The sequence below is a fragment of the Fukomys damarensis genome, unplaced genomic scaffold (genome assembly GCF_012274545.1).
Source record: "Fukomys damarensis isolate Sample0158 unplaced genomic scaffold, DMR_v1.0_HiC HiC_scaffold_14, whole genome shotgun sequence".
NCBI lineage: Eukaryota > Metazoa > Chordata > Mammalia > Rodentia > Bathyergidae > Fukomys > Fukomys damarensis.
Window position 1 is genome coordinate 45,106,984 of NW_022900926.1, and position 133,270 is coordinate 45,240,253.

The 133,270-nt window shown below is 37.4% G+C and overlaps 1 protein-coding gene across 2 annotated transcripts; it reads right to left on the reverse strand.

The window, feature by feature from the left end:
- Positions 1-42,328: 42,328 nt before the first annotated feature.
- On the reverse strand, positions 42,329-94,428 carry Tfap2d (transcription factor AP-2 delta). Of its 2 annotated transcripts, XM_010631105.2 has the most exons (8): positions 94,361-94,428; positions 92,880-93,377; positions 89,351-89,411; positions 79,969-80,134; positions 79,695-79,813; positions 64,112-64,253; positions 57,912-58,025; positions 42,329-42,737 (listed from the first exon to the last, which is right to left on the reverse strand). In XM_010631105.2, exons 1-8 carry the CDS (start codon positions 94,397-94,399, stop codon positions 42,518-42,520), a joined length of 1,359 nt encoding a protein of 452 aa, XP_010629407.1. In that variant the 5' UTR covers positions 94,400-94,428; the 3' UTR covers positions 42,329-42,517. The 2 variants fall into 2 exon arrangements, with proteins under 2 accessions (XP_010629407.1, XP_033619080.1); XM_033763189.1 differs by lacking the exon at positions 94,361-94,428 and having other exon boundaries at positions 92,880-93,428.
- Between the last annotated feature and the right edge of the window lie 38,842 nt (positions 94,429-133,270).

Sequence of the window (133,270 nt, forward strand, 5' to 3'; positions counted from 1 at the left end):
GGGGATGGAACATTCTTCCTGATCTCATTGTGTGGTGATATTTGAAGATTTGAAAGGGACTCTACACCCTCCTTCAAGACCTGAAATTAGCTCAACATTTGGAAGATAAATACTACATCCTTGGAAATTCAGATTCTTCAGACACGTATTTATTTGTGAATAGTTGTCTTCTCCCTTTCAGACCAGCAACTTTTATCTTTATTATCTAAATATTGCCTCAACTCAAGTAAGAACTTAGGAAAGCTCATTTTATTTTGTGAATGTTGTTGATACATTTTATCACCTTTTAATGTATTACTGACTAATATGAAATAAGCACTAAAACTTAATAAAAGAACCCTGGATAATATTTTAATAAAACTATTAAAATATATAATGTGTTAATATAAACATTTTATAGATATGTATAATTTCAAATTTTTCATGTGTAATCTTGCTTTCTGATAATATTAGATATTTTAAAAAGTACAAATGTCCTGAAATATTTTGTAAAAATATACCAAAATTCTTTAGGAAGATTAAAAATGAAGCTGGTTTTATGACGTCTGACGTACAAACCTAAAAATATATGCACACATACACACATGTAGAAGACTACCTCAAATGTATCATACTAATAAAAAAATTGGACTTAATTTCTCGACGTGGGCATTCAAAAGTCCTAGAAATTTCAAGGAAAACCGTTCTCCGGAAGCGTTCTATCATTGAACGGCCAACAGCGCCCTCTGTCGGAATTTTGTAGCAGCAAATTGAACCGCCGTTCGATTTCGTTTTGTGCAATTTGGGGAGGTGGTTGAAAACGTTTTATTGCTGTGTGTTTTTGCAAGTTCACTCTTACTACACCTACTAATTTTAGAAGCGATTGCTTCAACATTCAACTTGTTCAAACTCCTCCAAAAACTATAAATAAAAACAACCTCTCCCGAGAATAATTTTCCCTAATTTAAACTCATTTCTTCTGCTCGCTTATTCTATTGTATTCTTTTAAGGAGAAGATGCCCTCAAGAACTCAATAAAGGCAAAAGCAAAGGCGAAACAACTCTGGATTTCCTAGGGCAGTAAGAGTCCGATACGCATTTTCGTCATCGTTTTGTTTTCCCTTTGCCTGTATTCTTTTCCAAGCCACGTACATGCTCAGCTGGTGAGAACGCGCTTCAGATATGCTGGGTGGTTCTACTGTTTCCCTTTCCCACTCATACTTATTTCAACTTATAACGACGAAAGAGAGAGAGAGTTAACAACAACATCTTTTTTTCATCCTCACATCAAGGGAATATTGTCCAATAAATGCGAGAGCCGATAATGGAAAACAAATGCGCCTACCGTGGAGCCCTCTGCTGGCAGCTTTAGGAATAGGTTTAGGATTTTTAAAAAAATGTAACCCCAAATTTCCATAATAAATCTCGGTCATTTTTTAGGACTCTCATGTTGGCTTTCTTTAAAAATCTATGTAGGAATTACCTGAATTTATTTCATTTCTTTCTCTTCCTCTCCTTGGCACTGTAAAGATATGTCCCTTTCCAGATTACTCACCTTTTCTCTGTCTGTTACTGTCTCCCTGTGTTTCCATTTTCCCCAAACACAAAAATAATAAAGAGAAGCTGAGGCTCAGGAGTAGGACTATTGTGTCAAATATGGGTCGGGACCCATCTCATACGAGGTGCTGTGAAAAGCTACATAGTAACCCGAAGCTCGGTGTAGGGAGCTCTGGAATGGGAATGATTGTAATGAAAGCAACACGTGAAAAATCCATGTGATACAGTTTGTTAACGTCCCTGTCAACAATTTTATCTCTTGCCGTGGACTGGGTATAAGGGCAGTGGAGAAGTCCATCAGGTAAGGACCTGCATGAGGGTTACTGAATGGAGGAAGGAGTCCCAATTTAGGTCTTTTGACCAGGCACACAAGCACTCCCCCCCGCCACCCCGCTCATGGTGCTGCCTTCCTACCTTTTTTTAAGAAATTAGGACGACAGTGTTTTGCAGTTATTCTGCATTGCCAAGGTTGTTTTGCTCTGGACTTCTTCTTCTTCTTTTTTTTTTCTTCATTGAGTTTATTGGTACATTTTAGGTATACAGTACAGTTGCATTCATTATTGGGATCTTGTACCTTTACATGACAGGTCTTGGTTCTCATTTTTTCCCCTTGCCCCTGCCCTCCCTTCACCCCTCCTCCCTCCCCCTTTACAAACACTTCATTTCCACTTCTTCATTTTCTCATGTTTTTTTCCTCTCCCTTATTACCTTTCCCCCACCCTTCCCACTTTCCCTACACCTTTAGCCTCTTTCTTCCTATTTCACACTGTTGCTCTGGACTTCTACACAGGCAAGGGGAAAGAAAGGAGAAAGCTCTAGTTTATTGACGTCAGCCTGTTCCAACTCTGTCCCACCATCTACCCGTGTGTCAGAAGCATCAGAGTCTCTGGGTAAAACACGCCCGACCTTCCTTTGATTGTGACAGTTTAACTCCTTATGTTTTCATCATCCTTCTGCCTCAAAACTTTCTTATGTATTTTGGGAAACATTTTACACATCTTTTTTGTTTGTTTTGGATATCTTACCATCAATTTTTTTAAAAAATTACTGCTGACTGGCACAAAACTCCAATTGAAGCACCTGCTCACAGCTCTGTAAGGGGAAAAGTAGGGAGCACCAATATTTGCACAAGAATGTATTTTAAAAATTAAATGTGGGTAGAAGTGTGTTTATATTGTCTGTAGTTTTACAGTTTGAGGGAAAACTGAAAAGGAAACATTTCCTGTTGTGACTGTTATAGTGAGTCGATGGTACATTTGTGAATCTGTAATGCAACATTGAGTTGAAATGATCTGTAAGCATTAAAATGACTGAGAAAACTTCTGAGGCAATATAAAATTTCAAAAGTATTCACGATGGTCTGAAATCCTCAGGCTTTTGTGGTTAATTGTTGGAGTGTGAAGTGACTGAGGGGACAGTTTTCAACTTTCTATCTCCTGGTGATAAGGGGGTTAATGTAGGTATGATGGAGCTTGGAATAAATGAGGCCAACAGGCTTACACTGGTTTCTAGGAGCAGTGGCAAAATGTGAGAGGTGTGTATCTCTTCTTCCATGACCCTTGCAGGGGACAGGTGCTCCTATCACTGTGGAGAGACCATGTTATTGCATTAAGAAGGGGCAATCTTGCAGGCAGAGAAAACTAAACAATTTTGTTTCAAAATGCAGCCAATAGACCAGTACATTTCTGTGAAGAAAAAATTTGCAAATAAAGACTTGGAAAGATGTAGAGCAGAAATATAACCTTTAAAGCATGAATAAACACATACAATGTATAACATCTTTGCTGACATATCTCATGAATAGAAGAGGCATTTGGGAGAAATTAGCATTACATTGGAACTTCTTCCTAAAATTCCCATTTATGCATTTTAGTAAAAATAGAGAAGGATGCTCATTTCAAGATTTTTTGGTTTTTAGCATAAGACAATTTATTTTTTCATTTATGAGCTATGGTCTCTTGGGCAAGTTCTTTACCCTTTTTGGGTCTCAGTTTTCTTATCTATAAAGTGAAAATTTAGCGGGTTACATCCACATCTTGTCCTTAGAAATGGACTTTCATGAATGTTTTTAGAAATGCAACTTATGAAATTATCAAGTAGTATTTGATGAAAAATTTATAATGACAGTACTCCTTTCTTAACATGTAGTAGAAAATTTCAGCTCCTGGAGATGGTGGAGTGGGGCTTTTGGGAAGATTGGCCCCAGTCTTTTGACAAATGAAGATCACAAAAAAACATTTTAGGGGCTGGAGATTTAGCTCAATGGTGCCAAGACTGTCTGGCAAGCACAAAGTCCTGAGTTCAATTCCTGGTACCAAAAAAGCCCAAAAGAACTTTTTAGTAATATGAGTTTTGAAGGAAGTAAACAAAGAAAGGATAAGAATATAGTGTCTTAAGTCTGTTTGGGTTGCTATAACAAAATACCTGGCAGGTCTGCAAAAATACTTCCCAGCCTAGGCAAGCAGGAGGCTATTTATTCCTGTTATTTATGCTGCCATTTGGGTAGAATGTAGGAAACTTAGTTCTTAATTTAATTTTATTTTTCCCCATGGGAAAAAAACTTCTTTTTTATTTGATTAAACAAAAATAAAATAAGCTGCATAGGAACAATTTTAAAGTCCAAAGAGACATCCTCTTTGTTTTGAGGCTGTAGTAGCTGATACAGCATCTCTTTGAGTTCTTAATTTTATATGGGGTATTTCTAACCATTTTTTCTCTTTCACTTTTCCTCTCCTTTTTGTGTGTTTACAATCAATCTAAATTCCTATGTACAGCCACACTCTTTCTCTCCAAGCTTCCAAAATACCTTAGACTATAAACAGCAGAAGTTTATTTGTTTTTTTTTGTTTTTTTTGTTTTTTTTTTTTTTGAGACAAGGTCTCACTATGTAGATGAGACTGACCTGGAACTCACTACGTAGTCCAGGCTGGTCTCGAACTCACAGAGATCCTCCTGCCTCAGCCTCCCAAGTGCTGGGATTACAGTCATGCACCACCACACCCGGCCTAAACAGCAGAAATTTACTGCTGACAGTTCCAGGGGTTTCAAGGTCTACACTCAGGGTGACCCCAGATTCTATGTTTAATGAGGTCTCTTGTCCTGTAGACCTTTTATGTATCCTCAGAAAACAGAAGGGCAGAAAGGGCAAAGAAACCTCTTGGGACTCTTTTATCAGGGCACTAGTCTTATGGGGCTTAGTTGCCTCCTGAAAGCCCCACTTCTTAATATCAGCATGGAGTTAGACTTCAGCATGGGGGTTTTGAAGGACACAAACATTTGGATCACGGTATATAGCTTGAAGGAAGAGCACTTCATTCTAATAGCTGTCATTAAAGTTACTCTGAAATAATTCAAGAATCTAAGTTTAAACGAGTTATATCTTAATGTATTTAAAGAGTTACAATTGTGACCTTGAAACTATGGCCGGTTACATTTGATAAAGTGTGCAGAATGGAAGCAATCTCTACAAGTAATGCCTACAAAATACTCCTTTTTTTTTTTCCTTAAAAGGGAGAAATAGATGGATTCTAGAAACTACAAATGGAGAATTTCCCCTGGAAAAATGGCAAGTTTGGGTTGGACAATACAATGCCTACAAAATACTCCTTTTTTTTTTCCTTAAAAGGGAGAAATAGGTGGATTCTAGAAACTACAAATGGAGAATTTCCCCTGGAAAAATGGCAAGTTTGGGTTGGACAATAGATGATGAACTCTGGGAGGAAAAAGAGGAGATCTTTAGGAGACATGCCATGTACTCTCTTTCCCTTTTGTGTTAGACTTAGTGCCCAGTTCTGGAGACCCAGGGAGTCTCCAGAGACTCACAGAGAGCTTCCAAAGGTTTGGTACTGTCTGTCCTGTCTGGATTTACCAATGGGCATAGAAGCGGTCTTACTTCTTCATGAAGGACATGAGTTTTGAGGTAGAGTAGCTGTGCATAAATTACGGATTTGCAGCTTACCCTCTTAGTTGTAAGAAAATTATGTAATCTCCCGGAGCCTTCGTTTATTTAAATTTATTTCCTTTCATAAAATATGCACATGACAATGACCATGGCATGAGGTAGTCATGATGATTAAAACAGATGTTAAGTATAAAGTTATTTTACTGCTCTCCATATGAAAAGGAAAGCACTCAGCATGCTGAGTGTACTGTGTCCACTTCAAACTTGTACCTATTTGCAGAGTTCTCCCCAAAGAGGTCGATTAGTTAGTAAAAACCAGTTTAAATTAGTAGTTCCAATAGCTAGTTGGTCACAGGACTGTGTCTCTAATCTTTTTCTTTCTAATATTATAAAAAGTTATTGACTTTGTAGAGTAATTAGAAGACATGCCCATTGTTTTTTTAGGTTATACACAGTGGGATGAATAGTCCATACAGTGGATTATAAAATGAGGGTTTAATACTCTGGAACAAGTCCTAAAAGCTGTAATGTAACACAGTTAAGAGTAACAAAAATATGAGCATGAAAGGGGGCTCATAGACAGGGGAAGACAGGAGAAAATCCACAGTTTTCCACTACTTAAGGATTCTTGTGGTTTCTGGATCTGAGTAACCACATATCCGTAATGTCTAACAAATTATCAAGACTGATAAAGCCATATGTTGATTGAAATTCCAGCTTGAATTAGTAAACCTGGTTTAGGTGTATAGAAATTGCAATCCTACATTATGCTGGTCAATTACATTTCAGACATTTTGTCTAGTGAAGATGTCCCGACTTAAGACTATCATTAATAAAACAAAAGTCTTTACAAGAAAGTAATCAGATAAAAGAAAGCCTAGAGGTCATGCCAAGGCAGAAAGAATTGAAAAAGTGTAATGGAAACTTACAAATCTGAATGTTGAGGCAAAAGATGGCGTCTGTCTTGTTCATTGTTATATTGCTAGCATTTAGAGAACTGGCTGCACTAAATGTGCTAGAAGTATTTTGGGTAAAATGATGCTCTGATGTTGTAAAGATACAGCACAATAGAAACATGTTACCAGAGCCAGGGATTTAGCTCAGTGGTTCGGCCGCCTGCCTTGCAAGTGCAAGGACCCAAGTTCGATCCCCGGTATTAAAAAAAAAAAAAAATTTCAAAGATGTTACCAGGAAGCAGACTTAACTCCATAAAAAATATGAAGTCCTGCAAAAGCAGACTTATTTGTGATGAACTGCTAGTCCCCGCTAGATGCCAGCGGATCCTGCAAAGGATGGAGGAGCTGGGCAGGATGTATACAATTTTGAGCAGGGGTGGAGGAAACTGGGAAGGATGTGCACAGTCTTTACAGCACTAAGATATTGTGATTCTACTACAGTTCTCAGACTGGAAGTGCACTGTGAATTCAGTAGATTAATTATTGTTGAGGACTGGCATTGAATGAAATATGTTGGAGATTCTATTACATTTGCATCTGTGTATTATCTGATTGGAGAATTGCATATATTTATTGAGTCCATGTTTCCATGTAATGCAAGTGTTATCTGATTTCTATTAGTAGAAACATCGCAGTGATTATATTCGATGGCTTCATTGGTCTGTCAGTCTGTTTTGCTTCAGTCATTATCACTTTTTCCACATTTAATAGGGTTTCTGTGGGTGGCTTTTATAGAATGAAGAAAAGGAAATTTATTTTTTTAGGATATGGATGAAGGACCTTTAAGGTTTTCATTTGCGTCATTCTTGGGAGACATCTGTTTGATCTTTGAGGTAACTAAATCATTCGCTGAAGATTTATCTAATGATTACATTCAAAATGAGACTTAAGTTTCGAAAAGGGTTTGATTTAAGTAAATATAGAATTAATGGAGATGTGATCTTTTCCAAGTCTTATCTGCAGAGGAATTTGAAGATTCTTTATAAAACTTTTACAAGTTTTTATAAATTATGGAGAATATTTGTTTCCCGCTGTACTGAACAATTTTTTATAACTCAATCATCATGACTTAAAGAAAAATAAAAAATACTGTAAGACCCAGCTTATCACGGGCAGTCAATTTTTCATCATTTATTAGTTTCCTTGAAAACTTGAGTCAATATATGAAAAATGAAGTGTTCAGCGTGAAATCCTTCTAAAACCTTCCAAGGAGTTAAAAATGGAGCCTGAGTTAGGTCATATTTTCGACATCTGATGCTCATGTGGGGCCCATTCTTTCAATACATGTTTCTGAAGGTTCTAATTTTGTATTTGTAAGTCAAATGAAACATTAGAGGGTGAGAGGAGTTTGTGATCTTGACCATGGAACTATATTAAGTGGTATTTTGGTTTCTAAATTAAGGCCTGATGTCATCTATCACATTCCATCTAGATACTCTAGTTATGACAAATTTTGGCTCATGAATTTTTTTTAATAAATATCAGAATTAGTGATTAGTAAATTAAATGCATGCATGTTTGTGTGAAGCTAGCTATGTGCTCCATTTTGAGCTCCAAGAGTCCAGATTCTGTATTTTTAAGGCGAAAGGTTTCCATACTCTTTCAGTGGTAACTTTTTTATGTAACACGTTACCCTGAGCATTTCCAAGTCTTGAATTACACATTTGCCAGTTCATTCCTGTTTCTAGGCCTATATCTCTTACCACCTTCTTAGCCTTTGGCTCTTGACCCAAAGAGCGCTAGATGATACACTGAACTGGGAATTGATTAACAGGCTAAACCTAGCCTAGATTCAAATATACTAGCCTTGGCTGGCCTTTGTGCTTCCTTGGTTCTTATGTTTCAGAAGTAGAATTCTGTGACTAAATATTTCTGTATGTTCAACGACACCTTTCCTTCTCCTTTCTTCCCTGCCTTTCTTTTCCTTCCTTTCTTCCTTTCCTCAGTCTCTCCCTCCCTTCTTCCTTCCTTTCCTCCTTCTCTCTCTCTCTCTCTCTCTCTCTCTCTCTCTCTCTTCCTCCTATACTGGAGATTTGAACCCAGGGTTGCTCTACCCTTGAGGTACATTCTCAGCCCTTTTTTTTTACTTTTTATTTTGAAATAGAGTCTGACTAAATTTCCTAGGATGGCTTTGAACTCACAATCCTTCTGCCTCAGCCTCCAAAGTATCTGGGATTATAAGCATGCACTACTTGTGACAAGTATGAATAGCAGTCTTTCTAAGCTCTTGTCCTTTGAAAATATAGCTCATGGAAAATGTTGGATCAAACAGAAAGCTAGTCAGCTACTTCCAAACAACCTTTATTTTTTCTTCAATACAATATGGGAAGCATTCCTTTTGGAATTATTCTCATATGAACATACTCTAGCATCACCATCTTAAATTTGAGAATAAATACATTTGCTCCTATGTGAAATAGTGACATTACAGACACTTCAGTTAGCAATTTGTGAATTTAACTGGGTAGAAAAATGCAAAGAATTACCAACATTAACTCTGCCATTTATTCCACATTTACTTTCTTTAGAATGATTAGATTTTATATACTTTGACGACAATAACAGTGCTTTAAATTCTATTATGGGATGATTCTCTATTCTTTAAACCTCTTCACTGTGACTGGAGTATAGCTTTCTTGTCTCGGCGATTTAATACTATTAATTGTTATTTGCCACCTATGGAGACTTCACCACAATTTGTGTCCTAAGATAAGCACGTTAAGTACTTTAGTGACTTAATTTGATATGTGTGTGCGTGTGTGTGTGTGTGTGTTACTGGGGATGGGGCCTATCTTTAACCAGGCCCGACCTTTAAGAAGCACATTTAACTGCAGGTCTCATTAATGGATGAATGCACTGATGAGGACTGCATTTCCGTGATCGAGTCACTTTCTATGCACGTTTGAGATCCATGCCATAACACTATGTTCCTGGACCCTAAAAGACTCGTGTGCATCTTATTATGTGAGAGTATTTAATCCATCTTTAAGAGTATGTAAAATCTTAGCAGTTTAACATTGCTAAAATGCCTGAGTCCAAAGTTTTCTGAGACCCAAGGCAAACTTTTAGCTGAATCGCTATAAAAATATAAAGTAAACTAAGTACTCTTATCATACAATGGCATAGGGTAAATATTTCCATTTCAAAAGAATGAAATAGGAGGTTAAAAAGAAGTTGGTCCAAAGCAAAGACCAAAACCCAGAAGCGCCATCATTAAATCCTGTAGTTTCATATCCCCCATCTGGGGCAGGTTGTGGTAAGCTGTGACCTCCAAAGGGCTGGGATGGCTCCACCCTTACAGTGTTTCTGGTTGTCATCCACATGGCCTCTTTCTTGGGATGGCACCACATACTGCCTGTAGGGCATTTTTCGGTAGATGATCTACATCTTTGGCATCTTCAACTTTCTGGTGTCTCCACATCTCTGTCTTTATTCTCATAGTTTTGTACATGTCTGTCTCAAGAGCATACTTGCTGGCCTCCCAGGTCTTCTTCTGAGATTTGGATGGAAGTCTCATGACTTGAAAATGCTGAGAAACCAGCACCATGTGGATGACACCAGTGTCTGCTGTTGCCCAGTCAGGAAGTAGCTTGACTTCCCTGGACCACAGTCATTGTGTGCCTGATTGGCAGACAACAGTGAAATAAACATCAGTGAACCATTTTTTTTAGGAGGCCTTTCTTAGGCAGGCATTTCAGGGATTCTTTTCTCAATTGAAAACTACAGTTTTGTACCCTTGAGCCTGTGGCAGGTGGTGTCTGGCCAATATCTAAAATGTCTTTAAGCCATCTTTTTTTATTGCCCTTTTCTTAATGTTAATATTTTTAACAATCAAGTTTTCCTAAACACCAACTTTATAGTTGCTTTCTTTCTGGGTACCACCAAAATATTTAAATTATTTAGCTCTGCTTTTTGGCCCTGATTTTTACGGGAAATATGGTTGAAAGCAGCCACCAGGACGCATGGCACAGCCTGAAAGTTGGGGTGCTTTGAAAATTTTTTTGCCAGATTAATTAGTCCCACATCCTTAATTTTAGTCTCCTACTAAGTCTTAGGTTATGGAAAAAAATCAAGCCAGATTTTCTGCCACAGTGTAACACACTTGTCTCCAGTGCTATCGTCAATGTAGTCTTTGTTCCCAAGTGAAACCTCCTCAGATTGGCCTTTGGTATCTGTTTCCTATGAGCATTCTGGTTTTCTGAGCTCCAAAGAGAACGACTCATTACGTTTGGCTTTAAGATGCTAGGGCTTTTTGAGTGGGCATTTTCAATTTGTTTTTTTTTCAAATTCTTCCTGCAAAACAGTTCCAAAGACTTCTAAACCATATAGTGAATTATAGTCAGAGCAAATGATGCCACTCCTGGTACCAAGTTTTGTCTTCCTCTTTTTTTTTTTTTTTTTTTTTTTTTTTTTTTTTTGTACTAGGGATTGAACTTGGGACCTTGGGCTTGTGAGGCAGGTGAGGTGCCACTGAACTAAATCCCTGGCCCAATTTTTGTATTAGTCAATTTTCTCTCACTGAAATAAAAGCCTAATACTCACAATCTAAAGAAGGAGAGGTTTCTTTTGGCTTACAGTTTTTTTTTTTTTATTGAGTTTATTGGTACATTTTAGGGATACAGCAAGTACAGTTTCATTCATTATTGGGATCTTGTACCTTTACATGACAGGTCTTGGTTCTCATTTTTTACCTTGTCCCTGCCCTCCCTTCACCCCCTCCTCCTCTCCCCATTTACACTTTATTTCCATTTTTTCATTTTCTCATATTTTTTTCTTTTCCCTTATTCCCTTTCCCCTACCCTTCCCACTTTCCCTACACCTTTAGCCCTTTTCTTCCTATTTCACATTGTCAGTTATCTCATTAGGATCTTATGTACTATTATAGTTTTTCACACCAGAGAAGCTATTTGGTAGGCTTACAGTTCTTAGAGGATTCAGTCATAGTTGACTGGCTCCAAGGCAGAAACCACATGGTGGAATAGCCTATGAAACACAGTTGCTCATTCCATTGCAGCCAAGAAACACAGAGTGAATACAAGAGCTGGTTATACTCCCAGTGACCCACATCCAACCATGTCCTACCATCTGCCAGGACAATTAGCTACTGAACTCATCAATAGATAAATCTCTCAATGAGCATAGAACCTCCATGTCCTTTCTACCTTCTAAACACATGAGACTTACAGAATGAGTTTTAGATCCAAACTATGGTCAACTTTTCTGTTATGTCCATTTGTAAATGGTTTTTGTACAATGGCAAAATCAATGCACATTAGTAAAAACAGACAAAGAAGTAGCATAATAAGGGGAAGAGGAAAAGAAACAAAATGGGAGTAAGGGAGATGAGTAGAAAAATAAAATATAAAAATTGAAAGAAAACATACAGAACATGTGAAAACCTATTGACTTTTTACCCAGGCAGTGGTCCTTAACATGGAGAGATCTAGAGCTCCCAGAGATATTTGGAAACCTGGAGATATTTTTAGTTGTTATAATTGGAAAGGAGGTAGCAGTACCACTGACATCTAGTGAGTGAAGTCCAAGATACTACTAAACATCACACAATGTATAGGACAGTTTCAGCAGCAAAGCGTTATTTTAACACTGATGAGGGGAAAACTTTCTCCAGCGTTTGCTTGTCCCAACTTCCTTAGCCATAATCAACCATGAAGAAAATATATTTATGAATAACTGTGTAGTTTTCTACGGGATCTTAACTCATAATCCATATAAATTGAACATGTTTTTATTCAACTGAAATTGTAATTCATTTAAATTCAATCGACTCTTAGGAAGCAGAACTGTGGTGTTGAACAACCTGTTTTAACTGATCTGTGTGAGGACTTTAGAAGCCCAATGTTAAAACCATGAGGAATACAAGTTCTTCTAACTTCTTATTTATTATTATTATTTTGTTTTTGGTACTGGGGATCGAATTCAGGTACTTGCGTTTGCAAGGCAGATGACAGAACCACTGAGCTAAATCCCTGGCCCTTAACTTCTAATTTTTACTTCCTCATCAAATGTACTTCTGTAATTTACTGCTAACTCTCATCATCAGAAGTGATGTAAGCATCTGTCTCTTTAACTTCTCACATCTATTGATTAAAGCAGAAAACAACACAAAGACATACTCTGATACACAAATATTAAAATTTACAGACTCTCAAGCCAGGCATGGTGGAGCACACTTACAAAAACAGCAGTTAGGATGGTGAGGCAGGAGGCTCACTTGAGCTCAAATGTTTAATTCCTGCCTGGGCAACATAGTGGTACTCTATCTAAAAATTCTTTTACTGAGTCTCTTAAAGGTTTTATCATAATTGGCAAAATAACTTTTTCTATGGAGAAAAATGCAATGTTTTGAATTACTATAATTCTTTGAACCAGTTTAAACCATTTTGTCGAAATGGTAGTTTGTGAATTTCATAATTCACAGTAGTAATAACACAGTGAATTATAGTTTCTCTTCATTGAAAGCAATTGTCAAATGTGTTTAACTTTCTCTTCGGTGTATGTAAAATAAACATAAATTAATAAAAAACATCCATTAGATGCCTGCTATTTCACATTAAGCCATGGCAGTGATGGCTAATATTTATTAACTCCTTCTTTGAGATGGGCAATGGTCTAAGTGTATTTGTTGAATGTATTGACTCATGTGCTTTCCTAGCTTCCATAGGATCTGGAGATGAGAAGAAGTCAAAATTAAGTTTTTTATTCTTTGGAAATATGTATCTCACAAGGGAAGTAATTCACACAAGGACCCAATTGAACATGGGAATGTCTGATCAAGTCTAAAAGAAAAATGAATAGCAGAAAAGGCAAATATTAGTAAGAACATGATTTTAATCAGAGAACTTTTCAAGAGAAGGTGGATGTGCAGATAAAACTGAAGGGAAGCAGGAGAAGGAAAAACACAAAGTAATCATTCCCAATCCGAAAGGGAAGAACACAAGGATGCAAAGGAATTGCTCCTGGCTCCTCTCATTAGCTCCTTTACTTTGTACAATGGGAAAAAATTAGCTTTCATTTCCTGTACAAATAATAAAAGTACTCTGCTATAGGAATTCATAGGGAAAGAAAAAATTTTAATAAACATTTAAAAAAATCTCTCTTTGGCCTTTTGATTAGACTGAAGAAGTATGAAGTAATGTCTAAGAATTGGTTAAACAGATAACACAGTGAAGAATTGGTCCTCCTTCAAAATCTAGTACATTGGCTGTAAACCAAATTTCCCCCTCAGATACTTAGAGTTTGGGTTTATATTTTTATAAACAAGCAATGAGGGCATAACTGGTTCAATATGGTGGAGGAGATTTTGGAAGCCTGGAAACCCAAATGTTGTAACAAGGGGGAAAAATACTCAGCATCATTCTCTTTATAGCCCTCGCCTTTCTTTTGCAATCTATGTAGATCTTGAAGGAAATGGGTGGTTGAACTTAGCACTCGTGGTAGAATTACACGTGGTCATCACCGAATTGAAAAAGATGCACAAAGAAACCATGAATAAAAAGGCTTTTTTGCTTGAACAATTTTGGCCTAGTAAAAGAAATATGAATTTAGACTTAGTAATGCATTTTTAGAAGGAACACTGTCATAGGAGAGGGCAGATAACATTGCTGTGCCATCCCTTGTGGTACTAATGTTGGGTAAAATTGTGTCTTATCTGTACTGCAAACCTTATTTCCCTTCATGGATGGGAACATATGGGTTATGCATTTTGAGAGATATACTACAAAATATTGGTCAGGGTTATGGAGGCTGAAAACTGTTTCCTGTCGAAAGAGAATAAAGAAATTTGACAAACGAATGCAAGACATCATCGGATACTTTTATACAAAGGATGCTATTGGCATTATTGGAATAAGTCTAAATAAGTATACAAATTAAAAAACTGTATTTTATCAATAGCAGATTATTTTAATTGTGTTGTAGCTATAGAAGAGAACATTGTTTGCACTTAGGAAACACACAAAGAATTTTTGGGTACGAGAGCATTAAAGTCTGTAATGCATTCTCCTAGACATGAAGCAAATGTGGTAGAATGGGATATACGGAGAAGCTGAGTGAAGTTTATGTAGACACATTTCAGCAATTTATAAGACAGGACAGAAGGCCCACTTCTGACTGCTGGTTCTTATTTTAATATCTTATCTAATAATGGTGAAAATAATTAGATCCTCTTCTTCACTATTCACTTTCATCATATTAAAAAATGTGTGAATATTTTTTGTTTTTTTCTTTTCATTTCCTTGAGACAAGGTCTCTCCGTGTTTCCCGGACTGGGCTCAAACTTGTAATCTTCTTGTCTCGCGGTCCAAGACTAACAGGCACAGAACCCACTCTTACTGTTTTTCCATTTGGTTTTGATCCCACTTGTCAGCGCTTTATAGTCAGACTTTGAAATTTAGTTACTTTGTAGCCACAGTGAGCTAAGTTTTACTGTGAATCAGTTTTGCTGAAAGGCTGAAAGTCTGACAGTTATGTAGCCAGCCATATGACTAGTGAACTATAAGTGGGAGATTTTTGGAAGGATGTTCAATGCAAACCAACTCAGCTGAGAAAGGAACATTTGGTCTCTCTCTATTTTTTTTGTTTTTTTTTTTGGTTTTTTGAGACAGGGTCTCACTATGTATGTGAGATTGACCGGGAACTTACTATGTAGCCCAGGCTGATCTCGAACTCACAGCGATCCTCCTGCCTCAGCCTCCCGCCGAAGTGCTGGGATTACAGTCATGAGCCACCATGCCCGGCTAGCATTTGGTCTCTTTCTCTCACTCCTGTTGTCTGCAGCTTTGGTAGGCTACAGCCATCTTGGACTATGCACTGAATGAACACTGATGATGGAATCCAAGGAAGTCTGGAATGGTGGTGAAGGAATAGAAGAAGCTTAGGCCGCCTGATTCTATACCAATTTTGGACTTATGACTTCTTTTTTATAAAGAGAAGTAAAGTTTTTCTTATGTAAGCCATTGATATTTTGGGTTTCCTGATAAACATTCATAAAGGATTGACTACATTACTCTGATACTTGCAAAAACACATTCCAGTCACTTAGTACCTTAAAGTATCAAACATATTAATCATACTTTCCAAGTCTTTCAAATTTAGTGTGCTTTGCGGAAATTCAATGCGACCGGCCACCAAACCAGATCACACTAGATATCCTGCAAGAGGAACATGAACTCAAAAGTCTTCCCACCTTTTGATATTTTCAAATAGACACAGGCAGAGGATTGAAAGGGTAGTGTCAACAAATTTCCTCTGGTAAACAGGCGGTATATATGGTTCTCTCTTTCTTCCAAGATTTTAGACATTAAGTAGGTCTGGAAAAAAACTTCTGATCCTTGGAAGAGATTGAAAATGTCAGGATGTATTTTTCTGAAGAGAAATTTATGGTAGAAAATCAGGAACCAGGCGGCTGCCTTCCCTCTCCCATCTCCTGACCCTCAGCCCTGACGTCTCTGCAGCTATGCCTCATGCTGGAGACCTCAACAGGCTTCCTGTCCCATCACAGCCTCCAGCACATTCTTCCACATCTTTTATGCTGCTGCTTATTTCTCCAACTTCCTATTTCAAAAATTATCAACAAGGGCTGGGGATTTAGCTCAAGGGCTCTGTGCCTGCCTCACAAGTACAAGGCCCCGCGTTTGATCCCAGGCACCCAAATAAATAATAAAAAATCATCGACATGCATACAAGTCACATCATTTCAATCCCTTTATCTCTAGATTTTTCTTACTCTACTTAAACTTAGCCCTACTTTGGAAACAGCTCAAGTTCCACCGTTTCTTGGAGTCATCTCACAGTTATACATATGCTAGTTGATTTCTTTAATTACGTCCATGGAGCCAACAGCACACAGTTTAGCAATGAACCCACCATTATGTGTTTAACAGCACAGCCATCTCCTCCTGAAAGATGAACTCTTCTTTGAGACTTATCCTTCAACATATACTGCAGATGCCTCTTGGATTCATTTGTGTGCATAGCTTTCTAGATCCATGCTTTTATTAAATTTCAAAACAACTGAATTAGATGGGTAAAAGCTGCTTGAAAATTGTTAAAATAGGCAGGAAAATTGAGAGATTGGGACAAAGTGCAATGGGCAATAGGGAATGAGTAGGGAAATAAAAATTAGGACCCAAATCTTGTTTGCTTTATTTTCTTCTTGTTGTTATGTTACACAAATTAAAAGTTCAATGAGGGCAGGAATATTCATCGTTGAATTTAGTTGTTATAGCTCCAGTGCCTGTGAGAGCAGTTGGCACAAAATAACCTCTAGTTTATATTTATAGAATAAATGAATGGGGGTGTTAAGCCTGGACAATTTTTCTCTTTATTTAAAAAGTCCATAGATGAGATTGATCCCCGGCACAAAAAAAAAAAAAAGAAGAAAAAAAAGTCCATAGATATATAAGCTGATTTGCTCACATCCTTAAGAATATTTCAAAAGAAATTTATTTATATTTCACTATGAGAAAAAACACAAATATAAAGGATGTTTTCCACACATAAAAATATGCATGAAGGTTTATGGAGCCCCTACTTCCATTTTTTTCTTTCTGTGCATTGGGAATTGAACCCAAGATCTTCACATTGGGCTGGATTCCCAGTCCTTTTGATTTGCTCACATCCTTAAGAATATTTCAAAAGAAATTTATTTATATTTCACTATGAGAAAAAACACAAATATAAAGGATGTTTTCCACACATAAAATTATGCATGAAGGTTTATGGAGCCCCTACTTCCATTTTTTTCTTTCTGTGCATTGGGAATTGAACCCAAGATCTTCACATTGGGCTGGATTCCCAGTCCTTTTGAAAAATTTTGTTTCATTTTAAGACAGGGCCTTACTAAGTCTCTCAGGCTGAGCTCAAACTTGTAACTCTTCTGCCTTGCCCTCCCAGGGTGTTGGAATTATAGACATGTACTACTGTGTGCAGGCTTCTTCTTATTTAGCAGATAAAAAGAGCCCTTAATAAACAGGTTAGTGAAATTGCTCTTCATTCTTTTTTTGGGGGAGTATCAGAGATCAAACTCAGTACCTTGCACTTGCAAGGTAGGCAGTGGAACTACTAAGCTAAATCCCGGCCCTGCTATTAATTCATATTAATTGTACAAATTTATGAGTTTCACTGGGACAGTTTCATACACCAAGTGAAGCGTATTTTAACACACTGAAGGAATTAATTAAAAAATAAAACAGTTTATCTTTAGCAGTGTAAAATTTTCTAGCATGCAAATTTTCTGCCATGTAAATTGGCTTAGCCAAACAACACGTTTGCTTAAAATGCAAGAAACTTGACAATTGTGATATGAAAATCAGATTTCTTTACTTATCAACCTTGGACAAACTTTTTCCTGTGTAATAATTCATCATGATTGATATACGGCAGGATTCCTGGATAAAAATATTTAAAGAGAGAAAAATTCAGTGTATTTAAAAAAATATTAAGATGTAAAATGCATCAAAAACATACTGATGAGTACCATGAACTATGACCTGAAGATAACTGAAAGTCCCCCTCACACTCTTCAACTTTGAGTTGTAGTAGTTTATCACCCCCAGAGGGTTTATTATTGAACCGTACTTGCAGCCCACAAATAAAGTACAGTGAAGATGCCTCCTTCTTGTTACTTCCGCGTGCTTATGGGAGCAGCAGGCACACAAGGAAGCACTGAGGCAGCCAGGGAGTGCAGATATTCTGCACCGAGGAGATGGTGTGCAATAGCTAATGGGAGCATAGGGCCTGAAGACATCTTGGGAAGAAACAAAAGACACCTCTTCGGATACCTTTGAAAGTGCTGGGAGATGCCCATGTTGCCTAAGACTGCTTTGTGTGTCAGCAGTGGAGACTCTAATACAGCTTTACTGTGGTTTTGGGTCGTACACTGCTTTTAGCCATCCACAAGAACAAGTCAATTTTTTTCAGCTTTAATTGAGTTTATTGGTACATTTTAGGGATACAGTACAGTTACATTCATTGTTGGGATCTTGTACCTCTACATGACAAGTCTTGGTTCTCATTTTTCCCCCTTGTCCCTGCCCTCCCTTCACCCCCTCCTCCCCTCTCCATCTAGGTAATAAGGGAAAACAAGTCAGTTTTTACCTATTCTGTGCATTTGGGACCTGTAGTTGCCTCTAATAAATAAGTTCAATCAGGATTGGCTGTGCCCAATTTTAGGTAGATGGTGGAAGTAGGCCATCAGGTAAGGTGTGAAAGGAGGGAGAAAAGCCTTCAGCCTAGTACCTTCCTGGCTGTGTGTATGATTCAGTTAGGTAAAAGAGAGGGTTACCGTCTTAGGCTCCGTTTCACCAGCACGCTTATGAACTGGTGAGAGGAAAGGAAGAGTGGAGGAAGGCGTGAGTGGGACGTGTGAAGAGAGGAATGTGTTTCTCTCCTTCCCACTGCTCCACCAGGCTTCCAGTGCTTGTCTTATCTGCGCCCTGAGTCTCTCCAACTCTTATCCACCTGTCCTTCCTGTAGCCCATAAGCACAGACGCTGCTTGAGCTACTTGAAAGAAAGAGTAGATGTGTCTTCTTGTGATTTTTATTGTTTTTACTTCTTCTGATTCCTTTCCTCAATAGACTGTCCAGAGTGGAGTCCATGAAACACAGTCACGCTACGGAGTTCTGGGATGACCTTATTCTGTGTGATTAGCTCTCTCCAAACGAACTGTTCTTTTAGGGAGAAATGCCTGATGGTCGCTATGGAGATTTGAAAGGTATCAGAAAGAAATTTTGGTATAAAATATAAATGTATTGCAAATAATTTGAAGATGTATCTTAAACTAATAATCCTTAGCAAACACTTATCCATATCTGTAAATTCTGATCTGAAGTTCATAAACATCTTCTAGCTTACAGATCCCATTTTTATTAAGAAAAGTAGTGGAAGAGAAACCCAGTGGAAAAAGGGGAGAATGAAAAGAGGGATGGGGAGATCGTACTGGTGAGTGAAGAAGGGAATAGGGCAAAAGAAAAAACTCAAGGAGTCAAGACAAATGCAGGCTTCAGAGATGCTCTTTGCTGAGGTCTATGTTTGACCTTAGTTCCCTGTGCCAAGGCTTTAGCTTTCAAACTTCAAGATGTTTTAATGGGGAGTATGAATTTAATAATACATTTTCTCAACTTTTGCCTCCAAATTATGGATTCAGATAATTTGGTAAATCAGTGGTACTAGTGAAGGGATTTTTCCCTGCAATGAAGATTTCAGAAAATTCACATTGAGGTGGTCAGTAAAACTTAGCAGGGGGTGGTTAATGTGTGTCTGTGCTTGTAGCTTCCTTTTGAATAAACATGGCCATCCTGGAATTTCAGGGTTTTAGGGGGAAAAAAAAAGGATGTCTCAATGAAGGAAGGGATGGGAAACGTTTATCTGTCAGCTGCTACAATGTCTAATAACTTAATAGGGGAGATCTAGTAGTAATTTTTCTCCTATGCTTTTCCAACTGATATATGTGATTTGATCAGGTTTAAATTCATTTGAGTCCACAAAAAGTAAGCCAGGACTTTCTCAAAGCATCATCAGAAAGCAGGGTTAATCAGAAAGCAAGCTATTTCAAGAGTGCGCTGTATTATAGCATGATGGAATGACAACTTATCTCACAGCAGGGAGTCCTTGGGTCAAGTTTTCATGCCTGTTGAGGTATCTTAATTCTTGGGTATCATTAACTTTATGTCCAAAATAAAAAATCTGGGAAAGATGGTCTTTCATTTCTCTTTAGAGAGGACTTCTACAGAAAGACTTTCTATACCTTTTTGAGTAATTCTTTGCTGTTAGAAACTGAATAAACATCAAGTATGCTATAATTGCTAAGCTGCTTTGCCACTACAAACTAGTCATAATTTTCCTCAGCACTCACTAGGTCCCAGAATCTGTGCTTTAAGCTCCTACAATCGCCCAAATTTAGCTACCTAGGACTCCTCAGTATTGTCACATAAGTCAGGAGAATACGATTCAAGATAGACAGGTATGGTTCTCAAGAGTACACTAGAAATAAGAGAAAAGGAAAAAATGGAAATAAAGTTTTTGTAAATAGGGAAGGGTGGAGGGGGGAAGGGAGGCTAGGGGAATGGGGAAAAATAAGAACCAAGATCTGTCATGAAAAGGTACAAGATCCCAATGATGAATGTAACTGTGTTGTATATCTAAAATGTACCAATAAAAATATTTTAAAAAATAAAAAGCATGCATTAGAGACCTTTTAGCCCTAGGCTTGAATCCTGACTCCACTAGTAAATACTCTGGATTAAATATGTGAAAGTTACTTATTCTATGTGCCTTAGTTTCTTCATTTGTAAAGTGAAGCTAATAATAGTGCTTTCCTCATGGGGCTTTCACATAAGTGTGTGCACTAATAATTGTACAGTATTTTCTTAAAGCTGAGATGTGAACCTAAGTATATTTGAGTATGAAACTCAAGCTGACTTCTAGCTCAGTGGCTGAAATAACGGTTCTGAGACAGTGCTGCATAAAATAATAGGCAAAGGAGAATGCAACATGTTTCCAAGTGAGGACCAATTACATGTGTAAACCATTATATTTTGCATAAAACTTCTGGAAATTTATGGTTCACATAAAGTTATGAAATTAGAAATAACATTCCTATTCTGAGAAAGGTCACACACAGTAATCCACACTGTTGTCACTCAGTATGTTTGTAATGTTGGGTAAAAATGTCTATTTTAAAGATGGGTAAACTGAGGTACAGAATACTGACATTATTTACTGAAGGTTGCATTAAATGCTGTCATGGGTGTTATAGCCCAAAAGGGTTCATAAGTAAATAGAGAAATAGAATAAAGCATTATGATGTTACAATAAGCCGTAAAATCATATAGCCACTTAATCTTTTTTTCAGGTTTAACATTTATCAGTACATTTTTGCATTACATAGTGATTACACTGCTTGTGGGAGATGGTACAGACACATAAAACACACATCTCAATCCTTCTTTTGGGGGGTACCAGGGACGGAACTTGTGACCTTACGCTTGAGGCAGGTGGTGGAGAAACACTGAGCTAAATCCCCAGACCTCAATTCTTTTTTCATCCCTTCCACTTCCTTCCTCCATCGCTTGGAACCCTCCCCATCTGCAAAAGATACATCTCCCTATTTCCTATTATCTATCGTTTGTTTTGATCTTTCTTTATATCTTTTGGGTTTCTCCTCGATACCAGTTTTCCCACATTTTAATCTCGATCTCACCCCTTTACTAAACAGCTTCGTTAAAATCCACTATTTTCATTGGGGTCATTCCTTCCCACATTCTCTTCTTGTTGTATGTATATCACTTTAAAGTCTTTTCTTAGTTTTCTTCTTGAAATTTGTGAAAGATCAAGTTAGTCCTGCAAATAGATCAAATACAGTTGCATAGTATAGATATCACTCATGTCTCTGCATAATCTTTTCTTTCTTCCTTTTTCATATGTATGGATGCACGTATGTGTCTATATATCTGTCATCTTCCTATCGTTTGTATCAAGTAGTACATTCATCGAAGCGTGATAAATGTCTAGCTGTGGAATTGTAACAGGCACTACTATTCTTCCTCTTGCTCCCGCAATCTGGCCACTGAGTGGTTATTCACGCCATATTCCAGCAGAGGGCAGTAGAATATGCGTTGTAATTTACCAAGGCTTTCAGCGCTAGTGTTGATAGTTGGAAAAAAATGTACTCGTTCTGATATGTTTGAAGAGAGAGTACTGTGAGAGGTTTTGGTGAATAAAAGCTTAGAGTGAAAGGCGCAGTTATATTTGGTTATAAATCAAATGAAAATATCTCTCATTGTAAACATGCACTACATAAATGTACCAATAAACTAAAATAATAAAAATTGCAACATAATCTTATGCTTTTTAATTATCAATTTTTATCTTTCTTTTTATTTCTATGTCTCTAATTATATTCTACATTTAAGTAAGGCTTTCTGTTCTGTATGTTCTTGTGCAATGTGTCAATATGGAACCTAAGAATACAAAGCTTACCCTAAGATTATTAATTTCTTTAGTAAGGTAAACATGTGCTTCACAGTAATCATAATTAATAAAATTTGTAATATTCAAGTAGTGTGCATTTTTAACTATTAGTTTGTGATTCAATAAACAAAAATATTTTTAGGGCAGAGCTTTTGCAGAGCTCCACTCATAGGCAGTATTTTCCAAAACTCATGTGTTAATGCTGTACCTTTAAACGTGTCAGGGTACGCAGTAATTCTTCTGTCTTTACCCTCTGATGTCTCCCCCATTTGATTGTGTCTCATTCCCAGTCACTCACAGGTACACACCATTCTCATTTCACCCTTGTTCGTCCTTTTGCTGGGGTCACCACTACCCATGCCAAATTTACTTGGAAGACAGACTATAGAGGAAGCAAAATATCTAAATATGGCAGGGAATGGTGGCACATACTTGTAATCTTAGCTATTTTGAGGCTGAGGCAGGATGATTCCTAGTTAAGTGCTTGTCTGAGCAATGACACTTTGTCTCAAAACAAAGTAATTTACGCTTTTAGTTTTTCATAAATTACTTTGTAAATAAGATCCAAATTGTATAACTGATAATGTGAAATAGGAAGAAAAGGGATAAAGGTGTAGGGGAAGTGGGAAGTGTAGGGGAAATGAAAAAAGGGAAAAGAAAAAATTACTTTGTATAAGATCCAAATTGTATAACTGATAATGTGAAATAGGAAGAAAAGGGATAAAGGTGTAGGGGAAGTGGGAAGTGTAGGGGAAATGAAAAAAGGGAAAAGAAAAAATATGAGAAAAGGAAAAACATGGAAACAAAGTCTTTGTAAGTAGGGGAGGTGGAGGGTGTGAAGGGAGGGCAGGGGTATGGGGAAAATGAGAATCAAGATCCGTCATGTAAAGGTACAAGATACCAATGATGAATGTAACTATATTATTGTATACCTAAAAAAAGTTAACTAATACCTTCATGGAATTTATAGTCCAGAAGGGCACATAGATAAATGGATAAATGTAATAAAGAATTATCATGTTATTGGCTAGCACTTATTGAAGCCCTGTTCTGCATACCACTCCCATATAGACAGTAAATATATGATTAAACACATAAATGAGATAATTTCAGAAAGTGACTGTGATAGTTGATTGATCTTAGCAATTTAAGTAAGAAATGCCCAATTAAATAGGCTCAGCATAGTTCTGGGTGTGGAAGACCCACCCTACGGAGGGTTATTGCCAGAATGGTCTCAAAGGGAAAGAGAAGCAAGGGATTGCTTCTGTTTCTTGGGAGGAGCTTCGGTCTCTGTTATCACCTTGGACATCATCTCTTGGCTTCCCGTGCAGACTCTTCAGCCTTCCATCACAGATCCTCTGGCCTCCAGACACAGACTTGCACAGGACACTACACTGAGCTCCGGGCCATCGGTTGGGTCCTTCAGAAACCTAGTGTGCAGAAAGGCCTTTTGCACTCTTTCACACCCAACTCTGTGGGCGGGCACTGTAAGTCAATCTTGTAAATTTGTACATATTTGTATATCTTGGTATTAAATCTGTTTTTATAGTAAGCACTGACTGATGCAGATTTTGGTAAAGGGAATGGCTTAGAGAAACAGAGTTGTAAAGATAAAATTCTTTTATGGCCTGGAGTCGGCTCTCTAATTTGATGAGACCTGAAGATGCCATTGTCTCTCCTTCTAGTTCTGTGAGGAATACTGATAGTCCTTGGTGGGAACTGTCTAAAGTAATACTCAGTGTAGATTGTTTGATTATACTAATTTACCGCTTGTGAGATGCAAGGAATTTAGTGACTCCATATATGAAAGTTTTGAATATTTTTGGCAGAGTGGGACATATAATGATGTTAGGTGGTTGGTCTTAGGATCTCTGGACAAATTAGTGAAAGAAAGCAATGAGCTCAAAATATCCATAGGAAATCTAAAGTCCTTTGACTGTAAGGACAAATTAATAAAGGAAAATAAGGAATGCAAAGATTCAAATTCTCATCTGCAGACACACATAAAACATTTAAAAGTTTCTAAGTGTGCCCTCAAAGAAAAATCTCTTCTTTGGCCATGGACTGAGATTGCAAAAATCCAAACACAGGACCTCATAATTCAATTGGCTAAAATATAGTGTAAGTTTAGTGTGCAGCCTCGAAGGGTATCTAAAGTAAATGTGAGGGCACTTACTGGAAAAGAATGCAATCCTGAAAACTGGGGTGGAGATGTGTAGGAGGATTCTAATGAGGCTGAGGATGTTAAGCTCCTAGATTCTAATGAAATTATTTTGCCAGAGGAAGAGATTTCCCCACCCACAGTGGCAGAGGCATCCATACCTCCGCCCCCACCCCCCGACCTCTTCCAGTATACCCTAGGAAACTAATCCTGTATTGGCTAAGCATGATAATGCTGACACTTAGGACCCACACTCACCATCCACCTTTGCTTCTCGGTCTATAACCCATCTCAAATCTCAGAAGTCCTAATGGTGAGGTACATGGTGTAACCCCTGAAGAGGGTCTCTACTCCCCCAAAGAAGTTTTTGAGTTTTCTAACTCTTATAAAAGATAGTGGTCAACCTCTTTCTTCAGCCACCCCTGTCATTGCCCAGTGGGCCCATGAACAGAGTGACCGTGGTGGTAGAGACACAGGTTATTCATGGGCTCAGCAACACTGATTCCCATGCACTGAGGCAGATGTAGCTACAGCCACTGCTAAATGCCCAATATGCTAGCAGCAGAGACCAACATGAGTCCCTGATTTGGCACCATTCCCCAGGATGATCAGCTTGACACTTGAAGGCAGGTTAATTATATTAGACCACTTCCACCATAAGTAAGCACTTTGTCCTTACTACAGACATTTACTGTGAATATGGACTTGCCTTCCCTACATGAGTGCTTCTGCCAAAACTACCATCCATGGGCTTGCAAAATGCCTTATGCACCATCACAGAATTCCACAAAGTGTTGCCTCTGACCAATAACACACTTTACAGCCAAACAAGTGAGGCAGTGGGCTCATGCTCATGGAATTCACTAGTCTTACCATGTCCCTCACTATCCAGAAGTGGTTGGATTGATAGAAAGATGTAGTAGTCTTTTGATGATGACATAGTTAAAGCACCAGCAGTAGCTTGTAGGGCTGGGGCAAGGTTCTTCAAAGGGCTTTATATGCTTTGCTATTTTTTTTTACTTTATTTTTTTATTGAGTTTATTGGTACATTTTAGGTATATAGTACAATTACATTCATTATTGGGATCTTGTACTTTTACATGACAGGTCTTGGTTCTCATTTTTACCCCCTTGTCCATGCCCTCCCTTTACCCCCTCCTCCCATCCCCATTTACAAACACTTTATTTCCATTTTTTCATTTTGTCATATTTTTTTCTTTTTCCTTATTACCTTTCCCTTACCCTTCCCATTTTCCCTACAACTTTAGCCCTTTTCTTCCTATTTCACATGGTCAATTATCTCATTAAGATCTTATGTACTATTATAGCTTTTCACACCAGAGAAACTATTCAGTATTTACACGTGTGGCTTATTTATTTCACTTAGGAGTATATCTTCAATATGTATCCATTTTCCTATGAGTGAATCTAATTTCTCATTCTTTATGGCTGAGTAGTATTCCTTTTTATAGAAAACCACATCTTCTTTATTCAATTTCCAACTGATGGGCAAATGGGCTGTTTTCAAGATTTAGCTATTACAAACTGTGCCACTATAAACATGGGTGTGCATAAATCACTGCGGTATGATTCCTTTAATTCTTTTGGAAAGATACCCAGCAGAGGGATGGCTGGGTCAAATGGAACCTCTAGTCCCAGCTCTTTGAGGTATCTCCATATTGATTTCCATAGTGGTTGCACTCCCACCAACAATGGAGAGGGGTACCTTTCTCCCCACAACTCCGTTGATTGTTTTGAGTTCTTTATATATTCTAGATAGCAGTCCTTTGTCTGAGGAGCAGCTGGTAAAAAATTTTTCCCCACTTTGTAGGTTGTCTCTTAGCTCTGTTTATGGTGGCTGTATATGCTTTGAATCAGCTTCCATCATATGGCACTCTGTCTCCCATAGCCAGAATTCATGGATCCAGGAATCAAGGGGTAGAAGTGAGAATGGTAGCACTCACCATTACCCCCAGTGATACACTAGCAAATTTTTTGCTTACTGTTCCTGTTCCTTATTCTTGCTGATTTAGATGTCGTGGTTCCAGAGCTGGGAAAGCTTATACTAAGAAATGCAACAATAATATCATTGAATTGGCAGCTAAGCCTTCCCCCTGGTCATTTTGGTCTCCTCTGAGGAAACAAGATGAAAAGGGAGGCACTGTGTTGGCAGAGGTGATTTACTCAGACTATCAAGGGGAAATTGGACTATTGTTTTATGAGGAGGACAGGAATAATGTACTTGGTGTGCAGGGAATCCCTTAGGGCATCTCCTAGTATTACAAATAAATTAAATTTTTTGTTATTAAAGTCAATGGGAAACTACAACAACCCATTCCAGGCAGAATGACAAATAATCCAGAACCTTCAGGAACGAAGGTGTGGGTCACCCCACCAGGGAAAGAACTAAGACCTTCTGAGTGCTTGCTGAAGGCCAAGGGAATACAGAATGAGTAGTAGAAGAAGGTACTTCAAAACTGGTATGCAGTTTTCATGCACTCATTCAGTTAAGTTTCACAGCTATCCCAGAAGGCAGTACTCGTATTATCATTTTCATTTTACATGTAAGAAAATCAAGTCACAGTGAGTAATTTGCCTATAGTGATGCCTAATTTGAAAGTATCTTATTTGCACAGCCAAGGGAAATCATAGGGAAGTAGCCAAGCCAAAATCAAAATGCAGGAAACTCAATCCTCGTCTCTGATTTTAATACATCCTGCACATAGCTCCCAGTTCTTCTATTTTCCTTTGGCTCCAGGATACAGATATCAGTCTAGTTTGTGCAATATCACATATACATATTCAAAACACTGCTAAGTTCACAACTAGAAATTTAAAAATATGTATCTAATAAGTGAAAAAGTATGTTTATCTTTTAAATCACAGATAAAAATTTTTGTTTACTTTAACATGAATTTCATCAGCAGAAATGATTTTCCAATGACCTATGGATATATTTTGACATTGTTATGGAACAATAACCTTCCCTCACTTTGATCAATGATCCAATGCTTTTTGGTATAATATTGAGCACTTGTTATACACAATCAACTTTGAACATATATGAGAATCCCTTTATTGGCTTCTCTGATTTTCAAAAAAGATGTCAACTAGTTTCTAGTACAATAGTTTTAACTGCCAATTGTACACATATAAATGGATAACAAACTCTTCTAATCTTAGTGAATACAAAACAAAAACCAGGCATGAGGCTCAAACAATTTCCAGGCTAGCATAGGCAATTTAGCAAGACCCAGTATTAAAACTAAAAAAAAAAGTCTAGAGATATAGCTGAATATTGCCTCCATTCAGTCTCCAGTACTTCAAAAACAAAAACCAAACAATGGAATCAATTTATTATTATTATGAGTCTTGGGTTAGATGGGCCCAGCTGGTAATCTGCATTGAGCTCTTCTATGCTTGGTTGTTCTCGGTCATGCATTAGTGGTCACCTGCCTGGTTGGCTGAGTGCCTGTCTCTTCCACAGAGTCTCTTGTCTTCATCAGGCCAAGAGGATTGGTCCTTTTGGTAGAGGGTGCTCAGGGTATGGAGGTGGGCAATAGAATCAGCAAAACCATTACTATCTTGTTGGCTAAAGAATGTGGCTAAAATCAGAACTGGTGTGGAAGAAAGATAGAGAAAGTATACCCATCAGTGCAATTTAAAAATTGTGACATGGAACATGGCACCAGGTGTAACACTTCCCAATTTGAAGCTATACTACAAAGCCACTGTGATAAAAACAGCATGGTACTGGCAAAGAAATAGGCCTGAGGATCAGTGGAACAGACTGGAAGACACAAAAACAAATGCAGATGTACTCAGCTACCTCATCTTTGACAAAGGAGCTCACCATCCTCAGTGGAGGAAAGATAGCCTCTTTAATAAATGGTGTTGGAAAAACTGGATGTCAACCTGCCACAGATTAAAATTAGACCCTTATCTTTCGCCATGCACTAAATTAAAATCCAAATGGATTAAAGATCTAAATATTAAAACAGAAACATTAAACTTGCTGGAAAGTAAGTTAGGCAGAACTCTGGAAGACATTGGTATAGGAAAAGACTTTATGAACAAATCCTCAGTAGCACGGGAACTAGCAGAAAGAATCAACAACTGGGATCTCATCTTACTAAAAAGCTTCTGTACTTCAAAAGAAACCATTAGCAGAACTAAGAGACAATCTACAATGTGGGAAAAAATTTTTACCAGCTGTACCTCAGACAAAGGACTATTATCAAGGATATATAAAGAACTCAAAACAATCAGTCCCCCCAAATATAAAGACCCGATCCAAAAATGGGCATCCGAAATGAACAGACATTTCTCATACAAAGAAGTGAAAGCAGCAAGAAAATATATGAAAAAATGTTCCACATCACTGGTCATTCGAGAGATGCAGATGAAAACAACACTGAGATTCCACCTCACCCCACAAAGAATGGCTGCTATCAAGAAATCACACAATAACAAATGTTGGCGGGGTTGTGGGGAGAAAGGAACCCTCCTCCATTGTTGGTGGGAGTGCAGACTAGTGCAACCACTATGGAAATCAATATGGAGATACCTCAAAGAGCTTGGACTGGAGGTTCCATTTGACCCAGCCATCCCTCTGTTGGGTATCTTTCCAAGAGAACTAAAAGAATCATATCACAGAGAAGTATGTGCACCCATGTTTATAGCGGCACAGTTTGTAATAGCTAAATCTTGGAAACAACCTATTTGCCCATCCGTTGGAAACTGGATAAAGAAGTTGTGGTTTTTCTATAAAATGGAATATTACTCAGCCATAAAGAGCGAGAGAATAGATTCATTCATAGGAAAATGGATACATATTGAAGATATACTCCTAAGTGAAATAAATAAGTCCCACATGTGTAAATACCAAATAGTTTCCCTGGTGTGAATATTCTGCAACAATGCATAAGATTCTAATAAGATTACTGACATTTAGAAATGGGAGGAAAGGAGTTAAAGGTGTAGGGAAGGTGTGATACGTAGGGGAAGAACAAAAAGGGAAAAGAAAAAAATGTGAGAGAATGAAAAGATGAAAATAAAGTGTTTGTAGATGGGGAGGGGAGGAGGGGGTGAAGGGAGGGCAGAGGTAAGGGGAAAAAAATGAGAATCAAGACTTGCCATGTAAAGGTACATGATCCCAACAATGAATGTAACTGTACTGTATCCCTAAATGTACCAATAAACTCAATTAAAAAAAAATTGTGACATGGAACAGTATTACCCAGAAAGTAACTCTTAAAATCATGCTTCCAGTATCTACCAGAAGTTTAACATAGTGGAATCTTTCTTAAAGTTCACACTAGTAGATACTACTCTATCTAACCATGGATTAGGCCAGATAGTAGAGGGCTAAAGAAGTGGACTAATGTTCTTGCCAACATGGGTCTTGTTTTCACTGACCCATGTTTTGATGTAATGCCATTTGTCTCAGAGAAGGTCTTTTCCTTGGATCTTAACTTGCAAAACATGGAGGTTCAGGTGACAGAATTTTGATCTCCACAGAATATTTGACAATGTCCCAAACAGTATCAGTTACTGTAGCTCGAGGAGTGCTTCTGTCACTTAGTATGTAGAGACTAAGGATGCTACTTAACATCCTACAATGTACAGGGTATCACTCCCTCTGGCAGACAATGACCCAGTCAAGTGTTGATAGTGCCAGGCTTATGAAAGTATAGTCTGCTGCAAGGGTGTCATTGGTAGTATTCTCAAGGATTCTTTTGAAGAAGTTATTTTTCCTAATTAGTTTTCAGAAATAGTTGCACTTCTGAGGAGAAATTGTTTTGTCTTAGTCTTAGACACAAACATAGTGCCTTGAAGAAATGATCAAATTTTCCATTTTACAATGTCTGTGAGAAAACTTAGTCAAAAGTTTTATTCAATTTTAGCAAACACACATATTTCAATTTGCATTGGCCTCATTTCTGGCCATTAAATTTTATGTTTTATTATTAATTTCTTTGACTTTCTCAGATATTTGTAATTTATAGTATTTTATTATTTTTGTAAGATTCTGGAATCTGTCTTAAATCATATTTAAAAAAAATTCTAGGGGTATAAATGAGTAAATATATGAAATAAAATAAACTACTTCTGGCGCATGAGCAAGGCTTACTAAAAAGTAAATACACAGTGAAAACTACTATTCATAACCTAAGAAAATAAGAATAAATTCTTAGGTTAAGGACTTGATATTGATTTGAGTCTTAAAGAAACAAAAACAATGAAAGCTACATGTCATGTAAATTTTAAAGTCCTGATGTTTAACTTATTCAAAAACTTATGCACCTAGTATAGTTACTGGCAATATATATACATTTTTATTGACTAAATGAAAGAATTAATCTGTGCCCATTTGAATTCTTTTCAAAAATTTCTAGGTCTAAGAAAGTCTTTTTTGACTAAATGTGACTTCTTGTTGCTTGTTAGAGGTTTTGCTTGACTAATCTGTGAAGGAGTCTGGAATTTGCAAAGTTACTATCTTGTGTTAAGAAGATCTATGCTTCTACAACAATTAAATATATTCATTCATGTTGAAGGAATTTAGCCAGACAATAGAGAGAGAAAAATGCATGATAAGCAGTGTGCTTTTGCATAGTACTGCCTTTGCTTTATATTCTAAGGAAGTCATACACAATCTTCTCCAAAATTCCTTCAGTAAGAGCATTACAATAGTCTTCTGTTTCAAAGTTATTGTAATAGCTTTATAATCCAAAGATAAAAGACTATAAATTTGTGTGGAATTTGGTCATTCATTATGAAATTAAAAAACCTACTCACTATACAATAGATGTTATACTAATTAGAGAACGCATTTATGAAGCCAGAAAGAAAGCACAGCCTTTCCATATATTCTGCTCCACCCTCTCCAAACCTTGAATATTCTAGTAAATAGGCCTCAAACAGGTAATAGAGACAAGAAGCATATTTACAGTGGACCCCAGCATTCTCTAGGTAAATTGTGAAAAACCACAAATTTCAGATATAGTCAGAAAAAATGGTTATAAATGCGTATTTTTATAGTTTAAATCCTAAATAGTCTGTATTTCCTACAGTTATATAAATTAATTTAATAAAATACTGTATTAATAAAGCCTTAGTATGTGCAGAGCATTTTGATGGCACCTTAGGGCTTCAAGAAGAAAAATACTGGAGAATACTCCAAATAGCTACGTACACTACTGCAACTTGTTATGATGCCTGTAATACTAGAGCATCTGCTGGAGATGAATTACAGGGCAGCAGCCAATCAGCAGCAAGGAGAACTGTATAAAGCTCTAGAATTGGCTCCTTGCAAACTTCCTGCCCCTGCCCCCCAAATTGAGGAGGATATTTGTGGTTTCCAAGAAAATGTGAGGGCTTCAAGAATGATTATTAGTTAGGTTCTAAGGAAAAAGCCGAGAAATACTGAGAACAAAATATCTGAACTGTGATTTCATGGGGGTATAAAATATCTTTCTTTCAGTACTATTTGAAAATGCAATAATTCCATAATGTTTTTCTGTAGACGAGATTCTGCTGTCAGTTTCATATTCCATTACTATTATGTTCAAATCTTGGTTTTAACAGTTTGTTTACAGAATTTGAACATTGGAGACTGAACTGGATACTAACTTTGTGTATTATATATGAGATATTTTACACTTTTCCCTTCTCACTCTGGCACTGTGAACATAAAAACACTTCTGGGCTTTCCAAAAATTGTATAGTTATCTCTATTTCTTCCAGAAAATCTTGAAGATTTTCTTCATACACCTTGGAATAGTCCTTGAATTAGAAATTAACTCATTTGACCATCTTTGTGGAAAATGAATAAGAACTGTATATGCCATCCTTGTGCCAGGTAGACACAGTGATAAGTAATATAAATGGATAAACCTAGAGGAAGCTGAAGAAGAGAGCAAAAATCTTTGTCTCTGGCAGTATTATTGTTTTACATGGACTGTCTAATTTAGTGCTAATAATGTGAGTGCTGTTAATATCATTTTGCATCGTGGAAACTGAGAAACTTCTGTCTAGTAGGAAAATAATAACAAATGATTTAAAAATATACATTTGGTAAATGATACGGCAGTGTTTCATGGTGGTGTGGGAACACAGAGGAAAAGATAAGCACTCTGGTTTGGAGAATCAAAGAAGTCATCTACAGTAGGCATTATTCCAATGATAAATTTCTCACTCCAATCCCTGGGACTGTGACAGTAATTTGATATCACAGTGTCTTGCTTTAGATGGCAAAAGTTTTACAGATGTGGTCAGTGCTTCTTATTAGCTTATTTTGAACTAATGGAAAGAGAGCTCATCAGGATGAGCAAAATCTAATCATGCAAGCACTTTAAAAGCATAGAATCCCCCCCCCACATTCTGTAGCAGAATGGAAAGTCAGAGAGATACATGTCAGTTAAGTGCAGCCCTTTTGTCTTTGAAGACATCAGAGGTCACATGACAAAGACTAAAAGTAGCATCTGGGAGCTGCTAATAATGCCTGCTGGCAGCCAGCAAGGAAATGGGGACCTTACACAATCACAGGAAAATACATTTTGCCATGTATCTAAATGAGCTTGGAAGTGGTTTTTCCTGAGACTCCAGAAAAGACATGAGCTAGGCTGATACCTTGACTTAGGCTTATGACCAGGTAAGCAGAGAACCCAATTGGATTTTTGACCTACAGAGATGTACACTAGTAATTGGATGTTTTATTGACACCAAGCTTCTGATAACACATAATGCATTAACAGAAAACTAAGACAGCTTCCCTGATTGCGTGTCAGTCAAGCTAACTGTGTGTTAAATTGGAGCCTGGTAGTAAGGGAGGTTAGGTGAGGCATAGTGTTCCAAGTTAAGAGAGCTTGGCAAAGTCAAGGCAAGATCTTAGATCATGGGACATTCTATGAATTGAAAAGATCGTAATGTTGCTGGGCCATGGAGTATATGTGAGTGTTTGTGGGGGCACGGGATGACACAGGGGAGGCAGAGATACAACTTAAACCTAGAGGAGGCTGAAACAGAGAGGAGCAAAGGCCTGGCCCAAAGAATACTGCAAATCTTGTAGAGAAGTTTGACTATCATAGGGCGATAGCCACGAAGAGGGTGTTGAAATTAGATTTACTTTTAGAATGATTCCCGGCAGTGAGTAGAACAGAGTAAAGAAGAACAGAAGTGCAGGCAGAATATTAGCTAGGAGGATACTGCAGTAATGCTTTCATGAGTTGTTGATACCCAGAACCAGGGGATTGGCTACCACAAACATTTAATCACTAGGTCCTGAAAAAGTAATATTATAATGCTATGTTATCTATAGTTTTAATGTTATGATAAAATTATTATATTATTACGATTAATTTTAGTATGGATATTTGTATTGTTATAAAATGAATTATCATAGTAGTATGATATTAATTTTTCAAGAATCAATAATTAACTGTACAAGAGAATAGAGAGAGGGAAACATTGAAGACAGTTATTAAGTTTCTGTCTTCAGCGACCATATAGAGCCATTTTTAGCAGAGATAAAGCCATTGAGCAGGAGGTATTGGCTGAAGAAGGGAAATGATTAGAAATTCATATTTTGATATTATATGTTGAACTTGAAGATACTATTTTCAGTAAGAAGATGATAGTCACTGTAAGTTGGCTACATGGATCTGGAGTGCAGGAAAATGGTATTTCTTAGAATTCATCAGCATTGTACTAAGTAAGTTAGACTACTCTACAGTAACAAACCCTCCTGTCGGCCCTCCTCACTAATTTCTGTAGTTTAATTTAACAAAAATGCTTCTTCCCATGGGGCCCTCCGGGAACCCAACCTTGTGTCTTGTGTGTTTGTCATCACTAAGGCAGTGGTTCACAGCCCGAAGTGATTTAACAATATTTGGAACAGTTTTGATTGTCACAGTTGGGAGGGGTGCTAAGGTATCTGCTGCACACAAATCAAGGATGTGAAACACATTGCAGCACAGAAAACAGCTCCTCACAGTAAAGAATCATTCGGCACCTACTATCAACAGTTGCAAAGGTTCAAATCCTTGCCTTATCATACTCCTCATGCTGAAGAAGCCAGAACATAGAGAAAAGTGGTTTTTTACTGGTGAAGCCTAGAAGGGGAAATATTGCTTCTTTCCAAGGGAGAGAAGTTTATTGCATAGCTACAGACAGCAAGAAGTTTAATGTACGTCATAATTTAGCAAACTACAGCCCTCAGAACTAGTCCAGCCTCCTGCCTTCTCCTTAAGCAATGACAGATGGAGTTAAGAGACAACCTACAATGTGGGAAAAAAATTTTACCAGCTGCTCCTCAGACAAAGAACTATTGCTTCTTTCCAAGGGAGAGAAGTTTATTGCATAGCTACAGACAGCAAGAAGTTTAATGTACGTCATAATTTAGCAAACTACAGCCCTCAGAACTAGTCCAGCCTCCTGCCTTCTCCTTAAGCAATGACAGATGGAGTTAAGAGACAACCTACAATGTGGGAAAAAAATTTTACCAGCTGCTCCTCAGACAAAGAACTATTATCTAAAATATATAAAGAACTCAAAACAATCAGCCCCCCCAAATATAAAGACCCAATTCAAAAATGGGCATCTGAAATGAACAGGCATTTCTCAGACAAAGAAGTAAAAGGAGCAAGTAAATATATGAAAAAAAAAAGTTCCACATCACTGGTCATTCAAGAGATGCAGATGAAAACAACACTGAGATTCCACCTCACCCCACAAAAAATGGCTGCTATCAAGAAATCACACAATAACAAATGTTGGTGGGGTTGTGGAAAGAAAGGAACCCTTCTCCATTATTGGTGGGAATGCAGAATGGTGCAACCACTATGGAAATCAATATGGAGATACCTCAAAGAGGTGGGACTAGAGGTTCCATTTGACCCAGCCATCCCTCTGCTGGGTATCTTTCAAAAAGAATTAAAAGAATAATATCACAGTGATACACGCACTCCTATGTTTATAGCAGCACAGTTTGCAATAGCTAAAACTTGGAAACAGCCCATTTGCCCATCCGTTGGAAACTGGAAAAAGAAGATGTGATTTTTCTATAAAATGGAATATTACTCAGCCATAAAGAATAAGAAATTAGATTCATTCATCGGAAAATGGATACATTTTGAGGATTTACTCCTAGGTGAAATAAATAAGTCACACATGTGTAAATACCTAATAGTATCTCTGATGTGAATAAACTGTAATAGTACATAAGATCCTAATGGGATAACTGACATTGTGAAATGGGAAGAAAAGGTCTAAAGGTGTAGGGAACGTGGGAAGGGTAAGGGAAAGGAAATAAGGGAAAAGAAAAAAAAATGTGAGAAAATGAAAAGATGGAAATAAAATGTTTGCAGATGGGGAGGGGAGGAGGGAATCAAGGGAGGGCAGTGACAAGGGGAAAAAATGAAAACCAAGACCTGTCATGTAAAAGTATAAGATCCCAATAATGAATTGTAACTGTGCTGTATGCGTAAAATGTACCAAATATACTCAATAAAAATATAAGAAAAAGTTCCACATCACTGGTCATTCAAGAGATGCAGATGAAAACAACACTGAGATTCCACCTCACCCCACAAAGAATGGCTGCTATCAAGAAATCACACAATAACAAATGTTGGCGGGGCTGTGGGGAGAAAGGAACCCTCCTCCATTGTTGGTGGGAGTGCAGACTGGTGTAACTACTTTGTAAATCAATATGGAGATACCTCAAAGAGCTGGGACTAGAGGTTCCATTTGACTTGGCCATCCCTTTGCTGGGTATCTTTACAAAAGATTTAAAAGAAACACATCATAGAGATATATGCGCACCCATGTTTATAGTGGCACAGATTGGATTATCTTAAACTTGGAAACAGCCCATTTGCCCATCAGTTTGAAACTGGATAAAGAAGATGTGATTTTTCTCTAAAATGGAGTGATTCTATATTTAAGCTCATAGCTATTTTTTATTGATAACAAGAACATTGGACTTGGGAGAAAGACTAAACATAAAATTACGTATCATACCTAGTTTCCTTTTCCAGAGATCTTGATTTGAAACAAATAATAAGGAAGTGCAATGTTAATGAAGAATAGATTTGAAATCTTAGACTGGCAAAAATCAGCATGCCCAGGTTTAGATTTTTAAATTCTGTTCTACTTTTCATAGGGGATTATTGATATTTCAAAGTATCTGAAGTGTCTTGGTCTTTTTGAACAACAGTTTTATATCAAGTAGGAAGTAGCTGACATAGTACTTTTAAGTGTAGCATGTCTGTCAACTTGGATATATTACAAAGATTATTTTCTATGACATGATAATTTCTAGTTTTGCACCTTCATTTTCATGTGTGGCAGAAGCGTAATGTTGGTCTGCACTGGATCCATTGGGCGGTCTTGCTCTCTCAGCTTTGTGTGAGGAGGGCTTGAGCAGGATTGGGTATGTAGGTATTGCCTATCTGGGTCTCCAGCTGTTGGAGCTGCATCAACAAAGATGACCATTCTTCTGTGTTGTGTGATGCTGGGGCTGGAAGTCTGAAAACTGTTTTAACACTTTGCCACCTGGATTATAAATAGGTTTTGCCAATGAAAGACACTGTTTGGGAGTGGGAGGGACAAGAAGGAGAAAAGATATTCCAGTATGTTTCCAGTTCCTACTAGCATCTCTCCAGCAGAAGAGAAAGGTTAAGTCTCCAGCCTCCAGCCTCCATTGTATTCTCAGAGACAGGATAGTGTACTCCGGAAGTTCCATAATAACAGTCTTGACCTGCTTTCTCAGAGGTTCATGCAACAGCCATGAGTACGATGGTGCTATCCTACAAGTTCCTGATTCAGCTAACTTTATCTCCTTTCTTCTGTTCCTCTGAGCATTGTAGCTTCTTTTTCAGTTATTAATATTGGAGGGACATGGTGTCTCATCTTTGCTCTTTTAGTTTTCTCATATTCATATGTCTTATTCTCCTTAAAAAGTACTCTTTCTTTGAAATCCTAGTAGGGTTTCTGAGTTCCTATCTGGTCTTTGATTGATAGTTCCTTCAGGTTTCTCCTGTGTGTGCTGTGTCCAGCCTGTGAGGACTCTGTAATCTTGCCATTTATCTGGGCTCTTCCTGAGTCAACTTGACACAACAATTGGAATTTCTTTGTTTTCTGCTTGCACCTACATTGGGCTGGCTTGTTTGTGCCATGACTTCAGGAGTTTTTTATTTTACTTTTTTAACCCATGGAGCTAAGTATCACCTGCATAGTTACCCCACAGACAGGTCCTTTGCTTCAGCACAATGCTGGATTTTTCTACCTTTCTGATATTTTCTTTTGGATGAGGATATAGTTCCTCTCGGTATTAGTCAGATTTCTCTTCACTGAGACACAATTCCTGGCACCCACAATTTAAAAGAAGATAGATTTCATTTGACTTGTGTTTTCTGGAAATTCAGCACATGCTTTGCTGGCTAAGGCAGAAACATCATTGACAAAGCACACAGAAGAGCAAAGATGCTTAGTTCATGTGGCAAGGAAGCAGATCACTGGGACAATGCCAGAGAGGAAAGAACTAGAAAACACATATGGTAACCATGGTCACATTTCTATGATCCAGGAACACGTACTTTTAGGTGTTCCTTAATCCAGTGAAGTTGACTAATCAAGATTAGTTGTCAGATCCTCTGTCATGAGGTTCACATGCTCACCTCATCACCAGAACATGGTCCCATATCTTAGATGCAATACTAGCTAAGCTGTTTAAAATTCTCCATCTCACTCTTCCTTTCCCTAACTGTAGCCTATTTCTGGTCTCCATTGTGTGTGTGTGTGTGTGTGTGTGCACATATGCACATGCGTGTGTATTTATGTGTGTGTGTAGGAAGAAAAGCTCTTGACTGGTAAGATTTTAGTTCACCAGTCTTTCTTAGGGCCTGACTTCTTAAAAATGAAAACTTGTGGAAAAATTTGACTCTTTTGTTACCTGCATTCTTTTGGGTCACATTCCTTTCCTGCAACAATATAGGGAAAATATTTGTTGTTGCAGGAAAGAAGTAGGAATAACCAAAAATGCACAGTTTATCTGTTAGCATACTGACTGAAATGTTTTTTTTTTAATTCTAATAAAGTTCCTTTTCTCTTGATCTCCACCTCTCCCCTTTCCTTTTCACAACCCTCTTTGATTTCCCACCCCCGAGGAGAGAATGATCTCTGCTTAAACAATAATTTGTTCAAATTTTAAATGTTAAAAGCAATGGGTACCACTCCCATAACACCAACACTCCCTTGTTTGTCTCTAAGCACTTCCAGTACACTCACTAGCTGACAATCATCCAGTGAGAAGGAAACTATAGTTATCCTCATTTTATAATAGCTGGAATACTGATGAGGCACACAGGAGTTGAGCAAACCCCCCAGGTGACACAGTAATGAGTGAAAGAGCTACAATTCAAACTTAGGTAGTTTGGCTTCAGCATCCGCACTCAGTCACTGGCCCGAGTTTGATCCCTGGCACCAAAATAAAATAAAATAAAATAAAATGACTCCAAAGAGGCATAAAAAGAAGAAAACATAAGAAAATGAACTGTGTTGCTTTGTTCTCTTCAACAAGGATATTTTAGTGCCATATTTACCTTACAAGTACTAGTAGGTCAAACTCTTATCACTGCCACACTCAGATTAGGATGCCAGTAGGGTTAAAGGACATGTTTTGTCCTGCTCATCAAAGAGGACACAGAAGAAAAAGCAAAAAGGAACTGCAGTGGCGGGAAGATTTATCCCTATGTTAAGGTTCTTATAAAGAAGTCCAGAGAAGAAGTATCTTTAAAGTGCTCTCTGATCTTTACAGGGAAAAAATACAGAATAATTCAGTGGTTTCATCTATTTTTCTACAGCCATCAATCTTAAGCCAAATTGTAACTGTAATGAAATAGTCATGATAGTGATATTTAAGTTGGTTATTGAAACACACTTAAAATAAATGTGTTTATATAGAAAATTGACTCATGCCTTCATGAAGTTTAAAATTTTATGTTGTCTTTATTCTGGGTAAGTATGAAAGCCTTGATCAATTTTTCTCTACAAGTAGTAATCTGAAAAAAACTTTTATATTTCTTTATTTCTTATTATAATACAGAATATCTTGCTTATTTACCTTTCTTTTCTGTAAACTGTGGTAATGGTAATGCTTATAATTTTTTAAATTGAGAGTCATAACTAACTAGTTTTCTTTAAAGTTATGTATTAAATATATGTGCTTGCAATGAATGTATTTTCATGGAAAATTTCCTTATTAAAGTAAAAGTAATTATCGATAAATTACCATGGAAGAAACAATTCAGATGAATTTCACTGAATGTGAAAGAAAATATTACGGTTGGAAGGTCTTTTGACCCATTTTGGACAAAGAACAAACACATATTCATTTATTCATTTATTTAAAAAGTGTTAGGTAACTATTATATACAAGGCAAAAGTCAATATGTTAACAATGCCTATTAGAATATCATAATAAATAATGATACTGATGAGGACCAGTCCATTCATTCCTTTATACTTTAATGGCTGGTTAAGTCAAATGGTGGGGTGGGGGCTCTCCATTTAAGGCTGTTAAAGTGCCCCAGCTTCTGGTAAATATGCACTGTAGTTATAGTTATATTTTTTGTTCTCAAGGCTAATAATAATGACACCCCACTGAGGTACTTAGAACCTGAACTAGTCAAAACTAAGGGCAAAGAAATAAGCTGGTACATGTCAGATACAATTTTTCATCTGATTATTGTTGAAAATTTGATATGGTATATAACTACATTAAGTACCAAGCAGATATGCATATCAAAATGCCATATTAAATACATAAGTATTATCAACAAATGGAGTAAAAGAAAGTTAGTGTGGAAATTTCATTAAGGAAATAGCAGTCCACATTATTTGTATGTAACCTCCTACTACTTAATAAACACAAATATTTATCTTTTTGTTTCATGTATATATTTTACAATATAGGAAATTGGATGCAAGACAGAATCATTTATTTTATGATAAAATTTGGAACTTAAGCAACATCTCAGCTTTGTTTTATTTTTTAAAAATGTAAATCCATAAAAGTAGTAAAATTTAAAAAATGGAACTAACCATGTGAAATCACAATTAATTACTTTCATTTTTCTTTAAGTGCTTCTACTGTATAACTATAAAATTGCTTTATATAGAATTCCTTAATTGTGCATTCCATTAATTGAATTTAATCTTGAAAATTTAGATTTTCATTCCTTATGGTTCTTCTTTTCTGTACAGAATTAAAGCAAAGGGGCTGGGGATTTAGCTCAGTGGTTCGGTGACCTCCCTCACAAGCGCAAGGACCTGAGTTCAATCCCCGGTACCACAAAAAAAACAAACAAACAAAGCTAAAAGATCAAATGATTTTAAGAATTACTGTTCTGTAAAAACATTTTTAGTTATTTCTACATGAAAATGTTTGCCCTATGTCCTCCCAAATAAATATCTAATATTCCTCATGGGTTTATAAAATGGCAGAGATTTTTAAAAGTAATTAAAATATGTTAATGAGAGGATAATATTTTCATGCTAAACCAAGTGTTGGGAGTCCACACATTATTAAAATGATTTTAACATACTTTGACCTATATTTTTATTTGCCTACATAGAAGTTTGAAAATTGTTGATAGTAGAAAAGTTAGTACAATGTCATACCAGTCAAGTTTCTTGTAGTAGACAGATTTCTATGGACCAAACTTTCATTCAATTAGCCCTTGACCTTTGCAACCAGGAGCCTCATGTTTTCAGTGCCTTAACTAAAGTGAAGCTATAAGAACAAGCTTTGAACAAAGGAAGCATCTTAAAAGCAAAAGTCTTCTCTGTTAAATCTGTTTTATTTTCTTTATTGAACACAGACCTGAATGCTTTTGTGCCTCTAACGGTGTAGAACACAGCTATCTATCAGGCAGGTAGAAGAAGCACAAAGGTAGAAAAAGAACGGCTCTCATTTTAACCTCACAATCATCAGCCACAGTGCTTCACAGGGGCCACCTCTATTTCCTTGGTCTCATCGCCCATCTCTGAGAGGTGGGACTTCCCAGAAAGATCATTGTTCCCATTCCCATACATTTGCAGGGAACCCAATGCCATTGTTCCCCATCAAGAGTCTGGCAGTAGCAAAACTACCCCAACCCACTCAATACAGTCTGTTTCCTTAACCTGTTCCATTGGTGATATCAGAAGAACGGAGAAATGAATTCAACTCTCACTCATACAGCGTCTGCTTTCTGAATGTCTACTTAGCTATTGGGTGGATAAATAAACCCACAAGGGGAACATTACAGTCTGAAGGAGAGCTTTCTAGAATTTTAAAATACCACCAAGGCACTGGTACTTAAGTGGATGAGGAGTAACCAAAATTTTTAGAATGGCTGTCAGTTCACAGGATAGCAATTCATGACTGTCCTTTTCAGCTTCCCAAGTATTTATTAATGGATTCATTTTCAGATTGGTCTATATAATGGAAAGAGGCACTATTGAGTTACAGGGAGCTAAGTCAAGAAAGACTGGCACTATGAGCAATTGTGGTAGATTCCAGTTTGTTCATGCTTTCTAATCCCTAACTACAGAGCAGGATAAGAAAGTGCATCAGTCAAACATGAAAAAGCATTTGCTGCCTCTCCAAAGTCCAGAAGTGCTTAAAAACAGTGGTGTATATAATTCGGAACAATAAACTACGTGCACAGAAGGAGTTAATCATAACCTAAAATTAAAAAGTGACAATTTCATCACACGATTACACTGCTGTTTCCCTTTTTTCTTTTTTTTTTTTTTTATGAATTTGTCCTTTTTTTGTTTTATGTTTCATTTCCACTTTTTTTTCAAACGTAGGGTTGGGGGAGGGTAGTTATTTGGTCCACCGAAGATTAGTCACCCTCAATGATATATATATTAGAAAAAATATCAGCAGCAAGACTCTCTGGAAATAGATTCTGTTTGATGTAGCTAGTCTGTCTTTTCTGTTTTTCCCTCTTTCACGGCAGCTTCTGAAGTTTTCCGCAGGGGGGCTTTCTCCGAGGTGGCATGTCCTTGGCCAGAATCTGCCGCTCCACCATTTTTGTGAGAAGTGTGTTTTTCCAAGTAGTTCAGCATCTCACTGAGGACTGTCTGGAAAGTGCTTAGAGCTGCACATATTGCTGGAGTCCCAAAGCCATGAGTGATCAAACTGGAAATGAGAAGAGGTAGAAAAAAACAGGTAAATCTTTTGGAACAATAAATTCCCTCCCCATTTAATCTAGAACATTCAACTGAACACGAGTTTCTTGACTTCCTAAATGTTTTTGAGCATTATGGAAGATACTACATAACTCAAGTACTGACATTAACCATAAGAAGTGTGATGTGGTTTTTTCCATAAAATGGAATACTACTCAGCCATAAAGAATGAGAAATTAGAGTCATTCATAGGAAAGTGGATACATTTTGAGGATGCACTCCTAAGTGAAATAAATAAGTCACACATATGTAAATACCGAATAGTTTCTCTGGTGTGAAAAACTATACTAGTACAGAAGATCCTAAAGGGATAATTAACTATGTGAAATAGGAAGAAAAGGGCTAAAGGTGTAGGGAAAGTGGGAAGGGTAGGGGAAGGGGAATAAGGGAAAAGAAAAAATATGAGAAAATTGAAAAATGGAAATAAAGTGCTTGTAAATGGGGAGGGGAGGAGGGGGTGAAGAAAGGGCAAGGACAAGGGGAAAAAATGAGAACCGAGACCTGTCATGTAAAAGTACAAGATCCCAATAATAAATGTAACTGTACTGTATACCTAGAATGTACCAATAAACTCAATAAAAAGAAAAAAAAGAAGTGTAGGGCCTACAGTAAGTTCCTGAGTTATGAATATTCTAGTCACTACTTTCACAGGTATATTATATAAGACTCACTTGGTCAACTTACAAACAAATCCAAATTATGATCCATTCTCCTGTAACAGAACTCATTAGTAAGCTAGGTATTTATTGTATTTGGAAAATGACTTGTCACTAATAGACTTGATATGCACTGATTATTAGCAAGTCTGAATGTTTAATATATGACTTGATTTTCCATTGCATTAGGAAGTAATTAGAAATGTAACTTCCTATGTGTAGAAATCATCTTGTCTTCAAGAGTATTATATATGCTATTATGGCAATAAACCAAACATGAAGAAATCATACTTGATAAATGCACCTGATAGCTACTGATTTCTCTAACTTCATCTTCTCATAATAGAATTGTTTTTCTGAGCCCATGGGTACCAATTTGAGACTATACTGTCAAGTTTCACTTCCAACTAAGTGTGGACATGACATTAATCTATCACAATAGAACCCAAAGGAAAGTAATGTATGCAATTCTCTCTATTTCTTCTTAAAATATACCCACTATACAGATGAAGATAACCACCTTGATGGCAGACAGAATAATGTGGAAGGAATCTACTCACCTCCAGATTCCTATATGAGAGAGGATAGAATTCTAACTTATCGCATAAGAAATTCTTTGGGCCTTGAAAGCTAACTAATAACTAATAATTTTAACTATAAAATGTAGAAGGGAGTAGGGAGTGGGAAAAAAAGGAATCAAGTATATCATGTGCAGGTGCAAATTCCCCATTTTATGTATATCTAAATTGTACCAGTAAGTGTTTTTGCTTCAGAAAAACACAAAAAATATAGAAATTTTGTGATAATCTCAATGTAGATACTCCTTGCAACCATGGACATATATGTATAACTGTAGCTTCACTCTTCTTGGGAACAGAAAATACACAAGTTTTTCACTAGTATAAATTTTTATGAAGTTATACTTTCAGTCTGCTTTACATAATTTATGTTTTATAATACTATAACAAAAATTATTGCCACAAACTATGCATATAAATGCATATATTATAAATATTTATTATAGGTGTATAATATATTCAACACATGAAGCTTACAAGTTCTAAATTGTCATAGTTACTATAACAGCAGCGGTTTTTAATATTAGCTGCTACTATCTGTTATAATATGTTAACTAATTCTAGTTAATTCTTTTTGGATATATAATCTTTAACAGAAAAACAATTCTAATGTTTAGATATCAAATGCCCCCCAAAAGTCTCATAAGTCTCATGTGCTCAGAGGGGCTTTGAGAAGGCAATTAATGCTGCATATATAATTATAATATTTTCAACCCATTAAATTCATAGCTGAATATTAGGAGGAGCCTAGTTGGAGATAGAAGGTCACTGGAGGCCTTGAAGGGTGTATCTCTCTTTTTTTGTTGGTACTGGGGATGGGATCAAACTCGGGGCTTTGTGCTTGTGAGGCAGGCGGTGGCATCACTGAGTTAAATCCCCAGCCCAAAGGGTATGTCTCTTTACTGCACTCTTTCTCTTCTCCTCTGCTCCTGAGTTGTGAGAAAAAGATCTTTCCTTCACCATGCCTTCCCCCATGATGCTTCTGACTTGGAGCGCACTGACTATGGAATGAAACTTCTGAAACTGAGAGCAAAAATGAACCTCTTCACTTGTAATTTATTAGTGTCAGGTGTTGTGTTCCAGCAACAGGAAGCTACCAGTACAATAACATTTTATTTTGCCATGCTGGAGATTAAATTTGAGGCCTCTGCTATGCTAGGCAAGGTCAATAATGAGATTTTAAAACAATACGAAGAAAGGTTATGGAGTCTAAGGTAGCCTTCTGATATACCTCAAAGAAAGTAATAGTAGGAGCTACCATAAAGATTGTTATTTATGTTAATCCATGCAGAGAACTCAGGCAATGCTAAACCTACACTAAGCGCTTAATAAATGTTAGTGTTGGTTGTAATGTATTCATAGTTACGGATAAAAATTCTTTTACATCCTTTTATTATATTGCCACAGTCTTTTCCTCTGAATATTTTACAAAGCTTGCCCCATGCCTCAGTCATAACTAACACAGATTTTAAAAACTAATTCAATCTTCAATCATTTAATAAACAACAATAGTCGAGGCTTATGCAGTTATTTGCATCAAAATTTGTAATATAAGATATTCTCCAAATTCAGATACATACAAATCTTTTCTGCCTTCCCTTCTACGGTTGAGCAGAAAAATGCATTTCAGCTCTTTTTTTACAATGATACCACTACTAGAGAATAATTCATATGATTTGGGATTGATCAGAGAATTGTTAGAGTAGTGGTAGAAGTAATTGTAATAATATCTACAAAAGAACTGAGTGAAGCCATCCCTTAATGTCTACATGGTTGCCTCTGGACATATACTGCTCCATTTCCCATGTTTTGTTTCTGTTTAGAGTTTCTTGCACTGTAAGAAAAATTTTATTTTCAATCATCTTGCCACATCCTCTTGGTTGTGACTCATCTCTTCATCAGTAGCTGAGAACACAGTATGTGTTTTCATTGTGGATAGATATTGAAATTAATAGCCACTATTTGAATTACAATATAACCGGGCCCTAAATTCTTTGTATGTAGCACATCATAAAGTATTAGCTGTGATACTAAGAAGTAGCTATTGTTGTTTCTGTTTTATAGATGAGGAAAGGAGACCCAACAGATAAAATTAATAATTTACCAATGAGATTGGATATTACTTATTGCCTTTACACTTATGTTTCTCTCAGGATGGAGGATTTACTGTTTTTTGTTTGTTTGTTTTTGTAAACTACATTTCTATTAGCAGTTTTAGCTCATTCTCTGACATCATAATTTTCTGTGGACTCCTTTATAGTCCAGAAAGATGACGATTTTTCTCACTTACTTTCTGGTCTAATGGCAGGAATTTTAAAATTAAGTACAAAGTTGATAGAGCTACATAAATGCCTTCTTTCTCCATGTTATAAAAACAGTTTTTGCTGCACCAAAAGATTCCTCCCAACTGATAGGCTCTCTTGCTTCCAAAAATATGCAACTTACATAAGAAGTCTGAAATTCTGGAAGATTATTATTAACTCACACTCTACCTGACTTTGCATCCAGCCAGTATTTGAGTATTAGTTACCCCCAGGAGGAAACCACCTTTTAAGCAGAAGGGGTGGGGATCAGAGTATGCCATTAATTGGGATAACCAAAGGCTGAAATATGGGAGTTTCTGTTCTCTAGAGTAGTAGGATTTAGTTTTAGGTCTGTGTTCCAAGAATGAAGAAGATGTATAATACAAAAATGGGCCCAATATTTGGGAGCAGGGGAGGGTAGTGCTTTGTTAGCACATAACAAATTTAAATAATAATTAAGATATTTTGCTGCCTTTTCAAAGAATTTAATACTAGCAATAGTATAATTAATGGAGTTGAGACATTTGTTAGGTCTCAAGAAGCTATATTTTTGGATAAGGAAATGCAGGCACAGTTTTCAAAGATGATCTTGGAGAAATTATAAAACATAGAAAACAAAGTAGTGAAATTGAACAGAGTAACGTGCCTTAATAATTAGAAAGAGATGAGTTTTAGAAACTCTGAGTTATTACATTATGTTTAATTAGTCTTCTGACATTTCTATAATGGGATAGTTTTAAAAAATGAACTTACCATGTTTGAATTTACTTTACTTTTATCAAGCTTTACTCACTCATTTCAGTCAGCTGAATTTCAACAAACCCATACAATTGTGTTACTCCCACCATTAAAAGTTTTCTCAGGCGTGCTTTAAATCATTTCATGCCCCTTCTGCACCTTCAGCTCCTGGCAATCACTGCTATATTCCTGTCCTAACTTTCTCCCTAAATATCATATAACTATCAGATTTTTTTCCCCATACTAGAGATCAAACCCCGGGCCTTTTGCATAGTAGGCAAGTGGTCTACCACTGAGCTATGCCCCCAGTCCAGCATAATAATTTTGAGATTCATCCATGTTGCATTTATCAATAGATTATTTCTTTTTATTGCTGACAAAGATTCCATTAAATGGACTCAGCACAATTTGTTCATGCCATGGTTTATTAAAACTTTAGCATTAGCATTTAAAAAATAGAAGTGACCGCTGAAATGTTGCATGGGTTCAGTTGACAGCACAATAAAAGAACTGTGCTGCCTTTTCCTGTGCTTGGTAGCAAACAATATTTGGTAGACAACTTAACTGATGGAACAAAATAAATTATATGAAATTTAAGGGAGATTAATGAAAACATATCCACTTGGGTATAAAGGAAATCAGTGCTGCAGTGTACCAAAGGAGAGGTCTAATTCAAGTGTAATTCACAGGGAGAAAGAATTTAAGAACAGTAAGTATGAACTCAAAAATCAAGAGTCAAAATTTGAGGTTTGGGTGGTAGGTACGCAGACCCAGAAGGTAGGTCTACCCTAATCATATTCTTACTCATCTTCTTTGTCTCCATTTCTATAAGTAGATTCCAGCTCATTGGTTTCATGTTCCTATTACTAATTTCACACTGAGGAATAGAAAGGCTTTGAAAACTAACTGTGAGCAATGCAAACACCTGCTGAGAAAATCGAGACTGCTGTAGTTTATGGCACCTGACGTTAGGGTAAATGTGACTTTAATTTGAAAGTCACAGTCTTAATTTTATTCATGATTTTAAAAACTCCTGTTTGTTTAGACCTCCCTATTGACATTCTCTAAGGCACTCTTCTGCAACATAAATCAAATCTCTTACTGGTTTAGTTCAGGAGGGCAGTGACTCCTGGATACAATTTAACGCCTAAACATTATTGTCTAAGGGTTCACATTTCTGCAACTGAAAGGACCCTACTGGGTAGGGAATCTTTTCTAGGAAGATTATATGTGTGTGAGTGTGTGTCTATGTGCTTGTGAACATGTGCTACTGTTTAAAATATCACTTCATGCCGGGGATTTAGCTCAGCGGTTTGGTGGCCTGCCTTGCAAGCACAAGGACCCGAGTTCAATTCCCAGTACCAAAAATACAAAAACAAAAACAAAAAACAAACAAACAAACAAAAAAATACTTGACACTGGAGATGTAGCTTAGTGGTAAAGCACATGTTTAGCATGCTCAAGGCCCTAGATTTGATCTCCAGAATCTCCAGAACATGAAGTAGCATCCTCTTCTTGATCAATAGATTTGTTCTGAATAGTTCTACTAATACAGCTTTCAACATTTTTGAAGCAAAACTTACCTCAAAAGTTTAAACTGTAATTGCTATCAGCAGTTAATAGTGAAGTTGAGACCCAGAAATAAAAGAAAAGGTAGAATAGAGGGTAGAAGAGATGAAACTATGTTATGAGAAAATACATTATAGTTTGATTAATAAGATGGTAGTTAGAATCCCTTTTCAACTCAGTCTATACTTGGTAAATAATACTTGACAATAATGACCTATTAGGAAACTTATGTATATAATAAAAATTTCATAGGCTTTTTTCACACTTTGCAATCCTTAGTTAAGTGTATTTCATTGCTTATGGTCAAGATCTTACTTATAATTACCTTTGAAATATCCAAAGCTTCAGGATAAGCAGAATATAAACTATTCTAGGATTCTGAATGTATATTTATTAGAGGAACTAAAGCCAATTTACCTCATTTAATCTAAGTAAATATGCTTTACATTTAGCTGTTTTTTTGCTAGCTAAATGTTTTAGGCTATACACATATTGCCCTAATTGTCCTTCAGAAATGCCTTAACTTTATGTTAGTTTATTTGTCTACACTAATTTACGCTAAACTACTAAAAGAGTTTTCTAAAATACAGCATAAAGTAGGCTCCCATAGGATCTTCCTAGAATTCTTTTCATCTTAGCAAGAATTGGGGCTGGTATCTAGTATTTTCCTATCTACCAAGCAAACCTTGATTTAGTATGGACTGAAAAAGTGATGAAAGTTTCATTAGTACTTTTAACTGAAGACTGAGCCACTCAGTTGTGTCTATTAGTTGTGGGTGGATTTCTCTAGCTTTGTTTTGCTGGAAGTAATTGATACTTTAATGCTTCCAAACAGAAATCTCAAAATCAAGGGAAAATAATCTGCTGTGCCTATGTACACAATCACACTAAAAGCTGATTTCATTTTGTGAAATTTCTACCATACCCCTTTTTCCATGCTAAGGATTAAACCTAGGGCTTTCTGGCAAGACAGAAAAACGCTCTACAACTAAATTACAACCCCAGCCCTAAATCTCCGCTTTCTGCCTGGGAAATATTTGACAAGCAAAATTCTGTTCTGCTTCATTTCTTTTGGTGTACATGAAGGTTGAAACAGTAAGCTTAGGCTAATGTTTCTATCATTCTGTTACATTCCATTGCATGGTTTGTTATGTATCTTTTAATATCTAGAGTTTCATGAACAGCACCTGTAACAGCCTCAGCTCTGCTCTTCTGCTTTGGGGAAGCATGCAAGCAACAAGATGTACAGGGAGAAAAGCTACGCTTTCCTTTGTTTTTGGATTATTCAGGTATTCCAGATGGGGGCCAAGTGTAGTCTGAGGCTCAGTGTGCATTTCCCCTTACAGTAGTAGGTGGCCACCAGAGAATGCTTTCTTCCAGTCACAAAAACAGCATTGAGGAAAGGATTCTGGGGAACTGAACAACAGCAAAGGTTTGAAAGTGTCCTCTGCCAAACTTTCCTCTTCTTTAGACCCTTGAGGATAAGGTTTTCCATCTCTCTTTAGCTGAACAACCTCTAAATACCAGCCGTTGAGAGAGACCTCACATGGGAGAAAGTACCCGGGCTTATCCTCTCAGATATGAGTCATACTTATTTTTTGTAGCCTAACTGATTAGAAGAAGCAATAAAAGGGAAACCAGCTGACTGTGCATACTTCCTACATTATTGTATCTTATCTCTTGGCCCCAAGTATTTTATAAATGGATTTTAATTAAGGTATATACTGAAGGTATCTGGTTCCCTGGTGGATGGTGATGAGGAATCATTGAAATCTACTCATTATCAAGCTCTTGACAAAACCCTCAAGGGTTCTATGATTTCCTTAGATGATGATTCTCAATCCTACACACTAAACACACACAAGAAATTACCCAGTAGGCTTATTTTGATGAGTAGGCCTCACTGTAGAGATCCCAATTTAAATATTTTGTGATGGTGTCCAAAGGACCAGTGTTTCTTAAACAGTTCTCATTCATTTTAAATGAAGCCAGGAAGTTGGACATATTCCATTAGGATCAAGAAATAATACCAAATAATATGTCTATTTGAACTTCGTTAGCATTCCCCTAGGAACTTTAGTCCTATGGAATTTTGACATATATTCTGAAACATAGGAATAGCTTTTGTGATCAACTTTTGAAAGCTGGGGTGAAGAGTTCCAGGAGTCTTTGACATGCTAGTACGAACTGTAGCACTTCAAGATAGGTTTAACAGTAAAGTTTTCTTGAATGAAAAACCTTGAAGTCCTGAGATTTAGCTCAGTGATTCTGCTGCCTGCCTCACAATAGCAAGGTTCTGAGTTCAATCCCTGGTACAAAAAAAAAAAAGAAAAAAATTGAAAAACCTTGACCATGAAGCACTAGTACTCTGCAAGTTCCCATTAGGGAAGTATTCTCATGAGTATTCTGTATCTCAGTCAGATTGGGAGATATGTATCCACATACCACTTTAAAGTAATGTTCCTTCTGCTTCTTTCAGGTTCCAAAAGAAAAACAGGTCATTGTGATTCCATTTTTACTTTAATCCAACTCATTAGCGAAGCAGACTAAGGATACAATTATTACATACATGAGGAGAGTCCAGTCAATCATATTCAAGTCAAATTTTGAAGCTGACAATATTTTTGACATCTTCACTATATTTTTTTACAGGTGAGAAAGCAGTTTTCAGTGACACTGATTTTTTTTTTTTTTTTTTTTAGTACTGGGAATTGAAACCTGAGAGTGCTGAGCTATGTCCCCCCAATTCCTACCCCACAGTTTTGAAACAAGGCCCCACCAGGCTGCCCAGATTGGCCTTGAGATTATGATCCTTGAGTTTCAAATTCTGGTAGAATATTTTTCTCATTAACACTCTTTCGATCTTTAGTTTGATGCTATGCAAATTGTGAAGATCCATAGTACTGGCAATTTATTTAATTCTGTAATTTTCTGCTTAATAATAAAGGTGTGGTAAATACTTTAATACAGATTAATAAAAGAACAACCATCCTGATTGCTCTTGTTTACTGAGGAAGTCAAAACTCTTGCATGTTTCATTTTTAGTCTACATTTTTGCTAGCAAGAGTTTTACTTCAAACAAAGCTTGTTTTTATTCATATGCAAATCTTAATGTGTTGATGTTTAGTGAATTAGATCTGACTATTTATAGGATGCTTTTTCTTTGCAACTGGGTGTGACTTTCACTTTTGGAGTTTAGGTTAACTTTTGTTTTTTGTACCGGGGATCAAACTTGGGCCCTTGAACTTTGCGAGCAAGGCAGTGGCAGCAGAACTGGAACCACTGAGCCCAATCCCCGGCCCTAGGTTATGTTTTAAAGTTTAATTTCAGCATTACAAAGAGCCTTGTTTGGTAAACTGGGTTTTTCTTTTCTTCACAATTCAGACCTTGCATTTCCCATATTCTTAAATATAAAGGAAGTAGACCTAGAAGAACATTCTGACGGAGGGGTGATAATTTTTTTGGTACCAGGGATCCAACTAGGGACCTTGTGCTTGCAAGGCAGGAGGTGGCACCACTGAGCTAAATCCCTGGCCCGATGATAATTTTACTTATTCCTTGCTATGTTTAGTTATATAATGTATCCTATGAGGTTTTATTTTCATATTAGAGATTTAATTAAATCTCTTCATTTCTCTTCTGACACTAAAAAAAGTTTTCACAAGATTAATAAAATCAATTGCTTCTGATTTCCCCCCATCACATGTGCACCACTGTCCTAGCCCAAGAAAGTGGAGAAAAAAATGCCACCAGTAATTTATACACACTTTAGGCTCCTTGAAGAAGACGAAAGATGTTCACACAAAAACAAGGGCAGATTCCTCTTTTCAGCGAGCTGCCAAGAACACAGCACTCAGAAAATGCCAGTTGAGTTGACTGGAATGCCTGCTGTGTGGGGGTCACTAAAGAAATGAAGATAAATAACTCTAGAAAAGAAAATTCAGGGACATGAAAGCTGCTTTTAGAAATTGGGCGGGTGGAGGGAGGGCAGGATTAAACTGACTCTGTAAGGTCCCCAAGGAATGGGCTGTTAGGGAGAGTGTTGTCTCAGTCAAAGACAACATTTCTAACAGAGTTGTTAGAGGTAAGGAGCAGTCTGTCATTGAAAGTTTTCAAGCCAGAAATGGGTGACAACTTGACAGGGATGTTGGAAAGAAGATCTGAATGTTGACAGAGAGTAGGAAATGTAAAGGACCTTCCAACACAGAGAATCAATGAAGAAAATGTAATCACTGGCAGCCACATAGATATCTGTCTATATATTTCTTATTTCCAAAAATTATGAGAGTACTGGTTAAGTCTATTTCTAAGAAGGTGTCACTATACTTTTTGATGCAAATAGGAGAATTAAGAATATCCATCAATTCACTTCTCTGGCCTGTGGCCCAATTAAAATACCATGGTCTTGGGAATGAACCAGTAGAGAATACATCCAAGACTGAATTGAGATATTATGCTAATTTACATTAATTAACATATCTACCGGACACATATTATATGCTAGGCATTATGCATAGAAGGTGAAAGTCTTTCCTGATTGCCCCAGGTAATCACTAGTACCCTTCTTAATCCTGTTTTGCAGAATTTCCCACAGACATCTTTGTATGTAATTATTCTCCATTTTGAATATTCCTAAAGAATGTGGTGCTCCATCAGTCATCGTTTCACTATCTGCCATTAGCACAGTGAAATACAAGAAAAAATAAAATTTCACTTTCCTAGAGTGGGTTCTGAAAACAGAACTCTTCCTTAATTTTTTCTTTTTTTTTTTTTTTTTTTTTTTTTAGGGATCGAACTTGGGCCCTTGTGCTTTCAAGGCAGGCGGTGGAACCACTAAGCTAAATCCCCAGCCCTACTTTTTTCTGATAAATTGTCTTTTCTGAATTGGGCATTAAAAAGTGTCTAAATTTTCCTTATTTATATCATCAAATGTGCTTTTGCTTGACGTCAGATTCAAGGAGATTATGAGAAAATGAGAGACAAAGATGGGAAAATTCACTAAGATTTCCTGAAATCTTTAGGAAGCAAACATGTAACATTCCAAAAATTATGGCTGTGGGTTTCTTTTTGAGCTGTGTTCTGTCTGTGAAACCCCATGCCACCTGGGTCTAATTGCCAAAGCCAGTCCTGGGGATGTTGAATCTATAGGGTCATCTGCAGAGTTCAATCAAACCTCTTCCCCTTTCTGGTAGGTGTAGAGGTGTCTGTTGTGTTTTGTACAACAATTCACACTGCTGTTGGCACTCGGCAAATTATATATAAGGAATAAACCTGCCTCCTATCAGCTTGATGGAAAGAAGCTGCTTTCCAAGCTGCAAATCGAGAGACGGTCACTGCCGTGCTCACAGTTTCCCAGAATACACAGATGTGTCATCTTGCCACAGAAATGGGAAGTAGTTATCTGTGCTTTACAAGGCCAGATTATTCCTGATCTTTTTTAGATATATTCAGTGTGCTATAAGCAAGTCACTGTTCTCTGGGTATTGAATCGGCAATCTTACAAGGAAGAATTTCAAGTGCTCTGCACTGGGAAGGAGACTTTGATTAAGAATAAAAAATGGTAATACAAGTGGATGTTACTAATTAGAGTGCCGATTCAATTCTGTTCCCTCTTCACTTCTTTTTCAGACAGAATTCAACAAAAAACAGTGAAAAATTAGACTGTCAATTACTCATTTTCAAAGACCTGTAATACGGTTCCTTATCGAACTCGGGTCCTCATGCTTGCGAGGCAGGCGGCGGAACCACTGAGCTAAATCCCTGGCCCTTCATCTTTTTCTTAAATTTATGGTCCTTTCAAAATCACAGTTACCACCTGCAGTGGATTAATATGAAAGTGATACTCTGTATTAACACACATTTAACCCAGATTATTAAAGAATCATAGATGTAGAATCCTTTAATACATTGATGTACAAGACAGAACATTAAATAATTTTCAGTGTCTTTTAAAAATCAAATTCCAATTGTGTTACTTCCAAAAAGGGGAAAAAAGCTAATAGTTTAAGCCTGTTTCATAACAATTATTCTTAAACTTTCATATCAGAGTCAACTTCAGAGCTTTAAAAATAACATAGATGCCTAAATTCCATCATAGACCTATGGGAACTGATCTTTAAATATATACTCTTGTGGTTAAGACTTTTAAAAAGCTCTAAAATTGATACTGTTAGACCAGGTTTAAAGTGTACACTTGTAAATCACAAGAGTCTATGTTAAGGTCAGACAGCAAGCCTACTTTTTGGGGGAGGGGCAGTGTCTCTATGTAGTTCAGGCTGTTTTTGAACTGACGATGTAGCACAGCCTGGGCTTGAACTGGTGTGATCTTCCTACGTCCACCTCCTGAAAGCCAGGATTATAGGCATGCACCATCATGTCTGGAAATAAGCCAATTCTTACTAAACTGTCCTTAAGATATTTTATTGTTGTCTTTTAATATATGTAATACATAATATGTAAAATTTTTAATATATAAAAAATCCACATATTTAAATTCAATTAAAGCTACATTGAGAGCCTTCAATTTGGGTTTTAATTTGAAATGCTAACTATGTATCTTTTGTTTCAAAGGATATAATTTAAGATGTATGAAAGAATGAAGTTGGACTTTATACCATATGTAAAAATTAACTCAAAATACTTCAAAGCCCTAAAGGTAAGACCTAAAACTATAAATCTCGTAGAAGAAAACTTGGAGAAGGGCCGGGGATTTAGCTCAGTGATTCTGCCACCTGCCTCAAAAGTGCAAGGACCCCAGTTTGATCCCTGGTACCAATAAATAAATAGATAGATAGATAGATAGATAGATAGATAGATAGATAGATAGATAGATAGATAGATAGATAGATAAATAAAAGAAAATGTAGGGGAAAATTTCAAGACATTAGATTTCCCAAGGATTTTCTAGATGTGACATGAAAAGCACTAGCCAAAAATAAATAAATAAATAAAGTAAAAATACCCAGTAAAAAAATATTCCATAAGAATAGGTAACTAAGATCATATAAACCCTTGTAAGGAACATTAAACTCATATGGCTTGTGCTGAGCAAACAACTGTTTTGCCTATTTATTTCACACAGTTACTAATGTTCACTGTACATGATGTAGGTTTTTTTTTTTTTTTTTCCTTTACTGGGGACTGAAATTGCAAGGTAGGCACTGTGCCACTGGGCTACATCCCTGGCCCATGCTGTAGTTTTATTCTGTTTTGAGTTAGAAAAAGAGAGCTCACTGTCCATTGAGGCCTTCAACTGGAAATATCTTAGTATGCATGAAATAGAACCCAGCTCTCATCATCAGAGAATTAATGCTGTGTATCAGAGACACAAGCAACAGAATGAAATGTAAGAAAATATTTACAAATTTTATATCTGATAGAGGGCTAGTACCCAGAATATTTAAAGAACTGCAACTCAACAACATAAAACAAAGTAACTTAAAACAGGGCAAAGAATTTGAATAAATATTTTTTCCAAAGATAATATATTTGTTCAAAAATCACTAATCATTAGGGAAATGAAAATGAAAACCATGAGAGAATATCACTTAGTGTGGCCATTATAAAAGAAAATAGCAAGTGTTGGTGATGGCGCAGATAAAGGAGATAAAGGAGAACTCTATGCATTTGCAAGGACCGGAGTTTGATGCCTGATACCAAAAGAAAAAAAACCCAGTAAATAATTCACAGTATAAAGAACAATAAATTCAAATTCTGGCAAGCATTTAGATAACATAAAAAACAGGAAATTATAACTTTCTGCTCTTCAAAATGCTTAACATACAAATACAAAATGTTATAGATGATACTGTTGTAATTACTATTTTTATTAATTATTATAATTTGTTATAAATATACAAAATACAATATAGTGTTAGAATATTTAAATGTATAGTTTTATGTTGCTTCAAATTAATTAAGAATCTGTAGCCATATATAATTTTGAGAGTTTTATGCCTCTAATATAATTTCCCTTTCATTTTTACTGAGGGTGAGAATAACCATTTACCCAATATTTAGTTATTCTCTGAGGTTCTCTCAAGCTGTTGAGCACCAGCATGTATCATATCCTGCCTGTATGGAGAATTTAATTCCAACATTTAAAGCCTAGTAAGGGTCATTCATCTCATATTTAGAAGTGAACGTTTTCTCTAACAAATTCTGTGGCATTAGATTAGCGAATGAAGTACCAACAAATTAGCAGGTTGTGCCTAGGCTGAGCAAAGACCTGTATTACCCATTTACTTACACAGTTGCTGATACTCAACGTATATGTTGAAGTTCTATTTTGTTTTGAGACAGAAAAGGAGAGCTTACTATACAATAAAGGCTATAGTGTCTGTGATTAGAAAACAACTTAGTACACATGACATAGAACCCCATTTCTGTGTATTTTAATAGTAATTTCTTCCTTAGAGAATACTTGTGATGTAAAAATCAAATTCAAATTGAATCTGAGTAAAAATTAAAATCTAAATTTAACTTCTGTAAAAATTATAAACCCTTTAGTGTATACCAAACAAAATATGGAAAATGTTTTATAGAAAAAATACTTGAACCATCTGTATCTTTTAAACTTGTATTAGTAGTGGAGGAAAATAATACATCATTTATTGAATGCATACTGTGAATTCTTTTTCTTATTTTAGGTGTTCTTAGATCATTTAGCTAGAGAAATAAAGGTTTAAAAGAGTATGTAATTAATTCCAAGCAAACTGGTTCACATGTAGAAGAGCTGAGCTTAGAAAATTTTCTCTTGACTTTAAAATGTTTTGCTCTTAACTTTCATAGGCATTATATTTTCCCCAATATTATTATATTTTTCTTTCTGTCTTTAACTCGGTGGCAGAAAAATCTTCAAATAAGTGTATGTTACACGTGGTGAATTTTGGGAAGATAAATCCTAAATTGAGTCTCCAGATATGTGCTTATTATTAAGTAAACTTGTGACATATTGAAAAATAAAGTATTTTATTTAAAATCTCTGATTTGGCAGAGTAAATTCCAACTCTTTTAAGCATATATATTATTTCATATAATTGAATTGTCTTCTCAACCACTTAAAATCTCTAGAAATAAATTTCTGTCTTTTAATAAGTTATCCAGCGTAAGGTATTTTGTCATAGCAATCCTAGCAATATGGAACAGCTACCATTTTTCACATGTGAAAACTACCTTAAGTGGCACTGTGGTAGGAAAACAAAGATGCAAAGATCTGGACTGATGAAGCTGGTCTAACTACTTAAAAGAGAATCTGAGTAAATAGGAAAACAAGTCTTACCTGAAATGTGTCAAGTGTCTCTGGATGTCAAGGTCTAGAATTGGAGTGGGTCTGGAGGATCCCAGTGGTGATCTATCTTGGCTCAGGAGGTCTTGGAACTCTTTACAAATTTGCCTAAAATGAAAGATATATAATTGAAAGTGAACTTTTAAAATGGGGTTGTAATTTCATGACATGACATTTTACCAACATTGACTCTGTCTTTTAAAAAAGGACAAGAAAAAAGTGCATCTAGACACCTCCGAGGTTTTACCCACAGTATACAATTGAGGTTCGCAATGGTGACTTTTGCTCCAAAGGATTGTAGCATGATCATAAAGCACACACAAAAATAATAATAATAATAATGCTCCGTGGGCACTAACAAAACCAATGTTCATTTGTAAAGAGGATATTCACAGATTAACTTCAGGATAAATGATAATTCATCAGAAAGGATTATAGAAATTTCTCTTTAAATTATTACAATGCAATTTTTTTAGGCCAACACATCTGTAAACAAGCTTCACTAATGCTATAGGCTAACTTCATTCCAAGTTACAATTAAAGGAGATTTTGGGAAGTTTTACTTTGGAATTATGATTCAGATTCCCATGGTCTAATTTTGTATTTTAATATTGGACGTAAACACAGAGAGGTAGAACTTATGCAACTGGTGAGTTGATCTAGGGTAGAGGGAGAGGGGAGAGGTGGGGAAGGAATGTAAAAAGGATTTAGATGTAATCACATATATGTACCAACTCCCATGATAAATGTATTATGTATCACAAACATGTACTGATTAAAAAAGTCATTTGAAGTAGATAATTTCATACCCAAGGTTTAGTCACTAGCCTCACAAAAATTAATATTTTGTCCCATGTAAGCTGATTTCTTGCAGAAAAGACTCACAAGTACATTTATTATGGCTTTTCTTGTTTCAAGTGGTTATGTTTTCTGATTATTGGTTTCAGTTGAGTTAACAGCATTGTCATGTGTGTTGGATGACAGTAAAGTCTTTGTGATACATAGTGCAATGACATAATTTTACAGAAAAAGAATATATAGTAAGACTTTTTTTAAAAAAAGAAGAAAACACTAAATTAAAGTTAGCAGCAGAAAAGTGAAGTCAAGAACTATCAAGAAACTGCTCAAAAGCATCCATGATTCATAGTAAAGCCACTCCAGATGCAACAGGCAACATAGTAATTAGTAGGTATTTTGTCTGTATGGAGGGCCATCACAAAATATAATGATGTAGCCTTGATTACGATTGTCAACAAGTACCAAAGGGTCAAATTATCTACAGTGAATATTGGCCAGCCACAATTCTGTTGTAAAGCATTTGTGCCTTTCACAAATAACTATTAAAAAGTGACAAAATACATTGAAGAATGAATAATTTATGATGGAATTCAAATCAGAGGAAATATTAGATCTCTAAAATTTATTTGATTCTGCCAAAGACAATTTATGGTCTTTTTCTAAGGAGAATGAGCCTCTGATTTACTGCCAGTGCTCAAATATTATGTCATTTCACAGAACTTGCCTTATTTGTTTTTACAGAACACAGATGAAAGTAAACAAGTCCTTACATGCTTAAATAAAACAGAATGCCTCATATCTCCCTGTAGTGTTTTGGTTGATTCTCTGAGACACAGCATCTACATGTATGATTTTAACAAATGTGTATGTTCACTTTCAGTAAGAATATTTGCTCTGAAGTCCTCATTTCTCTTCTCAGCTGGCTAACTTCCAGGTGAATTGCTACGTTTTAGTAGCTGAGTGTGACTTTTCTCAAGTATTTGATGCCATTTTGTGGGGCATCATCATCTGCTGTGTTTTATGTTATTTAAGAACTAGATACATTGTTATCTTTGTTTCCTGAAAAATATATAATTGCTCATTTTTATGGCTAGCGATATGAATTTCTGAGTAGTAGCTTATTGCTATCATCCATTCTCACAAAGATAGATCAGTCTTAATTTTCTTGCAGATTAAAATAAACTTCAAAAAAAAATACAGATGGAAACACTGCTTTAGTTCTTGTGGTATAACATCAGAATTAGACTATTAAATAAACTAATTTATAAATCGACAAGTGAATTTTGTTCTTATATAAACAGTACAGCAGGCTATAAGGAAGTAGATGAAGAAATAAGGAAAAGACAAAGTGTGGAAAAATTTAACCCATGCTAAATAATTCAACTACACCACACGTGCATCTCTAACAGGAGGAGTATTAGAATTCTCAACCTTTAATGGTCATTCTGCTGTTTAATTCACTGACATAGAATAGCTCTCAGACGTAAATACAGGTGACAAGCCTGTAGATTCCCCATAGGCAGTTACCACTATTATCATAATATGACGGTTAGAGAATTATTATTTTTATAAGTAACTTCATTCTTATTTAAATTTTATTTATAAAGTCATAATAGGAACTGTTCTCATGTCTCACAACAAAATGACATATTTATGAGTTATATAACACAAGAAAATGTTTGATGAATCATACCTTCTAATTTTACCACTTACATTATGTCCTTAAATGTATGATTTTTTAGCTGATTTCTAGATGTGAAGTTCTGTGCTTCTTCTACCGACAACTATTATTATAATACTCAACTGAAAATGGTTAACTGTTCTGATTTACTTTAGTTTACATAAGATGTGAACCATAGTTAGTCTTAAATTCAATTAAAAAGTTTACATGTGTTTTCTATTAACCAAATAAATATTTTGTCCGATACATGGTACATTCTAAGAATTCAAAAGTTGTCTCTATCTTTCCATCTAATTATCTAAATTACTCTAAAACACTTGGTTAATTATAAAATACTAGAAATACATCCTAATGAGATAATTAACAATGTGAAATAGGAAGAAAAGGGCTAAAGGTGTAGGGAAAATGGGAAGGGTAGGGGAAAGGGAATAAGGGAAAAGAAAAAATATGAGAAAATGAAAAAATGGAAATAAAGTGTTTGTAAATGGGGAGGGAAGGAGGGGGTGAAGGGAGGGCAGGGACAAGGGGAAAAAATGAGAACCAAGACCTGTCATGTAAAGGTACAAGATCCCAATAATGAATGTAACTGTACTGTATACCTAAAATGTACCAATAAACTCAATTAAAAAATAAAATAAAATACTAGAAATATAGAAGTAGATGACCAATGCACTTAATCAATGGCCCTTTATATTCTATTCAAATTTAGCTGGATTTAGTGGAAAAGAAACATGGAGGCCAGCCTGACAACGACAATCAGTAACTAGGTGTCTCACGAAGTCAATTTTAGATTTCATATATATTTTGATAAAGTTGAAGTCTTATGGAAAAAAGTCTTATGAAGATGTAGTATATAATAATTATCTATGTAGGCCACTTAGTGCCAATTTGGGGCATTTTAATTGATGAAAATATCCAATGCTTTACTATAAGTGGAAAAGTAGAAACTACTCAAAACACATTGGGTCTGTTTATACTTTGAAAAAAATGGCAAGTTATCCCACATAGCTCTCAATTTACTTACTTATATTGATTACCTCTTGTATTGTATATATTGACCATGACTGCATAATTTCTGGATCTTTAATTGTACTTATATAGTAGCTAATAGAAAAATGAGATCCATATAAAAATACAGAGATGGGAATTACGAAGACTATCTTAATTTGTAAATGATTATGCTTACTTATTAATCCATAAAATAAGTTAGAATGGAAGAACAGTGTGTGAATGTCTAGCTGTGTAAAAAGGGATAAAAAACAATTACATGCACTCTCAGTATTTTATGAAATAAAAATTCAAATTATCACTCAAAATAATATACATTGTAGCCAAGCATGGACACATACACACACACACACACACACACACACACACACGCACACACACACACCTATAATCTTGTCACTCTGAGAGGCCGAGGCAGAAGATGGAATATTTGAGTCCAATGTTGGTAACTTAGTGACTTAGTGGGACTTTGTGTCAAAATGCAAACAAATAAATAAAAAGGGCTAGGGTTGGTTTCCAGGTAAAGGAAAAACACTACTACTACCTGGTTAAATCCATTACTCAAACAGATGACTTAGAATAATGGGCAGATCTGGTAGCATTATTTTTATTTTTTGAAAACAATAACTCATTATCAATTTGAATGCAGGCAGACTCTCAAACACTTCCACAGAGAGATGGGAACTCATAGGAAAATGAGAACTTCTGTCTCAAGTTGTTAGAGGTGAACAGTTTACACAAGAGAGTTTCTTTGGGTCATAAGTTTAAGTCTTATGATAGACATGATGAAACCACAACCAAATAATTTCAAGATAGAAAATACATAAGTGTTTTCCCTTAGGTAATTTGTGCTTTGGGATAACAGTAGCATCCAGAGGTATCCCATGGGTATGTCTGTTGAGAACTCTGCATGATGCTGCCAGCTGCAATGCTGTTTTGCTTCAATCAATTGAAGATACCATCTAACTCCTAGCACTGAATAATTCCCTTGATGTCTTTATCTTTCTCCTGAGATTACATTAGTGATTCAAACTAACCAACTACAAGCACTTTTAAGTCCCCATAAGTATTTTTAATTCTATCTGGAGAAACTGAAACATGATGGATGAAGATCTTTTGGGTCAAGAAACTATTTGAAAGAAGAAAAGAGTGCAAAGCAGAAAATCAAAGACCCCCCCCCCCAGAAGACGGAAGGATTCCCAAGGTACAGATTTAGGACTTTCTGTTAGTAAGTTTTCAGGTGCTCGCACAGCATGTTTACTGAAAATTTTTAAATTTTGTAACTGACATAATTTTCTTTCTGTCTGTTGGTCTTCATTCTCTTTCCTCTTCATTCTTTTCCTCTTCATCTCATTTTTCTTTTCTCTTCTCTTTTTGCCTCCACCTTTTTTTCTTAATTTTAGGACAAAATGAGATAATTTTCTAATACTTTTAGAAAAGCAATACACAAATAGAATCCAAAACTCAAACCTAGAAGGCACAAACAGTGCACAAATCCCAAGTGAGAGACTCAAGACTTTCAGACAAGCCTATTAGATGGTAGATGTCCTGCACAAACCATTAAATCTCAAGACAGATCTATATGACCTTAGAAACTGATAAAGAAGGACCATTTAGTTTTGACTTTATTAAGTTTTAGTCAATCTAAATTTCTGCCAGCATGTTATAAAGTTGGCAGATAGTTATTTTTGTGTCAATTTCTATGGAATAATGTTTTAAATTCTTTTATATGGTTTCTCTTAATGAGTTTCCTAAATAATTTACATTGATAATATAACCACCTGGAACTATCACTTTTAAAACCTGAATATAATAGAGTTAGAAAATTGTTTAAGATTATTAGTGGCCTATATGTAGCAATACCTTAATTCAGTAAAGAACGATAGCAAGAATAAATTATCACTTGAAGGAATTTCCTCTAAAAGTTTTAAATGTGACTTACAGAGATATTAAGGTTATGTTGGGTTTTCACATAATGAATGACAGTTTTCCATAAGTTTTAAAGGATTTTCAAGTCTGCAGGACTTAAAAGTCATCTTATGTAATCTTCTCTTTTTCTATTGTACAGACACATTTGCCTACATTATTTGCCTTTTTATTTTTATTTGTATTTTACCTGTGTATAATTTTTAGAAATTTTTGCATAATTGTTTTAAAGAATACTACCATGGTAAGGCCATGCAAGGATGGCTTGCCTAATTATTCATAAGAGAAAATGAGGACTGTGATAGTGATCCTGGGCCCCAGAGGTCTCCTCATGGTACTTATACCTCTGAGCTCTCATCTTTTTTTATTTTTAATATTCCCCAGGGATTTGTGGTGTTCTGAGACCTTTGTTCTACAAGAAGGTTCAGCGAGCTTTAGATCTTAGTCTAAATTACATAGCACCACAAACACATCTGCGTGGAACTTAGATTTCCTAAACATTTTCTTCCTACTTGGTATTTCTTCATATTCTGGAGAGGTTCTCTAAGAACTTCATCAGCTTCATCAATAGCCTCGTCACTAATCATAGGCATATTCTAAATCTAGCCTTGAATAAGGACAAGTAGACAATTGGTTTAGTATATTTAACTGTTGGAGTGTGAGATCCCAATCCTATTCTTTTAGAGAACTGTGCTTTCTACACTGTTTCCCCCCCTCATTCAGAAAATGGAGCAAGTGGGAATGAAGGTCCACTGAGTCTTTTGGATGCTTTGGTGCTTACTTGGTTGCTAGGATCATCTTTTTCCTTGCTGTCTGTTCCTTCTGTTCCATGTGTTGTCTGGCAAGGTGTTCTCCTACTGCTTTGGCTGGAAACTCTGTTTCACACGTGTAGCCAAAGTCCCGAGCCAAGTGCAAAGCCTCCCCTGTGGGCAGAAAGCACAAGTCAATACCTTTCCAATGTCAACATAATAATAATAATATACAACCTTTTCCTCTAGGGTCATTCCTGGCTGTGGACAGAGGGATCATTTTTCCCATATATCCTAAAGAATACAAGAAAAAGACTGTTCAGTGAGGAAGGGAGAGGAAAAGTGGAGAAACAGAGGTAGGTATTCTATTTCACTCTTCTTATGATGCTCTGGTCTCTATACCAGGGCGAATTCCAAAGTAGTACACATTGATTCTCAAAAGCAAAAGCTCTGTGGACGTATCATTTCATTGCTGCTCAGCCTACAACCTACTGAGCCCCTTATATCTGAGGTGTTCTGTTCACTTTTCAAAGATACTGATCAAAATGCTTAGCAAAGAGTCCAAATAACTTTATAATGTAATTGGAACACTTTGGAAAGCAACTTAAATGAATTCACTTCCATGATACTACCGTGATAAAATATATTATGTGAATATGAAATTAGGATTATCAGGCTTCCTGAAGGCTTCAGTGCATTGTAGTGCTATGTGCAATGCAATAACATATTAAATAATATTTTATTTCACAAAATAATAACATTTTATTCTTAAAATTCTTAAAAATCAAATAAATTGTAAAGAAATGAGGTAAAAAATGCCTTATCAAGAAAATAAGACTTCATGAAGGAAATAAATCTAAAAAAAATGTAAGTATTTTAAAAGCTTATTCAAACTACTTGTGGGTATGGTGGTACATGCCTGTGATCCCAGTATCTCAGGAGGCTGAGGTAGGAGGTTCACAGCCTGGACAAATTAGTGAGACTTTATCTCAAAACTTTTTAAAAAACATAGAAAGAGCTGGCAATGTAGCTCAATGGTAGAGCATCCCTAAGCTTGATCTCCAGCACTGCAACAAAGAAAAGGGAAAAAACTTTCACTGGATATATAGTAAGCATCAGCTCTGTTCCAGGCACAGTGTTGGTGCGAGTAACAGTGATGACAATGGGGCCCCCCAAATCGCTGCATCTCTAAGGAGAGGACAACACTGCAATAATAATAGCAATGTGGATAGCACCATAATCTGGGCATGTTCATTTACATAGCATTGTACATGGAATGTGGTAATGCAAGTATGAAATGCATATTAAAATATTTTTCAGAAGTTCAAAGAGTACGTGGTAAATATATGTAGGTGATCCAATAGCCACAGAGCTAATTACATTTGCCATGAAGAAACAAGAAGTAATAAAAAGTAAATAAAAAGTAATCAGAAAAAAATCATAAGGAGTTTGTTTGATGATTGGCTAAATAGCATTATAAGAAATGACAGAATTTGATCTCTTTTTATGCATGTAGAATAACAGAGTACCCAATTAATTATACCAGGAATGAGTAAAAGTAATTAATTATATTGAAGAGAAGAAAACTTTTATAGGTGTGTGAGATAAGTATATAAACAGGCTAGTTGATGGCAATAAATATTTTTAGTAGAGTTATTTTCTTCTAGAAAAAGAATGTGTTTCAGACTAGAACAGTCATATTTATAAAGAATCTTAATGACTATAGAAAACTGGAAGATTTTAGGATATTATAAAGCTTAGAAAACACAATTCTGAGAGTAATTTATCTCTTAAATTACCTTTGCTTTTCTACAACAAAAAATTCTAAGAGGAAAAATGCATAAATTAATTCCTAAAGATTTTTTTCCAAACATTTCTATGAAAAATTCCTAACATATAGTAGTATCGAAAGGATTTTACAGTAGTGAATACTCACATGTTCATCCTTAATATTATTCTAATCTTGCTTTATCATATATTCCCCATTTCTGTCTATCCATCACCAAACTATATTACTTTTTATGCATTTCAGAGGAAATTGTAAATCTCAGTATGCATCTTCTGAAAAATTTCATCATTAGTATCAACAACTGGATTCAATATTTGTTTATAGTCTTTTTCCTCTAAAATCTTTAACTTCAAATATTTTTCCTGATATATATTAGATATATATTAGAGAAAAGAAAAAACAAGACAAAGAACTCTAATGATAGAGTTTCACATTTATTTTTTTCCATTCTGGGGATGTAACCCAGGCTTCGTGTATGCTAGACACATGTTCTATCAGATACACCCCCTCAGCCCTGTTTGAGTGCTTTATGCCTAATGACTAAATAAGAGCTGTCTACCTGACAGGAACGAACATCTAGGCAATGAGATAGAGTGCTGTAACATATATGCAGACATCAGTTAAAATTTTGCTTTGAATTTTTAGTGTGTGAAAATTTTAACTATCCAATCAAAATTAGGCTCTTGCATTATGCAAGTACTGTATGTTAAATTTTTGTTACCAACAGACAGTAATGTTGCCATTATTTTTTAATCCTCTCATTCATGCTATAACCCTTTCGTTTTCATAGAGTGAGGGATCTGTTCCAGCCCTTTGCAAGAGTCTAACTGAATACGAAATAGTGGAACAAAATAATCAATTAATGTAGATAGTATTGTGTGAGCTAGCCATAAAGTGCTTCCAAACACATTTCAAATGAGCAACATCATGTCTTTGGATGAAATGTCTACATTCCTGTAGTAACTGTTTTGCTTATCCTTTATTTTTAACAGAGATGAGATGACACAACTAAACAAAAGGGTTTTTATATTAATTAGTATGAATATTGCTAGTTTAATGGAAGATAACAGTTTTGGGTAAAGTTGTGACATCCAAGCAATATTTTAAAGTATTTATTGCCAGCAGTTTGGCAGCCTAACAAACTAGGAAAGAAAAGGTATGCATATTTTGCAGGAAATATATGGTACAAAGATTTGTTTTAAAAGGTTTTGCAGGTCAGGGGATTTAGCTCAGTGCCTGCCTCACAAGCTCAAGGTCCTGAGTTCGATTCCTGATACCAAAACAAAACAACAACAACAAAAAGGACGTTGCAATGCCATGTAGGATGCTCACTTGGGCTAGGAAAATGTTATAGAGAGTCCATTAGAAACATTTTATAGATGGAGGTAAAAAATGTCAAAGCTTGACCCAGGAAATGACTCATGTGAACCTTAGGACTCAAAAATAGCTTGAAACTGACACAGTAACATCATCACTAGTGTCATCTTTATACATAGCTGTACACTGCATTGTTCACGTGTAAATAGATTTAGATAACATTTTAACAGAGACTATTACATATATAAACATTGAAAACAGGAGGATGGCAGTGTGCCTCTTGAATTTTGTGCAAAAACCTGATTCCTGAGGATCTGTCCCATTTTATGCAAAGCTCTCACTATGTGGCAGTTTTAAAACAGTTTGACTGGAACAGCTGCTATTTACATTTACACTGACAACCAGATCCTTCCTTCGCTTAGTTCTGTTTACTGCTTTCTACTGCTTGCGATGTAACATTGTTACAGGATGTATAGCAATGCGACATCAAAAGAATTGGCAAGTGAAGACACTATGATATGTAGTTAAAATGTGTGTATCATGCCAAAAAAGCTTTTTGTGTGAGGACCCAACAAAGAATGAATAGATCCATGAATTAAAATGCACATGATATTCAGAAACAATGAAATTGACAATGTGAAATAGGAAGAAAAGGGCTAAAGGTGTAGGGGAAATGGGAAGGGTAGGGGAAAGGAAATATGGGAAAAGAAAAAAATGAGAAAATGAAAAAATGGAAATAAGGTATTTGTAAATAGGGAAGGGAGGAAGGGGTGAAGGGAGGGTAGGGGTAAGGGGAAAAAATGAGAACCAAGACCTGTCATGTAAAGGGTACAAGATCCCAATGATGAAGGTAACTGTACTGTATATCTAAAAAGTACCAATAAATTCAATGAGAAAAAAAGAGCATATAACAGAAACAATGAAAAGCTAAATTTCAAACCTTAACAGCAGATTACTTAAAGTACAGTTTTAAGGAAAACACAAATTTTAGGATCAGAAAAGTATATGAATGTGCATTTAAGAGATTTGACTAATTTTCTAAAGTTAAGACCTATAGGTTTATCTCCATTTTGGGGGTGGGACCATGTGACCCTATGCGTGATGACAGGTGCAGTAATCTGTGGTGGAAAGGGCATTCAAGGAAGGATTTTTTTTCTATTTCCCAGAGTGGCTGCTGTCACCTCATTCCTATGAGAGATGAGGCACGATGACCTAGTTCTTTTTTTTCAGAATGGACTTAGGCTTTCTTTTATTTCAAAGTATTTTGCTGCTTGGACAGCCTACCCTTTAAAAAAAAAAGCAAAGAAATCAACTTTCACATATACACCCACTTTACTTCATGTCATTTCAAGAATTACATATTTTAGAAGTAAGATCCATGGGTGTTAACTTAGTGCAACATCCAACACCATTAAATAAAAGCAATGATTCGTGTTTAAAATTTTAGTTGTGTCTGTGATTTCAGTTTTATTTTCATGCATAGGGAAAGACGACATTCAAACCTATGGGATTATTTCAAGAAGTACCTAATGGAAATAAAATTTGAGTATAATTTAAAACCTGGACAAGACATTATATTAATGTCAGGCATAGTGGTGCTCACCTGTAATCCCAATTATGTTATTATTATTATTATTATTATTATTATCATTACATACCGGGGATCAAACTCAGGACCTTGTGCTTGCAATGCGGCCTCACTGAGCTAAATCCCTGGCCCTGTAATCCCAGTTATGAAGGAGTCTCAAGAAGGAGGATCACGATTTGAAACTAGATGGGGCAATTATTGAGACCCTGTCTCAAAATAAATTTTTTTTTAAAAAGGGCTGAAAATACAGCTCAGCAATCCCTGGGTTCATTTCCCCAGTGCTATTTAAAAAAAAAAACACACTACAAATGATGTTGAATAGTCTTAAAATGTCAAACATGTAGAATTAGAGTAAATTCTAAAACTACAGGACAAGGTTATTATGTCCCTTATACGTTTTCTAGACTACCATGAAAGAACTTCACACTCTGTTACTGTATCTCATATGATTTAAGACATACATAGGTGTCTTAATATCTAGTTACTTACCTAAATTAACAAACATTTTGTTTAAACACCAATAATTTATTGGATTATTTCAAGGCAATAGTTTTGTATTGCCCCACTCATTATCTTGCAATTAGCACAGCACTTGATTTGCAATATATATCCAGTAACATTTTGCATTTGTTGCAAATGCACACGCTCTAAGGAATATAGTGTAAAACTAAGGTAAAAGAGACGTGCTGGAAAAATATGTATTGAAAGACTTACGAAAACAAGAAGATATCACTGTATCAGTGGGATCATTTAACTCAATAAACTATGCTTGAAGACAAGGTTTGTTAGCCTTTGCAACTCCTATAACCTGAAAGTGTATTAATACGTAAAAGCCTGGGCTCCAGTCTAGAAAATTAACCTCCATCCCTGAAGTATTTCTCTCAAACCATAGTGGAAATAACAACCCTAAGGTGAAAAGAAAGCAGTGCATATGATAGGTCACACCTTCTCCCCATATATATTCTGTGACTTATACAAAGGAAAAGTGGCCAATGTCAGGTCAATAATAAACCGGAGAGCCTTTGTCCAGCTGATTGTTGCATGAATAGTTCTGCATATTTAGTTGATGTACTATAAATTCTAGAAAAAATATAAATGTGATAGTAGGAGTAGAGATTACATGATTAAGAAAAAATGTCATTGAAAAACTGTAAAGACTACTGTGTAAGAGGATTTAGTCTAAGATGAAGCATGCTTTTCAACTTAGTAGGGAAATGGTTGGTTATCAATAGAAGGTGTTGGGACAAATGAGTGGTCATCTGGAAAAGAAAAACAAAGTTGATCTATACTATACATCCAAAAGCAAAACAAATTCCAGATGGATCACAGATTTAAACATTAAAAAAACCACAAAGTAATCAAATGACAACATAGGATAGTTCCTATAATCTTGAAACAAAAAGGTCTTTTAAAGTAGTATTTTTTGGGGGGGTACCTGGGATAGAACTCAGGACCTTATGCTTGTGAGGCAGATGGCAGAACCACTGAGCTAAATCCCCAGACTTTAAAGTAGTTTTATTACAACAGATACTAAAAGCTCTGGAATGTAGTAAACGAGACATATAAGTATACCAGCATAAAATTCTGCATGATAAAAATGTGAGCAAAAAATAAAAAACCCACGACCGCAAACAAAAAATTAATCCAGGAGTGAGAAGATCTGCACCTTGTAGATAAACATGATTTTCCCAACATATAATGAGCATTTACAAATCAGTGAGAAAAATACCAAAAATTACCATATAAACAGAGTTAATTCATAGACAAAAAAGCTCACAAATGTCTAAGAACATGTTTAACTTCCTTCATGACAAAGGATTTTTTTTGTTTTAACTTATGAAATCAGTAAGAATAAAACAAAAATGATAACACCTTATTGAGGCTAAAATATATGGAAATATGTTGATCAGTTTAATAATACTCCACAATCTTCGGAACAACTTATATGAAAATATGAACACATCGATTCATCTAACTCCCATTGCTGATAAGATTATAAATTTAGAACTATTATCTGTGAATAATTTACCAAAATTACACATGCAAAAATCTTTAGACCCTAAAGATCATTCCTAAGTGCTTGTTGAACGGAGAGATGTACTTGTATGTCACATAAAGATGAAAGTATGAGGTTACTCATCATGGTTTACCATAGCCAAAGGATGGAGACACTTCAGCCATTGAGTAGAAGAGTCATTAAATAATGACATAGTTACTTAATGTAACTTTATGAGTGCTTAAAACAGTGAATGATTTGTAATCCCTAGAAAAAGAATGACCATTAAGTATAAAAAATAAAGAAGTGCAATGGCACAGAATAGAATGCTACAACTTCTCTTTAAAATGAAAAATAATGTTCATGCAAACTTATTTCCTTGGTAGGAAACAGGAACCAATAATGTTTATTTTCTTGTGGAGGAGGAGTTGAATGACTGGGGGATAAAGTGAAAAAGTATTTACCTGTATACCTCACATAACTTTTAATTTTTATACTATTTTAATGTATTATCTACTTAAATTTATAATAACAGTGAAATTGTTGTCTTCCATGTTCTTAAAAATATTTGAATTTCAACTCAAATATTTTTACAAATTAAATGATAAACTCAAGGATTTCAGCTGTTATACAATAGAAGGTAGATATTAATAGAGGTAATTACAGTCACAATTTGATTCACTTGGCTATGAATTTCAACAAACATAAGTAATAGGAAAAGGCAGAAACTGAGTGATTGAAAAGCACATTAGTTGAGCCATAAAGTTTGAATGGGAGGTGGGGATTTGGCTCAGTGGTTCCACTGCCACGCAAGCTCAAGGGCCTGAGTTGGATGCCGGTAACAAAACAAAACAAAACAAAGCAAAACTTTGAATGGGGGAATCAGAGGAAAAGAAAAATAAGTCAATAGGAAAGACATGTTCAGATGAATGCTTTTTAGCAAGTGTCCCTGTTTGTATGCTTTAGCAGTGAAAGCAGGCAGATAGGAAGGCACACATCTCCCTCTCTGAGCTGAGATCAACAAGAGTAGGAACCAAGCCTAAGGACACATCGAAGGACACACCAGACACGTAGTTCCAAGGGCAATTGTGTCGCATAATGCTTTCCCTGCCTCTGAACGCAAACAAATTCTTCCCTAAAACTGAATGAAATTCTAAAGTGCAGATCAAGGCAATGATAGTAGGAAGTAAGCAAATAATTTCAGAAAATACTCTCTTCTAAGATACCGTCTGTTTGCCCAGAATGGTGCATAACACACAGATCAACTGAGACCAATTGTTGAATCTTGAAAACATAAATTCTCAGCTGTTAGGTAACAGTGTATCATTATTAGCTGTTTGCCAATTTCCAAAGCAATATCTCATTGATATAATCTGTGTGATTATATTGATATAATTTGTGTGCCCAGAATAAGAAATTTATAGAAACAGAAAATACTTATGGACTGTAAAAAGACAAATTTTTAAAAAAGGAATCCTTAAAATGTGTGACTGTCACAGATTCTGCACAATTAAATTTATTGAGCCCAATTCCACTGGCAGGTCTGACATGCACAACTATGTCCCAAGAGACATTGTCGATGCCAGTGTCTGCATGCAAAAGGAAAGATCCTCTAGTCTACTATCTCTCATCTGGTTGACTGACTAAAGTAAGTACCAAATAGAGCTACTACAACAAAGGTCAATACACTATGCTTTTCACTCAACTTTTAAAGAAAACATATATCCCAATGGTGGGACTAATGCAGACGTGAAATATCCGGACGGGGCCAGGGAAGAAAAACAGATTATCACTCATATGTGAGAAAGAGTTTTCAGCGTTTTATGCATGGAAGTCTCATGCACTGGCCAATACTTCTTCCTAAAGTAAAAGGCCATGGACTGGTAACTTCAATAATATTTGCTTAATATCTCACCTCTAAGCAAGCATTCATTGCCAAATTGGTTATTTTTTCCTTGCTTACTAGAAATCTCTTAATATAAGTGTCGAATTAGACACAGAGGGGATATACCATCAATAATAGGATTTCTTTCTGTTATATTTTGGTAGTTTGCTGAAATCAGAGTACAGTAATAAAAAATAATACTATATATACTCATATATAAAGTATAAGGAACACTATAGATAATTATTATAGAAAAGATCTGAAAGTTGCTAGCATTTCACATCACTCTTAAACTTTGGGGGTGAAGTAAATCAGGATTTGAAAACCTCATTCAAACATGCAAGAAAGTGGAGCAATGTGCCTAGGATTCCTGGGAGTGGAAGAGATCTAATTCAAGGTGAAAACAAGCTCAAGGCTTGATATGTTCTTTCTATCCTTTAGATTCACTTTCGATTCTGATGTAACTGAGCAATGCAACACACACACACACAAACTTTGAGTACAGCGTATACTGTAGGGTTACAAATCAAAAGATGTAGGTTCTTATTCTTGTGGAACCCGGTTGTATAACAGTTAATGTCTCTGAATTGTAGTTTTCTATTGTGATTAGATAATAGTAAAACCTATTAATCACTATGCTGGGCACCATAGCAAGTGCTTTCCAAGCTTTCTCATTCAATTTTTCACAAATTAATTATGAGGTTGGAAATACTATCAACATTGCTTTGTAGATAAGGACACTGAGGCTCAGAGAGGCTGTCTTTTTCTTTGCAAGCAGCAGAAATGAGGTCTAACAAGCTTATTTGACTGTAGAAGTCTCTCTCCCTCTCCTTCTCTCTCTCCCTCTCCCTCCACCCCCACTCTTCCTCTCTCTCCCCCTCTCTCTCTGTAGTGCTAAAGATTGAACCTAGGAGCTTGCACATGCTAAGCAAGCACTCTACCACTGAGCTACAATGCCTGGTATTTATCTTTTTTTTTTCAGCTTTAATTGAGTTTATTGGTACATTTTAGGGATACAATACAGTTACATTCATTGTTGGGATCTTGTACCTCTACATGACAAGTCTTGATTCTCATTTTTCCCCCTACTCCTGCTCTCTCTTCACCCTCTCCTCCCCTCCCCATCTACAAACACTTTATTTCCATCTTTTCATTATCTCACATTTTTTTTCTTTTCCCTTATTACCCTTCCCCTACCCATCCCACCTTCCCTACACCTTTAGCTCCTTTCTTCCCATTTCTAAATTTCAGTAATCTTTATTAGGTGCCTCTATGGTGTCCATTATTTAATTATTGTGAATATAATTAATCCCACAGAAGACATACAGAGAAGGTGTTGTAGTAGATTTGCGTATCAGACTAACAAATATTTGTCCTTTCTTTATATACTGGAGTTTTGCTAGGAAGACTTTGCCCAGCCAGAGATCACATTTTCTCACATACACCAAGCCTCCCAATTTAGGTAGATAAAGACGAGTAATGAGTTTTCCCAGAACGTGAATAGCAGTAAGGGGGTCACTTCCAGCTCCAGTTGGTAAGCTCATGAAAATACTTTCAGACTCATGCCTTTCTCTGTGAGTGGAATGACTAGGACTTGGGGGATCTAGAGAAGGACACAGATATGGATGGAGAATTCTGGTACTTGGGCCCTGTCTGAGACTGTAACAGAAAGGAGGATCCCTAATGAGAATGCCTTTTTCAGAGTAGGATAAGGGAGAAATAAGCTTCTATTGTGTTAAGCTACAGAAAATAGGAGGATTAACTGCTAAGACAACTACTGTTATCCTGATTATTGCGATCTTCATTTATAAGAAAAAGCGAAGCTCAGTAAGGTTAAGTAACTTGTCCAGAATCTGACACCATTTTTTTTTCCAGTACTGGGGATCAAACTCAGGATCTTGCACTTTTGAAGCAGGCACAGTGCCACTGAGCTAACTCAACCCTAACACCATTTTAAAAGTAATATTATTCTTGGGTGGTGGTGGAGGGATTACTAGACCAATGAAGGTAGATTTTCAAAGTAATATGAGTGGTTCATATGAGGTTGGAAGTGTAGGGCAGGGTCGTAAAAGCCATATAGATACAGCTGAAGCTGAGAGCAACAGCAATAAAATACTTAAACTAGAGAAGACTGAATGGGATCATATGAAATATTTGGAAATGGTGCTTTTTTATCAATGTATATTTATACTTCCATTGTCCCACACTACTTCAAAAATGTGCAAATAGAGCACACATGGAATTTGTCGTCCTGTCACAACAAACTGCATACACCAATTATTTTAAAGGACTTAAATAAGTGGCATTTTCCAGAGCCCTTAGTGTTGCTTGAGAATGTTACCTGAGATTTTGCAAAAGCAGCAAAACAGTTCCACCAAAACAACCCACCCTGACAAACAGAATGTTTAAGCAACACTCTGCAGTGTTGGCCACCATGGAGAACTATAGGTGAGGTGAGACTGAGGGGTAGCAGTGACTACCAGATCACTGACTCCTTGTGTTTGTTTGAACAACCCCTTCCTTGGCAAATATTCTGGAGGAAAATCTAGGGCAGGAAAGTTACAGCAGTTGGAAATTCATAAATAAATATATAGCAAGAGGGTTAGGACTGGGATAATAATATTGGCCAAGTTATTTGAATGCTGTCTAGAGATAAACTCTTTGTACCCCTGAGGAGTCTGGAATTATCTTAAGGTCTCCTCTGGAAAATCAGTGCACTGGAGTAGGCAACGATAGGCCACCACGTACTGTGTCCCAGAAATGGATATCTTGCTGCTATTGTAGCTATAGACAAAGTAGTCACGGCTGTGACTAATAAAGATAAATCAGGATAACACGTTTATAATAAGGTAAGATCTAAGAACTTCTTCTCATAGTTATATATTTAAACCTCCTTAGATGAAGAAGATATATGAGTAAAAAGGGAATAAAATCTAGTATTATATTTATAGGATTCTGGATTCAAAACTTTCCCTTTTATTCCAGGTTAAATATGCCCATATTACATGGATACAGAAAATTCTCACTTAAAATATCTGCTTAAAATGCTAAGTTTAAAAACAATTTTGTAAGGGAAAAATGGTTTATCAGTCTCTAGTTCATCGTTTCATTAGGTAATATGTACCATGATCTTAGTGACAGAGATGTCATGAATTATTAAGCCATATTATGTATTTGCATTAAGTAGCCCCGTCCTATAAATTCCTAAAATAATGCCTAAAAATAGTGACTCTGCTCAAAAACAATGTGATTTTTAAAAAAATAATTAATAACAAAATAATTGAAAATCTAAGGCAAGCATGGAAACATAAGTACAGAAGTTCATGATGAAACCTGGGATCGGTAAGTGACTGGGCTACTTTTGAAAAAAATGTTCATTTTCTAATTTGAATCCCTATTATAAAGCACCTTACTTTTCATTGATTAGATTGAGAGCCTGGAGACAGTAAAGTCACTGATGTTTGACTTTTATAAGATTTATTTTTATTTTCTGTGAGAAATAAAGTCAACTGTATACTTGCTTTCTTCTGCTCATGCACTGTACCAAAATGTGGAAGGATAATTAAACTGTATTAATATATTGAACCATCAGGATTTTTTAGAAACTAATAGCTTTATTGTGGCTTAGTTACTCCATAAGAGTTTCAAGCAACAGTTTTAAGAGATATTTCAGAGAATATAAATCACCTGCAATTAATACTTAAAATATGTGGATGAGTTAATGAAAGAAATTCAGGAGATAAATGAGAGATGTCAATACAGATATTTTTAAAGTTAGTACTATAGTTTTTCACAAGGCTATAGGTTTATGAAAAAGCTAATAGACCATTTTAGTTGACCAGAAATCTAGTTTCGGGATTTCTAGGAAAAAAATCTAACATGCTATTGGCATTTGCAAAAGTATTTGGTTGGGGATAAAAAATATTACCTGTAGGTACATTCGGTTCAAGGATCTATTTACCAAATGATAAATATGATAAAGTTTATATAGCAGAAAACAACATAAACTAAACAAACTTCAGATTCATATTGGTCTGAAAAGGCTTAATGTCCTATAAAGGCAGAAGAGATGAATCTATTTTTGTGTTATAGGAGGTTGAGAGATGAGAGCAGAGTTATTACTACCCTGTAAATGGACATCAAAGATCACAAGCCTAGTGCAGAGTGCAGCATCACTGGCTGAAAATGGGCTCTCACCTCAACCCAACTGAAGTGTAGGAAGGAAGATACGTCAGAGTCCTTGCTTTCCCTGTTAGTCCGCAATTATAATGAAGCCTATATCAGTTTATCCAAAATACGCTTATTTGTCAAATACTATGTTTTGTTTGCTAATATAACTTGTTTTTAAAACCATGTGTCATAAATCCTGACTTCACAGTGAGCTGTGAAATATATTTAGTGAATTTACAATGGATGTTTAAAAACCACACAAAAATTCAGAATATATCAGAGAACATTGTATATATTACTGTAACTTTGGGGAGGATTGAACTCAGGGAGCACTAAACTAATCCCTAGCCTTTTTATTTTACTTTGAGACAGAATTTTGCTAAGTTGTCCAGGCTGGCCTCAGTTTGTGATACTTCTGTCTTGACTTCCCTAGAAGCTGAGGTTACAAGTGTGTGTGACTATACCCACCTCTGATGTTACTTGTAAATTACTGTTTATGTGAGTTTGTTTGTGGGTGATATGTGGGAATTTGAGGGTTGGAAAATGTCCCTTTGTCTCTAAATCTCTTTTCAGAAATTTTATCCAAGTGCTTGGAATTCAAATGTAAAATATTTCTCTACATCATGATTTGGGGGACTTCAAAATCACTCAAGATACAATATACCTGGGAAGAATAAAATCTTGTTTCATGAGCCAAGACTAATGGTTATCTGTGAGCAGAAGCTAGATGAGAACCTGAGTCCCTTTTATGATAGGAGAAGTATGCTGAAAGGCTCCAGAGATCATCATACTCATTTTCTTATTTTCTATATTTGACCTATGTTCTTTGTGTTGGTACGAATCAATGATTCCCACACGGATACCCTAGTGCACTTGACTACCATGAAAAATAGTAAGAATTGTACTGGGCAGTACTTTTGCAGGAAGTAAGGAGAAGGGTTTTTCCTGGGGTCTTTAATTTTCAGATCAGTTATAAGTTTCATGGGAATTCATAATCAATCAAACCAGGGTAGCAGAAAGGATCCTAAGGACCATCAGTGACACTGAAACATCATTAAACATCAGCATCACCTGTGGAGTTTAGAAATTATTGAGATGCCTGGGCCATGACTACAGATTAAATTTCATTTGGTTTGGGTGTGGGGTCCAAGCACTTTCTAATACACCTTCTCATTGAACTCTGCACATTATGTTGGAGAAGCACTCAAGTCCTACTTACTGTCACAAGACTCTTGAACCTCCTCTTTTATAAACAATTGTAATTTTAACATTTTTATTTAAAAAGTGCAGGAATCTATCCAGAATCAACCACTTAGTCTTTTTTAATTTTTACTCTAGTTTTTGTTTCCCTTTCACTGGCACCTTCACTATATCATACCATAGGGGTGGATGATAACTCAGATCTCTCTTGGGCTAAGGATTTAGTCCAATGATGCCACACTGCCTGCCTTACAAGAATAAGGTCCCGAGGGTGACCCACCCTGGTACAAAAGAAACACCTCACCAAATCCCTATCATATAAGCCAGCCCTCAGCATCAGCAAAGAAGCAAAAAACTCAAGCACTATAGAACATCATACAGGTTGAATATTGTTTACCTATAATGTTTGAGATCCAAGTGCTTTACATATTACATTTTTTCATATTTTGAAATATTTTATAGACTATACTAGTTCAGCATCCTTAATCTGAAAATCTAAAATCTCAGGCAATTCAAATCCCCGAATTTCTTGAGTGTTAGGCTGGAGTTCAAACAGTTTCAAATTTTGAATTTTTGGGCCAAGGATGTTCAAGCTATAACACTTACTAAATGTTTGCTGACACTAATATTATTGTTCTGGTCATTGTTTCCATTATTAACAACCAAAGGCACAGCAAAGACAACAGTTAATAGCAAAATCACCAAAGCAATTTTGCAGAGACTAATGTGAAAAGTACACTATTTCTTAATGTTATATGTTAAATGCTATGTACTCACAGTATGGAAAAAGGACAAGATGTTTGCTTTTTGTTTCACGCACTTACCATTCCCTGTAGTGTCATAAAATAGATAAGTAGCTGATTCAAGAAATGTGTCACAGGTGTGCTCAGGTGAGATTTGTCAAGAAAAGGCCTCGGTCATTCATGTTTGAAACAATAATATTCTGGATTATAGAAGAGCTTTTCTTTGACATTTAAAAATTCCCCTACAATGTTAAAAAAAATAAGTATCCAATAATACTTCTCCTTAAAGAAGATTGCAAGAGGGTGTGCCAAGCTTAGACCTAACAGAAGAAAGCAGAAAATATAAATTGGAGAATATAACTCCTGGGAATATATTGCACCTCTCTTTCTATTATATTGTTTAAGTTTAACCTTTCTCTGACTCAGTTCATTCCCCCACAAAGCCACGGAACTTCCACCCATCTTAGAAGATGTCTACAAGGACTAATACCATATGCTTTCAGGCTCAGGATCTGGGCTAGACTTCTGTGAACTTTTCACGAAGAATTATTTATTCCATGGATCATGTTCCACTGAATTGCAATGAGTTAAGGCAGATTTGTCTAAGCTCTGAAATATTAATAAAAATGACAATGTATGGCCACATATTTGTTGCTGTTATGTAGGGAATACTTGCAAAAGAAGCTGTATCTTCCATTATCTTCTTCCCAATTACTGCCAAATTAGTAATTAATTGATATTCTATGCAATATCCCCATTTTGTATTGAACTGGTTAATCATTATTGCCAAGATTAAGTAGAAAATTTACCTGAAATTGTTACCTGTCTTGCTTAACAGCATAAACAGAAGTAAAACATTATTATCTAACAAGCCTCAGTGTCCATTACCAATAGCCATCATGACTTTGCTGAGCTGAAAGGTCATACCTTCGACCAAGGAAGTAAGGAGGGTGACATTGGCTGCTTTCCGTCTTCCTGCTGGCAAGTTTAGGCCAAGCCTGTCCAGTTTTTCTCTCAGGCAGCGACCCCCATTCTTTGATTTTGCTCTGTCCGGAAACAAAAACTAGGTTTTGAAAGTTCACATTCTGAAGCAAATTGTGAGATGACTTCACCACGTAGGAAGGAAGACATAAACATGTAGGGTGGAGGGTGTGTTGTCAGTACAGTTAGACACACAGGACCACAAAACAGCTTGTCTTACCTTCTCAAGATGCCTCCCAGGAGTGAAGCATTGAGGCACTCAGGGGGTGACAGGCGCCTCTTTACCTCAGCAATGGTCACCTTGTATTTGGAAGTAGAACTGAGGAGAGACAAACGGCCAGGAACAGAGCAAAACAGGTCTGTGGGGTTGACCACGCAAGTGCCACCTGGGGAGGAAAATGAACACAACATGTTAGTAAAAGTGAGAGAAGGCAAGTGCAAGAGGAAAAGTTACTATCAGGGATGGCTTCATATTGAGGAATTCATGACAACCATTATACTTTTCACCCCACAGCAGCTCAGAGTGCTGCTCTGAAGATGTCCTTCCAAATGCTAATGATGGTTTTGGTTTTCCAGAATCACATAACAAACTGTTCTGAGAATACAATTGTAATTTCAGAGAAAATTGACACCTCAGGAAATATAGGCTGGCTTATCAGTGTATATTCTGACATAATCACATCCAGACAGACTTCAACTAGTTAAAAACTCCAGTAGCTAAGCCCACAAAATGTAGCTGTGATTTATACATGACTCTTTGTGATTATATATATAACACCCAATAGATAAAAACTCTACAGATGAATTATCTTTTCCAAAATGTTTGAGAATTACCATCTCCTTTCCCTCATCTATCTATCAACGAGACACCACAGTCACTCTGTCCTCCTATACTAACAGTCATCTCCACATTGCCAGAAATTTCCAGCCCATGCAGGTGATGACAGGTCAAATCCTTGTACTATATGCCAATCTCCAGAGTCCGCACATACAGGCACACAACATAATATCTAGAACACAACAATAGTAACACTTATTAACTATTAATTGCCAATAATATTATTGTGACTACTGTCATCATTATTATTAGCATGCAAAGCAAAGAATTCATAGCAAAATCATCAAAGCAATTTTACTACACTGAAGTCCTTGGAAAAGGAACTTTCTGTCTCCAAAGTCCAAGTTCCTTCAGCTTCACGTTAGTTTAGAAACAATGCAGTTCTTTCCTTAATCTCAAGCAGCTCCCACAGACTAAAGTGAACTTGAGAATCCAAAGGGCTGAGGAAAGTTTCATGCTCCCCAACTCCTCACTAGCTGCAAAAATCCTGAGCCAATGTCCACCTTGCCAGGCTGTTGTCTTTATGATTTAGGCCTGCAGTCTCCCTCTGCATGTATGGACACAACTAGGTGAAGAGTTTTTCAAATTTAAACTTGGCTTTACTTATGGCAACCTTAGGACTTGTCTTCAGAAAAGGGTTGATCTCTATGAGGGAAAAGGGAAAAAGAAGGTGAATGAAGAAAAATGGGCAAGAATATGTGGTCCACAATCTTTTTTTTATTAAAAGTGTGATCCTCTTCAGGCAACACTGGCATTCTTGGAAGGAGATTGTTAGAAATATGGAATCTCAGACCCAACCCCAGACTTTCTGAGTCAAAATATTTTAGTAAGAACCTCAGATAGTACATATGATCATTAAAGTTGGAGAAGCACTGGACTAGGACTTGCTTCCCAAAAGCTCTTTCTTATTTATTTATTTATTTAACCCAGTACAGATGAAGTGTTACATCCCCAGTCTCTGGCTTTGGCTTCAGATTCAGGTGTGTTTCTTTGGCCTGGTAACTTAAGTAACTGGGAGGATGTTTAAAAGGGAAAGGGATCATTGACTTGGGAAGAAAGAACATGATAGCCTTATTAACTGTTAATATAGTCCCATACTGTAATTTTTGGAATTCCTTCTGGGAGCTTTGTGGTCATCCATGTGTCCCCCACTCAAAGTACTAGAGACTAAGATGTTTCTCCTAAATATTCTGGAGCTGTTAATATCCCCCAAATGTCTTCCAAAACAAGAAGATGGATCATCAAAATGTCAGGGCAGATATTTTGGGCTGGAAGCCACGTCCTATCCATGCGGCCAAATTCCCCATATAAGTTCCTGGAAACCTGTTCTTAGTTTGAAGACAGAGAGAGGTCGTAATTGCCAAACTAAAATCTTGTTGTTCAAGTAAGACTTATAGTCAACGCCACAGAAAACTTATACAGTTTGTACAACTATCTCCCTCAGGAGCTAGAAACACGAATTCACCTATACTTCCTCACTTTGCATGCTCAGAATATGCCTCCTTGCTTTGAATGCACTTACCTCATTGTTCATGCCACTTTCTGAAGCAGTCCTAGAAGTCCTCTTTCCTGGTTGTCTTTGGTTGTGGCTGCTTCCAGACCCTGAATCGTTTCAAAATGTTTACCTCTCATGGTCATTTTGACCTTAAAGAGGGGCCTCAAGTTGCATGGTGCCAGGTCCAGTGAACAATGTGAAGGAGGACACACTGTAATGTTTTCATGAGCCTTTTCATCGGATGACACTTGGTAAAAGCATTCACTGTATTTTTTAATCACATCTTGTAAAGATAATCTTGAAAAAGACTCCCAGAAAGTGGCAAGAATAATAGGGTAGATGTTTTCGAAGGGAGAAGTAATATTTTGAGGAGGATTACAGGTGGTGTGACTTTTACTATAATGCACTTAATTTAAATATTCACTGTATATTGTGTACATATAGTTTTCCTAGCTACTAAGAAAAAGGAAGAACAAAAATTTGGGCCTTTCCTATTTTTGCAAATCTTCAGTAGGCCAGAAATCCATTATAGAGAGATGCAGATGATTATGACTTTTGCAAAAGGAGTTAAATCACTTTCTCCCCTATGAGAAAACTGCTTGCTTTTGGCAAAGTGAACCCTGTGTGCTAAAAGCCAGCTGTTCCCAGGGAAACCACTGAAACTGCTTCTAGGCATGTGCTAACTACCTGGGCCTCACATCCAGGCTGGGTTTCTGGCTTATCCTCAAATAGGCATGTATTAGGTAAGTCACGCAGGCTGCATATTAAGAGTATGCCTTATGCACACACAAATTGCCTGAAGGATTTATTTTGTATTCAGGATTAGCCATCAACTCTAGAGTCTTTTATTTTTTTATGTCACTGTATCTTTAAAGGGAATTTCTGTTGCTTTGATACTTGGCATTGCTGCAGCCTTGGGGAACTCTCTCATTCTGGTGAAAGATTTGGCAACTTGTAGAGTTTACAGCAACTCAGGGAGCATGATATCTTTCTTCTCAGTGGTTTACTTTTTAGGGAGGTAGGAAAAGGTATTGGTCAATATAACAAGACATTTGCATTTGGAAGGAAGGTGTTGAGGGGCTGGACTTCTCTAAGGGGACCCAGACTATGCATGGCACTGATGTGATTCTGAGGAAGAAAGGCCATGAGATTGCACCTCACCGAGTTGTGTCAGCAGCGGTCCCTAGTTGTCATCAGCTGGAGCTCCCTTTTCTCACTGTGGCTGTGTGTGTCTATTTGAGATTCAGCACCCCAGTTCAGGATATCTCTCATTCCAGAGCTAGCATGCTTGTGAGGAACTGCATCTCTTCGATTCATAATGCACAGACACAATATTTCCAAAGAGGTCACTATTTTTTAAATTTGAAGTTTGGAGACAAGACTTCCTGTTTGCAGTGATGCTGCACACTCTAATGAGTAGCTATGGTAACAGTGTAAGAAATCAGGGATTATCTACTGAAAATCACTTGTTTAGGACAAAGTGACAAGTTAGCCAAAGACTTACTGTGTGTGAAACAAAACCAGGCACATGCCCCTGCAGTCACACTGGGTTAGATCCTACATAACCCAGAAATTTGGGGCTGTATTCTTGGCGTAGTCGGGGACATCCGTTCTTGTGTCTGTGGGAACAGTGTGTCTGAGGGCACAGGGTGGGGTCATGGAAAAAGCACAAGTAAGACATAGGACAGCTAGTGACTTGGCCACACGACCTTGGCGAATCATTCTCTAGATTTCAATCTCTCTGTCTGAAAAGTATGTTCGTTTCTCCAGTGGATGAAGAGGTATGAAGGAAATGCATACATGTCCTTCGCAGCCTGAGTAAAGGCCACTCAACAACCGCCATCGTGTTGAGCATCTACCCTTCTCAACACGCGTGCTCTGAAACTAGAGAAGAACCCACCCACAGTTTTTACTGCACCAGAGTGGTGACGCCTGTGGCTAACCAGCTTTTCCTCCAAGGAGCCTCTAAAGCTGCTTCTGAACCACGCGGGTCTAAACTAGAGACTTCTCCCCCACCCCCACCGGAGGACGCTCTCCACAGTGGCTGGAGGCTTCCCGCGCTCTCCTGGGGCGATCAATACTTGCCGGCGGTTTCGGGGCGGGCGCCAGGCCCTTGCTCACAGCTCCTCCAAAGTTGCAGCACCGCCCCACTCGGCGCCGCGTCGCTGTTGACATAATTAGACCAAATCTTGGGAGCAAAATAAATGTTCTGTTCGCCTTACAGCCAAACAGATGTTTACAATTCAAATGAAAGAAATACAAACGGCAGGGATTTTTTTTCTCTCCCCTTGTTCATCTCCAGTGATCGCTCGTTTTTTTCTGACACATTAAAAATGTGTAAGCGATTACAAGAGTTTCCTGTCCCTGTTTGTTCTGCTGTTGCAATTCTGCGAGGTGTGCATGTGAACATCCGGCTGGGGTAGAAGCGTTGCGCTGCTTCCCCTCCAGCCTTTCTCCTTCAGCGCGCCCCACCTCCTGCACCCTCACTCCAGGCAGCAGATATTAACAGTACTCAAACGGAGAAGGGGTGGGGACTTAATGGCCACCAAGTAGGCCTTTGATGTGTCAGTGACTGTGCAGTGCGCAGGAGAAACACTGTCACAGGTACAAAGGGATTGGGGATTATGGTGGCTGATGCGTTCCTTCAGATGCAAAACGCAGGAGACAAGCGGGTGTGTAATGGTGTGTGTGTGTGTGCGTGCGTGTGTGTGTGTGTGTGTGTGTGTGTGTGAGAGAGAGAGAGAGAGAGAGAGAGAGAGCGCGTGGGGGAAGGTGTTATCTCCACTCCTCGTGCGGAGTGCTTCAGTTTTGGTTTTCAAAGTAGTAAAGAAATTAGAGCGAAGGCAATAGGTTGTGAGAAAAGCGACCTCCCTCCGCTTCCCGTCACCACAACCACGGCCACCACCAACAAACTGTCCGACAATTAGGCCTCTAGATTTTTTGGTACAGGTGTTTTAGACTTCATCTACAAGATACTAAACTTCAGATCGGCAGCCTCTTGCACGTAGGGGTGAAGGAGGCAGGTGAGGCTCCCAGTGTTTTTCTGGTTTTATTTTCACCCACAGAAGCTGAACCACAGAGATGAGATCTGGGTAGGCGCTCTCTTTCCTGGGGGTGACGAGAAAAGAAAGGGACCAAGGCTTCCCACCCTCTTCCAATCTTATTCCTTCCAAGATAGGCTGAAGAACCAAAGATTCTCTCTTCAGCTGGGATTCCAAGAGTCAAGGTCCCGACGAAACCAGAGGAAGAAAAGGAAGGCGCATGCTCCCTCCCTCCCCAGTACGGAGCCAGCAGAGGTGAGGGATGCGAAAAGGAAGGGTGGTCAGTTTCAGCCACCTTAACATTGGCAGGCAAGGCAAATGAAGCTAAAGCTGCATTTCACGGGAGCATTTAAAAGTTTAAATCTGAGCTGACAGCGTTCGTATCGCAATGTCAGTGCCTCCGCCTTGGCATGCCAGTCATCACCTCTAAGCTATCTGACAGACTGCATCTCCTTAAAACGTGCAAAGTTCAAATCGTATTAATTCCCCAAAAATGTTTTGATTCAAAGTAGTTTGTATTTTGTGTAGCCACGGGCAATCGGGAAAGCGCTCCTGCCAGCCAGTGGCCGGTCGTCTCCTCTCCGCTGGCCCAGAGGCTGCGGCGGTATTTAAGCTTCCGAAATTAGCCTGGGGCTGCAAGGCGGAATGATCACAAGGCGAAACAGGGCGCTTCCCCTCTTTACTTTTTTCATCTCCCCTCCCCCTTTTTAGTTTGCCATCCCGGTTTCACAAAAGAGACCGGGTCAAAATGTCCTTTTCCACCTACAAGTGGAAAGACCGGATCTTGTCATCTCGACTGTAATCATCGGAAGGCCAGAGTCCCTACCCAAATGACCCCTACCCTGAAATTCCAGTACGGGTTCTTTCGCTATTAGCTTCCTCCCCACTCCGCGCTCCTCCTTCTCGTCATCATCAACCTTGCTCACTTATTATTAGACACTCAGAGCAAGGAATGAAAGAGACCGTCGTCTGACAAAGGGGCGGGGGCCATGGGGGAGCCTCAGAAAAGAGGAGTGGGTTTTCCTTTCTTTCTTTCCTTTCTTTTTTTTAATGATTAAAAACATAGACGACTCCTGTAAATAGAAGTCTCATTTCTTCAAGAGATGCCTTTTGAAACCCAGTATCTGAATATTCAACGAAGGCAAAGCTCCACTCTGTACGTACAACATTAATATGATCTCTGCAGAATTTGCTACTCAGAAATATTAACATATCAAAGCCAACGCCGGAGGCGAAAGAAGCTATCGATACGAGAGCACAGAGTAAAGTAAAGATTATTGGTTCTGATGGTTGGAGTGGCGGAGCTGCGGGCGACATCGCGCACACCATTAACCGGCAGTGAGCGCGCGGGGAGCTGCGCCTCCTAGGCGGTGGCAAATATTTTATCTAGGTGGTAATTACCTCGCCTCTGCCTCCTTTTCACGTATAATTTTTTTTTTTTTGATGCTAGGTCCTCATTACAGAAAGACACAACATAATTGCGCCTTACCAAAGTGAGTCAGAGAAATGGCACTTTGTTTTATACAAGTGGCCAGATTTAAAGGACAGGCACTCTCAGGCCTCACCCTACTGCAAACCACGGCAGCTTTCCCTGCAGACCCACGGAGGGCACACCGACGCGTGTCTTTCTTAAAAAGGAACAGTTGCTGGGGTCTTGTCTTTGGAAGTAACATCTATTTTTTTCCGCTACTGTAAATTCTGGAGGTCATTAGAAATGTAAATTTATCCAAGAACTTAGGGAGAGAGCGAATAATGTTAAAAAGTTGTGCTTTTTCGAAAAATGGGATTTTGTGTGGAGAATCGTCTGTGAAGCATGGGCTGGAAAAGAAGCAGACACTCTTCGAAGCTATTAGACGTTACTGCATCGGGCTGTAAGATGGACAGCAGTATAGCACAGCGTTTTTGCTTCATGCGCTCCTGATTTTTGACGAAATAAAGTGGGCTGAGCTGTTGACAGAGAAGTTCTGTGCAAGACTGACAATAGAGAGAAGGGGATTCTGAGGCATTTCCTCGAAAATAGGGTGTCCTGAGAGAAGGGGTTGGGTGAACGCTGACAAAATGTCCTTCCCTGTGAAGGTGACACTTCTTTGCTACCCACTTGCAGTCTGTCCTGAAGGCTGGTACTTTCAGAGCAGCCAACGTGTAGACACACTGCCCCTCTCCAGGGCCCACACAGGTCAACTGGCCTTTAGCTAAAAGAACTACAAATGAAATAAACTCAACAGCTAAATTCTTAGTTACTTCGAAGTGAGAGGATTAAGGTTTAACCAAACCATACAGACTTAGCCCCAAGTTAGTTACATCACCTTTCTCTTTGGAGTTATGTTGTTCTACAAAATCAATGTTTGGTTTTAAAATGCCAGATTAAGAGATGATGTTTCAGTGAAACAGTTACTAAATTCTACAAGAACAATAGATATCTCCTGATAATCATCATTTCTATACTTCTGATAAGACCGCAGCTTGCACTTCGTAGATTCCTAGAAGCTTTGGCATTTCTAGATAGGACCCTAGGTGGTAGAGCATGTCACCAAAATCTGAAAATTCAACGGATTCTACTGCCGCAGTCTCATATCCCGGCTCCTGGCCTCGGCCACGAATAATTCTCATCCTCTGTTACCTATCGTACAATGGGATATAATTTCAAGCATCGAAGAAGGTGATCTTCAAGCAAGTACGGAATTGAATACGAAAATCGCAGTAACGCGAGCTCTGCTCTCTGAGGAGCCGGCTCCGTTGCTTAATTAGTGGCGCTGTCCTTCAGCACCACGGCTATCTGTGCGCCCAGAGCGCAAGGCCTCACCTTTAGTTTCAGCCTTCCTGAGGAGACCGCAGTCATCAGATCTCACTGGAACCTCTTCTCATTGTGCACTTTTTTTTGACTCGCCTTACCCTGTGACTAGCTAATTGTAAAATTCATCAGTCTTGGACCTATTTCTTGGCATTTAGATATGAGTAGGTATTGACCTGACCGGCATGCTCATTTAAAATAAAAATGTGTGTGTAGCAGTATCCATAGTTTTCGTTTTAAGAGTTGAATGGCTTTTTAAAATAAAATATAAAATCCAAATACACATTACAACAACACCCAAATTCTAACAGGAAAACACCCTTTGCTTTCTTTCTTCCTGAATTTATGCACATTGCACTCTGAAGTCTGCAATTTAAACACAAATATCTGCTACTTTCTATCAGCACAGTTCTGTCCCCACAAAAATAAGAACTTCAAGAATCTTTGAAAGGAATGGAGAATGACTGACGGACACTATTCCCTACCACCAGAAGTGACTCAGTTTTAGTGGTTTGGTTACTAAAGACAACTGTGGCCCTGGAGCAGGAATTAGTCTTGGTGAATAGGCCATGTCTTATTAATTCGTATGAAGTTGGGATAACAGCTGGTCCCTCTTGCCTTGTATGCTCCTCAGGTTTCTCAGCATGCTAGCAAAATAAACTTCAGAGGCTCTGGGTACAGTTAAGTAGGGGAAGCCAACAAAATCTGCACTGCCTTGAGGCTCTGTGAATATTATAGTTCAAAACCTTTTGTCAAAATGGAACATATGAGATGCAGCCCCCTTCAGTGCTTCAGCTGAAAGCAACAGCTCTCTCTTCTCCTCTCGCCTTTCCCCCACCTTCCAATTCCACGGGTAACTCTGGATTCAGATGTTTTCCTCAACAGATGGGAACAAGAAAGCTTTATCCGGTACAGTTAACACTACCTCCTCCTCCCACCCTCCCTTAAAGAAAGAAATGTTCTGGACTCTTACAGAAATAAGGCAGCTACAATATTGGTGTTTCATTAGTCTCCCCTAAAGCCTCAATGATCAGGCCTTTCACAGAATCTCTCAAAGCCTCAAGCTAACAATATCACCTCAAAAATTCAGGCTGTGGCTGACACATTAGAACTAAAAGAGACCAGAAATGCTGCTCCAGGATGTGGTATTGGTGATGGGCAGGAGTGTGAAAGTGTGTTTTATCCTCAAATTTTTTCCTCTCTAACTTTGTTTTTCTCATTGTTCTGTGATCAGCAGCAAATATCTCCTAGCACAAGTCCTTTTGGCTCAGCCTCAAAGAAAAAAGGGAAGATTTTTTTAATATAGCTATGCCTATATAGAACTTCAGTCATTGAGTAAGAGTAATTGTTTTCATAATCAGTAGATAGCAATCTAATGTTTCCAAGCAGTGTGAGATCTTTAAAACAAATTAAGTAAGTCAAAATGTTCTTACTTACCTCTTCTTATCACTCCACCTTGGCCATTGAGAACAAGCCCACACTGGGCTTCCACAGAGCCCTTAATAAAAGAAGAAGAAAACGAAATAAGATCACTCAACTCTGATAGGTATAACCATGTGGGTAAAATCTTTCAGAATGGCCTACCCTTAGATCCTATCTCAGTAGACATTTCAAAACAACCATTGAGTTGGGACAAGCTTGCCAGCAAACACAATTTTAACAACAACAAAATTTCAACAAAACCAAAATGTAAAAGTTGTATAAATGTTAGGGTATACATTTTATATCACCATGTAGTATTATACTTTGCAGTATCTGAGAGCCTTTCATCTTGGTATAAGAGTACGAGAAGCCCTTTGAGAATCCAAGAAGGCATATAGTATACATAGAGAGTGGACATTGAATACTTTCTGAATAGAGAAAACCATTCTACAATGTCAAGGTTTAGGCTGTGGGTTTCTTGTGGGGCTCAGAGGAGTTGTTCTGCCTGCAAGATATCTCATGAGCATTCTGTTTTACCCCAAAGGTAGGACCATCCTACATTGCTATCCAAAATGGGCCTTATGGAGGAAATACCTGCAGGTTCAGACTATAGATCTTCAGGATCCTAATGGATTGAGAAATCATTTGAGCTGGAAAGGTGGAAAGGGTATGCTGGTTTTTTATTAAGAAAAATAAAAATTTCTCTGTGGCTGTCTTTTTTTTTTTTTTTTCTTGACTCCAAATGTGTTAAAGGCTCATTTTCCTTTACAAACAAACGAGGTATTGGACATGAAAGAGGCCTTGAAGGGTGTTAACCTACCCAACAGCCCGTGAAGAGTTAAGTAAATGCGGAGAGAGTCGGTGCATAATAAAAACCCACTTTACAAAACAACCTTTACAGCCCTGGCTCCCTTTTGCCTCCCATTTTCACCATATTGAGGCAGGCCTGCAAGACCCCCCTTTTCAACTTACTCACGAGTTCTTTCTTATTTTAAATGTTCTGCCTTAAAGTGATTATCAAATCAATATAAAAAAAAACCTTGGAGACTGAGCATAAATTAAAGCGGTGATGGGAAAAGGTGTGACAGTTTTCTTTGTTGGCCATAGCAAATCTTTTTAGGGGACTCAAAGATGGAACTGAAGCCACAAGACTGTTTGCATCTGTTAGGCAGACTTAGACCGCCCTCCAAACCATTGGACTTTCACTTAAAATTCTGTGCAGGGAAAAGTATATTTACATTTGTTGCATTTAAAATGAGGCATATGCTGATGAATGTTTTAAAAAGGAAGAAATAAAAGGAGAGAGACGGGTTTCTCCCACACACTCCCTCCTCATTTCTCGTTTTAAATGTAGCTATGACTCTTTTTCATTCTGCCAACTAGGTCCAGGATGAATGGTAGAAAATAACTTGCCACATTTACAAACTTGCTTCTTAACGTATTTTTATATGATACATATATATATATAAATATATATATATATATATGTATCTACTTTTATCATACAACATACTTGATTTCTTCTAGTACCTTGAAATATTTCCCTTCTCAGGATGAACAAAAGTGCCTTAGAATGAGTAATAAGAACATAAAAAGATAAGCACATAAGAAAAAAAATAGGCTGGAGAAAATTTAGGTTTCACAATATGTGAAATGTAGAAGGTAAAAGCACCTCTAAGGGAGAAAGGAATGAACTACTTTCCCTCATACTCTCTGCTGCGCGGTTATTTATTTCTTAGAAGAGACAAATCTTGGTCTCTTTACTTAACAAACTTTTTCCCTTCATAAGTAAAACATGTTGTTTGGTCAGATGACATTGCATAAATGACCAGTTGAATGGCACTAAGTCGAAAATTGGATAAACTACGGTGTCCTTTTGCACAGGATTCTTTCTTTGTCTGGTGCTTGCAAATGTTCTAATCCCCTCTTTTGAAAAATGCCCGGCTTTGTACCTCTCACAGAAAAAAAATTTGTACAGATACAAAAAAATCAGCAACAGACGTGGCTATTAAAAGGAGTAAATAGGTTTTAGTTGAGCTAAGCATTGAATGGCAGATTTTTTTTCCCTTGAGACATAAGGAGATCCTTGTGAAAAATGTAAAAATGCCCTGAGCGTATAAAATTTTTTTGTGAATATAAGTGTAGAAAGTCAAAGTTTATGAAGCCAGATCTTTTTCCTAGTGCATGGATCTAATGGCTATGGCCTTTTGTTGGAACTGTAAGGGGTTTCACTTTAATTTAAAAGTAATCCCTTGCTCCAAGGTAAATGAAGGAAAAAGATTTTCTGTGCGTAACAAGGGATCGCTTACGTCTCCAACTTTCGTCTCAGAATATCTCTCCCCGTTCGTCGTGGTGAATGTGGAGGAAGTGGCCAAGATTGCACCAACTGCACAAACAGGCACTCACTCATAGGTGAAAGTGTAATTTCCATAAAAAGATGTTACAATTTTGAGTCTTTTACATTCTTATTCTAGACATTTGTGCTTATTTGTTTGAAGTGTGCCTAAGGCAATACGATTGCACAATTATCAATGTCATTGTAGGCAAAGAGGTGAAAATGTGTTTACAAAGAAAGTAGGGGATCATTTGTTTGAGTGATAGCAGTGTCTGAATTCCTTGTCTTCTTTTCCCCCTTTCCCCTTCTTTCCTTACTTCCTTTTATCCCTTTTCCTTCATTTTTTCCCTCCTTTCCCTTTTCCTTTCTCTTTTTACTCTCTTTACTTTCTCATCCCTGTCTTTTACAGGAGTGGGATCTAATATATAATTATTTAAAGAGGAAAATAAGGGTGTGGATCATCCAAGTGGGCTGTGGATTTGAGCACACACTAGGCAAAGAGAGTTGGACGCAGTGCTGTGCCCTGGGCAAGTGCACTTTGCAGATTCTTTAACTGATGTGGATTTTTAGAGGCTTTCATTTGTGGTTTCTTACTTTATACAGTAACCTAGTTTTTTTGGTCAAACTTGCTCAAGCTTAAATTTCCAAGAATAAAATGAGAGCTCCTCCCCAAATCATAGTAAATCTCCAAAAGCTCAGATGGGGGGGTGGTCAGGAACAGAAGCACAGACTTTGCGAAGTGTAGAAACTAAGGGCAGCATTTGTTGTCAACTTAATGTTTCCCCAAGATGTTCCGGGGACTGAAACCCAGCTTCCTCTGTCTCCCTCACCTGACCCTTAGGGTCAGAAATATGATTGTCAGGCGCCTTCTATGACAACTGGTGAAGGTAGGGGCCCGCAGTTAGTAGAACCACAGAGAGTGGGTGAACTGCCTGGATCCAATGAGGACAAAATGGCCACACTCTTGTGATTGTTTTGTTTTGATAACTTTTCCTAAGTAGGGTGTGTATGTGAGGGAGAGAGAGAGAAAGACAGGGAGAGAGAGGGAGGGAGGGAGAGAGAGAGAGAGAGAGAGAGAGAGAGAGAGAGAGAGAGAGAGAAGAGAGAGAGAGAGAGAGAGAGAGAGAGAGGGCTTACAGAGCATTAATGGGGCGGGAGGGGGAGGCGACGAGGGGAGGGCGCAGACAAACGCGCTGCACGCTTATTTACCTGCAAGTCGTCCGCTCCCGCGGTGGCCAGCCCCAGGCTGGGCCCTGGCAGGAGTCTTTGATCTGGGTGCATTCCATATTGAGAGCCATGGCTCATGAGGGACAGGTCGTGGCGACGGTAGGCATCGAGGCAGCCCAGCTCCCGCCTCTGCTCGTCCAGGCAGGAGGACTTGAGCGCCCGCGCATTGTGCAGGTTAATAAAGTCGGCGGGCTCCCCGTGGTGGATCTGCTGGTAGTACTGCTGCGAGTGGTGGAGAGAGTTCAGAGAGTAGGCGTCGGGGGTGACTGCCGGGTGGCTGTGCTGGAACTCGTAGTGGAAGGACTGGTGGTGGAGCGGGGTGTACTGGTGGTTAGTGGAGAAGTAAGGGGAAGCAAACTCTGTGCCGGTGGTGGAGTAAGTTAAAGGAGAGGAGGAGGAATAGGCGACAGTGGAATTGGCTACGGACTCCAGACAGCCAAGCTGCATCAAACGGTAGCTGTTTGATCCGTCGTGACGTATCTGGAAGGAAGAGGGGGAAAAGGGAGAGCAGAAAAACTTGAGGTTTGTCATTTTGCAACCGAAGCGCCACTGTCCCAGAGCCAGGAGCCTTCTTAGGCTCTCCAAGGAGAGCAGCGCGCAGGGCTGGGGTGTCGCCGCAGCCGGGAGCGTCGCCCTTCCAGAGAGGCTCTGCGAGCAGGCGAGCTGGGGGTGGGAGGCCTCGTCCTCACAGTCGAGAGAGCGGGAAGAATCCCCCCCCCATATAGGTGCGGGCGACATCACACACGCACACACGCATACACACACACGCACACACCCAGCTCCTGCCCGACTTGTGCGGGGAGCCGGGCCAGAGGAGCCAGGTTTGCAGCCGACTCAGGGCCTCGGGGAGCGGGACGGTCCCCGGCAGACAGCGAGGGCCCTCCTCGCTGCTCCATCCGGACCCCAGCCCCCAAAGCCTTGCCCGTCCGCGCCGAGGTGTTCGGCCAGGACTTCTCAAAATCATGGTCCGTACATTAAAACAAAAATCCAGTCCGCAAACCGTTCAACTTGCTCACTCCCTTAGCTATCTGGGGGAGGGAATCCGACCCCTCCTTATCTGCTTCCCTTCCCCAGAATAAGCTCATTCCAAAAGGGGTGCGCTTTACCCACCCCCTTTGTCCACCTACCGCCCCCCATCAGTCCTTTTTCTTTGCCTTTCTGAGAATCATTTTCTATCTCTTTCTCCTCACCCCTCTTATTATTTAGGATTATGTTTTCTCCCTCATGGCAAATGTTTCCTAACCTGGCAGAGAGTTGCCCTTCCTGGCGACAGATGTCATAACGAACCCTCTCCCCTTTCCATCCTTTACTTCCCCCCGAAAGCCAGATTATAATTAAACGTAACGGTCCAATATAGATTAGAGCCAGGGGAAGCTGCCTCCGCCGCCGCTGCTGCCGCCACCCCCCCCTCCGCCACACACACACACACGCGCGCGCTCAAAAAAAAAAAAAAGTAATAATACCTCGGCATCGTGGACTAGTCCCGGAAAGGTAGTTGACATGTTGGGTTTCTCCAAAAGCTTACGATGCAATTTTCCCCTCCAAAAAAAGAATCTGGAAAAAAAAATCCAAACTTCTTGTATTTTCCAATTTTTTTAAAGGAAAAAAAATGTCCTATAGATAGAGATCTAAATTGTAATGGTTTTGCCCGGATCAGATAGCTCCTCGCCTTGTACCCACTTAAAAACCTGTAGGAACAAAATTTTCCCTCTGCACAAAAGCAGCTCCCTGGAACAGATTTTGTACTTGCTGAGTATTTCTTTGGCTGATGTCGTAGGTCCCTTGGTAATATAGAAGTTTTGAAAATTAAGCATCAGCACTGAGAACTGGGAGGACAATAGGCAGAAGAGATTTATCCCAGGAGACAAGGAATAAATATTGTATCTTCACCTAATAAGGCACTGGAGGTTCTTTCAACATTTTTATCCATTTTTTCCAACCTTTATCATGCTTTTCTATACCGGCTGAGGTGGGGACTCATCTCTTCGGAGGGCATTTGCACACATTTTATTGTGAAGACAGAGATCTAGCCCCAATATGTGTATATTAGAGATGGAAATATATATTAATTAAAGCTCCCTTTAACATGAGCAAGTGTTCATTCCTATTGGTTCCAATCCCTGGAAGCTGAAAGCTGCCTTTTCTAACAAGCATCCGTATCAATTTTGCCTAGATTGCGATGTTTGCCTTCGCCCAAGTGGAAACAATACTGCTTCTTCCATATTTACATTGAATTAGGGTCCTTTCCCCCTTTTGAAAGACAAAACTAGGCAGTAGCTTATACTTTTCAGCAGCTTTTAAAATAAATAACTGTGATGGACAGTCCCAAGTTTCGATCATAAAGAAGTGCTGTAACTGACAATAAATTTAAGAAAAATGCAAGCAAATAAAGACGTGTGACAAGATTCTACATTTAAGTAAATGTTGTCTTTCACTTCCCAACCCAACCTATTTTCCTCCTCCTTTGTGTTTTCATTCTTCCCTTTTGTAAACAGTGCTGGATAGAAGTGTGTGTTGGGGGTTAGACTATTTAACACTGGAACCAGGTATTTGAACACTATTTCCCCCAAATAACCTTTAAAAGCTTTAGAGTTGTATTTTTCAGAGAGGGCAAGAGGGAGGCAGTGTATGCACCTATCTCCATTTCTTTGGTGGATTTCTTAACTTTCAAACACTTTTTGAGGTTTACTTCTTTTAAAATTTAGCTTCCCCCACCAAGCTGTCTAGTGCCTGAAGGGGGTAGCAGTGGGTTCAAGCTGGCAAGACTGAGACTTCTCAGGGTCCAGCCTTCAACCCTACCTCATAAGGTCTAGTTGGCCCCACAGCCTGATTTCAGAGATAGAGGGGGTAATTCAGTCTTAATTGCTGTTTCATTTGGTTACCTTTTAAGTGTTTAAACTGAGAAGGTTTCTTAATAATGAGCCACAGGGAAACAGACATGTGGCTTTCTTTATAAGGTCAGGATTTGGGAGGGTTTATTGGGATCTGCTCATTCAGGCTAACTGGGGCTGTCAGCACTCTTTGCTTTATACAAATGGACAAAAGCACATGACAAGAATTAGAATGCATTGTCTGAAAAGGATGTCCAAGATGCTCCAGCCCTGCACAGGCAGGGGTCAGAAGCCACCTCTTGGACCTCATGTCAAGGTGAGCCAGCTCCTCGACTTCCAATTCTTAAAATTCCATATTTTGGTCTATTGAAGTCAGGAGACTGAGAAATCAATGAAGATGAAAAAATGTCCAACCACTCTTTATGTAGGAGGTGTAAGGTAAGAGTCGGTTGGAAATGAGGGCTGAATCCCAAATTGCTTGCCTGGTGGTCTTTGTTTGCTCGTCCTCAGCTAGATCTTCATAGTTTCCCCAAAGAGAACATAAATCTTCTAATTATCCTTGGAAGTTGGGATCTGCCACCATCACCATACTCCAGAAATCCCACTCTGAGAAAATTGAACTCTGCCCCCCAAAAGAATATGTAGATTCCACATGTTATCTTGTGAATGACCAGATTTACTTTTCTTGGTGGACAATATTGAATTTCCAGGTAACCAGGGCTCAAACAGAAAAAGATGGCACCTTCTCTGAAGATCAACAACCTCCTTTCCCAGCAGCCTACTTGACATATGCCTTCAATGAAGGTGAAAAGACTTTCTCCTCCCAGCTTAGATCTGAACAACAGACGGAATCCTCTTCCCTGGGAACAACCAGGAGGCGCAGGACCAGGAGGTTGCCTGTTTCCTTTGCTGTCCCAGCAGATGATCTAGGCGGAGAGCCACATGAAACCCTGCACTCAGAAAAGGTAGCCTTACAATACTCTCAGGAATGAGATCTGGCCTCAGCATAGTGCATCCCATGGAATGACCTCTAGTTGCCTCTCCACTTGAATACTTGAGGATATTACTGAATTATTAGCAATTGTACTTTCCCACTCTATTTTCTGAAGGCAAAGGTTATTCAGTATTTCATTTATTGTGATTCTTGGACTTTGAGAAAACTAAAGATCACAAAGAATGAAAAGAATCCTTTATTTTTATTTGAGATCTGCAGGAAAGATGAAGTGTACTCCTTTTAGTTTTGGACTCTGTCTCCTTTGGAAAGTTCTCTTCCTCCCTCCACACTGCCTCCCCACACCAACATTTTGGACCCCAGGGAGACTTCACTTGGCCAACTGCTCCCTCCTACCTCATCTCAACTTAAAAAAAAAGCTGTTCCTCCTGAAGAAAAAGTTGGGGAAATCATCTGTGCCATATGTACACACTGGTCAGCGTCCCCTTCCATCTGCTCTGGGGTTGCATAGTGCACCCCTTTTGTAAAGAAATTCACTGAGGCAAGTGTGTGTTGTGTTTGGTGCCTTGTGTGTGTGAGATGTGCATGCATCAGATTTGTTTCTGTCAGACGGCTCCCCCTTTCCCCCCCTCCCATCCAATTAATAGTCTTGAGCAATTAATAAGTGCCATCTTGCTTGACTCAAAGACTCAGCTTTTCAGCAAATCTAATTCCTTTCTGTTTTGTCCCTTTCCTGATTGGCCACATGTTCTCCAGTGGGTGGTGTAATTGAATTAACTGACCACCGAGAATTGGAGATGCAATGATGGTCACCTGGGCCTCCTTCAGTGGGAAACTGGTGGCATGCATTCTGGCTTCATCTGGAGGCCAGGCCAGTGCCTGCCGGTTTAAAAAGCCCACAGAGAGAAGTTGGAGACAGTCTCCCTCTGCACCTGGTGTGCTTTTTCTCCCTCTGGTTCCATGCTGCACACTCTAGGAGGGATCGTCCTACCACAGCCACTTTAGGAATCTGCAAAGAAATCTTTGTACATATAATTAATGTCTTGGTTAGGATACAGAGCTGGAAGAGGGTTTTTGGAAGTTGTAGGTCCCTTTCCTGAGCTTACAGGTTAGTGGTATCCTAGTCATCAGTTTTGGTCCAACCTAGAAAAATCTTTGTTGAAAAGAATAGCCACTTCATGTTAGAGGTGAGTTAAATATTACCAGCCATCATGTGTTTAGCCCTAGCTTAAATAAACACATACTTTTTTGGGATTATTTTTTTTTCTTCTCCTTCTTCCTCTTCCTTCTGCTCCTCCTCCTCCTCTTCTTCTTGATTCTTGGAGTCTCCCCCATTCCTGCAAGTTGATTATATTTGTTTTGGCTAAATAGATTTATCTCACAAAATTGCCCATATAATACTAAGTGAAATAATAATCACAATTATTTATACATTTTTTTAGATTTATTTTTGGTACTGGGGGTTGAACTCGGGTCCTTGTACTTGCAAGGTAGGCCACCGAACTGCTGAGCTAAATCCCCTGCCCTATTTATACATTTTTAACCAGAAATATTTCACTGAGTATATTTACACCCAGGAATCAACCAGAACATCTTCCTTCTTTCCTTTTCTTCCTTTGTTCTTTCCTTTCTTCTCCCTCCATCTCTCCTTTTCTCATTTCCTTTCTTCTTTCTTTCATTTTTCGTTGGAGGTAGAGATGAGATTGCATCCATTGAACTTACGCCTTTGTCATACATGGTGTACATTGTCTAACAATGACACTCAGTGTGTTCTGATCCAGAGTGGCCTGAAGTTCCATGACCCAGACACAACAGACAATTTCCATAGTCATAAAGACCCTGGCCTCAAAAGAGTATGGGTTCATCGGGATAGTGAAACACTGAGGACACAGTATAGTGCAATATATTCCCATAGGGTGATGTTCAGCACTCAAAGCAGAATAAGAGTTGTACGTCTGGATAGATGCGCCAGTCTTTACTGCTCTCATCCTCTTTCTTTTCACTCCTTAAATTAGATGAACATAACAAAGACGCCTTCAGAGAATGTGGAGCAGGTAAGGATATCTTTACTTTATATAAGGTGGCTCTTGCCCTGCTCACCCTCTGGAACCCTTCCATTCCTCTGAGGATCTTCAGCCCTCTGAGTGCCTCCACCTGGATAGCCACTCAGGGTGTACAATTTGGGTCTCCAAGAGCCACTCACAGAGGGACTTCTCAGGGCTCTCTCCCTGGAGGTCTTAGTTTCAGTCACTCAGGATTTTAATGGCCTGGAACTGCTCCGTGGTCTATGGTTTCTCAGAGATGCAATTCTTCTAACCTTTTAAACTTTCCCAGTCATAGCTGAAGTAGGTGCGTGAGCGGGGCACTCCCTTGGGCGGCGGAAAGACAAATGTGTGGTACTTCAACCCCGGTCCATTCATTTTGCCTCAGCAGACTAGGAGGAGATAGAAGAGTGCTCCATGTAACCAAGGTGATCCTGGGCAGGAGCAAGTGTTCTAAAAGTGGGCCCAGTTAATTGTACTCTGGTATTTGGAGAGAAAAGCCATGACAAAGTGTGTTGTCTTATGTGCAAACCAGCTAGGTCAGGCTCCCTAGCCCCACTCTGGCCCTTCCCAGGAAATCACCTGCTTTTCTTTCTGGCCTGTGTCGTTGCTGACTCTGGGTCTCTTTCCACAAGCCCTCCCCTGGCTTTCCTTGCTGTCCACCCCTGAGGTCCACCTCCACCTCACCTTAAACACAGAAGGGGCACTGTGCCTCCCAAGCTCCATAATTGCAAACGAGGAGACAACCAGCTTTCAAAAGAGTGTTAGGTTGGTTATGAGAATTTAACATTTCTTACAGATTCTTCAGTCATTACAGTTTAAGAGTTGTCATTGATTTTTTAAAACCCCTTTTTCTTTCCATTTTTTTCCCCCAAATCTCCTCCTTCAAGACCCTACTCCGCCCCCTGGGCTGTTTGTTAAAAACCTGACAAGGATCTGTATTCTGCCTTAGCCTCGAAGCCCACAGGCAACACAGATTCCATAATAGGACAGAGGAAATGCATTTGCAAGCAATTAAAAAGCCAAAAATTAAACTGGAAGTCCTCTCTCATCTGAAGGCCCCTCTTTGATAACAGTGAGATTTGGCGCCCAGGCCCGCCTCCGACTTAGCCGACTTCTCGTCCTTTGGCACCTGGCCAAGCAGGGCTCCGACCCAAGCAGCGCAGCCCCGGCGCAAGCAGAGTCGGCCTCCAGGGGGGAAAGGGGCGGGCGCTCACCCGGGTACCAGGCGGAGACCCCGGAGGCGGAAGCCCTGGAGCCTCCAAGCTGGCTGTGCTCATTTAGGCAGAAAGGCAATCTTCCCGCGAAGGCCTGTCTCTCGTGGGAAATTTACCCTCTGGCCAAGAAACGTTTGCGTTTGGAGAGGTTGCACTCTTGTTCTCCGTCGTTCCAGAATTTGAACGTCTGCTCGCCGGCCTTCTGATTATATGTAGTACCTCAGTTTACCAAGGGCGTTGTGAAAGCATTGGCTCATTTGATTCTGAGGACACGCCTCTTCACTCAAGTAGGGAGAACGTGCACTTATTCTCTTGGCAGAGAAAAACCGACAGGAACAAAGTAACAGTTACAGCGAATTTATTTATACTTGGAATACGTGCCAGGCCCTGGTGCGCCAATTATTTCACCCTCACCACGCCCAGAGGAGGCGGGTGTAGGTGGAAACCACCTCCTTGTGAGGCTCCACCCTGCACCCCCCCGCCCCAGGGAGCAGGAGGCCTGGGCTGGCCGGAGCTCGTCCCTGCAGTGAGCCGCGATCACTGTCGACCTTGAACTCAGCTATGTGAGCTCCTAATGTAGTTTTCCTCTCTGTCTTTGGGCCTTTGCTGTCTATCGTATCTAAACTTTTCAAATTTTAAATTTCCTTTTCAAAATTCCCCTTCTTTTTTTCCTCCAACACTTAAAGAAAGAACCCTCACGGGGCGCGGGGGGCAGGTGTCTGAGTTTCTTGTACAAAAAGGCGTGAGCCTCCCGGACGTGTTGATGGGAAACCCGCAGGACTGGCGGCTGCACACTCGGCCTCAAGTTCGGACCTTGAGCTTCCCAGTGACCCACCGGGTTCCCTCCCCGCCTGGTCCGCCTCCCTCTCAGTTCCTGAGTCTGAGGCTCCAGCCCGCGGCTCGGGAGTCTTCCGAGGCTACCCCTCCTCTCTCTCGCGTGCCCAGGGAAACCTGGCAGAGCAGTCCCTCTCTGCTGTGCGGCTCCTCATCCCCGCGGCCACGGAGAAGCAGGAAATCCCGCCCTGGCCTCTGCGATCTCCTAAGAGCCCAGGCTGCAAATCTAAACCCAAAGGAAGCGCGCTGGCTTTTGAACCACAGGGCCTGAGAACCTTCCTTCTGCGGGAAAAGTCACTTCCTCTTCTCGCCTGTAAAATGGGGCCGGGGGAATGCTAACCATTAGCTAGTCCGGCGGTTGTGAGGCTTACATGAATATTGTAGCTCAGTAAAGTGTGAGCTTAGCAAAGCAAGTATAGGGGCTCCTGTCTCCAGCACTCGGATAGTTTTACATCAGTATGCACCCTGGTAAGCCTGTAAAATGTTGATGATGTTGATTTTGGTACCAGGGATCGAACTGGAGTCCTTGCACTTGCGAGGCAGGTGGCTGCACCACTGAGCTAAATCCCGTCTTACCATCACCACCACCACCACCACCACCACCATCATCATCATCAGGAAGAAGGGAAGTTGCTAGACAGGCTACCAAGAAATTATAGTTCTAAGTTCAATTTTGGAAAACCTTGGACAGATGGCACTCCCCCCCCCCCCCCCCGTCTGACTGGAGGAGACTTCAGTGTCTATGCTTTACAGCCGATAAGGTCACATAGCCAATCAAGACACAGTGCCAGGGCTGGAGCTAGAGCTAGAGCTTCAGCTTTTTGCTTGCAGCTGCTCGACCCACAGCGACTCCTGTAGGATCTATAGAGTGGGTAAACCTGTTCCCCCACATTCTCTTCCTTTTCTTCTATAGCTAATTTCTCCTGGCTTAAATAAACTCTAGGTTTTTAAAATTTTAAACATTTCATTAATTTTATTTCCTCTCCTTCTGTCATTGCCTTGAGCCTCTTCTTCACCTTCCACCCTCTTTAGACACCTTTCAGGTGTGCTTTGTCTGCTTGGGGTTCTGCTCTGACTTAATGCCTCCTCTCAGAATCCTGAAAGGTCGCTGCTTCACTTTTGCTCCAACGTCCTGGGTGCAGCTCAGTGAACTGGAGGTGTGCAGATGGCTCGCTGTCGGCAGCACTTCATGCTGTGGTCTTCTTAACACTCAGTTTTTTGTTCGTTCAACTTTTACACAGTCCCTGTGCATCTGTCTAGTTGCTGAACCGAAGTCCCTGCCTTCTCTCCTTCCTAGTAGCTCTGGGGAGCTTTGAGTCAACCAAGGCCTCCAGTTACTTTTTTTTTCTTTTTTTTTCTTTTTCCTAAAAGAGCTTTGTCTGCTTCTTCTGTCAATTACCCCAGTAGCCTCTCAGAGGCCCTGTTTATTTTTCCATTGACCTTTTCTTCCTTACATACTGGAACAATGCCTTATTATTTTATTTATCTTAATCTCTGGTGCAATCGCTCTTTTATTCTTCAACTTGGCTGTGCTAGTGTTTGCCTTTACACTTTCTTAGCTTCATTATGTAATCTCGTCAAATCTCCACACTCCGTGCATGCTGTTTAGACCTCACGTTTGTCTTTTACTTACCCTTGAATAGTTTGTTTTGAAACTCCTAGCCCATCCATATTTACTGTATTCCTTTGTTTCTTTCTGTTTGCTGCTTGTAATGCCCATGGATACAGTCCACAAATTTGCAATAATTTTTCTTTATCGCACATCTTGCCCAACAGGATATTTCATTTAATATATAGTTTCCTACTAGGCCCTGCCACTTTTAGCGACATGGATCTGACAATGTCCCTTTCTTCTAAGTCAGTTCTGGTTGTAGATTGTATGGTAATTAGACAGTAGCTAGGATGAATTTCATTGCTTTGATTTATCTTTGAGCAAGTAGAGGATGGTACAATATTCAACGAATCTGCCACTGAACAGCTCTGTAACTTTAGAAACATCACTTAATCACTCTGCTCTTTTCCAACCAGGCTGTATTAAATTAAGTGAGTATATATAAAACAACTTTATAATTTATGCTTTAAAAGTTTTGGGGCTGGAGATGTGGTAGAGTGCTTGCTCATAATATATCAGACCCTTGGTTAATCTCCAGAAAGGCACATACACACACACACACACACACACACACACACACACACATAATGTTTACTATGATTTATTTCTTCAAATCATTGTTATGAGTCATATCTAGTTGTCCCCCCAAAGCCTCATGTAGTCATAGGTGGGGCTTTGTGGAGGCGGCTGGATCTAGGGTGGATGAACATGGATTAAGGGTTTATGATAACTATATTGATTTGTCATAGTTCTGGGCCTGGATGATGGAAGCCCCACCCTGGGTGTGTGCGGCACCAATTGACAGGCTTGTATCCTTGATGGAATAAAATGGGGAATGAAGAAAGGAAACCCACTTCTCTTTCTTCAGAGGAGCTCCAGTCTTCGCCCCTACCTTAGATGTCATCTCCTGGCTTCCAGCACAGATTATTCAGCCTTCCAGAGCAGACCCTTCAGCCCCTTCATGTAGACCTGCGTGAGACACTACTGTAAGCTCCAGGCCTTAGACCTTTGACTGGGTCCTTCTGATCTCCAGCACACAAACAGCCCTTTTACAGTCTTCCACACCTGACTCTTGTATATATATGTACCTTAAATCTGTTTCTGGCGTGAGTCTGGACTGATACAATCACTTTCCTTCTGGATGGTAAAAATCTCCCTAGGATTACTATCAGCCCGAACAGTGAAGAGTGTTGATTCTCCTTTATGATCTATCCTGTGCAACACTCAAATTGTATACATTCTGTCTCATCATAAGCATATCTACTGACTTCTGTGTCGGAAGCATATCTTTCAAATGTCTAGATTCAGAAGGTGACACACCTTTTCCTCAGGCCTACCCTCTATGCTAATATTATAAAAGGCCTTAAGGGAGCCAGTAGTCACCCTTCCAAATCCCCTCTCTGTCGGTGTTCTCGGCAAAGGATGGAGTGGTGATCGCAGAATCAGCCCCATGCTGCACCTTCCTTTGGTAAATCTTCACTAGACCAATAGAGAGAAAGGGAGAAGGAGAGGAAGTGGGAAAGGGAGAAGGGGAGGGAGACACACACACAGAGCTTGCACTAGAAATTACTGCCCAAAAGACAGCCCACTCCACTGACTAATTGGATTTTCTCTCAATTAGGGACAGCCTGGAAATCTCAGTGTAGATAGATCATGGAATGAAAAGTCCATTTGAAGCAGTTCAGTGAAGTGGGCATGGTGGTGCACACCTGTAAACCCAGCTATTGAGAAGGCTAATGCAAGAAAACAAAAAGTTCAAGATGAGGCTTGAAAACTTATTGAAATTCTCCCCCAAAATAAAGTAAGAAATACTGGGGAAATAGTTCAGTGATAGAACACTTGCCCAACATGTGTGACTCCTGGGGTTCAACCCACAGTAAAAAAACAATATTGTGAAATGGGAATTATAGGTTTGTGTTGTTTTATCTTCAGATGTACGAAATGTCACCTCTTGAGCCCTCCTTTCTTGAGGAATTAGAGACTAAATCTAGCATTGGTTTTTCTCTCTAGTATAAGGCACTGGAAACATATAGACTGTGATGAATTAAATATGTACCATATATTAGAAATATATCTAATGAGTGCTGACATTCTGATAAATATTGCAATGTAAGGTTCTTTGTATGATTGAACACTATCTATTTCTCATGTATTTATATTCTAGCAGTTAAAAAGAACAAGTTTGTTTCCTATTTCTCTAGTCAAACACATTGAAATAGCAGTACTCTTTTAGGGTGTGTTCCTGTCTGATTGTTAAGATTTAGGTGGTGACAAAACTAAGTACATGTGGGGGCTCTGCCCTGGCGCATTCAATCACAACTTAGAAGAGGATTTTTTACCATTAATTATCTGGATCATAGTGGTGAAGAAAAAGAGGTAGAATGTTAGAAAGACATCATTTTAATGTGCTTTTTAATGACACTGTCAAGTGTAACACAGATACAGTTGACAGCAAAATTCAAAATCCCTGAGATGTAGAAATTGTGTACTTTGACACTATCCTTATTTATGTCATTATATAGATTATAGTGGTGAAAATTATACAAACTCCAAAAAGAAACAGAAATTTATAATAGTTTACTCTAAGAATTTTTCTCCCATGCAAAATCAACAAACCAAGGGCCATTTCAAAGACTTTATTTTTCTGGAGGACATAGAACCTGCACATACTTCCACAGAAAATAAAACTACTGGCCTATTATGGAATGTTATAGAAATTTCATCCTATTTTTTCCCACTATAGTATACATACTATGGAGACAGGGAATGTGTTTTTGCCCTAAGTTGGGGTAAATATACTATTTGGATGACTTTGAATGACAAATATCTTAAGACATAATAAAGTCTATTGTAAGAAAGGGATTCTTTGATGGGACATTAAGAAATGCTAAAGGGAAGGGATGTATTTTATTCACTTCATTTACTTTATTCAACTTTTCATTCAAAACTACCCCCAATAAGGAATATAGGGCTATTTAACATCTAACTTCAGAACTCTCTATCATGATGGATAGAATAGGGAAAACAGATATTGAAAAGAAAAATTAAAGAAAATTCAGTGCTTGTTTATCATCAGTGAAACTTACAAAGTCTTTTTGAATCTGCTGAGGAATTTCTTCAGCCAGAGTCTTTAGCCACCTGAATCAATCTGAGATTGTCTATAATGGTGCTGTCTTTCACAGTGATGACTAGCCACAGGTGGCTATTGAGCTGGACTGCAATATGTCCCCCACTCCAGTTTCATACATTAAAGCCTTTTTGTCCTTCTTGGAGGTAATTAAGGTTAACTGAGGTCATGTGGCTAGGCTCTAACTCAATAGGACAGTATCCTTAGAAGATGAAGAACACACGCAGGAAACAAGACGCAGCACGATTGGCATGTGCAAGCCATGAAAACAAGCATTGGAAGAAAACAACCTTGCCAAAACTTTGTTTTTCTTGCAGTGTTGAGTGGGTCTTGCGCCTGCTGGGCAAATGCTCTATCTCAAAACTACTTTCCAGCCCACCTAGGGACATCTGGATCTTGTACTTATACCTTTCAGAACTGTGAGAAACAAATATTCTGTTAACTTTGTTAACACTTTGTCTGTGGTATTTTGTTATAGCAGCTCTAGCAGACTAATGAGAGAAACAATATCCCTCTACCTCCATAGTTAGTCACAGATGATCAAGTAGGCTTTGGTGTTTCTGTCTGGCAGTTACATTGTGGTGTTCTTCAAATGAAGAATCTTATAGAAATCAAAATCTTACAGAACATAAACACCAGCCAAAGCCACTCTGTAACCATGGAAGGATCAAGATGGAAAAAAAACAAAACAAAACAAAACAACAACAACAAAAAAAACACTCTATTTACATCCGAACCCTGACAAGACAGGAAAATTGTCTAAAGTCACAAAATACTAGCCATATTTCCTCACTGGCTAATATAAATGATTTCTGCTTCTTTAGCAATTATAACTTTAACCCCACCGTAATTTTTGTTCCCTATGAAAACTTTATGGGGATACACAGAATACAGTTCAGCTTTTTGAGAGCCCTCAATACAGTGTAATCCTTTGTCTCCTTGAAATCACCCAGTGAAAGTCCAAATTCTAGAGCAAGTCTTTTATAACACTCTCTTAATGACACATTTTATGATTTTCCATGATTTGCATCCTCTCTCAACAAGTTACAAACATAATTTTAGCAACTATAGGAGTATGCCTAGTGGTTTTTGGCCAGAAGGTAGTGGCAATTTGAAGTGAAGCCTGTCCAAATTGAGATCTGTTATTTTGATTTTCAAATATGTAGTATGAAAAAAGAATGTATTTCATAATTTTTACAATTATAACATTTTGAATGGACTGATAAATAAAATGTAGCATTAAAGGTCAATTTACCTGTTTATTTTTTCTTTTAAAAATGTAGTTATACATGCAACTTGGATTTAATTTCTGCTGAGCAGCATTGGTTTATAATCCCAAGAAAAACTAATCACTAACAATTGTTTTCTTTGTACCGGGGATGGAACACTGAGCTAAATCCCCAGCCCTGCAACTACTTTTTTTTTTTTTTTTTTTTTTTTTTTTTGTACTGGCAATTGAACTCAGTTCCTTGTGCTTGCAAGGCAGGCCACCGAACTGCTGAGCTAAATCCCTGGCCCTACAACTGATTTTTTAAAATGGAGTTTATTAGTCATATCAGGAAACATCATATTTTGGGTAACAAACAACTCCAAAATCTCTGTTGCTTAACAAAGCAAAAATTTATGCCCAGTGCACAAACCATCCTTGATCTGGGCCTTCCCAGGCAGATGTTCTCCAGTAGGCAATGCAGAAATCTAATGATTTTTATTTCTGCAAATTTCTAGGGGCAGACGAGGGAAAAATCTTCCAGAAATATGTTAAACACAACTCATCACGTGACTGTGCTTAATGATAGGGGAATAGGTAAATATATTTTTCTCCTATGGCCAGATCATCAGAACTGGAGAACCCAAAACAAGTAATAATGTTAATATTCTCATAAAGATAGAGGTACACGTCAAAGTCTCTAGTTTAATACAGATGTGCTACACATTCGTTATCTGGCGAGGCATTTTGTTTGAGAGACAGATTCAGAGGGCATCACCACTGATGCTGAAGATACAAAAAATTCTTATGTTTTCTAGTCAGTATATATTTTTGTGGCACTGGTCTCAAACTCAAGGATCCTTTACCTGAAAGTGACATCCCCAGCTCTCTTTTAAATTTTTACTTTGAAACAGGATCTCACTAAGTTGCCCCTGCTGGCCTACAACTTGCAATTTTTCTAAATCAACTTTGTGGAATTAAAGGCATGCGCCTCTAAGCCTTGATTCTAGTTAGTATTTATATGATAATATTTCAGTATTTCCAGTTACTTAAAGGAAATGGTGGTTACCAATAACTTACAATTCCTTACCTCTTTTTCTTCTATTGAGATGCACTTCAAAACAAAGTTCAGACTTTGTTTGAAAACAGGATGTTAATTGGATTGAATACAAAAAAAAGACACTTTTAAAGATCATTGATAGTTTTAAGTTGTTGATCAGGCTGCACACGCGCGCGCGCACACACACACACACACACACACACACACTAATTTTTCTTTCTAATACACGCACAAGCACTGCTTTATTCAACAAGGTTTAATAACATTAAAAACAGTGTGATCCTGGAGATTTCATTAGTTAAAACCCTCCCATCTGCAGGAAAATTCCTAAAATGCAGGCGAACTTGCCTTTCTCATCTTCAAAGATCTCCTTCTAGCATCAGAAAAGTTGTTTGTAGTGAGCCCAGGGGAGGGAGAAGGGTCTGACGAGCTTTCCCCTCCCCTTTTGTGGCTGAACTGGGAAGACTGCTAGTATGACTAATTCTACCGATACAGATCAGTAGGTTAATTTCTGGAGGAGGTCAGCCGATGGCTGTGTGGGGTAGAAGAAAGAGGGAGGATTCCGCACTTGATCTCACTCCACCCCACTTCCCCCCTTCCCAGTCTCCGGGGTCTCCTTCTGCCCTAGTAGACTGCTATCCCCCAGCGGAAAGCCTAGGAGAAGGGAGCTGTCCGTTCAGTACCAGGGCCACGTGCAACCTGCCCGCCAAAACACAAAGAACTGAAATATTAATTAAAAAAAAAGCCAATCTGCTCAATCCTCCGCCCGCAGGCAGGCTCTAACGGAAAACCGCATATGCTTTCCCTTTCTCCTCAATAAATCTTCATGTGGGCATTAAAATACCTAAAAGGATTAGTCATTAAATGCTTGTACATTTGGCTTAATGCACAAGAAACTATATGTCACAGGGTTACATCAGAACTGCAGTTTAATCTAATTTGCAGTATTTGCGTAAATGCTGTATTTCGTCTGCTGATTGTTACAGAGGATAATATTAATATCCCAAGTGTCCAGAGGGAGAAGGTTAACACACCAGCACAGAAGAAAGCTGGATGCTGACTGATGTATAAAACTATCAAAGCTTCTTTTAAGGTGAAACACAAAAAGACAGTAAGTGGGAGTGTGACTTTTTCCTCCTCAAGCTGCACCTGTTATTATTATTATTATTAATTATTATTATTTGATCCTAAGGTAATGAGGAAAATGCTTTTTTTTTGGGAAAACGATTTTTACACTTCAGTTGGATATGCTATCCTGCATATTACATTCAAAGCTGCTTATGTGACAACAGTGAGAGTACTGAAAAGGCTTTAATTGTAGAACTATTCTTATTTTCTTCTGAGAAATTCCTCTGTAGCAACAGCATCCAGTGCAGCTGTGACCTACACTCCACTTCCCCCATGCCCACTAAGCATTTCTCCTTCCACTGAGCTAATGAAGCATACATTATCTGTAATGTGCATTTGTGCCTGGCTCTCATTTACTCTTTGGTTCACTTACTTATTTTATTTTTGTACATGGTTTATAGAACTTACTGGGCAGTAGATCCCCAGGCAAAAAGGAATCGAAACTCTAGCACTATCTAGAAAAATAGGCTTCTTCATTAAATATATATTCGTTGATTACCTATACTGTGCTGGCAGTCTGCTCACTTTCCTCATACTATATTTTCTGGAATAATTGGTTGTTTACATATTTGAGTGTGTCCTAAATTAATGAAAGAAGTTGTCATTAATTTTTTTGCCTTCTTTGGCCAGAACACCAAGGAGTAGAAGCCATGGATTCATTTAAAAATGTTTTTAAAAGAGTAGAGATTTGTGTTACTTGTAGGATATTAGTTTTTTTAAACGAAGTATTTGATTATGAAATCAACAATCATTTGTTCAATCCATTTTTTATGGAAAAATATACTTTTAAAGAGTTCACGCTAATCAAGATTTTTCCTTTGTCTGTGGTATGACACGCATAGTTAGGTTTCCTCCAACAACAAAGCAGGTTAACAATGGATATTTCACTAACACGTTGTGCAGGTGGTGAAAAATAATAATAAAATGACAATTTGAACCATTCCTTGGAAGAGAAAAAGGTTTTAGGCCAATTTAGAGTAACATTTTTTACAAATAAGTCAATGTACATTATTATATATGTGATTATATATGCATATTTTATATACAATACATGAGTGATTATCTGTATATTGTGAGAAAATGGGCATTGGAGAGAATTAGAAGGGTTTTCTATTCTTGATTTAGTCACTCATTTTCATAATCATGGAAAAATCTCAGAAATTCTCTCCGTCCCAAATACTTTATGTTTTACAAAATGTCTAGACATTGTTACTGGGCATCTTTAAGTTTCTTTATGATCTGACCTTTTATGATTCTAACATTTCAATTCCTGAAGTTTTCATTCTGAGTCTTGTCATGTGATTGTTATGTAAGTTAAAAGATTTCTTTTTTGTATCATTTTAATTTGTTACTATGAGAAGAAAAAAATGTAAAATTCTTAACTAACAAAGATATTCAAAATTATATCAGCTTTGACTCATTTTCTCTGATAATATATAGTTTTTTCTGTTACTTTTATCGTTTCTTTCATCTTGGACTACTAGGTAATAATTACTATTTAATATATAAGTGATTGTTATTGCTATTTTAATATTCAATCAGAACATGAGTTGATTTATTAGCATAGAATATTTGTTGTTTTACTTTATTTAGTCTATACTTCATGCTAGTTCTTTTTTATTTTTTAAGATATAAATATAACACATTAATTTTTCAGTAATTAAAATTAGAAATAATTCAGTAATAATTAAGCATCTATTATATTTTTATCTAGTACTGTATTAGAGAGTGAGAAAGGTATTGTAGTGTAAAGGGTGCCAATTTTAGTACTTAGAGAGCTCATAGTCTAGTTCTGTAAACAACGCTTAAATATAAAACAAAAGTTGAAAATATGAAGCAGATTATAATAAATGGTAAAATATGCCAACAAATCATGATATGGAGCAGGCAGAGTATTAGGTTAGAGCTTTCTGGGGCATGGTAGAAAAGGACATTCTAAAATGATTATAGCATAGGTACTGATAGATGACATTAAAAATCAAATTTACAGAAGTATAATTTGTTCATTTTTTAAAGATCTAATTATTCCATAGGTAATTCTTCCATGTTTATATTAGAACACACCTCATATTTTGTCCTTTTATAAAGAGCCCTTTTTGCCCAGGAACGTCTCTTGTTTTCTTTACTCTAAGGAAGGAAATGATACTCACATTCAAAGCATAAACCTGACCTTTCCACAGGACTGCCTGGTTGGAAACTGGATAAGAGAGTTACATTAGGGCAGAAGTGTGGGTCATAGCACATCAAACCAAAAGCATGAGGCCAGAATCAAGTTTGGTGGATTTTGTTTGTATCGGATCATTTTAAGGCCAGCTCTACAATTTAAAGTCTTCCGTAAATAAGGACAATATTCCCCCACTGAACAATAAGTTGAATTTCTCCTCCCTTTTCCTATCCTTCCCCTTTTTTCCTTCCTCCTCTTCATCCCTCTCTTCCTTCCTTCTTGTACTGAGGAATGAACTCTAGACCTCTGCACTGAGCTATATTTCCTGTCCTTTTAACATTTTTTAAAATTTTGGGACAGCATCTCACTAAATTGTCTGGACTAGGAATGGACATGGAATTCTCCTAGCTAAGCCTCCCAGAGTGCTGGAATTATACCACCATACCCAGCTATAAATTGACTTTCTTTTAAAGCAATAATAAATTATTAGCAGAGTGCAACAGACTCAAGAATAATACTTGATTTATAAATATATAAGTGACTTCAAATTGAAATGCTAACAATAAAAATATGTAAGCCACAGGACTGACTATATGAGCTTCTAGGCTAAGGATACTTCTTTTTAACAACTGCACCATTTCTAATTGTAGGGAGGAAGTTTGGGGTTAACATATCTACAATGCTAGTCAATATCATCTGTTATCTACAAAAATACATAGAATTTACATCTAATTTGTATTTTAACAATTATATTGAGAAAGTTGATGCAATGACAAATATTTTTGCAAATATATTCTTTCTGTTACATTTGAAACATATTTGCAAACAATAAAAAGAGAATTGAGTAAAGATGTTGCTATAACTAAAACTGTATAGACTATGAGCTATCTAATATCTTTGCTTAAGTAATGTTTGAGAGGCTAGGGATATAGCTCAGAGATAGGGTACTCGTCTAATGTGCATTAGCTCTAATTTGATCCTCAGCACCTGGCTCCCACCAAAAAAGATTTAGTTATCTTAGATTTCAAAATATGTCACATATTCAGTATCACAAACTGTTACTACATATATAAAAGCTTTGAATCTTAGTCTAAAAGCATATTAATACATTATGTGAAGGTTTTACAACTTGTCTGTGTATGTATGTACATATTCCTTAGCCTTGAATGTAAACTGGCCTTAAATGATGCTTTTATTTTTTATTTTTTAAATTGAGTTTATTGGTACTTTTTAGGTATAAAGTACAGTTACATTCATTATTGGGATCTTGTACCTTTACATGGCAGCTCTTGATTCTCATTTTTCCCCTTGTCCCTGCCCTCCCTTCAGCCCCTCCTCTCCTCCCCATTCAAAAACACTTTATTTCCATCTTTTCATTTTCTCACATTTTTTTATTTTCCCTTATTACCTTCCCCCTACCCTTCCCACTTTCCCTACACCTTTAGCCCTTTTCTTCCCATTTCACAAAGTAAAATTATGTACTAGCCATTATACCAAATGGCTTTCAAAAGTTGAAGGACTTCCACTTTGTGGGATAGGACACTTACTTGCAACTTCTTTTTTTCCACCCTGGAAATCCTATAGTATTAAAAAAATTTTAAAGGTGAAGGAAGTCATACATGATTGCTAGAGTTTTGTAATATTCTCCAGGCAAAATTTTGAATTTGTGCAAGGTGGTAATTTCTTCCTTATTTTGTATTTTTATATCTGTCTTTTCTTTGATGCCTTTCACAGAATTTATTTCTTCTTCTGTCCAGGTGAAGGTAAACAAACATATGTCTATCTTTTGGTAGAAGTTGGTATCCTTTAGTAAAGGCTGTAGTTAGACTGATAATATGTCAAGTAAAAAAGTTCAGAGTTCATCCAAGCAGAGGATTGATACCACTTTTTAACTTCTCACTCCAAAAACCGCTAATGGTGGCATCTACCGTGATACCTACCTGCTTTTCTTGGGAAATCGACAGACTATATTTGCCTCGTCCCATCTCCACAGAAAGCACTTGTTAGTAATTATTGATGCAGCACATGCAGTGTACAGAATACTAAGCTGACGACACTGGCATCAAAGGAATGTCCCTGTCATGCTCTGCCATCTTCAAAATGCACCTAGTCTTAAATGGTGATTCAGCTCCACCATATTTGCATTTTATTTCATGGAAACGATGAAGATTGACAGATAAATATATTTGTCTTTAAAAACGACATTGTCAGAGAACTGAGAACAGTGCTTCTCCTCTTAACCAAAACAGGGTTCGTGGATGTATCTAGCTTCGAGGAGGTTTGGGAAATGTGCACTTATTTGGGGGAACCACTGAAGTTGGTGAACTTTTATGACTGTGAAGTGGAGAGTGGATATTAGAGCCACATATAGCACAAGACACTTGGCGATAGAGTGTCTTTCAGACTTTGTTCCATGATTTTCAAGATGGCAGAATGAAAATTACAGTAAAAGACATGTGGAGACTATTCTGAACTAGGATGGAAGACCACAGGGTCTGTTGGATTTTAGTGAAAGCTCCAAAGAGAGGTTATTTGAAGTGGATATTTAAAGCTTACAAAGAGGGTATGAATAAGAAAAGGGATGAAGTACACTCTAGAGTAAGGAAAACACATGAGATACATCTTTAAAATGTTAGAATGTATTTATACAATGAAATATTTTAAACTGGGCTCTCCTGGGAATATTTCTGCACAATATAGTAAGTGACACACTTTATGAGACTAAAAAGGCTGCAGCTAGGCAGAGTGGGGAAAATGTAAAGAGTTGATCCAAGTAGAAGACTGACTCTCAGACTCCTTATTCAAAATAATATGTTAGTAGATCAATTTTTCTTACATTTCAGTTTTTGGAGTACCATCTTCTCAAATCAAAGAGTTTAGCTCTAAGCCAACACACTAGATGTGATATTTTAGGTCCTACCAGGGCCATCCAAAGACTGCCTGACAGTATTGGAAACGCTGCCCTCTCCGCTCCAGCTATGCACAGCCAGTGTGTTGTACTTTTCTGAAGGCAGTTTCAGTCATTTCAGCTTCTATCTTGGCCCTTAGATAATTGCTCTTGTGTTTCCTGCATAGGTTCTGATCTTCTTCTGGTTATGTTCCATGGAGAAAAAGGTCCAATGACAGATTAGAAATTTTGAGTGGGGGAGCTAACATTCAAACCTGATGTCCTGAGTCTAGAACAAAATCTTAACCATTGTATAGCTCTCCTCATGCAAACTATAATTACCACAGATACCAACCTTTGAGAAATACAGTGATAGATCACAAACACTGAAAGATTTGTTTTTCCACTCAAATTATAAAAGGTTAACATCAAAGTATGCAAGGAACTCACAGAAAGAAACCAATAGCAAGAAAGCAAATCAACTAGTTTAAAAATGGGCCAAAGACTTTAATAAAAATTTCTCAGAAAATATACAAAATGCTAGAAGATATACAAACAAATGCTTATGTCAATATTTATAAGGATAATACAGTTTAAAAACACAATGACATACCACCTCTCACTTGTTATAATAGTTATTATGTAAAAACAAAAGATAATAAGTTGGGGAAGATGTGAGAAGAACAGAACCTGGTACAGTGGGAATGTGGTTGGTGGGAATATACACTAGCACAAAGTTATGGCTTGTGTCTAGATGTTTCCTCAAAGCCTCATGCATTTTTGGGAGATGACTGGATCATGGGTGTGTTGCTGGACTAGTCTATTGATACATTTAGCATATTTCTGGATGTGTCTGAATGGATTCACTAGAGTTGGAAGCCCCACCCTAGATGTGGGTGGCACCAGCCAATAGGATTGTAACTTGGATGAAGTATGAAGGGAAAGAGAGGCTTGCTATTGCTTCTGTCTTCCCTGCCATGGATTATTTTTCCTCTGTGATACCTCTCTGCCATGCCACCCTTTTGTGGAGCCAGGCAACTATGGACTGAAACATCTACAAATTGTGAACTAAAATAAGCCTTTCCTCCTTTAACTTTGGATGTCAGGTATTTTTTTTTTCCAGCTATGAGAAAAGTGACTGAGACATATGGTCATTATGGAAAACAGTGAGGCAGTGCCTCAAAAAGTTAAAAGTATAACTACTATGTGACCTAGGAAACTCACTACTGTGCATGTTTAAAATGAAATAAAATCACTATGCTGCAAAGGTATCTGCACCTCATGTTCATTCAGCATTATCATAACAGCCAACAAGTAGGGCCAACCTAAGTGTCTGTGGGGGATTAATGGACATAAAATAGAGCATATGTATACAATGTGATAATGGTTAGGTTTTCAAAAGGAGAATTGGTCATTTGTGACTTCATGGACAAACATGGAGGACATTATGTTAAGTGAAATAAACCAGGCACAAAAAGACAGGTATCACGTGCTCTCACTTATATATGGAATCATTGTTGGAGGATACAAAATTTCAGCTAGATAGAGGGAATAAGTTTAAGAGGTTTTATGTAAAACATTAATACTGTAACAGTGTATTATATACTTAACATTGCTAGGAATGTGGATGTTAAGTGTTCTTACCACAAATAAGTGTCTGAGACAATGCTCACATTGATTAACATGATTTAGCCATGCCACAATGTGTACATATTTCATCATCTTGGACACCACAAATATATAGTTTGGATTTTTCAGTCAATCATAAAAGCTAAATACAAAAGTAAAAAGAGTTTCAGTATTGCAAAAATGTGTACTGGTGCCACAAAAATGTGGTAGGGCATGTTGATAATCTCAGCTCTCTGAGAGTCTGAGGCAGGAAGATCACAAATCGAAGCCCAGCTTGGCCACTTAGTGAAAATGTCACAGTACATACAAACTAATTAACAAAAAAAACCCCAGCAAAACAAAGCAAAATAGGGCTCAGGGCAAAAGCTCTGGGTTCAAGTCTCATTACGGCCAGAAAAAAAAAGCATATGGAAAATGAAAGAAGCCAGTGTTGAAAGACTATACGCTATTTGATTCCAACTATTACAACATTCTGGACAAAATAAAACTATAGAGACTGATAGTTTTGATATAATCAGGGTAAGTTTTGAAAGGTATGAAAGTAGTGGTTGTTAGGAATTCAGAGAAAAGGAGGCAGAATAAATATGTTGGAGCACAGGTCATTTTTACGACAGTGAAACTATTCTGCATGGTACTGTAACAGTGGATCCATGATACTTGGCATTTATCAAAACCTAGGAAACTGTCCACACAAAGGTAGGTGCTAGTGTATCAATATTTGTTTATTAATTGTAACAAATGCAGTATAGAGGAAACTAGGTATTGGGAAGGGATATCTACAACATTATACTTTATAGCCAATTTTTCTGTAAGTCTAAAACTGGCCCAGGTTATAAACTCTATATTAAAGAAAGAATTTATTTTACTATAAATTTCAAGCGAGGCCTAGATTAGTTGTGTCTTACAATTTTATTGTAGGCATTCTGTTTTTAATTTTTCTACTGTTACTGAAAATTAATTATAAACAATGAAGTTTAGAAATACATTCTGACCAAAGTTTCTTGGTCCTTACACATAGACTGAGGGCAAATGTAAAAGGGAAAGACAGAACACGTGGCTCTAAATGATTCAGTGGCACATGTTAAATTTAGGAAATAATAACAGAAACTTTCTGACAGCTGGGTATGGTAGTGCACACCTGTAATCCCAGTACTCAGGAGGCTGAGGCAGGAGAATCACCGTGCATTGGAGACCAGCCCAGGGCACAAAGCAAGTTCAAGGCCAGTCTGCACTACATAGTGAGACCCCATCTCAAAAAACAAACAAAAAAAAGAAAGAAAGAAAGAAAAGAAGCTTTGTGCTGTATAAAGAGAACTGTGTACAGTAACTTTTTTTAAAATTTTTCTTTTTTTGTACCGGGGATTGAACTTGGGTCCTTGCGCTTGCAAGGCAGGCCATCGAGCCACTGAGCTAAATCCCCAGCCCTACAATAACTTTTTATGGCAGGAAATTTCTATACATGTTGGATAGAAAGACATGGAAGACAGGAATCAAACACTTAGGTATTAGTTGAGACAAGACTTTCTTTAGGTGTTACCTTTTTCAAATCCTTGTGTCAGCTTTCTTGATACTCCTTCACGTGCATTTTCCCTTGTCCCATAGGCATATTGTTGTTGTGCATCACTATTCAGCTGGTGTCTCATTTCCCAGCTCTGGCAGCTGTTAGCTAGTTGCAATCCAGCCCCCGCCAGGAATGGGGTATAGAACTCAGGACCTTGCACTTGCCAGGCAGGTGTGGCACCACTGAGCTAAATCTCTGGCTCAGCTAGTTGTGTAGTTGTGATCTTCTGTTCAAATTCTTTTCAATTGAATGCGAGTACAATTGATGTCGCAATTTTTAACTTCACTTAAAAGGAAATTGAACTTTGAAGGTATTTCCTTCCTCATTCTTTAGGTGGGCAACATCCAGCTTCCATCAAACAGACAAAGACAATACCTAGATAATATTCAGCGCCTTGTGTTTTTGCCATCTTATTGTTCTTTCAAATCTGGTAGAAACTGCACAAGCTGTGCAGGAGCTGTGCTCTTGGAAAGACACAACTGCTCCAAAGACACTGTGCCATGACCATCATTCATTGACAAGTACAAATGGAAAAATTAATGGTCAGAAAGCCCAAAGGATGCAACCTGTGAGTAGACCTTCTGGGACAGGAGGATGGAGAATGGTTTATTTTTCCAAAAGAAGCTGATGAAAGTAATTAGATGATGTTTATACTCTGTATCTTCTTTCTAACCATATGTTTATAGTCTACTTGGGAGGTATAGTGTAGAGGCTACATGTGTGGGAAGATAGACTACAATAATAGAAATGTATTTTAAATCCATTAGTTTTAATAAAAAAAAAAAACTATACTCCTATTGCATGGAAGAGGCAGGTAGGCACCAGGTTGCCTGTTGGCCAGTGAATCAGTCATGTGGGAGCAGTGTAGGAATATAGGGCAAGTGGTCTGTTATTAACTTAACTTTAAGGTGACCAGCTTCTACTGTTTTAGGAAGGTAATTCTGACTAGGAGATTTATGCCACGCTTACCTCAAAGACTGCCACAAACAGCAATTAGATATCTGTGTCCTGATATCTTTCCTGCAAAGCCCTAAGTGTCCACCATTCACTGAATGATGTGCTTAGTCATGGTTCCTTCTTGTAGGCAACCCAAACTGGTCTTGTCTGATTATGCAGAAAGAGAAGTTATTAAAAGGCTTTTGAGTCTTTTGAGTAGCTTGTTCAATGGCCAGAAGATTGAATTCTCATCACACCTGTATAGCTTGACTTGGAGAACAAGTAGGCTAAAGGGTTGAGAAGTGTGAACCTCAGATATAATTGTTCCATGGAAACATTGTGGTGAGAAAGATTGACTTTGCTTGCTGAGCACTCGATACTACCGTGAACCAATTCTCTTCAGCACGAATGCTCCAACAACCTTTCTTATTGCTTTGCTGGAATTAAATCTAGATCAGTTATGTCTGATTTGCCAAGCCTAGTTCTTACCTGTAAAGGAGGTTTAAAAAGCTGGAACCTAGCTTTTTAGCTTTTTCCTTCTACAAAACAAAGTAAAACAAACAAAAACAGATTCTTTGTCATCTCTACACTTACAGAGAATGAGGAATTCTTAAAATCCAGGATTGGGACTAAAATACAATAACCCCAAAGAGTATCTCATTTAGCATCAATATCATAGGTATATTTATGGTTTTAATATGTTCAGATGATTTAAAAAATTATTTTTAGGATAAAGTCATTGAAAGCTACTGTCTGAGTGTGTTCCAGCTCTAAACATGACTTTGATGATCTCTCATTGTTAAGATAACTTCTTAAAAAATAAACAAACAGTGATGTTGGTGTAGGGTAAATGGATAGAATCACTTAACATTTATGTGAGTGTTTGTACATAGTAGAGAAATAGAAATCATTTATCCAAAAACTTTTTTACAAGGGTTAGTAAAACTTTAAAAATCCACTTTAAATTTCTACATCAGAGATTAAACCAGCTTTATATACTTGGTTTGAGGTTGTACACATTATATATTTTATATTATTTTTTATGAAAAAATAAAACTTTCATAACAAAATAAGAGAATAACAATAGTCAATACACCGTGTATCATCGTCTTCAAAGTAGCTCTCAGTATAAGACATAAATCAAAGATTCTTAGTATTTAAGAATACTATAATATAGTATTCAATAGGTATGCCTTCTTTTTATCTCTCTTAAATTATTTTATTGATACATTTTAGGTATACAGTACATTTACATTCATCAGTGGGAGTTTGTACCTTTACTAGACTTATTTTGGTTCTTATTTTCCCTACATTCCCCTGCCCTCCCTTCAACCCCTGCGTCCCTCCCTATTTGCAAAGGCTTTGTTTACATTTTTTTCTTTTCTCATATTTTTTCCTTTCCCTTCTTTCCTTTCTCCTATCCTTCCCACCTCCCTTACCCATTTGGACCCTTTCTTCCTGTTTCATATTATCAATTATTCATTTTAATCCTTATTTACACTTTCAGTTTCTCATACCAGAGAAACTATTAGGTATTTACATGCGTGTGTCCTATTTATTTCACTTAAGAGTATGTTCTCAATGTGTAGCCATTTAGCTGTACATGCCTCTAATTTCTCATAGGTATGCCTCTTAAGAGTGCCTACTGCCTTATAAATCAATATACAAGAAAAATTTCTTTTCAGACTCAAAATAATTTATGAAGATGTGATTTTTTCTATATTATCCTACTAATTTGGGACCAAACCAGGACTCCAACTTCAATATTTATTTTTTTAGTCTGCTTAAGGGGTAAAGCCTAATATTAGTTTTCTTTATCAGAAGGTAAAACTTGAATTGTTTTGTCTGGCTTCTTCACAACTTGCAAATGACTAGACAGTAAAAAAAAAAAAAAAAAAAGATTTTTGTATATTTTCAAAAGTCATTTTAAGCCAACACCTAGTACAACAGCCTAGATATAGACATTATCTGTCACAATTTTTCATGTTTAATTTTTATGTGGAGTAACACGGATCTCTACTTAGAATAGTGATTCAGAAGTGATTTGCTGGTTGAAGAGGCAATATGCTTCCAACATATGTTATTCAAGACTGGAGACCAGTCTTCAATTATTTCTGAGAAAGTCCTATGGAAGGAAAGTGAATTAGAAAGGGTTTGATTAAAAAATTCATTTGTATCCCACGTATATCTCAGAACCTGTTGAATTACATTTAAAAGAGGATTAAAGCTGATTTCTTACAAGCTGTGCAATAATCAGATTTTTTTTTTGTCAGTGCATGTTTGTAGTACATAATGCTTACATTTTTTTGGAGAGTTAGTGCGTGTACATGACACATCTTTTTATTTCAAATCCTCCCCCTCTTCCCCCTCTCCTTCAGTCTCTTGATCTCCTCATTTGAGAAATTTATATGTCCCTTCTTCCTCTTTTCTAACTTTTACTTTTCTCTTTTCTATTATTTTATATTTCTTATATAATGGAAATCATGTGATTTTTAAAGTTATGTGCCTGACTTATTTCACTTAATATTATGGTCTCAAGGTTCATCCATTTTCCGTGTATCTCCTTTCTATTGTAGAGTACATGCCATTGTGTGAGCACAACAATTTCTTTATCCATTCATCTGTTCATGAACATATAGGTTGCTTCCAAGATTTAGGTATTATGAATCATGCTGCTATAAATAGGAGTATGCATGTATTACTGTAATATGATGTCTTTAATTTTTGGGAGAATGTACCTAGAAGGGAAATAGCTGGGTTGAATGGAGTTTCTAGTTTTAGTTTTTTTGAGGAAGATTTCTACACTGAAGCAGAATTAGAACTTCCAATTTATTTACAAACTTAGCGATGCCATTGTTTAGGGCCCTCACAATGCATTTGCCTGTGGACATATAATCTCTGTTGTCTTTCTATCTCCTTCAGGATTTTGCTATTTCTAATAATTTTTAGTGAGATGGGCTAAAGATGTATCATTAATATACAAGCTGGTATTTTCAACCAAACCCCATGATGAATTTCAGGGAGCAGGTCTAACCTAAGCCTTACCCTGAAGCCAAGCAGCCCAGGTAAGTCTGGTTGAGATCAGCAAAACTTTAACTTTTGTGAGTGAAAAAGATGTGTTTATGTAATTCACCAATATTTTTGAGGCTTATAATCTTGGTGGTTTGCATAGCAGATTCTTATAATCTTGGTGCTTACATGAACAAATACTTATTTTATACAACATTATTGTGGCAAAACCTGATTGTAGAGGTTGGTAAAGTCATCAAGACAAGAGAAAAGAATTTACAGAATCTAACTGAATCATTAAAAATATCCCAGGCAGATCACTTTATCTTATATTAGAGTAAATTGCTTATTTTACATTGATTTACATGATTGTTAAAAACCAATTGAACAATAACTATGCTTCAAGCACAGTGCTGAATGCTTTGTATGGTTTATCTTCTCTAATGTTCACACTTAAGATACCATTTCACCACTGATACTTTACTCTTCCTCCAATAAATTTCCTATGAAATTGGATTGAGTTAATTGCAGAATATCTCATACAAATTGCAACCAGGTTTTGCTAGCTTGACAATGCACATACTGAAGATGTATCTTCACATATATTACAGTTCTTTTTTAAACACTGAGAAGAAATGCCATTTATAAAGAAATTTGCATATATATCCTGGCCAGTGAGCATGTTTGCTGCTGGTTGTGGTGGTGATGGTGTTGGACTTAAGTTGTAGAGTTAAAGTGGAAAGTGTGTCATCCTTCTGCTTGGCTATGAATTTTTAGCCCTGGCATAAAAAGGAGAAAACACCTAAATCTGTGACAGACAAAAGGTTGGAATCACATTCACATATACCAATTAAAGACAATTACGTACGAGCTAAAGCAGAACAAAATCTAATATATAATTTAGTTGGAGTTAGGATTTGGTTCTGTACATAATCAAGTAACTGTGATTTGTCTAACATCATTGGGAATATTGAAGATAATCTGCAGAGTGATAAAGTAGACCTTTCAGAGTCAACAAACAGAAAGTGGCAAGATATATAAATACCCCCTCTACACATACACCCATATTCATGCTTAGCCTGTGAACACTTCTATGCGCGTTCCTCACCCACTTCTATCGATGTTTATTCCCTTGAGCCAGGCTTTTGCAAGTTTGTGAATTATGGCACTTAAGGCTGAAGATCAGTCTGCATGTGATAATATTATCACTCCAAATAGATTTATTTTCCCCTCCTTTCTTGGCTGATGAAATATATCAACAGAACATAGTATTAAGCAAGGAAAAATAACTTTTTTCTCTCTTAAAGGCAAATAAAATTTTTACATTTAATGTTTTACACACACACACACACACACACATTTCTTTTTTGATAGTGATCTCATTATGTTGCCAAGGCTGATCAACTGATGGTCCCACCTCAGCCTACTGAGCGACGGGACTACAGATGCATAACGCAATACCTTCATAATGTTTTCTATGTTTTAGTAAAGGCTTACACCCTTATGCTAGGTGTTGATGGCCAGTTCAAGGCCTTTACCACATCCATCAGTACAAATGCTCGGGTATATACTGAAAAGAAAAAGAGGAAATTATATTCTTTATAATAGGAAGGGCCATACTCCAGAGTTAGGACAAATGATTTTCAGCAAAATCCCTAGAATTACTGTCACTTTAATTGAGGGTTGAGTTGGAGCTAGAAGTTTTATAGACAGAATGTTGGCTCTTGTGCAAGAGTACGTGAAAACATGTTGTTGTGGATTTCTTTTTACTAGGAGGAGTAGAGGCTTTGGATTATTGTTTCTATCATTCAAGTTTATGCCTAACTAGAGGGACTTGCTGCTCCCTTTCCTTTCTGTCTAGGGAGTCCTTTAAAGAGTAGAAATTCAAACCACTGGATACCTGCTCTGAGGTTTCTAACTGTAGCTAATTTCTGCCTGTGACTATCGACCTTATATCCTTCTTATCTACTTGTATTTACCCCTGGACAATACTCTGAAAAGAAGGAGGAAGAGTGCTTTGAAAGGTAAGTGAAAAATGGTCTAAGAAACAATAGTTCAGCTGTATCTTTAAAAGAAGTTAATACATTGTCCGGAGAAAGGGCAAATCACGAAAACAAACAGAAATAGCATGTAACTTTCTGCTTCCCCCAAATTTCAATCAGCGACCTGTTTTGAGCAGCTTAACTGCACTTCAAGAACTCATTTGAACCAAGAGAGTTTGGCCCTCTGGATTAGAAACTAATTTCATAGCTATCTGTCTCTCTCTCTCTCTCTCTTTAAAAAAAAAAAAAACCTTTTACTTTGTTTTCCTAAGTCTCTCCAGAATTTGCTGAATTTAAGTTCTCCACTGTCATTCCAGCAGCTTCTATGCAGAAGCTTTCCTCCAGGCTAAGAAATCATCAGAAGGTGCCTAAACATCTTTTCCACTCAAAAATAATGATTGTATTTCCTTTCATTTAAGGTTTCCTTACATTATATGATAAGACACTACTAACCAAGTTACTAATGTCTCACTACTTAGAATGCAGGATGCAGTTTAAAAGCTAAATGCAACTATTGTTTAGCTCATGATTTTTACTTTTTGACTCCTCATTTTTTAAATAGTAAGCATGTGGAGCAGTAATTAATGAAGGCCGTCTAGCAAATTTTAACTAAGAAATGGTAAAATAAATTCAAAAGTTTTGCATTTTATTTTAGTGATTTAATACTTATATGGAAAAAGTTATATAGTTGGGAAATATTTTAAATTGTTTAGAAAAATACTATGAATATTATAAGATAAATAGTTAGATATTAAATAATAAAATATTTGTAAAATAGTATTAAAGACCATGTACCAGAAGAAGGGAATTTTTATCTACTATATCTGCACTTTGTAGGCAAAAGATAAGTTTAATATATTTTTTTATTAAAGATAAAACTCAAATTAAATTAAAACTGCTTCTTGCTTTCATTCTTAGTTCTTAGAAAAAAGAGTTAATTCCAGTTTAAGTGTATAATAAAAATAAATAATCATTGATTTTATAAAACTTCCATATGCTAATATTTCTCATTCTCAAGAATTTTTCAAACTATTTTAAGTATGTTAATAATTTCAATTGTTTCTAAAAGAATTATATGCTAATTACAAAAAACTTACCTATTAATTTAAAAAGGTTTTGGAGAATTTCCTTAGACAGTGTTTCATATATCTGGAAGAATTGAAACTAAATTTCATTTTTTTCCAGTACTGGGGATTGAACTCAGGGACTCATGAATACCAGACAAGTGCTTTGCCACTGAGTAACATTCTCTGCCTATTTTCTTTTTTTTTTAATTTTGAGACAAGTTCTCCCTAAATTGCTCCATTTGGGCTCAAATTTATGATCCTCTTATCTCAGCCTCCTGAGTACCTAGAATTATAGACAGGCACCACATTCAGTGTCATTTCTAAAAAAAAACCAAAAAACTCTAAACTTTGTTATTGTTATTCTTTTTTAAATTGTTCATTCATTTAAAATATTAATTAAATCTTACTATGTTCCAGAAAGTAGGTTAGACAATGAAAAAAATTAAAGGGATTTAAATTTTATTTTATAGGTAGAGCAAGGAAGACACCGATTAGTAGACATTTGAGGAAATACCTAAAGGAGATGAGGGAACAAACCACCTCTCATGAGGGAGAGGAGAAACAAGGGTCAGTTGTAGCTTGAGGGAAAATGCCAAAGGGGATATAGTAGGACAGAAGTATTATAAAGATTGGTAAATTTGGTGAGGCTGTGTGTGAGTGAGTGTGTGTGTGTCTGTGTGTGTGTGTGTGTGTGTGCATTTTATTTGAGCAAAACAAGAAAAGATTGCAGGATTTTGACCTAATTTGACATAATAAGATCATTCTGGCTTTAAGGTGGATAATTTTCTTGAGGAAAGCAAAGGCAAAAGAAGTTAGGAGATTATCACAATAATTAGGTGAGAGATGATGGGGACTTGTGCCACAATAGCAAGCATGAAGGTGGTAAAAATTAGTTGGAATGTGGATATATATTCTTTATAGCTTTTTGATAGCTTTTGATCACAAATTGAAATGTGAAGGAGAGACTTACTCCAGGATTTTGGCTTGAGCCATTAGAATTGAGAGGCTATAATCACTCATAATGGAAAGCCCCGAACATCCAGATTGAAGAAGTATACTTTTAATTCCGGGAAGTGTTGATCTTGAGAAGCCCAATCAGACTTCCAAGTGGAGATGTTCAGGAGACAATTGAATAAATAAGTTTGATAGATAGGACCTTAAAATATAAATTTAATATATGTTTGGAGATTATCATCATGTTGATGTTTTAAAACCCAGCGACCTGGCTCAGATAACAGAAAGAGGTAGAAAAAATGGGGAAAGCTTATGACCTAGGCACTACCGCCCGGTAGAAGGTGGACAGATGTGGAAAGGCTCAGAGGGTGGATGAGAAGATTTAGTGTAAGGTAGGAAGATGACTGGCAGAGTGGAGTATCCTGGAAGACAAGTGAAGAAAGCATTTTACGAGAGAAGGAATGATCAACCAGGTCACATACTATTGACAGATCAAGTAGTGTGAAGACTGAGAATCGGAAACAATAATTTAGCAAGGGAAAGTCATGGGTGACTCTAACAATAGCAGGTTTGGTAGAAAAGTGTGTGCCTCATTGGCATGAACTCAAGAAATGAAATAGAGCAGCAGTTTGAAGCAGAAGTCAAGTTAAGAAAGCATTTTCTTTTTAAGATGAGAGAAATGGTCACAGGTTTGTACTCTGATGGGAAAGATACAATGTAGGGGGAAAACATAATGACTCCATAAAAAGCAAGGAGAATTCTGTTTAAATTATTGTTCTTGTGCTGGTCTGAGAGGATGGGATCTGTTTAGTGGACAGGTTGATTTACTCAGGAGTACAAGTGGAGCCAGTTCACCCTTAATGCCAGGAGGCAGACATGCTCTATCCAGATAGGAATGCATGTGAGAGCCCATGAAGAAAGTGTGAAGAAAAAAGAAGAAAAATGTAGTCTGAAACAGACATCTGTGAGTATGCTTTGGATGAACTAGAAGAATAGAGTGTAGTTACCAGGCGGCACCTTCTCAGGGGGTCTTCTCGAAGCTTGTGGTCCTGCACCAGCAAAGAGATCAGTCAGTGTGCCTCTCTTCTTCATGCCTTTCTCTAGCTTAGATAAGAGTTTTAGGTTAATTACTAAATCATTATAATTAATATATGTTTCCGTGATAAGTACTATATACTGTGGAAATAAAAATAATTTAGACACAGTACTTATTTGCCCTGAAAGAGCTCATACTTTGCTGTGTTTGGGGGCATCTATAAACTGATTAACAAATTCTGATAATTTCTACCCTGGTAGTATACAGTTTGCTTATGACTTACTTTCCACTGAGTGGGACTCAGTCTTTTGTATGCCAGTTGGCTATAACAAAGTAAAATTAAAAATTAAAAAAAGATCAGGGAATGGCTTGTTCACTTTGATCCTGGGCACATCAGTTTGAAATGTATCTCTGATATTTGTAAATGAACATTAAGTATTTGCTGGAGATTGTTGGAATTACAAAAGATCAGAGCTGGGATGGGACACATGACTCAGACCTTTAATTTTATCTGTGAAGGAACTGGGTCTGTGGGAGAAGCAAACTGTTTGGGAGGACATGCCTGGGTACATTTAGTTTGGACTCTTTTGGCTTTACCTTCCACCACTTTCAGACCAGGACTTCACTCAACCCAAGGCTCTGGAGTAACTCGTACTTGATATGCTAACTGGACCTGATCCTGGGCTTTTCTATTTTGTAATTCTTTCTACCCTTCCTTAGGGTAAGAATAAAAATTGCTCTGGTCTATTTTCAAGATTAAGCCTGAAAAGGAATACAGCAACAAGGAACTGAGAAACAGACCAAAGAACAAAAAGCAGGTGATCCTTCAGCCTCGAATCATTATAGGATATTTAAATCTTCCCCAGAGATCTGTCTTTTCTTACTATAGCATATGAATTAATGAAGAAATGCTGTTATCATCAAACATTATACAAAATATAGTTGAATATAGAAAGTTCCTCAACTTTGAAAAGATTAACTCTATGGGCTAAGGCAGAGAATCTGCTTACACGCCCACTCTCTTTCCTTTTATTTTCTTCTTGTACTTACTTCAGACATAGAGAACTAATTCAGTGAAAAGAAGCACTATTGGTAATACCTAGTACCTAGTACTAGTCAGTGGTACCTAGTCAATAGCTTTCTCCTTGAATTTTGAAAATAGTTAATATTGATTCAGTTTGAGTAAACAATACATATAGAATAAAAACATGTTTTTCTAAAGCATATTACAAAATGTACAATTCATCTTATTAGCAAATTAGTTAGTGAATCAACATTAGAGTGTCTAGTATGTGCCCTGAATTGTATTAAAAGCTAAGTAATACGTACAATATATACTACCAAAAATAAAAAAAATGATATGTAATAATCTTAAATTGATAAAGAATAGCTCTTAAAATTTTCTATTTGTATACTTGCATAGGAATCTTTGATTTCTATTGGTTGAGTCACGTACTGCTTGTTAACGCAAGGAAATGGACAGAAGTTGGATATATAGGTATACACTTTATACACACTCAAATGTATAAAAATTGAGAAAAGATTTAGTGGTGGTACTACTACCCTAATAACTTAATTTTGGGATGGAGGGTGTTATGGCTTGTGTCTAGAGTTTCCCAAAGCCTCATGCAGTCATAGGTGGTTGGATCTAGTGTATGTGATTCTGGGTGCAATCTATGGTGTAATGCTAGGCTCATGGGCACCAGGATTAAGACTGTAAATGCTACCCACTCTAAGTAGCCTGCATAAGGTAGAAAAGCTGTGTTCGTCCCTTGCTGGATTTGCTACCTTCTGCTTAGCATGCACGGTTCCTCCTCTGTGGTGCCTGTTTGCCATGCCACTCTGCCTTGGAGCCAATTGATTATGGACTGAAAGAAACCTCTATGAACTGTGAGCTAAATAAACCTTTTCTCCTTTAATTTTGGGTGTTGGGTATATTGTCCCAGAAACCAAAAAAGTAACTAAGACAGCGGGCCACTGGAATTTAGAGATGACAAGACCAGACTAGAGAACAAAAAATCCCTTCTTAATGATTATCAATGACTATATGCGATGTTTATTGTTATTATTTATTTTTGGCTTGAGTTTTCTTATTTACAGGAAAAAACAAAACAAGAGAATTGGAAAACCACATCCGTTTTGTGGCATTCTTCTTGCTTTTTCTTAGTGGTGAACAATCTTTCCTATTTCTCCATTCCTTTAATTGGTCCTTGGAGAGTCCTCTCAAACCTTTACAATGACATTCAGTGAACATTTCTGAGTGGTGCCAAGCCAGAATCTCTGTGATAGCTCACAAATTACAGATTGAACTAAAGCTGTATTACTTACTTTTGCAATGTTTAATGCATGAGTTTTCTTATTTGGTATGGCTAAGCTGATGACATACAGACTTTTTTTTTTCTTCTCAAGGCTTCGTGAATTTTTGTGAATATTGCTTAAAATATGTTCTTTAAAAGTGATTACACGGCAAACCTTTCCTTCTATTGTTTCCTCTGCACATGGTTTGAAGCTGAATGATTACACACAAATGGCATATTTCTGAAAAAATAGAAATAGTCTGCAGAGATGGATTTAAGATGCTTAAAAGTCACTGAGTCTGCTTTGACAGCTCTACAAAAAGAGAAGCGAATTTTAGAATATGTGCAGATCACTCACAAATGAAGTAAAAAGCATATTTGATGCTTAGATTAAATCAGCTTCAAAATATTTTTGGTATTGTCTAGATAGAGCTTTATATATAGGAGAAAACCTTAATAAATTTTTGCAAAAGAAGAAGGAAAAAATTTTTCTGAAGTTATTCATGGTAATTGTGGGGTTTTTTTTGTTTCTCTGAATTTACAAATGTTTAAATCTGGTGTGCATAACATATAGTTATTTTTACTTTGAAAACATGTATTGGCTCATGACATAATACATTTTCATCTCCCTTGTACTTCATATTTTAGCATTTATTATTTTACCTGCAATTTTTAATGTTTACAATCTTTTTATAATGACTTGAAATAAGAGCTCCTAAAGGCCATAAAATAAATATAATTACTTGAAATAAGAGCTCCTGGTCTATTCTGTTCAGTATTGTAGCCTCAGCAGCCAAAAGTGAAGCTAGTAAAAAGAGAGACAGCCTAGACAATTAATGGTGGATTCTCCCTTGCAAAAAGGAATCTTGGAGCTGGGCATGGTGGTACACTCCTGTGATCCCAGCACTTAGGAGACTGAGGCAGGAGAATCACTGTGAGTTCGCTGCGAGTTGGGCTACAGAGTGAGTTCAGGAGTAGCCTGAACTACAAAGGGAGACCCTGCCTCAAAAAAATGAAATAAAATAAAGGAATTTTGCGGAAAAAGGCAAGAAATGCTGCACAGGTAAAATAGCACACCTCTAAGATCCAAGGATTTTGTGCCTGCCACACAAGTGCAAAGTCTTGAGTTTGATCCCCTGGTATGGGGAACCGCACCCAGCAAAAAAACACTCCTCCATATTAGATATATTTGTTCCTAAAATCAACTTCATATGTAGACACACATACAGATCCACATGTGCACTTTTCTGATTTACAATTTCAGAAATTATCTCAGTTGCAACAACAACAACAAATACTGTCACTTCTAAGTATTGCATTTATCTCCAACATGACCTTTGCCTTGAGGCTGGGCCCAGATATGGCTCCACATAGTTGTACAATGTATGAATTACAAATTTAACTCTCTTTAAAGTCCACATGGTTAAAAAGAACAAGGAATCTTTGCGTGGGCAGAGGAGGCACTCTCCTGGTGTCAAGCAGAAGGCTCTGCCTTATGCACTGCTTTCCATGACCACAAGTGAAGTAAGTGGAGAGGTATTTCTTTTCCAGAAGCTGCACTGTAGGGGCCGCGTGTCTGAGGGTCTCCTAGTACAGGATGAATCATTAGGCCTTGACATTGAGCAGTGAGGCTGTTTTTCAGAGTTAGGCTTTCTTTTTTTTCCTGGACAGTACAGATCCCTTAAAGTAGTTCATCTGCTACATCATTAAACTTCTTTTCCACTCTTCTCCCTGCCCAGGCCAGTCATGGTCTTTGAATATGAAGTAAGATTCAAACTCTCGCCCTTGTTTCCCTTTGCACTTTCTGTTCCTTAGCAACTGGCTTCAGAACTCTGCTCATTTCCTTAATTTTTTCCACACTGGCTTTGGTCTTTGCCTATTTCTTAGAAGTACAGGTAAGAAGATATTTATAGCCCTTACCCCAGGCTCAAGGGTGTTTGTACCAGACTCTTACTATTTCTGTCAAGGTGGAGCATAGTGCAGGAGAGGTTTTGAAGAGACTTGTCAAATTGTGTCATTCCATTTCCCTGGCTCTTCCTGATTCACAACTCAATTTTTACCAAGTCCTTCCTTCACACACCTAAGTTTTGTTTGTTCCTTTTTTGACTTGGAACTACCTATTAGTCTTATACAAATTCTAAAAAATGCACAATTCATCTGACCCTTAGTAGTCTTAGGTGTCTTACTCTAGGCAAAAGACCACTTGTAAGGAAGATACTTGTTTTTCACAACATACACTGCCCTAATGAGTTTCCCTAATTGCAACACTTACTGAAGGATTCAGCACAATTTAATTCATAATACTTGTCTTCTGTGCATCTCTCAAATTTCAGAATTTTGTGTGTATATGGGTTGCAAGATATGAAATTTAAAAAATAAGTATAAAGGCATATCAATGTGATTTTTACAGATAAATATGATTTATTTAGGAGAGCAAAAAAGTGAAAAAAGTGTTACTATAAGCAGTAAGATATTTTAATAGAGCAAAAATATTATTTAGAAATAAATTCTTCCATATATTCAAACAGTCTCCAGTTAATGGAATAGTAGGAAAATAGACTACATTTGCAACAGCAAAAAATAAAAATCTGTACATGAATTTAACAAAAAATAGGTTAAAATGGTATGGAAAACTATTAAATACTCCTAAAAGATCTAAAAAGTAAACTTGAAGTGGAGAAAGATACATTTTCATCCTGCATAAGAAGACTCAGCATCTTAAGAACAGCCATCCTCCTTAACTTATAAAATATAAAGCACCTCCTTTCCCTACATGATATCAGTTTTATTACTGTTGTCTTCCTACCTTAGTAGACACACCAATTGTAAACTTTATTTGGGAGAATAGACCGGCAAGAGTAACTCATGAAATCACAAAAGAGAAAGGCATTACAAGAAAGAATACAAAAATTAAGAGACATTATTATAAAAATCTCAATAATTAAAACATGTATGTTGGTGTTTATTGGAACCAATGGAACTGGATGTACATGGAATGTAAAAGTAAAAAGCTAAATGGCACAAGTAGGGAGAGAAGAGTTCATTGGACTTGTATATAAGTAGGTTGGAGACAATTTTCTTAGATGACTTGACTTAAAATCCAGGAGAATTAAAAAAAATACTGTTACATTTGTGTACATATACACAAAATATTTTGCATTGCAATAAATCAAGTGCCTAAGACAAAAAGAGGCATAAATATTTCTATCTTATACTATAAAGGAGCAATTACTCTGATATAAAAACAGCTTTTAAAAATTATGAAAATAAACAACAAAACAAAAAGTGTAGATGGCCCTCAAATTTATAAAAATAAACCTAATGTTGCTAATAATTCAAAGATAAATTAAGACTACAATGCTATTATACTCCGAAATAAAAAAAACACATTCTACTGAAAAGAATGAAACAGCCACTGCAATACATTACTGGAGGGAATGTAAAATCTCATACGCATTAATCCTGTGATGAGGAAATATCTTCTATAAATTAACCTACAGACACACTAGCAAATCAAACATAAACAAGAAACTATGTATGTTTAAGGCTACTCATTACAGCATTGTTTGTAACAGCAAAAGAGTGGGAACAACTCACCTGCCCACTAGGAAGTATCTTATAACTAAATTATCTATCTGTCATCTATTTATCTATCTATCTATCTGTCTGTCTTCTGTCTATCCATCTCATTATACTATGTTAATTTTTTCTTTTGGATAAAAAGTTATTTTTATGATAATGAAGCTCATTTTGGTAATTAGTTCTTTTTGTGATCATTTAAAGAAATATCCGAGGGGCCGGGGATTTAGTTCAGTGGTTCCGCCACGTGCTTCGCAAAGACCCGGTACCAAAAAAGAAAAAAGAAAAGAAAAGAAATAAATATCTGACTATTTCAAGATTATAAGTATTCTTTTAGGTGTTCCCCTAGAGACTTTTAGCATTCACGTTTAAGTTTATAAGCCTACTCAAAATATTTGACGAATTATGTGAATAGAGTTGATTCACTTTTTCTCACATAAATACCCCTGACTCAGTGTTATGTACGGGAGAGGTTTTTTTTTTCCTCCCTGAAATGAAAGGGCTTTCTAAATGGCCTCTACTCCTCCAGGTTTGCCTCCTCTAGAGTCTGTTCTCTGTGCAGTGTGATTCCTATGTTTTCTATTGTGTCCAAGTTCATAACCCTCCTATGCCTTCCAATCATGCTCAGTAAAATTAAGATTGCCAGAACCTACCGGAGCCTACGTTATCTGGTTTATTTATAGTCTGGCTCCATCTCTGACTTTGTGTTCTGCCACTTTCCCTTTCCTCATTCTGCAACAGACAGACAGACAGACACACACACACACACACACACACACAAACACACAAACACACAGGCACAATTTAGAACAAAAGTACTATGATAGCAGGTAATTTTTAAAAAAATTCCTGCTTCTCAACCCTAGAATAGCATCAGTAGATGGCATACTAATATAGTGTATAATTTTCAATATGATATATAAAAGTATATAATGTAATATAGTGTAGCAACCCATACATGTAATATTGCCTATACCTAGAATATAATAGTAGAGTAATTATTCATTATGTGTTAATTTATTGAATACATGGTAAAATAAATATTGATATCAATAATATTGAAAGAAATGTAAAAATATGGAGATAATGGATTGAAAATACACAACTATTTTTTCTTCCACTTGTAATTATTTTGTGCTGTAATATTGCTGCATCTCACATACATTTTTTTTCTTTTCTTTTTTTTTTTTTTTTTTTTTTTT

Excerpts from the sequence above, each read along its gene's own strand:
- Tfap2d (XM_033763189.1), bottom strand. The coding sequence starts at position 93,428 with ATGACAAACCTCAAGTTTTTCTGCTCTCCCTTTTCCCCCTCTTCCTTC. Across the intron at positions 80,135-89,350 it reads AGGTGGAGTGATAAGAAGAG|GTGGCACTTGCGTGGTCAAC; the intron begins GTAAGTAAGAAC and ends TTTCCTCCCCAG. Across the intron at positions 79,814-79,968 it reads CTGGGAGGCATCTTGAGAAG|AGCAAAATCAAAGAATGGGG; the intron begins GTAAGACAAGCT and ends GTTTCCGGACAG.